This window comes from Aphelocoma coerulescens, chromosome 5 (assembly GCF_041296385.1).
Source record: "Aphelocoma coerulescens isolate FSJ_1873_10779 chromosome 5, UR_Acoe_1.0, whole genome shotgun sequence".
In the NCBI taxonomy this organism is placed as follows: Eukaryota; Metazoa; Chordata; class Aves; order Passeriformes; family Corvidae; genus Aphelocoma; species Aphelocoma coerulescens.
In genome coordinates this window covers 52753374-52897552 of record NC_091019.1, presented here as the reverse complement: position 1 = coordinate 52897552, position 144179 = coordinate 52753374, and the positions used below count along the sequence as shown (strand labels likewise).

The following is a 144179-nucleotide window of genomic DNA, read 5'->3' as shown; positions in this document are numbered from 1 at the left end:
CCTCATCCAATGTCTCTTATCTTGTAAACATTCTTCGAAGGACGGAGGCAGATTTCGAACCCTTCCCAGTCTTGTGGATGAAGAGTGGTACCAAGACTTGGGAAACTGATCTGGTCTATCCTTCTAGCTTCATGCACATCCAAACCTGGACCAGCACTCTGGGTCCTGTAATGGCTGATTTGTGTGTGTTAATCAAATGTGTTTCCAGACTTGGACACGTAAAGGGTGTGAGATACTGGTGTGCCTTTACTTCTCTTAATGTGTCTTTTTCCTTTTTGGGGACTGGAAATAAGTTTTATCAGTGTGAAGCACAACTTTTGCAGAAGTTAGAATACATTATGTTATGGAATAGACCAAAGTAAGCATTTCTGCTAAAAGAAAAAAAAAAAAAAAAAAAAAAAAAAAAAAAAAAAAACCAAAACAAAACAAAAAAAAAACCAGACCTGCTGAAAATATTTATGACAACACAAAAAAGTCAAGAGGTCCCGGCCTTTGGACACCTGCTCTCCATCTGAACTGACTGGGCACTTGCATAAATACAGAGCTCTTTGTAAAAACAGTCTGTAGTATATGGCCAGTAAAGCACATTCTTCATGGCTAGAAGGCCCACAAAGATAATTTTATAATTAATGAACATCTAGGTGCTAAAACATCAGTGACCACAAAACCTTGAAGCAATTTTTGCTGACACAAACAGGTGCAGCCAAGTCCCTCATATCCCTAAGTCATAATTAATCATCAAAGCAATACCATATCATTGTATTTAAGAATTTTTATTTATTGAGTCTTTTACTTGAAAGTGAAATAATGCATTTTTGTATATTTTTGTATTATTCAACAGCAATCTCAGAAAAGTCACATACAAGCTGTATTTATAAGGTTTACAGATATAAGGTTTGCCAGATCAAGACAGCTAAAGTATACATGACAAATGTCATTTTGTAGTGCCTAATACAGTTAATCCTTAAAACATGGAACCAGGAAACTCTTATTCATACTGGTATTTGAAACCTGTAAGCAATCTCATGTTTCTAATGCTGATTTTCTTTTTATTCCACAAAGAAAACAGTACCAAGGCCCTTTTCCTGGGATATTACTTGAGGCTATTCAGGAAAAAAACACAACAGGAAATTTGGCTCTTTAGCCCTAATAATGGTCTCTTTATTGAATGGAGACTTGCTTTTTTTTGTTAAACAGATTTTCTTATGAAAGGGTTAGAAGCGAATAAACGACAAGTTCAAGCTCATCTGATTTCTTTTGATTTATGTCGACCTTGAAAGAGAGAGAGGTCATGCTGTTGGCAGGCAATAAGAACTAATCTGTTACTAAGTGAGTAATTAAAAGTGAGGCCTTATATATTTTTGTAATGAGTTGACAGCAATTCCACCCCCATGTCATACAGTTGCTTTAATCAACATGGTCATTGCACTTAGTGCCAAATGAGAAGTTTACAAGAAGTCAGATGACAAACTCCAAAATATGCAGTTCTTTCAGATGAATAGACTGACTATATTAAAGATGAGGAAAAACTCCAATAAAAATTAATGTCAAACTGATGTGTGCAATTAGGAACTTTACATTTTTCTAATGAATTGGAGTGGATGCTTATTAGTATGCTCAACTAAAAGATGTGAAGTTGTACTCAAGAATAAAGATGATATGAGTTTTGGCAGCTGAGTCTACTGTTTAACTGGCAAGACTTAAGACTGTTCTGGCATCAGACATGACAGTATTGACTTCCATGTCACCAAATAACCTAAAGAATGGTCCATATTTCAAGATGCATTAAGGAGTCTGGTTTTGGAGTTCAAGGAAATTTTCTAAATTGATTCGGGGTCTGGATATTCCTGCAAAGTACTGAATGACTTGGCCCTAATCCAGCAAAATGTAGTAGCTATACCTTCACCTAGTTTTAAGAGTGGTCTGAAGGCTGGGATTGAGGCCAAATTCACTGATCCCTCATGTTTTCACTGATAGGAGAGCACTGAAGTCAGGCTTGGAGAAAAGTGGGAAGAGAACCTCAAGTTTGTTTTCTTCCAAAGACAGAACAGAAGCAATGTTGAGCAGTCAGGCTGTCCTGGAGAGTGAGTAGGACAAAGTAAGGGATGAGATGTCCTATAGAAAGATTCTACTGCTGTCTACTGTGAAGACTGGTAAGATTTACAGGCTATTGAGACTGCTGGAAGAAAATACTGATGGAGCATCTTGGGTCTCTGGCCTCTGTCAGAATCAGTTATCTGAGTGTAATTGCTACCTTGAACACCTGCTTAATTGTTTTCTTTTTCTTTTTAGGATAGTAGGACTTCCATGCATAATGTGCTCTGAGTTTTCAGACATATGCCTGAATACTTTTCCAAATTTGGGCAAGCCCTGGCAACAGTGAGCCTCCAAAATCAGAGATATTGGCATGTGCTTCAGGGAGATCATGAAAGTACTTAGCATACTTGTACTGAAAGCATATACATTTTTTCCAGCTATACCACTTGGTCTAGTTAAAGTATTACCTTACACAGCAAGTTTCGCATTACCAAAAATAGGGAAGAATGATCCGTCCCAGAGAAATGATAAAAAATCTTTCACTTTTTATTCTATGGAAGGATCTGTTTTATGTTTCTCAAACATCTGTCTTCTCTTGTTTAAGAAACCACTTAAAGGAGAAACTTTGGTGAAGAAGTAAATGTTAACTATGAGGAGGTTTTTAGCATCATTATCAAATTTGGTGCAAAAGCTGCCTGTCTTTGAAAGAATAGGAAACACTAGTCTCACTCACAGATTTGCCATCAAGTTTGACTAAAATATAGTTAAGGGTCTCACTTGGGTCTTTCAGATTTGATTTGTATTTCCTACACCTCCATTAACAAGATGTCCATGCAACTTGTATTTTAAGGTCTCATGTCAACAATCACACAGCTCATGGTTTGTTCTCATGTTGCTTATAGCCATGTGAGGTTGAATTATTTAAGCTTAAAATCTAATGTTGCTAAAGTTGAGATTAGATGAGTATCATTGCCCATTGGTCAGTGACTCTTGGGGCCACTTCTTTGCCTAATTTCATTAAATTACTGAGCAGCTTCTCCTAAAAAACACCAGAGCTACAAATGTCTACAAAGCAGATTTCGTATTATCCACTCATTGCTCATTTTGGCTTTAAGTTCTGTTACTTAAAATGTGATGTGATAAAATCTACAGAAATATGTGAGATCAGTGTGATTGACATTACAGTCAGGCCAAAGATATTTCCTGCGAGTGGCAACAGCACAATTGTGCATCTGAGCCAGCACTCACTCGGGTTCAAGACGATTGTGAAACCGGCTGGAACTGCTTGTGAATGGGCGACTCTGCCTAACAGATGGTTACACATAAAGGCAGCCAAGAGACTGTGCATGAGCATTGTGTGTTTGTGGGGGCATGAGTTGTAGCCAGAAATGTCTATAAAGAATCTGCCCTAAGCTTTCTGGTCCAAGATTAAGCAGATATGTCATTTCTAATCCAGTTTTAGGGTAAACTTCTGAATTATTAAAAAAGAATGTTTCTGCAGCTGTTTCTGGAAAGAAAAAAAAAAAAAAAAAAGATGTCCAAAAGAAAAACTCAGCAATGTGGATCAGGGAGCTTGAAAGGGTTGGTTTTTCAGAACTGCATTTTTGTATTTCCTAGTTAGACCTTTGGACACCAGCCAGCTTTCTGCTGAGAAGGTTGGCAGAATTTGGATACACAACAGTCTGCTGCCTTCCATACCCCCCTGCCATGTGTAATGTTCCTGCTGCATAAAGCCATTAGTGACCAGATTACAGAAAACATAGGGCCTTGTTTCAGAGCTTTTATTTGTTGTTCCATTTCCTGTTTCATTCCTATTTAACCTCTGCTCTTTCTAGTTCAGACATAGTATCAAAGTGAATTTGGAAATGAACTTCATATGGATAAGAATGAATTGTAAACCATACATGCAATATCCAATATCTTTTTTTTTTTTTGTAGAATAAACCTTATAATTATTTTTTAATAAAAAGAATATATTTTATTAATTTACTAAGGTTTAATAACAGTAAATTTCCCCTTCCCTCTTCCAATAGCTTTTTTCCATCAAAACTATCCTCAAAATTGATTAAGAGCTGCATGGTTTTTTTTGAAAAGTCTTTTGGGGCAAGTAGCCTTTGAATTACATAGATAGAACACATAATGAATTGGGGAACTCAATGTTTTGATCCTCACTTAAGGTCTTTTTCTGGTATAAATGAGTGTTTGGATGACAGTGTTTGGATGACTGTCTACAAGATCAGAAAATCACCTGGAGTTGGATGGAAGGGAGCCTCTCAAGAGTTGCAATATTGGAAAGAAGTATGTAGGAGGATCTCTCTGAGCATGGTCAGAAGGAGGTGCAGCTACTCTTCATAAGTAAATCTTCTTGAGATTTTCCTTTTTTGTAAAGCTCAATTAAATTTGATTGTTACATTTTTATGAATCTGTCTGTTCATGATATTAGGAGCTGCCATGCTGACTCAGATTTTAAGTGCAGGGGGATGGATCTGAGAGCACCGAGTTCCAGATGTTTCAGAGAACAAGAGGAACATCCTGCAGTGGGCAGACATGGCACTGTCTTCCCCATCAGTACACTTTATTTTATCTGTTAGTGTTTAAGAGATTAAGGCCTGATACTCATTGTCTGATATGCTCTTCACACAGTTTTTATTGTTGTGTTATGGAACTGTTGCTATCTACATAAATATGTAGTTGCTTTTTCTTTTAAGTTCTCAGTCTCATTATCTTTTTGTAGGAAAAAGTTCCCAAATCAGTAATTCTACACACAGGCATTTCTTTTTACTGCATTTCAATGTCTCATTAAAAATGTTTTCATATATTGTTTTAAATATTTTTAAAATGTTTGTTTACATTATTTTAATCCTTTTTCTTGTGTTACAAAACATGACACAAATATCTTGGGTATTTGATACTTTATTAAGTTTTGCTAGTTCGTCTCCATTTGAAGATAAAGAAATCCAAACATTCTCTAGTTCCTTTCCTGGGTTTTCCAGGCCCAAGCTTATTGCTCAGATTCTTTTCCCTCCTCTTTTATATTTTCAGACCTGTGTCTCTGCATCCTTTTCCTTTTCACTTGTCTGCTCTGCAGGATCCTTTGAGTCAAATGTTCAGCCTATCTAGGATGTGCCCTTGCTGTACTTTCCTATAAAAATTCTCTACTTTGTCCCACTCCATGTGCAAAATGATATCTGTATTACTTCTTGTGTGCAATGTAGTTGAACTGTGTACAGTGAGTCAAAGCTCATTTCCCTTTGAGTTTATAAATATGTAAGTACAAAAAATTAATATATAAGAATCTATATTTTTGTTTCAGTGCATATTAAAAGTGCATATTAAAACTGGAATAATTTTTATTGCGTGTTGTCAGTAAGTTGAGTATTTTCAAGGTAAAAGATGAAGACTTTGAACTTTGGTGCAGCAAGCTAATGTAGCTAGTGAAGAGAAGGGAGAATAGGTCAGATGTTTTTATGGTAGATTGTGCTGTTAATAGGATGTCCTGTGGCATTTTGTGCAGCTGGAGCTTCTAAATAAACCTATAATTTCATATAGAGAGCTAGAAAGACAAGGAGTTTGTGATCTTGGAAGTAGCGGCTGCTCATTGACATTTGTCTTCAGATGCTGTCAGACTGAAGAAGTCCACTCACTCTAGAGTACTACCTAAACTGCTGGTCTTTCTCAGGAGTCTGAGCAGTATTTTACACTGAACTGTATGTACTGAATCTTGTGCACCTTTATAGAAAGAAATAAAATCACCTTTTCATTAAAATGTCATTTACAGCTCCTGGTCTCACATTCAGGTTGTGCTCTATGTGATATACAATCTCACTTAAGAAACTCTGAGTACAGTCTAGAGCTGCCTTTCCTAAAAGCTTGCCCATGAATGAAAGGCTTGGAGGTTTGGACCATCACTTCAAGGAATGTTTTCTTCTGGCTATCTTTGGCTCTTGTACATTTGAAGGATGAAGCAAAGTCTTCTCTGACAGGCTTGTTGGCTGTTTCAAGGCCTGACTACCACTAGATTTTTTACTTTGGTAATACAGGTGAGGAAAGAGGCTGGATTCACAGTGCTGGCATCATGACTTCTGCACACTGCTACATTCAACTGCATAAAACATTGCAATCCATTAGATACATATCTTCTTAGGAGAGCCACAAACAGAGTGCCTAACAGCTTCATTGGAGTCTGCTGGGACATTGTTCTTGGTTTGGGCTGCAAACTAATTGTGTTTTGAGGAATTAATGGTATTTTATTGTGTCTGTTTTGGCTCTCTCCCATTAGCACTCAGACATATGCATTTCTCTTCAGCTGACAGGCACCTTCGTGGGTGATGAGGAGGTGTAGCTAACAAATAATAATAATAATAATAATAATAATAATAATAATAATAATAATAATAATAATAATAACAACAATAATAAATTCTTCACCAAATTATCAGATCTTTGCTATGTGGATTCTATATTTGCTATGTGGATTCCATATTTCTGTCCTTTAAACTGAGTTAAGAATGAGTGTCCTGTACTCTGTCATTTCTGTAGTATGTTGCTTTCCTTGAAATGAGTTTTACAAAGCGGTGGAGTCCATAAATCTTTGTTTGAATTAGGTTCTTGAATGTTTCTTGCTCAACATGTGTTTATTCCTTGGTGCCATCTATTAATGAAACTCTCTCAAGAATGGTGAGAAAAATCAGAGTTTATGGGTTTGGATTTCACTATAATGAAACTGGTGCACAGTCAAGAAACCAGCAGCAAGCAATATTGTAATAACAAATAATTCTCATCATATAAAGAACATTTTGAAAGAGATATGCTGAAATTGAGTGGGAACGGTGTGAAATCTTGCATTTAGGACAGTGAAAATCCTCCACAGAGATATAATGGGAAATATAACAGGAAAGGCCACAGGAGGGGCATTGAGAGGAACCTTGGAATTATTGGTTCACAGCTTATTTTTAAATCAAGTGTGTAATGTCTTTGCAAAACCACCAAAGCCATCTCTGGAATAAATTTAGCAGAAATGTGTATGTAGGAATAAGAAATAGTTATTTTCCTAATTTGGCATTCATGAGACCTCATCTGGATTACTGTCCAGTGTGGAACATTATTCTTTGAAAATGACTAGGAAAATTTTGAGTTGCCCAGAGGTGAAAATAAAGGAAATGAAAGACCTAATCTAAAATCTTACCCTATGCTTGTCTAAGAAAAAGAAGCATTATAAAAGATGTCATAGTTTATAAATTTCTTTTTGACAAGAAGGCCAACAGTAAACTGTTACCACTGTTGGCTGAGGTAAGGCCTGAGATAATCAGCTGACATGAATAAAATATCACTGTTTTAAATTCTATAAAAGTCTTTTTGTAGGATACTTTAGCAGTTGGACAGGTGAGGTTTTGTTGGTTGTAGAATGTCCATCATTAGAATTTTTAAGAACACATGAGTATCAGGGACAGTCTGAGTTTATTCACAGAATCACAGAGTGGGTCAGGTTGAAAGGCACCGCAGTGGGTCATCTGGTCCAAGCTTCCTGCTCAAGCAGGGTAATCCAAAGCTCAGGGCACTGGATTGTGTCCAGATGGTTCTGGAAGATCTCCAGTGAGGCAGACTCCACAAACTCTCTGGGCAACCCATTCCAGTGTGTGGTCACCTGCACAGTAAAGAAGTTCTTTCCCATGTTCAGGTGGAACTTTCTGTGTATCAGTTTCTGTCCATTGCCTCTTTTCTACTGCTTGGCACTACTGACCAGGGTCTGGATCCATCCTCTTGGCACCTTCCCTTCAGATACTTACACACATTGGCACATGTATGTATATATACATTGATACACTTCTTTTTCATAGGTAGGAGTTAAAATAGATCCCTTGTCATCCAAAATTTCTTTGGTTTGGTTTCTATGATTTAACATTTTAAAGGTGTATAAAAACTGTGCTTGAAATGCAGGGCTGACAAAAGACACAGATGCAATAGGCCCTGTCAGCAGGACTGGTAGAGGCTTCTGAACGTCAGAGAGAAAGAAAACAATTTTCAGCTTAGACATCCATCTTTGATAATGTGTGTGTTGAGCTGGCCCAGAATGACAGATCTTTCCTGAGTATCCATATTGAAGTACCACTGGACTCACCTTTAAATTATTTATGTTATGTGACTTTACATTCAATTTGTTTTTACTGCTCAGTAAATGAATCCAGCGGAATTAGTCTTACATAAGGGACCTATCTTTTCAAACGTGATGTTTGTGGAGAAGATAGATAGTGTTGGGAGATGGTTTGTCCTGCTTCTGTGGGGTGGAGAATCATTGGTTAGTATAAGGCTTGCAATGTCATCTAGCTGGATCTCAGTGATGCAAGCTGCAGTGGATGATTTGTTGCTAATGACTCAGATATTGTTCGTTGTTGACAGGTCTTCCATTCATCATATTTTTTTTCTTCATATCTGGTTCTCTTTTGGATTTACTTCCCTTTTTGTTCAGAGTTGTACTGAAGTCAATCTTAATTTTCTGGACTTTTAATCTAGCTATTTACCAAAACCTTCCCATAAACACTAAGAAGGTGCTTATGCCTTTCTATGTTATTTCTTTACCACTGACATACATAAAATTATGTTATCTTCTAGTGGTTCAGGTAAGTAATAGGTATTAAATAACTTATGAAACTTATGAAAATCTAATCTTCTCAAAACCAGCTGTTCCAAATTACAATAGCTTTGTCTCCAACATGAAAGCTGTTTTCAGCAGAAGATGGCTGCTTTTGTTGTGAATGTCTCATTAGGAACTAATTCCTGCTTCACTGTAAATGTGTAGCACTTTATTAACAATTTTGCAAGGTTGTGTGAAGAAATGAAAAGCAGGGCAGGTAGAGTGGGGAGGTGGCTATATAAGGACTCAGCAAGACTCCAAGGACCCTGCTCTTGTGTAAAGCAACCAAATGTTTGAACACTACTCAGTTTCAAAACTACTGTAACATAGTAATAGGTAAACACTCATCAGTATTTCAGTGGCACAAAATATATTTACTCAGAAGTCATTAAGAACAATTAAAACTGATTTTTAATTGATCTTCCTGACTTCACATCTATCTGGCCTTTTATGGTAGCCACTTTGCTTTCACACGCTCACAGTTTCATAAAGAGCTTGGGCTGATGCAAAGCCATGCCGCCAACAACATCCGTGCTCAGCTTTGCCCTCACCATGTGCTCCTGCCTCTTCCTTTACACCAGTTCCAGCACTCAGGAGGCCGTGGGAAAAGCTGCTCATCCAGCTGAAATTTAACTGAAAATTAAGAAGTGATTTAAATTAGATTACTGATACGATCTGATGTGCACTGAAATCGAATAATTGCTTGGGCTGAGACAAAGTATGGGCCAGGACTGCAATAGGACCTGCAGAAAAGGGTGGGACTGACCCGTTTGCTATAGCCTGCAGGCAGATCAATTTAACAGTTGTCATTTTATTATGCCTATGGTGCGCTTAGCAATTTGCGTAATACAGTTGGTAAATGACAAAAATTCTGTTTGAATTTCCCTTGCATGTGGGTGATTTAATTGTAGAGTTCCTCTGAAGGGTTTAGCATACTTTTATAATATTAATCTTGCAATTTGTAAATAATGTTGTCGGTTTGCTTTCATCAGGTAGGTATATCTCTTACCATACTTAAGTCTATCTTGTTTTGAATCTCACTTCCCTCCCTTTTGTTCCTATTACCTCTGTTTAATAAAGTTTATTGTCTGGATTAATGTTGTTTTATCAGGTATCAATGAAACTTAAGAGGTTATATTAGAAATTGCTCCTAATCGTCACCTAATAAGTTGGTGCTTATCACTCCACTGTTTCTTCTTTTTTTGGCTGTGACAAGTAAGATTCATTGCTTGGTTTAGAAAGAAAACGTATCACAGCTTATGTCTATTATGATTTCCTACTGTTCCAATTAGCTGTGCTGCAGAGAAGCACCAAAACAGAGGAGACTAAACAACAGGTGTTATGTAAGGTCTTGGAAACTTCTGATTTTTAGTCGTGGTGTAGTATGTAAGTAGCCTAGTGAATGAAATTGCTTTCAGCTCCCTCTTCTATGTTAAGTGTTAAGCATCAATGATATTATTTATTTTTCTGCTATATCTGCTTTTTCAGCAGCTCAGAATGTTGACACTATGAGGTGCTTTGGAGATGAGAAATGCAGTTATTGACACTCTTTATTTTTTTTGCTTTTTAAGGTTTAAAAATCTGTAATCATTGATGTAAAAATTTTCTTTTCCCTGTAAGTCCTTACATCCAAGCCTTTTTTCTATCTAAGACCAAAGGTGCAGTATAAATAAAAAGTTAAGTCCTAGTAGTATTGGTAACACCAGAGCAGGTATGTAAGTGCTGAGAAGGGTCTCGCCTCAATTTTTGCAATTCAGCCATAGAAGTGCTTACGGGGTAGAAAGTCCCTTTGCAAGGGTCTGGGAAACATCACACTGAATTCCTCAGCCAGGCAATTAAGCCAGCCTAGAAAGCTCCAGACGAGAACAGGAACAGCGTGGTTAACAGAATGCAAATTGCATTTCACAGACCTGGTTATTTTAATTCAGAGCAAGGCCATCAGTGTGAGTGTTTCCTTCAGCACACTGATAGCTACAAGTCATTGCCTGTTGAAATGCACCTGGTCTTTACCACTTGTGGTTTTAACCAAATTCCATATACATTTTTATATCTGTCCTCCTTTTTGTCAAATACTATAGCAGAAATATTTTAGTGGTAATATCTGCTCACTTAGAAGAAGAAAGGCACTGGAAACTTTGAAAGGAAAAATATGGACTCATTTTCAAATCTACTTTCCAGCTTTCAGCAAGCTCAGTAAAACGTGGATTATTAGGTATGTAATTGTGCTAAAGCATCCTCTGGTATCCATGTGGCACCTCATTTCATGGCAATCATTTAAAATAACTGGTAATAGAAATCAGATGAAATGAAACGAGTTTTTAAAGACATCCAATCATAAAGCCAGGAATCACCTGAATCTTGATTGTTACGCTGGTCTTTAAGTAAGAACATGAGTAAAGCTGAATGACAATAATTCTGTTATTTGGAAGTATTATAATGTACTTGGATCTGTATGATTCCTGGAATGGTTGCTTATAGCCCTCTTTGAGTGCTTTCTTTAGCAGTTTCTGAGTGAGGACTTGGCACTCCTTGTTAGTACAGTCAAAAGAACCAGTCAAGTACATTCAAGGCTCTTTTGAGATGATTTCCAGAACCTATTAATCTATGCTGAAGCAATTTCTTTTCAAAAGGTAAAAGAGACTTCAGCTTTTTCAACAGGAAGAACTGGGACCTGAAAGTCGTGTCTGGAACATTCTGCAAGAAAAAATGGATACTGCCGATTGAATGTCATGCATGAATAATTGCTTTGGAGAAAGGTTTTGGAGATTGATATTGAGCTGGTAACCTGAAATGATTGTTTTCTGTTAGAAGTAGTGGAAGTTGTTCTGTCCATGCAGAGAAATGACCGTATTCTACTCTGTCAGTGTATAAATTACCATGACAAGTGTAAGAAATGGAACAACCTTTTTTATTTTCAGTTTTCATTTCTTGTGAGACAGAGACAGTAAGATTTTCCCTATTATGTTCATTTGAAAATACTGTGTATGCACCCCATGTATGTGGTCTTTGTCCTGGCTTTTTCCCCCTAATGATCTAATCCACAATCTTCTGTTCTGTGTAAAGGACCTATGAATCACTGATTCACATTCACAATGTGTATTTCAAAGATCTTAAGTCTAGAGCAGTATCTGTATCAAGTGATTCTCAATAAATCTGTGTATTATGGGAATATGCTACAAGTCTTCATAATAACTGAAGCTGCTGTGTTGTTTATTTGAAAATTATTTTGGATATGTTTATTTTCACCAATGTTATGGAATTTGAATAGAGCAGCTTCTACAGGAATATCACCTGTGTCAATTGTGGAGACAGTTCTTTCATGTAGTACCAAAAGAACATACATGAGGAATGTAAAACATTCTTGGTATTTCAGACATTTAAAAATGGCAGATTTCAAACTATTGCATAGTTGATGCATAGCCCATTGCTGGAACTGTTGACATCTGTACCCTGGTTGCCCCTTCTCTAAGAATGAGGCTGGATGGTGGCTGACACGTGCCCATCTCCGAAACCCGAGATGACCAAAGGCTCTGAGTTATCAGTCAGCATCCCCTTTTAGTACCGGCAGCAAAAATGTTCTGCTCTCACACAGCAACACTTGCATGTTCTTATTACTGTGTACCAGTTCCCAGCTGAAACACAGACCTTATGTTTCTCAAAAGAGGGAGTATGGGGGTCTGGCACTGTTGTGTCACCTAGCTTGTTGGCCCAAGTTCTCATTTGCTGTCCATCTATCAGTTCATTTCCTTGGGTGTTGCCTGGACAGCACTTAAACTGCAGACAGAGGTGCATACAGATGAAGTGCAGGACTGCTGGTAGCTTGCACTTACATTCCTGATTTTAGCTATATTCACACTAATTGTGGTCAACGGAAAGTGTGCAGTTTAGCCTGTCTCTCCTGCTCCCTGGCAGTCCCAGACATACATGCCAGGCACAGTTGTGAAAGATTTTTTCCAGCAACAGCCTGTGGCTCTCTTTGGCAAGCTCCCACCAACCATTTTGTTGGCAGCTGCTAAGTGGCCTCTGGATCTCTAATGCAGGAAGGCTGCTGATGGGCTTCTGATCTACATATTTCTCTGAAAGCAATTTCTTTTGACATACCTTTCAGTTCTGCAAATGCTCATTTGCTTTATATTTATCTATTTGCTTCCAAACCCCACATAAGCCTCTCAAAGCATATAGATCCATTTACAGTTGAAAGAAAAATTTTACATGCCAGAAATCCATGCTGTTCTTTGCCCTTCCATTTTTCACTTGTACACCATATTTTCATTGTGCATCTGTTAAAGCTCTGTGTTCTCCAGAACTCATGTCCTTGCCCTTACTTGCTTGGTTAGGATATATGAGATTGATGGGATAGATGCTGTCTGCCTTTGGGTACTGGCTTGAGACATTCACCTTTTCTTGCACTTCTACAGTGGCAAGCCAGATGCTGCCCATGACTGTTAGCACAGCTAACCATGACTACAGGAGGTGCACAAGACATGCCAAGAGAGATTCTTCCTGTCTGGCCAGTGCTGACAGAATTGACCCTGATGGCACTACACCTGTTTAGCAAAAGGAAAGAAGTTGCATTTCATACCCTTTCTCAGGAAACACTTTGCCTCCCCCTTCTTGGCACAGGGAATGCAAATGCAAAGCTAACTGCCCATCTCTTTTAAGTGCTTCCATTTGTACAAGCCTGTCAACTTGCGTTTCCTGCTGGCAACCACTGCTCTGCTCTGTGCTGTTACTTGTCATTACACAAAGCAGTCACTCCATGGCTGTCTGCTCCTTAGAAACGCATGTGAATTAGACCTCAAAACATGTGACTTAATGGAAATAAGTTATATGTAAGGGAAGGTGGAAATATTGTGGAGGCAAAAATTCTATGTAAGACAGGAGTTCCAGAATAAATTTCTCTCTGGACAGAGCAGAGTTCCTTGTGTTTTCTGGCACTGGATTTTTAAGAATGAAGAAAAGGAGGATGATAAGTTACAAATCTTGCATAGTTTCTGTTAAGCACAGCATATTGACAAACACCCTCATAAAAACCCTGCCATGTCTTCCACCATTTCAGGTAGTTTCTCTGTCATTTGTATAATTACTGTACCATTCATGTTCTTCCTGAAACCATAAGGAGGTCTTGAAAGCTGAGAAAAGGATTCCTCTTAATAGAATTTCTCTGTTAACTTGTGCCCAAAGTTTGAGTTACATTGTCATAACTTCTCCAAAGGTAAAAATAGCTTCTTGGGTGAAACTGTGAGTGGAATTTTGCCTCAAACTTCCATCAGGTATTGTCTGTTTATCATATCAATAACAACACATGCAAGCATTTCTACCTTCTTTTCATTTTTTCCATGTGCTGGAAAAAGGAACTATGCCTGGTCTCAAAATTCATGTACATATGGGATAAAATGGAAAATAAATGGAGGAAAAAACCTCAGCTTCCTTTAAAATTGGGGTTTTGGATGGGAAATACCATATCTTTCAAACACAGATTTCAAGGTGAGTGAAATCAAATAATGCCATACCAGCATTTTTACAGTTCATATATTCCTGCTGTTGACTTCTCTCATGCAGAAACAAAGACAGTTATACATTGACTTTTCATGAGCTTTAGATGTGTTGCAGGCAGAAAGCAGATCAGACATATTTTCCATTCATCTGTGTATAAGTTCAGGAAAGTCATTGTGTAATGTGATGTTCTTTAAAGTGATGCTGTCAATAAAATTCCTCCATTTGGAGCAGTTAGCCTCCATGGTAAGCTTTGAATTCTCATTCATTGAATTCTCTTCCTCATTACTGTCCTGGGTGAATATACCAGTATTATCACTGAAGTATTTTGTCTCAAATTGAGTATGCTTTTGTGAGGTGCAGATTTTCGTTCCTGAAGATGCAACAGAAGTGTGAAGCACCAAGATTTTTCCTGTGGCAAAACACACTGAAGAGTATCCAGCCATCAAGCTCCCCTCTGTATCTGTTTTTGCAGGCTGTCTAGATGGGAGTGCTTTGAACCAGTGGTGGCAAACACTGTGGTTACAGTGGCTGCAGGGGAGGTGGCAGCAGCTCAGCACACACCTCTAACAGTGCACTACAGAACCAGTGCTTTCTGCTTTGGGGCTGGCTGAGCAACATGGAAATCTGCAATCACAGCATAAAAAGCACTTTCTCTAGGTAACTAGGAATCCTAACACATTCTCCCTCTCCCCCCCACCAACAAATTGCTGCTATTCATGTATTTGTCTGGAGACCAGCAGTACCTGCCAAGCAAAATTACTGGAAATTAATTATCTGGAGCCTGATCTGGAAGTTCTGACTCAGTTCAGTAGGTCCATTCAATCCAATGCACTTTTTTTGAATAAACCCGGATTTGGAAGTTGGACTTTTGCTTTGTCAAGCTCCACCACCCTGTGTGGTGAACAGCTGCATCACACCCTCACACTCCAGGTGGGTGTGTGTCCATGGCTTAAATCATGGCTTGAGAACAGGTAAGGCTAATGAATTTCATTACCTTTCATGTCCATATTAAAGGGAGAGGAGGTGCCATCAAGCAAACCTCCATTGACAAGAATCCACTAACTGCCACTCACTCACATTACTGTTGCTTCATGTAGACATAAACCAGCTGCTTCATTTAGTTAAAAGTACAGACAGTCGCTGTTAGATGGAATATATTTAAGGAAATTTTTAAGTGGTATCTGCGGAGCTGTTATTTAGAGTGCTTTTCCTCTCTGCATGCAGAAATGTTCTGATGGGTTCTAAATTAAGTAAGTGCTAAAAGAGAGGCTTACCCATGGAGCCATCTCCAAATAACCCTGGTCCCATCAGGAGTAGTGACATTATGCAATGAATATTTCATCCTGTTTGTATGTACATTAGCATCTACATTGTGCTCAGAGTTGGGACACCAAAATGTGGGTGTTTTTTTCCTGGAACAAGACTGTGAATGCATTCAACAACTATGATGGCAAAGAGGCAGAATATGTATCATGTGGAAGGGTGCTTCTTTTGCATTAGGAACTTTGTGTCTCCTGGAAAGAGGTGACTGCTCTCTGTAGGCGTATCCACTGTATTTATGCTGCTTAAGAGTTTGCCCTGTTTTTATCATTGCAGCACTCTCTTTCTAGTCTATCTTCTCATTTGTATTTTTACAGAATCTATGTTTTAGCTTTTAAGATATAAGGCTGTAAAAGCAAGCACTAGAATTGCTGTTGGTGAGATTTAAGCTGTGTTCTTCCCTCTCCTAGGCAAAGGGTTAGAAGCAAAAGATCAGGTAAGTCAGTGAGTGGTAAATTGTTCACCTGGGATAGTCCAATTGCTTTTGATCTTTTGCCTGCAGTCCAAGATTACAGGGTCTTAACATCTGAAGTGAAAAGCAACATTGTTGAATTAGTGATAAAACTTTATTTAGTAGTGGAATAAAGAAATTCGAAGTTAACATCTGAGACCTCAGAAAACTATCTGTAAAATCCAAATCTTGAGTTTCCTTCAGAACCAATAAAGAAAAAAATACCAACACATATATTTGCCAGCTTTTGCAATTGCATGGAAGTAAAGAAAAGCAAGCAAACTATGAAGTGGGAAGCTACTGTTACTGTGGTCATAGCATTGGAGTGAAACTAATGGTTTAAATCTGTATTAAGTAGCAATTACCCTGGCTCAAGTTAAAATTATTACATTCAAAATAGAGGGAGATCACAGCTGTATGTTTCTTTTGTTGATTTTGCAAATCATAAGATCTACACACATGCAAGCATTTTTGGCACAACCCATTTTGTAAGAGGCAAGAGCGATATTCTAGGTTACTGTGGTACTAAAGGCCAAGACAACCATAGTATCAGCAACATCTAAGCTGTGAAAGAAACATCAAAAGAAGCTGAGAATGACATAAAAAAGTTTTTGGGTGCTAATGTCACAAAATCCAATAGGAAAAGTACCATTAAATGGGAGTAGTATTTTCCAGAATCTCATTGGTAAAGGTATTTTCAATTAAAAAATCATGCTACAGAATGTTTACTAGAGAAAGTACTCCTGAAATAAACAATTCCTGAAAGAGAAAAAAGAGGTGAATAAGTGATCACTCAAGTGAGAAAAGGTTCAGGGTGCACTGATGGGAATCAGACATCTTATGCTCGAAATGATGAAATCTTATGCTTAAGGGAAGTGATATAATGCTTGCTGCCATCAGGAAGACAAGAACATTAATGATGTGATTTACTAGTCTCAGTCTTGAGACAGTTTCATGCATGTTCATATTTATGTTTGAACATGCTGCAGTGTGGTCTCATTTTCCCAGCTGGCTGGTTTTTGTTTATTTTTAAGGGTGAGAAGTAGGAGCAAGACGGAGTGAAGACTTTATTAATTCCTGCATAAAGGTGTTTAGGCATTTTTAAAGGTTCTACTGACCCTTTACAGAAGCTGATCGATGACAGCATGTAAACACCAACCCAGCAGCAGATTATGTCATCTAAAATATCAGTGAGGAATCCAAACAGTAGTATACTCTGACTTTTCTGGGGAGGCCATCTGAAGAAACAGAACACCAGTAGAAATGTTTACCTGTCATTTAGAAAATGAAAAGGACATTAAAATGAAAATTGCTTCAGGACATACCATAGATAATTGATGGCTATGTGGCAACAGCAAACTCTGCATCTTCGTTGATGGAGGAAAACAGAGTTACAGAACCTTCTTGAAAACTCACTTGGGAGCACTCCTATAACCTGCTTGTTGCCTGCATTATATTTCCCAGTAGCACTTCTTTCGCTGAGTCTGAAGGGATGGAAGTAGAAACCCAGCAGGAAGAAATGCTGCATGTTTGAAGCTTTTGCAGTTTGTGTCACAAAAGAGAAAGATATCTGCATTGTTCCCTAGAGTTTAAGCTCAGGCTGGCATTAATGACTTTATTTCTTTTATTGCCTGGGGCAGCTGTGGTAAAGGCATTGATCTTTGGGGAAAAAGGTAATGCTACGATCCAAGTTCTGCTTGTACTAATTTTCCCACTAAGCTCAGTGGGACTTTCCTGATGCCACTCCCTTTACTCAGGTAAACAGTAAGTTTACATGATAGAAAGGACCAGAGGACCTCACCTAGAGCCAGTTTTCTTCTATCTCAAATTATTCCACCCTGCATGTGTAAGCTGGAGACATGAGAGGAATATTTTCATGAGACGCCCGATAGATTGTTCTTTCTAAATGTTCTGGCTGTTGAACAGAGTCCAGCCAGGCTAAGTGTTTCCAAACAGCAAATCTTTCCAAAAAGGGGAAGATCAGCTAAATATAATTTGAAAGTGTATTAGGCTGGCTTTCTTGTATTTTCACTTTTTCTGATTTAAATATGATTCTCTTGGACACCTGAATGAAGTAGTTCAAGAACGCTGACATTTTCTTACATCAGGAAATGAAAATGAAACTATTCTCAGAGGATCCTCATAAAAACCTTTTGCTGTGTGCTTAGTCACAGACAGCAGGAGGTGCAGAATTCCATCAGGTACCAGGGGAACTGCACGTATTGCGTTTCCTCTGCTCTTTGTGCACAGGCTCACAGGCACTCACACTTCCACATCACTTCCTGAGCACAGCACTGCTACTTTGTTATACTCAAATTGTCTCTGTAGCAGCTGGGGACAGTGAAATGGAAACCAAGAGAGAAAGGCAGAGTGCTCTTCTTAACAGTATCAGCTGATAGATTTAATTATATGTTTACTTTAGAACTTAATTTTCAAAAGGGACATATAATTTTGAGTGCTCAGTTTGAGAGATCTCAGGTATTTTTCTTTTATTCAGGGTTCAACCAGTGTTCCCTGTTTCTGCACATAACAAGTGGAAGTTTGGGGGCTCAGCCAAGTCCCCTCCTTTTTAAACAGAACATAGTTTATGTTTAAAGCAAATATCCAATGTGTGCAGATACTGGGCCCTGTCTCTGACCCTCTAGAGTTTTTAGCGTCTTATTTATATGGAAGCATACTCAAAATTAAAAGCAACATGAGGTCACTTAGAAATACACACTCATCTTTTACCAAGTTACTTACATTGCAAATCATACTTACAGTGACTTTCCCGCCTTCTTTTCTTTCTGTCATGGTGATTTCTGCTAAACATGATGGATAATTACATCTTAGTTGATCCCTTAGCTATTGTACTTTAAAATGTCTAGTTTTGCTTAATTCACTTTTGATTCACCGGTTGCCTGCAGCCTACTATAAAAATGAATACAAACTATGTTTAAAAGCTTTAGAAGGCAGATCTGACAAATGCACCATAGGATTTAGAGACAGAAGGCAATTGGCCACTCCTACCAAATCATATCCCAACTAATGAGAGGGTTTGGGATCAACAGAACTATTCCATAATTTGGAGCCTTCTGACAGGCAACTAAATCTACTGCTGTCAGAAGCTGAACACCATGTTGAAGTCAAAGCAGAGGAACATTCTGGGAAACATGGGAGCAGAGGGCTAGCAGGGTTTGTCTGGGTCATCAAGTCCAGTTTTCTACTGTTGTAGACATCCATATTTCATAATCCCTTTCATTAAGTTACCAAGATCTATCTTAAAACTAGTTAGATTGTGTGCCCCCACCACTCCCCTTGGCTGGCTGTCGCAGAACCTCTTTCTTCTGATGGTTAGGAGCCTTCTAATTTCCAACCTAAATATACTCATGGCCAGCTGACGCCCATTTCTTCTTTCGCCAACACTGTCCTGAAGCTGAAAAAACCTCTTCTCTCTTCTTCACTTCCATCCCTTGATGCAAAGATAGCATGCCTCATTTATTCACTCTGCTGCACTATTCAAGTTAGGTCATTTTGATTTTTCTCCTATAAGGGCATCTCCATTCTCCAGGGATGCACTTTTATGAGCAAGCAGGTCACAGTTTGAGTTCAGCCTTTTTGACTATGAATAGTGAGCTTTAACCACACTGTGCCAGTGTGAGATCTTGTCAGTGCCTTGTACAGGAGGGGCAGCCCAGCCTCAACTCTGCTGTGAACACCTCAGCTCAGAACAGTGGTTCACACTTGTAACTCAGATGTGTAAGAGCATACTGGCAGTTGTCACAACATGAACGCTGCAATTCATTAGCAGAAAGACACATCAAGCTCAGAAACAGGTCTTACCCAGTATCCAGGCTTACTGGGTGAAAATTTTAGTTTAAAAATGTGCCTTTCAGACTTTTCAACAAAATCATAATAATGTCACTCTAATTGAAGCTGCCCACGAATTAATTTGTCCAAGATGGTTTTAGCAACCACCTTCCTATAATGTGAGCAGTCTTCTTTATCAGATAGGGCATATATGAGTTTGCTTGCAAAGAAGGAATACATTTGTATACAGTTAATAACAAACTGAAACAGATTTAAAATAAGTTCGGTAGATTCAAAGTACTCAGGAGTTGGAAATCCTTGCTTTACCAGTAGATGGCACAAATCAGCTTGGTTTGGTTTCAGATCATGCATAAAGAGTATATTGAATAAACGATGAATTGAAATAATAATAAAATTCTTCTATTTATGGTATCTAGAGAAGAGCAAAAATTATGAACAGGAGAGTAGCATTTTTATATTGTGTTATATTTTGCTGGTGGGATTTTCAGTTAAAATAATTTATCTGCCAATGTGTCTTAAGGGATTTTGACTGGATTTTGGCCTATTCAGACCTAAGCAGAAATGCCAAGGCAATCAGTGGGTTTGGATCTGGTCCTGGTTTCATAAGCACAAATCTTCTCGTTCTCTCTAGATACTTAGCCTTGCACAGAGAGCAGATTTGTGTTTGTTTATTTCGTTGGTAGGGTGGTTTGTTTTGTCTTGTGAGAGAGAACACACTCTCACACTAAATCTTTCATTTCAGCTGTTTAAATACCAGTTGGCGAAGAGTTTCATCCATTAAATTGCCAGGTCCTTTTAATTGGGCTGATTTTAGCTCAGGGCATTTGGTACTTTGGAGAATGGCTCTGTATCTTGGAAGGCTCATCCCACACTGAGATGTGGAGGAGTGATTCTGACAGAACTCTTGCCTCATCCTCCACCCCTCCCTTGCCAACCATGTGGCCAAGTTTTTCATGGGGAATCCCAGCCCTGGTGACTGGACAGATTGGCTCCTTATTTTGCAAAACAGGGCTGTATTACAGAGCAAGGGGACAGTCCCAGATCAGCCAGCTGCCTCCCTGTCCTCTCAGGTGTTGCCTCCACCCTGCTGATCACCCATCATGGCCCATCTTCTCTCTGTTTCTGTCCCTCTCTTTGCTTCATCCAGGTCTTGTCACTGTGGGTTCCTTCCAGACAACATCACAGCACATTTGCTTTAGAATACAAGACTGAAGCCTTTGTATGACCTGGTTGAAGACATGTCCTGCAACAGGAGCAGATTCTAAGAAGATAAAAATTGGATATGATAAGTGGCCTTGCTTGATATTTGATTTTTTCAGTGTGACAAGATTCGTTTGATTCTGGTATTCAACACAAAGGGAACTACAGTTCAGCCCAGTTATTCTGTAAAAGGCCATCTGTAATTGGATAAAAAAAGTTGTTTTGGTAGGAGGGCTTGGAACAATAACACAAGATCTTGAAACAATTTTACGTTTTATTAACTGAAGGGCTGATCAATAGTTGCTTATTTTTGGGTTAAAAAAAACCCTCTCAGCCAATTTCTTCTCTCATAAACAAAATTTTTTAAAGTCTCCTTTGAACTGTAGTGAGTCAATATTACTTGGACAGACATTTATCCAGTTATGAGCTGCTAAATGAGGACATTTTCTTACCAGGGAAAACAGTACATCATGTCATATAATAAAAAAAAGCCCCAACAAAATAATCACCTTTCATCCATTCCTTTAATTTCTATGTAATGAATATATTGCACTCTGGCTGTGGAAGTCAGTGGAGAAAACAGGATTTAGCCAAAAACATGTGAAAGTTGGGTTTGAGTCATATTCTAGCTTGAATGCTCTTTTATTCTCAAGTGCTGGAGGGGGCTGTGTTAGGACCTCTGCCAGTGTGTGTCACTGGGAACACAGTCCTGGAGGAGATTAGGCTTTAATGGGGAGGTGCTTAGGAGTGATGTTCATTCCAGAGAAGCTCAAAAATCCCCAAAAAAGACAACCCAGAGGTGAAGATGCTACTAACACCAACATCCTTCAGCTGATGTGTCGTTGCTTCACAGCTCTTGGAAGGTGACTCTGACTTGGCTCAGGTGTGGAAGATTAGAATTTGAATTAAAAAATTGATTTCTTTCAGGAGCTGCAAAAGCAAGAAGGCAAAAATATCACTTCTCTTTGGTGATGTGGATGTCTCGGGTGGCTGGTAGATGGCACAAGGACACATTTATGTTGGAGAGGTGATGTGTGTCTGGGTAGGCAGGTTTCTCCTGGGATTACTGCCAGAGTTCTGACAGCACAATGTGATGGACAGTGTCTGCACATCTCTTGAGACTGACCTCCAACCTTATCCCTACTTTTGTGATGGGGTTTTAAGGATGGGAAAACAACTTTCCATTCCAGTGTATTTCAGTGCTGTTAAAGTCTAAAGGCACTTTGTGATTCTTTGAGGATGAAGGATTTTGTGCAAATTTAATTACTATTGTGACACTGTAGAGAGTCTGCACTGCACGAAATCCTGCATGGGCGAAACTGGGCTTAAACATGAGAACAGCCTTTCAGTGCAAGGCTTTGGATATTTTTATGGATGAGACTATTTTTTAAATGTTCACAGTAAGCAGGGAAAATTAAATTCAGTCTTACAAGACTCACTGTTCAAATGGAGAGAGAAAACACATAAAAACTATCCTAGATGATCATCAAAGCTTGATAATTATTTTTATTAGTTGTGCAGCACCATTTCTGATTGCATTGGCAAGCTCAGTAAAAGGCAGTGTGTGCTGTACAGGGGATTAAGATGAAAAGAGGGTGTCTGCCTTTCCCTGTCCATGAGGTGGAAGGAGTTTCGTATACAAGGAGCTGGCGGGAAGTGGAGGCAGAGGGAGTTCCCGACGAAGCAGCGGTGCCAGAGGCACTGGCATTAAAATGGAAATGAAGAATAAGAGTAATTAAGAGTGGGGGTGTAGGGCAGGGAGGGATTTGTGCAGGGTTTGGAAGATTCCCCCCCTCTTGCTTCTGCTGATTTTCAGGCAAAGGCATACTCATTCCATCTTTGCTAAGGAGTGTGAATATTGCTCTTAAAATTTCTGATTGTACCTAAAAGTACCACCTTCCTTCTCTTTCCATGTGGCCAAAAATGTAACCTGGGCTATCCAGACTAGACAGTAATTTCATCTTAAATCTGCTGCAGAGCACTTGCATTGTTTTTATACATTAGTCATGCATATCCACACACCTTACACATGAAAGGGGAACTGCTGGTACTCATGGCGCACTTGGCTCGAGTGTAATGCTCACAGCACCATTTGTGCAGTATATTCATGGGGTTAATCCAGATACAAGCAGCTGAATTATTACAAGGGCATATATTTAAAGGAGTGTGTGGAGTTACAGTGAGCATGAACTGAGCTCTGGTCTTTCCCAGAAACTGATAAGGCAATAAGATTCGGAGGGTGGTGTGAGATTGATACAAAGATACCCTTTGGGAAGGTTTAGCCTTTGACACTTCACTCAAAGGAAAGGACTGAAAAAGGGAATCTCATGAGAGTCCAAACACCATTTAGAAAACTCTTAGGAGTAACCAAGGAGTTTGCCCCTTCAGATAACACTGTCTCAGCTGTTCTTTAATGCCTCTGTGTACCTGCTGACCAGGCTTCTGCCACAGGGCAAATCTGGGGAAACAGGATATCTTATAGCACTGCTGGATTTGTAACTTGAGGCTGTCTGCATGGTTTTGGGTCAGGTTTATGGTAGTTGTAAATGACAGCCTTAGTAAAGGTACTTTAGGCATCAAGGTGCCAGTTATCTGATCATGATAGGGTGGATTTCTGCCTTGGATTTCTGGGTGCTTTTAACAAAGGACTGGCCTGGGATTTTTCAGTGAAACTATTTGTTGCTGCTATTGTCTGAATATACATTGAAGAGTAAACATCCAAGGTGGAATATCTGGTCTGAAATCCTCTATATCTGAGTAGCCAGCCAGCTAATACCAACAAAACTGTCTTCCTAGGTACAGAGGGATGAAGCTTGCTAAATGACTTTCCAGAACTTCCTGGTAGCAGTCACTCTACACCTGTTTGGTCATGATCATGATGTCTCAAGTGAAAGCACGAGAGGAAATGGCCCTAAGAAATGGCTCCAACAGAGATTCAGGTTAGATATTAGAAAAGTATATTCCCCTGAAAGAGTGGTTAGGCATTGGGATAAGTTACACAAGGAGGTGGTGGAGCCACCATCTCTGGAAGTGTTCAGGAGGTCTGGGTGTGGCACTTGGGGATATGGTTTGGGGTGACCATGGAGATGCTGGGCTAACAGTTGGACTGGATGACTCTGAGGGTCTCTTCCAATCTTGATGATTCTCTGACTTGTTTCAAACCCAAGCTCTACCAAGGCCTGTTAAATGCAAATCCTGTTTTCAATGTTTTCTCAACCTTCATCTGCCAACAAAATGAGATGTTAAATGCAACTGGCGGTAAGCAAAAAGTCATCTCCATTTACCTGCTAAGGAGAGAGAGGGAACACTGGAAACAAAGTTCTGAGGTGCTGGCAGGAGTTATTTTTTTTAAACATGTGATCAAAATGTTGAAGATGGAAATAAAATATATATTTGGAAGATGCTTCTCATTCAAAATGGTAGATAATAGAGAGTTTGTAAGCTTATTTCACAAAACATTTTTCTAGTTATTTTGAATTCTCTACATTTTTGTATCTTGTTTCCTTCATATTCTTTTTGTCACTTACTATAATAGGGCAAGTATTATCAAAAGTATGTGACCTTATTTTCCATTCTTTCCCTTTTTCCCTTTTGTGTTTCTTTTTCTTAGTTCTTCTCTTTATTTTAGTTTTCTTCTTCTGGAACTTTAAAATATTTGAGAATTATTTTAAAGCTTTTCTGTTTTGGGAAAGGGTGTAGGGTAGTAAGGGGGAGTAGTAATTTTATAACACTCAATTCTTATACCTTTTAAAATTATTTTTTATTTTCTTTGTTTTCCCTATTATCTCATATATGGTGGGAATTTTAATGCTGAAAAAATATTCAAAACCTTTAATTGGCCTAAAAAAAGGAAGGATGAATCCTGAAAACTCATTTGCTGCATTAGTCAGCAAAAAGAAATAAAGGGGATAGAGAAAAAAATTAAAAGTCAATAGCCATTCTGAAAGAAATTTGATTACTTTGGTGAAAGTGAAATAGCTTCAAGTATGCAGTATTTTATTGAATTTTTTGTTTTAAACATTTATATTTTTTTATTTATATATCTATTGCTCTAAGGTTTAATCTATATATAGTATTTTTTTGGCTATGCTAGTTACAGGTCTAATTTAAAATTAATATGAAATGTTAAAATTTGTAATGGTAGATTCCAAGTCAGAAGTTGCTTACAGCAGCACAAAAATGTACTTCATCTGACAGCCTCTTACACAACTGTGCCTGATCTAAGGCTCTACTGGTGTGTTTAAAACTACACAAGTTTATGTTGTGAAACAAATCTTGTGTTAGACATGCTCTGAATGTTCCCATGGTGTGAGCACACAAAATGCTTCTGCATAGCTTAGCTCTTAAGTACATGCCTGGTCTGTTATTGATGTCTAATCTCCATAAACAATTTTGCCTAATTATGATCTAATCTTCACCTATCTAATCTTAAATTATATTTGATTTCCTTTAAACCTCTTTTTCTATATATTATTTTAAAGCTCTGTTTCTTATATCACAGGCTTCCTTGTGAATTAATTAGGGTAGAAAACTGCCATGCATATTGTAGTGACTGTGGCTATAAATACTATGTGCTTATGCTTGAATATCACTATACTTAACCAATTGAGATTAATAACGTAACTCTTTCAACGTGCAATACATTTTAGTTAATACAGGTACTTCAAACATTAATACAGATATTTTACACATAACAAAAGTAGTTCATGATGCTTTTTAAGGTAGACTGCTAGTCCAGAAATACATGTTAAGATGAATTGATATACTCTGCCTGGCACTAACAGCTGCACTGCTGACATGTTGTCTTACTGCTTGTTTATTTGTCTTCCTGCCAGCTTGTCTCCCATAGTCTTGTTTCTAAGCTTTTTCACATCATCACGGAGTAGTTAGGATTGGAAAGGACCTCTGGAGATCATCTAGTGCAACCTCCATACCAAGGTACCCCCATATCAATTTTTGGTACAGGTTACTGCTTTTTCATTGCCTGTATTTGTCACAAGGACCCTCCTAGGTGTTATTGCAGTGCTAGTACAGTAATAACTAAAGGGTACAATAGTTTGGACATATCTGTATTACCTCCCAATACTAATTAGAAATCAGCTAGATGCTGTTAATTCTAGTTATCTTTTGTGGAAGTAGATGCCTGTAATGCATCCATGTAAGTCAATGCTCTGGAGAGGGCATTAGTAAAGACATAGCTGTTCTTGTGCTGAACTCTGCATCCTTGAGAAAAAAGAATCATTTGTGTTTGTTAAAGGGGGTAGATTGCATCATTATTTTTATCTATTTTTTTGTTTGGTAAAACCAGTCAAGAACTTCTGACATTGAAAAAGGGAAAAGAGTTGTTCACGAGAAATCAATCTGTTGATTTTTTTCTGGTTGGTTTTACTAATGGCTTTGATGGAGGTTCATAGTAAACACTGTGTTACTTTTTTACTGCCTAGCATCAAGAAAAGTTGGTTATTTGAGATCCAATCACTATTTGCATATGAAACTCTCATGGTTTGTGAAGAATTCATTGTCCTTCAAAAAGCAAGGTGAAAGTTTGACAGTATACTAGTTCTAGAAATGTCTTTAAGAAGGATTTAGATAGACACAAAGATAATGAGGAAAAGCTGGATCACATAAGAGGGAGTGTATGGAACAAGGAAGGACAGAGAGAGAAAGAGCAGGTCAAGGGAGGTTATCCTTCCCCTCTACTCGTCTCTGGTGAGGTCACACTAGAGAACAGTTCTGGGTTCCCTAGTACAAGAGAGACCTAGAGCTGTTGAACAGTGTCCAACAAAGGGCCAGGAAGATGACTGAGGGAGTAGACCATCTCTCCTGTAAGGAAAGGCCAAGAGAGATGGGATTGTTCAGCCTGCAGAAGACATGGCTCAGAGAGGGATCTCATCAATGTATGTAAGTAGCTAAAGGGTAGTTGTAAAGAAGATATTGGAGATAATTTGGAGATACTCAAAAGCCATTTGGACACAGTCCCTATTAAGCTTCTCTAGATGATCCTACTTGAGCAGGGAGGTTGGACATAGTTACTTCCAAAGGTCCTTTCCAACCTCAACCATTCTGTGATTCAGCATAGAGGAAAAGTGCGTGAGGGTGGAAGAGGGGCTTGTTGAGCAAGTCTGAGACATGAAGAACATTATACATGGAGCAAGCTAACAGGCAGTCCTGGAGGGAAAGGACATACCAAGTCAGAAGTGCAGAAAGTGCTCCCATAATTTTTTTATTGTCTCAGCCCCTTAGTACCACCAACCTCCATGCCTGTGATGGTTCCTATGAGGTGGACAGTTTCTCTATCTCAGGAACTGGACCCTCCCTAGGAATGTCCTTCCCTCAGTGAATATATCCAGGGAGCAAGGGAGAATTGCATTGGTTCCAAGTGCTCCTAAAGTGGTGAAGTAAGGTCAAACAGTGCTTGACTTTCTGGTTAGAACGGTTGTGCAGCGGGACACCAAAGAGCCAGCAGCTGCAGGTATGTAAGTCACCTGCAGATGAGCAATGCTAGAGTTTAGGAATCACAGTGATAAAGTCTTGTAGATAATCAGTGATGGGACTACGCCTAAAGGAGGAGAGAAAACAGGACGTACCGCTGCCGACAGTGCTGCTCCACCCGAAGGTTCCTGTTGAACAGGAAATCCCCAAGTCCCATCTGTGCTGTATGCAACAAAAGAGTTTGCAAAAGGGAGTAAGAAGGAGAACGTTGCAAAAATACTCAGCAGAACTCATAGGAAGTGCAGTAGGAAGTATATACGTGTGTGTGTGTCTGTATACAGGAATGCACATATACCTACATTCTGTACAGCAAATACCAAGAGATCTTAAGCAAAACTGAGCAACAGTGGACAATATGGGTGTGTCTATGTACAAGTATTTCTTTTAAGATGCAGGAGAGCAGCCTATCCAGAACATAATTTTAACTGTGAGCATCATAAGGCAGATATTGCATTGATCCTGTGTATCCCCGCTCTCCTTGACTTCAAAAACAGTAGAAGTGCAGCAAGCTGACAGTGGTGCCACATATTAGTTACACTAGTTACCAGTAGTTACACTAGTTACACTAGTTACACTAGTTACCAGTTGGGAGCAAACTGAGAGACCTGTTGGTGACAACAGGATTCCTCATGTACAGTCCAGCTTCTATTATTCATTCAATCTGTGACAGTGTGGTTATCCAAATGGCAGTCAAACCACATGTGTGTGATCAGCATCTTCACCATTGTCTCTGCATTTGTGTTGTGGTCTAATCTGTCTTGCCAGATCAGATACTGGCTTCACAAAAGGCTGTGTATCACACATAGAATGAGTGGTGAGAGACAAGTGAACTTCTTATCCTCCAGCATGTCTTTAAAAGTCTACTTTCTCCTGGGAATGTTTGCTGATTTTCTGTTTGTTCAGGCCAGGTCATTCACTAAGCCTCTACTGTACTTCTTTCTCACCTGTAGTTTCATGTTCTTGCATCAAATCACTATAGAAAACCTCTTTTTCACTAACGAAGACTGTTGTTGTAGCTCTGTGCTGGAGGCAAGTATCATCCTTTCACCTGGTAGTGGCAGGATGTAGCTGCATCTCCTTTCACCCTCTGGGAAGCAAAAGGGGCATTCAGAACATGCTAAGATGTTGGGAAAGTGGCCAAATACCTTCTTCTACTGAAGGAAAGAACTGAGAACAGGGCAAAAGGGAAATGCTTCCACTGAAACTGCTTTACAGATCATCTTTCTTCCTGCAGTTTCCCAGTGCAGCTCTCCACATAGGCAGCAAGATATGCTGTTTCTGCTATCCTTACAGCTAGAGAAGATGTGAAACATTATGACAAATAGGGCAAAGTAGTATACAAAGAATACTTTACAAACTGCAAATAGATTAACTGTTCTCATGCACAAATGAACCTCTGGTGCATATAGTTTATATTCGGTCAGTTCATTTTCCTTGCTAGACAGAGGGTATTCAGTAGATTATTTTTCAGTAGGTGCATGCAAAATATTTAGCTTAATTTTGGGCATGGTGGTTAGCTCAGAAGGTCTGTTTGCTTAAATAATTTTGGTGTGTCCAAGATAAACATCAGCTGGTGGTGGCAGTGATTTGGTGCTTTGATAACTGTATTGTGCTTCACTTGTGACAGGCATAGCTCTTATCACCAGACCTGACTTGTTTCATGGCTTTTGATGATAATATCAGCAGTGGAGATGCTGAGAATTGCAAGCTTTTAAAATGCCAGATTCATTTGATGCACGATTTCAACCTACATGAAAATAAGACTCTTTAACAACATTTATTGGCTTTCCCCCCCATATCATGACATATTCTGCAGTCAATCGTTACAGCACTGAACAGAAAAGGTTGAACTTTTGTAAGCCGATGACTTTGATTTTTTTCCTTAAATCTCTGAATGCTTTTGCTATTTGAAAGACCAGAAAGAAAGATCAAATTACAGAGCTACAGGTAATATGTAAGGATTGTTAAAAATGGCACCCCTGAGGATAATTCTTATTATTAGGAGCAGCCTGGACAAGGCACACATGGCTTGCTTGCAGCTTCCAGTCTGCTGTTCTCTGGTAGAGCAGAGGCAGGTAAGACATGTGGTGGATGTCTTTTCTGACATTGTGGCAGATGAGAAGATCCTCCTAAATCATCCTAGAGGATCACTCTAGCCACAAGAGTCAATCAGAAGTTGTTTAATGGCTTTAGGTAATTTTTTTTCCTTGAACTTCAACAGTCTAAGGCATAAGATAAATTTTATCCTTTTATTATAGCCATAATGATACTCCTGGGATTTGACAGGTTTGCATGGATGGATGGATGAGTTAGCAAACAGGAAATGTCAGCCACTTGTGTGCACCTGTGCCTTCCCTGGGCAGATGTACAGCTCCTGTGTGTGCCACATCAAGGTTTTTGAGCAAAGTCATTCTAAATGGGAGGCTTGCACATAGCTGACAGTGAATGGGCAGTCCTGGGTTAGTTTGTTTGTGACACGGAGAAAAGGTCCCTGCAGAGGAAACATTTTTTTTGCAGTAGCATAGTAACATGACCTTCCTTGCCACCTGTGTAATCGTGCATACACCAAACACGAGGATAGTGTATAAAGTGACGACAGCACAACAGCAGTATTACTCCCTAATGCAGACTGCATCCTTTGTATTGGTGAGAAATTCAGAACTGAATCACTCCCATTGTCTCCAAACTTTTGCAGTATTCCTTATTTGTAGTAGTTGTTACATCCTATGTAAGATTGGCATAGACTCACTTCAGGAGGCAGCACAGTGACAATACAACACTGTTGCCATGGAGTATAGTGCTTACAGAGACTGTGGTGCCCTAAGCAGATGATTAATTGGATTAGTATTTGCTATAGAGCAATTAGCTATATATAGCTGATTTGACGCAATCAGCTTCGTAAGTAAAGAGCCTGCTTTCTTAAAAGTGATAAGACTCATTAGCTTGCTGGTTATTTGGTCTCTTAACCGCCTAAGAGAAAATGTACATGAAAAATAAAGGACTTCCCTGGCATAGATGGCCACTGGTAGGCTATGGTTAACAAAACAGGAATGATGAATCTGTTCTCTGCAAGATTCCAAGCACATGATAGGATTAGTGTGCATCCTGAATGATGTAGGGTTCCTTAACAGCTGTAACTCAATAGCTATACGATGTGTACAACACACAATAGTCGGGCTGCATATCCCTGTGTGTTGTGCCTCTGTTTATGAAAGGCTAGAATAACTGAACCTTGCCCTGTTGTTTAGACATTGTTTCTATAGATCACATGTAGTGGTTGCCAGTTGCTGAGTGAAGATGCCAGCCCTTTCTGTTAATTTCCTGTGTTCTGTCCAGCTCTGGATACACTTAGTGCTGTCATAAGATCAATCATTTTGTGCATAAATAATATTTTCATTCCATCCAGTGAAACAGAAATGGATGTTTTCTTGGAATCATAGATGCCTTCATTTTGTTGGTAGCCCCATCACCATTAAGAGCAACCTGGGCTTGGCTAATTATGGCATTGTCATTCAGCCTCAATTAGTTAACAAATGTATTTGCAGTCTGGGGGTGAGGGAGTAGTACTACACAAATTTTAACAGTTACTATTCTGAGGGAAGAGCTCCTGGAGCAGAATTTAATTTGCATTTATTAGTATTATGGTGGTGATTGCTGTTTACCATTTGCCTAGAATTTGCACGAAGCACTTGTCAAAAGAGGTGTAAAATATCTGACCCAGTGAATTTGTAACCTATTTTTAGGCAGGTTCTCGAATTAGGAAAACAAGAAGTGAAAGGAATGCAAACGTGAAGCTCATTATAAAAAGACCACGTATTAAACAAGATTTGTCTTAAGTAGATGGAAAATGTAGGAAAGAGCTGAGAAAATAGTGCTGTGTAGGACAAGGATATTATGACATCCCATCTACATGCACATGGAAAACAGAAGTGTAATATATGAAATAAAAAAATATTTTTCAAACCACAGAAGAGAAAGTGCACAGAAGTCAGGGTCCTTTTTGAGGTCCATTGCAGCAGTGTAAGAACTCACATTCATGTTTTCTTTGACTGTCCTTCACTTACTGTCAAGCCTTAGTGAGGATGGAATTCTTACTGATGTTTGGCAGAGAAGGTGAAAAACAAAATAGTGGCCTGTAATATTCTTTATCAACAAGCAGGTAGGAATGAATCACAAAGATACTTGCTCATCTGGATGTTGTTACTGCTTTCGAGTGCTTAAGGATGCCATCTTGTAATATTGGTATCAGCAATTTCCCTTTCTATCTTCATTGAAATCAGGCATGGTTCTTGTGCCGTATGTATTTAACATACCAGCTCAAAATAGTTGCTCCTTGGGCCTTGCATCTTTTACTGCGTAGTGGTATCTCATCACTAATTGGTTTTGACATCACTAATCACCAATACAAACAAAAACCTGTGCCTAGGAGCTTTTAGTTTATTAGAGAAAAGAAGAAAGACGGATGTAGGCAGGTTGATGAGCAGCAGAGGCAGCAGTGAGACTCTTCTGACTAGTGTGAGTGGCACTGTTCTCACAGAGTGAACATCGCAACCTTATGAGCAGAGTAATCTCTCTTCTCCACCATGGAAGCATCATAACAAAGGAAAATAAAAGGAAGATTTAACAAAGAATAATTATGTAATAGAATTATTTAGGTTGAAAAAGATCCTTAAGATCAAGGCCCACCACTAAACTGACACTGTCAAGTCTACCACTAAACCATGTCCCCAAGTGCCACATCCACACATCTTTTAAATACCTCCAGGGATGGTGATTCAACCACTTTCATGGGCAGCCTTTTCCAATGCTTGACAACCCTCTCAGTGAAGAAATTTTTCCTAATATCCAATACAAATGTCCTCTGGAGCAACTTGAGACCATTTTCACCTGACTTATCACTTCATATATGGGAGAAGAGGCAGACCTTCAGCTGGCTACAGCCTCCTTTCAGGCAGTTGTAGAGAGGGATAAAGGGTACCTTGAGACCAGCTGGTGTGAATATTAACAACTGAGGCAAAGAAGGCACTGAGTACCTCAGCTTTTTCCTCATTCCTGTGTTTTCTCAATCCCATGTTTTCCCCCACATCCAATAAGGGACAGAGATTCTCCTTAGCCTTTTGTTGCCAAGGTATTTATAGAATAATTTTTTATTTTCTTTATGGCTAAATGGCTCTGTCAAAAATTAGAGGTAACTCCCTCAAAACATTGATGCTAAGATGGGAGAATACATGAAAGTTCTTGTTTGTTTGAAAGCATAACATGGGAATAATGGGGCAAGAGTTGTCCTTTGACACCAAATGAGAGACTTAGGGAGTAGAAAGAGTAGACAGGTTCTGAAGAGAAGACAAAGAGCTGCAGTTCAACAGGCTAATGAACTATGGAGATGTCCTGCATTACACAAGTTTGATTGAAAGCATAAAACTGAAGGGTGATGCATTGACTAGATTCCTCAAAGATTTGTTTAGTGAAAGCCCAAGTGGTTGTGACCTCAGCTATCAGTTTGGTGAGTAGCCCAAAAGCTGCGACTGGGCTCAGTTACAGAATGTCTTTGAGGCATGTATTGAAGGAAAATTTAAGGTCAGAAAAGAAACAGCAAGTCCTAGAAATTCAAGGAGAACAAAATTGTCTTTTTCCTCAAGTTTTGAGATGCTGTGTCCCTTATATTTTGCTTAGTTTGTAATTATTTAAGGATAAATTCCTGCAGCCATGCAGAACATCACTCCTGCCCAAGCTTCCTGTTCATTACTAATGTCACTCTATCCAGCTTCTGAATACAATTTCCTTCCTTGAAGGCCTGGTTTCCTTTGTTCTGCTCTGCATTTCATGCAGAGTAGTTATTCAGGTGTTTTCTTTAGACTTCATCCAACTAATTGTGTCAGAGGTCTTTGAATAGGTTATCATTAAAGTTATAACAACTCATTATTGTACTTTGGGAGAGATTTGATGCAGCCTTTGCAAACAAATGGTGAATTCCCCATATAATGAGGTCTTCCATGATTCAAGAGTTTTTAACACCTGTGTAACATCAACTAGAATCTATATGTTGTACACAGATTCCTTCTCTCCTTTCCCATAAATCACAAGTTACTGATGCACTTCTTGGCTATAGAGGAATTATTAAATATTCTGGTAAAAACATCTTCAGCTGCAAAGAGAAGCCCCAGGTAGAAACTATAAAGGTTGTGTTCAAAGAGCTTAAGAATGGAAAGAAGATGGAGTGATACTGATGGAACAAGCTGGCTGAAGTGGGATGTTTTCGTAATAGCAGTGGTCAAAGCAAGCTCAAGTGAGGGGATAATCTGAGGGAGAGTGAGAAGTTACACATGGTAGAAGGCAAGTGATGAGGAAGTGTGATGGAGATCAGGACAGATTGGACGATAAAAGCAGATGGAGATTGGAGCACACAAGGAGAGGAAGCACTGCTTTCCAAGCTGTCCAGGTACACATCGATCTCCACCTGAGTCCTATAGGTCTGGAGTTATCACTGGAGTTATCAGTGAGAATCATGCAGTCCTGTGTTCCTTTGTGTTAGGAGGCATATGACATACTTCTGCTGTTACCATAATGCCAACAGGCAAGTTAGGGACATTTGCTACATCAGATGGTATCTTTGGGCCTCATGTTGTTTGTGCCTTACATTGCTTTAACTCCTTTGAAGTCGGCATTGGCACATATTTTAGCCATTTGTTTCTGTTGTGGGCTTTATCTTGCGGCTTGACCTCTTTTCATGCTCCTTGGGCTGTGCCTTCTCCCATGACAAGGGTGTGGGCAGGCCTGTTAACTTCTGCCATAAACACATTCCTTCAGGGTGGTACTGAGGATGAAGCAAGAGGTTAATAGGAACTTCTTCAAATAGTTACAGAGTTTTGTATGGAGGGATGTACACTGTGCTCTTGTATCTTATCCTGCCTTACTGGCCCTACGTGCCTCACTTAAGTAAATCTCTCTCCAGTCATTGATGTGGGTGTGTCTGTCACTCTGGCACTGGGAGGCAGTTAGAGCCAAGCCTTATATGCAGGGATTGCCTGTCTAACTGTAGACTACCTTGGCTCTGTGCTGGTTGCTTTATACCCTTGTATTGACACAGAGTAGAGATGACTGTAGCTTTGTTGAGGTCACAGAAGGTGTTGTCCTCTTTGGCCTTCCATACTAAGGATCTCTGTGTAGTTCAAAGTGGTTATTTTGCACTGCATTGTTGCATAATGATCTTTCCTGAATGACCAGACATCTTGTTTGCTTTTCAAGTCACAAAATGAGAGCATTCTTGGAGCATAAAAAAGCTAATCTTCATGAAAAAATTCAAGGTAGCAGGTGAAGGTACTGATGTAGTTAGTCAGCCAGTTTAAGACCGTGTGGGCTGGAAGATTCAGGTATTCAAATAAATACTCTTTTACTTTTCTGCTAATCCCTCTCTGCTCCCTCTTACTTTTTTCCCCTGACTTCCTCTTCCTTTGAGCTACTAATTGATGTAATACTCTACAGGGTATATCTTTGATCTGAGATATCTTAAGTAAGAAGAGTAGCTAAAGCAAAGACATCACTCCAAAACTATGTGGAGAGGTTTCTTTCTATGATTCTACTCTATTTTCTACCTAAAAGTATCCTTTAAAATTTGATTCCTGCAACACTTACTGAGATGAGGTAATTGCTGTTTCAAGGGTAAAAGGTATCTAAAGAATCAAGCTGTCAAAAGCCTGGCCACTGGATTTTGATCTTTAAATCTGATCTGGTTTTATAACTAAATATCAATTAAATGTAACTTGAACTGTGTGTATCAGCAAAACATGGCTGCAGGTAAGTTCAGTGCAAAGTGAGTTTAGTCCACAGATGCATGAACATCTATGCTGATAAACATACTAATTTTGTGCGTGGCAATATTAATTTGGTAATCTTTCACTTACAAATACAACTATGTTTGCAAAACAAAGCCTTTTTTAGAACTGTGAGATTTAGTATAAAAACATAGCTCTCAAATCCCAAGCAAATAAAAAGTACTCTCTCATTTATTTGTGCTGACTCATTTATATAATAAATACATGTATAAATCATAAGAAAAATAAAATATAGCCTGCCTAGTTAACAGAATTCCAGTATCATAAACTTGGTTTACTACAGAGGGTAGTGCTTGGTTGTTCAGGGTATAACTTTGTTTCATTTTTTTGGGGGGAGAGCATCATGGGCCTCATATATGTCAGTTCTCTTTTGTGCTAGGGACTTCTGAGTCCACAACTGTTTCGTAATCTAACAACTATTTTTGAAAATCAGAATGTGGCTTTCTAGTAGAAGATATTAAAATAGGTTTTCAATTTTACAAGAGTGGAAGAGAATATACTGATATAAGTTAATTTTAAGTAGCTGCCTGCCTAGAGCTAAATTTTCACTTATGGCTTCTAACTTTTTACTTACTAGCAAGTGAAGTGCCTTGCACTTTCTATAAACATTTCATTTTGTCATTCATCAGGCATAGTTTCCTTGTTTTCTTTGAACAGGAAAAGAACATCCATCTCCAGGCAACCCAAAGGATACCTTCATGGACAAATTACCACAAAGCAAGTGAGGGTGTGGATTTACAGCATGTTACCTACTCCACCCAATGGCTTCTCCTTATGGTGCATGTAAGGTCTTTGCCACCCATCTGTTGAGGTGCAAACTGCATTATCCTCAGTGGGGCTGGGATTACATGGGCATCCAAGAGAAGTTGCTGCTATGTACTGTAATTTCACAATCAGTGTTATCTCTTAGCAACTTGTTTGTGTGGTACACTCTTGCCACAGGTTGCAACAAAGAGAAAGGGAGCTTAAAAGAGTATTACTGGCAACCCAGAACTCAGTATCGTCTTAGTAAGAGGCAAAGTGTATTTGCATTTGCGTGTAGTGTAACATATTTGTTATTGTGAAACTCCCTCGTGGGGTGAAATGTCCACAAGAATTTTGGGAAGAGACTTTAGACAAATAGTATTTTATGTTCACATTTTACTAAAATATTTTTCTACATGTTTTAGAGACATTGAGTTATTCAGTTATTGCAAGGAATGCAATTATTATTATACTTCATGAATTAATGAGAGATTTGGAGAAACTTCATCTAAAGCAGAGGTTGATTTTTTATCTCCTTCAAAGTTCTGCATTAGATTTTAAGAAAGAAAATAACAGGAATATGAATGGTTTTAAGTTCTTTTTCACAGATATAAAACTGACTGTGTGAATTAGCTAACATATTTAACTCCATTTTTCAAAAGAACCTTGTTTTCTCTATTTCTCCCCTCCTTCTTTTACCTTATTTTTCTGTTGTTCACTCTAACTTGTTGCCACTCAGCTTTTCAATGGTTTCACTTTGTTTCCCCTTAGCATGTATTTATTACACTTGCCCAATATTATTTGGTTTGTGAAACAGGACAGCAGAAATTATATAATATAGTAAAGGAAATCCAATCAAACCCATTGTTAGTGCTGAAATATCTGTAACTATGGCTTAATCCTTAAACCCTATCATCTGTGGGTACCTAATTACTGAACTGTACTTGTAACTTCAGATTTCCTTTCTCTTTTACTTTTTTCTCCTTTACTTCTGAAAAATAGAAAGAAAAATCTCCATTAAAATATTTTCATGTTTGTGAATCCATTTTTTGAAAGCATTAGAACTGTAGTTTTCAGGGAATGGGGTTTTGAAAATGTTTATGCATATAAAAATAGCAGTTCTTTGCTTCTAGTGGCTCAAATTGGTTACAAGCCTGCATATATGCTGATGAAAACTTAAATTTCTTTGTATGCTAAATACCTTTGAAAATCTGACTTTTAAAACTTCATTCACATTTGAAAATGGGACATAGGCTCTGAAAACATTATTACATTCTTGCATTATACCTTCCCACCAACATTTATCATGTTGAGCCAAACTGCAGAGACTGTTGACAATGGCTGCTCTATCTGGAGAATGTGTTTTTTGGCAAGCTCAGGTTTTCTCTTAAAAAAGCACAAAAAATGGAAGGGTATTTTTAGAGGAAGTATGAAGGGAATCCATTTAAGCTTCCAAAACCATTGGATAAGTACCTTAAAAACTGGCAGAGGACAAGAACAAAACGTGTCTTTTAGTATTTGGAGTTATTTAGAAATACATATTAATAATGACATGATGTGAAGAATAGCACAGCCATACCTTTTTATATGTAATATACAGCCCATTTCCTCAAGGAGCCTGTAAGAACTAATACAGTAATCTTGGAACTGATCTCGCCACAAAAACAGGATCTGCTGTCTGCTTTTTTTCTGTGTTGCACTGTTTGCACTGGAGTATGGGATCTGCTTCATTGGAATCTGTCATATTTATATTTGTATGAGTGACCACTGTTATCCTGCACTAAATGAAAGGTAACCTGCACCAACATGAAAGAAAAGGAGATTAGTGCATTTTTACTGCAGGACTTGAGCATGTATACTTATCAGAGCTTATCAGAGAGTAGCTGGTGCCTACAAACTTCTTGCCTTGCTTATCTTGCAGTAACCTGTTCTAAATCCCATAGGCTCAGGAAACTATTGCAATGGGCAAAACTGTAAATAAAACTTGTGTTACATGATGGAAACTCCTGAGATTGCAACTTGATTCCCTTGAAAAGCCTCGAGAACTGAAACAATTGGTGTTTTCACTGCTGACTTCAACCAACTTGGCTTTGATTTTGTCCTTCAGCAGCAAAAGTAGGTGATGCAGCCTTGCAGGCTTTCAGGCTGAGGCAAATTGTAAAATCTCAACATCATTTTGGCATCCTGCAAACCATTTGGGATCCCGCAGTTTGCCCTGCAGACAGCCAGGCAGCCAGGGGGAGTGCAGGAGGAGCTGCAGTCAGGGACCCAGTCCAGAGCCTGCTGAAATCTGGGATGAGGGAGGGCACTTACTATCATCAGGTTGTTTGAATGAGAACGTCTCCAGGAAGCAGCAGCCACCACCAGATGAGTCCAAAATGCAATTTTCTTTATTTCTTTTTCTCTTCTGCATTTGCCAAAGCTCCTCCTGCTTTAGTAGCTGTTGAAATGTCTCTTCACTTAACAGCTCTTGAGCAACTGTTGCATTTTTCCTTTCCTTTCCTTTCAATGGGCCACAGCCCATTATTAAGCAACTTTTAAAATACATATATACATAGATCTAAAATATATACATTCTTCAATGACTGGCTTATACATTGATTGAAGGGGAAGAAGGGGCACGTGTCTGTGGGAGGTTTCAGTCTCACTGTGGCCTGAGGAAAACAAATTTACTAGATTTTCTTACTGTTCTCTTCCTCTAGAAGGTATGTCTCTCCCCTTCTGATATTTCAGAATTTTCCTAGCCCATTCACTTTTCTGGTAATCCCACATATTCCCATGTGCTCAGGAACACACTTGGCACATAGGGGAGGTGACAGAGGAAGGTGCCCAGCAAGAAAAAGTGGTGCCTATGCATAGATCTGAAATACTGTTTGTGGAGCAATGGATATGTCCAGAGTAAGGATACTGAGTCCTCCTCCATACATGTCTCTACTGAGCATCCTAAGTCCCTCAGCTTCCCCATGCTCAGTGTCAATGCAGTTATAATCTCTCTGCTTCCAAACAGGTTTAAAGGCATATTTAATCTATGAAGATATTCACAGATAACTGTAAAAAAAAGGCATTTTTGAAATAATTGAGCTGAATCATTTGGGACATACATCATCTAGTGTTTGTTACATGGCAATTATGATGAAGGTAATTCCCTTTTCATTTAGTACCACAGTTACAATTCACATTACTTGTTTGGTGCTACACCCCACATTTTCTGTGTCCACTGAGTTGGACTATTATAAGTACAATTTTCATCACTAGACCTATTCTTCCCCCCTCAGACATATTAGCCATGCTGCAAACAGATCCAGTCACCCAGAAAGAGTTTACTAGTTACCTGACTAGCCAAGTTCAGTGCACCTTTGAGGTCCTTTGTCTTCTGGACATGTAGCTCCCTCTTCCAGTATCATTACTATTTATTCCTATTGTTTATTGTCCTAGAGCTCGTTTTCTTTGCTACTGTCAACATTGCCTAACAGAAACATTTTTAGGCAGAGTAGCAAATCCTATATAGTTTTCTTTTCCTTTCAGAATTTGGGGTTGTTGTTTAAACCTCAGCATATATGTGTGTCCTTGGATTATGATCTCCGTGTACCACTGAACATGTGCTCATTATGATCATTAATTTCTAAGTGTGATTTTCATCATGATCTTGAAGTGAGGGATGCACTCAACATCCCAAATAAACAGTTTTATTTCTTTAGAGGACTAATGTTTCCTTGGCTACAGCTTAAAGACATTAAAAGTATTCAGATTGTTTGTTTTTGGCTAAATTAAATATCTGCACCTGACAAATCCCATTTTGCTCGTTTGCTTGCTGATTGCTAAAAATTGCAAAGTCCAGATGAGAATTAAACTTTTCAGTCTGTCTGAGCTGATATAATGGAGTTCAGTCTTCTGACTACAATGGCAAATAGTTGAAAAAGCATAGCTGGAAACAGCATAACTCCTGATACAGTTTGTGTAATGGACCAGTACCACAACCACGTGTAGCTGTAATATTTCATCCTAAGGCTATTTCACAGGAGTGACAATAATACTTTGGGAAAAAAACCCACATTATTTTTTCAACAAGTGTGATTAAATGTTCAACTGCAACTTTTCAAAGGGAAGAAGCTGCTTCTTGTGAAGTGTAAAGTGTGCCTTGCTAAGACGTATGTTCACTTAAGTCCAAAGTATGTCGTATCGAGAGGTCAACTCTCAGATATAATCTGCATTCCATGGAGTGTTTCACTCAAGGACACATGCTCAAGTTTTTGCTCAGTTGTTTTGTTTCATTTCCCTTTCCAATGAGTTCATTGCCCTGAGACTGAAGATCAAGGGTATAATATATTTTTACAGACCCTGCTTTCAGGAAGGAATACACTTTTTCTCCTCAATTTATTTATCCATACATGTAATTCACATATTTCCTCCCTGTGCATCAGTTTATTGAATTTCACTTGTGTGATTTCCACTCCCCAAAGTTTTTTAGTTGCAATTTTAGAGTTTTAATCATCAAATGGGTCTATGCACCAGGATCCAATTTATAACAAGCAATGACCTCTCTGTTTTCTAATTATCAGTAATTCATCTCCTGGTGCAACACTGTGTAGTGCTTCTATGAAAAAATCTTTTGCATTAGAAGTCAGAAAGGACAAGGACCTTACTATGCTAATACAGCTGCTGTGGTTTGTAAATTCTTCCAAAGTCATATAATCAATTACATTTCTGCTTCTTTCTTCATATTGTAAGGTCTGCATTACCCTGGGCTGGCTGTCACACAAGGCATCATGAGTTAGATTTGCTTACTTCCCAGAGTATGTTTACTCTGTGAAATAGCTGTTTTACTCTGTAAAACTTCTAAGGGAGCAAGCAGCATGCTGTGTAGAGCTCAATCACCACATTTGAGCAGTAGCACAGGCACATCATGATAATTAGCCTGAAGTCTAGAGGCCTGCACCTCTCAGCATTTCACTGCCTCAGTTGTCTTGCTTTCAGTTCTGACATCAAGAACTGAATGTTGCACAATATGGCTATCTAGGGTTAATTCCCAAGTGGGAAGATTCAGCCCTTCTTTCTCACAGATATTTTCTTAGTTTTATTTTCCCTTTGATCCCACAGTAAAAAGTCTCCTTTTCATGTTTCAGTCCTACATGGAAAGCAGTACTTGCTTTGTGAGGCACAGCTTCTTAATTGCCCTCATCAGCTGGTAATCTCTGAGGTGTCACTGCATGTCTAGTAGTAGTTCCAGGAAGTATGATGCTGAAGTCCAGATTAATCTCTTATGTTTCCCACCTGCCCCCATGGCAAGTGCTAATGGATCAAACAATTTCAAGTATACTGCATGAGCAATAGTTGGTAACTAAATTCTTACACCTGATTCCAAAGTAATTAGATAATTGATACTTAATGGTATTCAGATAACATTTAACCAAACTCTTCAGCACTTGATTGTGCCCCTCACAAAAAAAAAAAAAAAAAAGGAACTCTTATGATGACTGTTATCCTCTTCCTTGGTTTCTGTTTTTTTGTGGTGACAGAGTAATGCTATAAAGAACATGTCATCCTCATGTTCTTTAAAAAACAGCTGTTGATGTTTCTTTGACATGAGATGCCTTGAGATTTATTGCTAGTGTCTGGTGCCTGAGTAAACACTTTTTTCAGGTGCATGTCTCTAATGTAATTGAAAACTTTGGAATTGCCACCAGTCTGAATATCTGTGCAGGACAAAAAACTCTTTAGTTTTGTTTATTTTGAGAAAGCTATTCCAAAGGGAAGTCAAAGCTGGAGAGAGGAAGTAAGAAAAAGGAATTAAGGTATTCTTGAAATGATTGTCTATGATTTATTAATTTAATATAGGGACTTTTCTCTTGGTGGCCATCTCATTTGAATATAGGGGATTTTCTCTGTAGTATTTTTGCCTACACATTTACTTAAAATGTCAAGAGCTGGAGTAAGGACTGACACTAGAAAGCCAACAGCCTTAGTGTCTGTCTATGGGACAATGAGATTGTTTAAACTAGGAAGAAAAAATAACATGCGATTTTTCTCAGCAGATATAAACTTAAAAGCTGTAAAATGTCACCAAAGGCAAATCAAAGAAAATTTGCAAGAGAAAGCCATTAAAATTGCCAAAGATTTTAACTGTGGGACAGCGTTTCACAGACCTCTTGGGAAGAGGAAAATGAAGGAATTTTTTGGAGGTTTTTTTTGGAGCAGGACAGTTGTATTTAACCAAAGGATGTGCTGAGGAGAAAAGCAGCTAATTTCACAGGAGAAATAAATCCCTGGGCTTTGAGGAGAAGCAATAAGTAAACCAATTCAAACTAAAAGAGAGTGGATTTGGATTAGGTACTAGGAAGAAATTCTTTACTGTGAGGGTGGTGAAGCACTGAAACATGTTGCTCAGAGAAGCTGCAGATGCCCCATCCCTGAAAGTATTCAAGGCCAGGTTGGATGGGGCTCTGAGCAATCTGGTGTAGTGAAAGATGCCCCTGTCCATGGCAGGAGGGTTGCATCTAGATGATCTTTGAGATTTCTTCCAACCCAAACCATTCTATGACTCTATGATTCTATGTTTCTATACTGTATGGCTCTGTTGAATCCTCTGCAGAAGAAGAAACAGAAGTTGGGTGGGATCCTTCCCTATGTCCTCTTCATGGAAAGAAAGGTGGGGATCTGGGCAGGAGAGAGAAGAGCTGCCAAGTCACAGCGACTTTGGCCTTGTTCCTTAAATAAAGTATTTTATTTTCTGACAAACGACTGCTGGGTTTGCAAATAGTGACCTAATTCAAGAAAAGCTTGTTGTGGAGTTACAAGAGTGTTGCATGTATTTACATACAGCCATGGATTTCCCATAGTAGGTGAGGTATCACTAAGTGTATCCAGGAAATGCTGAAGAGTAAAGTGTGTTTATTCATTTATATAGCACAGGTCCTTGAAGAGCGAATGTAGGCAAAATGTGACTTCTAATCTGCTGCCTAAGGAGAAGGGAAAGACTGGAAGTTAAGGGAAACATTGACCAGAATTCTGGGGACAACATATTCTCTGTTTTGTTGAGTGATGAAAGAGAGGATTGAGAGATTGAGAAAGATCTTGGGGAAAAAAAAGACATTGAAGGAAGAGAACACTTCAGCCTTTGGAGTGTTGGGGATGGTGTTTGACAAATAGTTGAGTTTATGTTTCCCTATAATGTCTTTTTAAGGGAGCTTAAAATCAGCAAATCTATTCTATTTAACTCAAACACTGTGGGCCTGTGAGAATCTTGCCCAAACAAATGCTGTCAGGGTGAGGCTCTCAGGTGGAGGAATGCTTCAGATAGTTGTGGGAACAGAAATTGTGGACATGCCAGCCAGCTCCAAGCTATCCCAAACTTTAATAGTTTGGTGAATTCTTCAACCTGCTTGCTGTGTAGTGTAGTAGTAGGTAGGAAATCCTGGGACTAAAAGAATTGTGAAAAGTTCCATAACTAAATGGAGATGTCTTGCAGTGCTTACTATCTCTGTAGGTCATCTCTAACAGTGCTCTACTTAACAGGCAATAATTTTTGAGATTCCTCAAGACCTGAACTGTTTATAAAAGATCATATTTACAGTATTATAAGGAAACAGATGCCCTAAATCACATTGATCACACCCTACAGTTTACATAGGCTGCACACTCTCCCCTATTACGGTTTCAGGAGAAAGTATTGCTAGGTTCAGAAAAGAACAACTTAATATAAATTTGTTTTCCAGTCCCTGTTGCCTCCCTTTTTAATTATGGTTATGAGGAAGTACTTTAGTTTCAATGAGACAACAAATTAAGAAATTCCTCCATCTCTTTGAAGGTATATACACACCTGGTATCTGTGGTTTAGCACAGGCTAAGGAGAGTCTCTGAGGTGTTCATGCAGTAGAACACCCTGCTTGTACCATCAGTGGTTACTATATATAGCAGAGAGAGGAACCTTACATAAATAAACTTCTTTCAACTTCTTGGCCCAAAGCAGATGTATTTACATTAAATTTTGCCAGCTGGGGCTTAAGTACCTATGAAGAGTTCAGCACTAGTAGTGTAAGAGCTGTGGAAACTTTAGAAAAGTCCCCAGTGTAAGTGAGAAAATTCCCTGTTCACTATCCATATCATATCTTCAACACATGTAACATAGAAATAATCCAATCTTCAAAACTCAAAAAAAGGGCTAAACTATTTGTAAATCAACATTCTGCTTATAATTACAATATAAGTCCTTGTTTATGGTTGTTGAAGATTTTTCATCAAATACAGATATTATACAGCTGGGTCTAGACCTGTTACCCTTTCATTTACCTTCCTTCCTGTCATGGCTTGAAACTGGAAACATATGAAAGAAAAATTTGGACTTTCTTTAGTATCAGTGTCCAGAAAGTCACATTATTCATGGAAATTGAAACTGTGTTGATTTTCTCTGCTTTCTTTCCAATCATAGGGCAGCTTTCCCATGTTCAGCAGCAGGCTTTCTCCTGCAAGTGTCCTGAGGTGTGGCCTAGGTGTGTTCAAATCTATCTTAGTCATTCATCCGTCACCTTGTCATTAGCATGGCGTCTGTATTTAATTGGGCTTCCTTCTTCATCAGAATTCAGTTTTTATATACCATGAAAACTGCAGCCCATTATTAAAAGCCAGCTCTAAGCAAGATTCTTGGCTCTCATTTATACAAGAAGCAGTGAAAATAGTATCTCAAGTACTCCTTCAGGTAAGTGGTGTGTGTGAAGAACACACTATGTGTGAGTCCGGTATCCTGCCTAAAAGCCGCCTATTTCTCAAGATTTACCTCATACACAACTTGTTTAAGAGGGGTTTTTGCAATCTGTTGAGCTCCTTGATAGGTCATAATCATCAACGCTTTCACTGGTTGTATCTTTGCCTCACAGAAAATATTGCTGAATTATTTTTGTGGTTAGTATTTCAATTGTCCTTAGAAGCAGCATTGATATCAGCACTCTATTCGTGTATAGTCAGGTTGGTCCCTCCCTGGAAATGGTGGCATTTTGAAGGGAAAATGAGAGAAAATATTACCCTAGTTTTAGAAAGTGAGATGCTGTGCACAGGGATCAGAGGCTCCAAGTTGACCAGGAGCCATCAGTAAGCTCTTGCAGGAAATGCAGACAACACCACCAAGCTGAGTGGCGCGGTTGCCACGCCTGAAGGATGGATGTCATCCAAAGGGACCTGGGCAAGCTCAAGCAATGGGCCCATGGGAACTTCATGAGGTTTAACAAGACCAAGTTCAAGGTGCTGCACCCATGTCAGGGCAACCCCCAGTATCAACACAGGCTGGGGGATGAATAGACCAAGAGCAGCCCTCCTGAGAAAGACTTTGGGGTGCTGGTGGATGAGAGCCTGGACATGACCCAGCAATGTGCACTAGGAGCCCAGAAAGTCAACTGTGCCCTGGGTTGCATTCAAAGCAGCGTGGTCAGCAGGGCCAGGGAGGGGATTCTGCCCCTCTGTTCTACTCTTCTGAGATCCCACCTGGAGTGCTGCATCCAGCTCTGGGGTCCCCACCATAAGAAGGATGTGGATCTGTCCAGAAGAGAACCTGTCCACAAAGATAATCAGAGGACTGGGGCAACTCTCCTGTGAAGAAAAGCTGGAAGAGTTAAGGTTGAGATGGCTCCATGGTGACCATATTGTGGCCTTCTAATACCTAAAAGGATCCTACAGAAGAGCTGCAGAGGGGCTTTTTACAAAGATTTGGCGTGATAGGACAAGGCTTTAAACAAAGGAGAGTAGATTTAGGTCAGACACAAGGAAGAAATTCTTCACTATGAGAGTGGTCAGAAAAAGGTTGCCCACAGAAGCTGTGGGAGCCCCAGCCCTGGAAGTGTTCCCGGTGGGGTTGGGCTGGGCTTTGACCCACCTGGTCTACTGGAAGGTGTCCTTGCCAACGGCAGGGGGCTTGGAACTAGATGATCTTTGAGGTCCCTTCCAGTTCAAACCATTCCATTATTCTATGAATATGTACTTGAGCTGCATTAAGAAGAGCATTGCCAGCAGGTCACCGCAAGTAATCCTTTCTCTCTATTCATCCCTGCTATACACATCTGGAGAGCTGCAGCCACTGCTGGGCTCCGCAGTGCAAGGAGGACATGGACATACCAGAATGATTCCATTGAAGTGCCAGAATTGTCATTGAAGAATTGCAGCATCTTACACATGAGGAGAGGCTAAGACAACTAGAAATGTTTAGCTCAGAGAAAAAAAAGACCTGTGTGGGTCTCAAGAGTGTGTATAACCACCCAATTTTTGATGAGATGAGTAAAGAGAGAGATAGCCTCTGCTCAGTAGCATCTAGTGACAAGACAAGAAGCAATGAGCACAAATTAAAATACAAGAAGTTCCATTTAAATGTAGAGAAAACCTGTTTTAGTATCAGTGTTGTCAAACACTGCAATAGAGAGATTGATCAGAGAGCTTGTGGAGTCTCCATTGTTGAGGTAGTCAAAACCCAGCAGGAGACCGTCCTGAGCAACTCAGTGTATATGACCTGGTTTGAGCAAGGGTTTGAACTGTGTGGTCCCCAGAGCTCCCTTCTATGATGCTTCAGTCATTCTGTACCCAGGAGTAAAGCTTAGCACAGGATAGCAGCCTGTCTGATCTGACCCAGCTGAACTTGGCACATGATCAGAGGGGATTGCTCCCCACATCCCAGATCATAAGATAGTAAGCTGATCTAAAGACTTGCTCTATTTAACACCCATGTTCCTAGGTTTCCACCCCCTGTCCCCGGGCCATGCTTGTAACTGGGATCACCTGCATTCAATGGCATCCTAGCTGCATTCTTCTTCTCTGGGCACAGAGCCATACAAGTCACCCAGGAGTCAATATCACAGCTCTTGCTGCCAGTGGATGCCCCATCTGGGAGTGGACAGCCAGGCACACATATGACAGCATTTACTACTGCAGCACAACAGCCTTTTAAGCCCTGCACCCATTAGAATCATCACTGGCTTCACCTGGAGACAATCAATCCCAGCCATGGATAAGCAGGAGACAAACCAGGCTAGATCACAAAAATTCTGATTGTCATGGTGCATCAAGCCTTGTCCTCCTGCCATAGTGGCAGCAGTGCTATTGGAAATTCTGGAAATTATGCAAATTATGTTCAAAATATTTCTCTGTAGTTATTACTTCTGGTGACTAGTTCATAAAATAGTAGATTCAGGCACTTGAGATGTATATGAATGTCTGATATAAGAAACAGTAGATTCAATTTGAGGAAAATGGGTTTGAATCTAACCAGAGTGATCAGATAGTCATGAATAATAAGAAGTCACGTGTGAAATATATTCAGTAAAGTTAAGTGTCCAGTAAAACTAGTTTTGACATCATACTAATCTCTAAAATTATAATGTGTGAGTCACAGCCCTTAGATGATCTTAACCTTTACTAGAGGATACCGTGCTTTGTGTTCAGCAGCATAAACAACTGAGCAAGGACCTGTGCAGACGTGGTGAATACAACAGGACCCTTTTGAATTCACTGTAAGTAATGTTTTGGGGGTTTTTTAATGTGGAAAAATTGTCAAAAACTATATTCAGGACAAAAAATTTCAAATAATCAATTGAGAAATTATCTTGTTCATATTCAAGTTTTGGTTTAAAGCTTCTTGTATTCTTTAATTATGATGTTGTTTTTTTTTAAATATAAAAGGTAACTCCTCTGTAATATTGCCATATCCATAAGGCATAACTCCCCTTAGGAAAACTGCATTTCTAAGTGTTTTAAATTAAGTAAATTGATGATAATAACAAATGTAGGGCGTGAAATGAAATGGAAGTGGGGACTTAAGGATTGCTCTCTAAAGCATCTAGAGAATTTGAAAAAAAAAAGAAACTGTGGCTAAAAGAATTAGAGTAAGAGTGATGGTGGGACAAGTCACAAAAAAAGCAGAGCTTAAATATAAATGTATTCTAGATATGAAAGTGCAATCTGAAAGTGGTTTGTCATGTGGTTCAGGCCCTTCCTAGCCATAACAGTATTTCTATGACCATATATTCAGAGTGTGAATTAAGGAATATTTAGAGCATTTATTATTAAAGCACAGCTCAGCATTCTGAGTTCACTGGGTTTGGGAGAAGAAAGATTATGGAAAGTGGAGAACAGAAAAGTGGGATCATGGTGGGAGCTGATAAGGATTCAAAGCTTTTACAAGGCAGAGTCTGCATTTCTCAGTGCAAGTAAAAAACCTTAGATATTTTTCCCCTAGAGCAAACTTTGTTTTATAAAAGGTTCTATAGGTAAAATGATCACATACCACAAGAGGATGTTTTGGATTTCCAGCTATTCCATATCTTTACTTCTCTCTATTGACAGAAGTTATTGAACCAATTGTGATACAGTATTAATTTCTAGAGGTAAAAGTATTGCCATAGATGTGGCATGAATGGTTTCCATGCTGCTCTGGAAAAGGCTTTCCTGTTCTATCTGTATTTATTAGTATCTTTGGTCCTCCAGAATTTACTCACTCATCTTCACTTTCAACCAATGCAGGCTTCTCTGCCAAACCACCGTTTTCTATCTTTCTGATGATAAAAACCATGATTGCTCTAGAGTTTCTCTACTTTTTTTTTTATTTCAATTTTTTTAGATTTTATTTTTAGGTGATTTGATTTGGTCACTGGGCTGGACATGCCTTTGCAGGCAGCAGGCACACTTCTTTCCTTTTGTTGCTCTATGTATATACGCATTTTCCCTTTCTTAATAGGCAACACTGTATTTCCAGGGTCTTGGTAACATCTTAATTTCTATTTCTTTCTTTCGTTATTTTTGTGGAAGTTGTTTATTTCCTTTAGTTGTGCTCAATTGCTCCAGCTTTATGAAATCACTGTAAAATGTTCATCGCTTCCTTATTAACAAGTGCTTTTGCTTTGTCTTAAGTGCCTGCATATGTGTTTACATGCAGTCCATTCAAAAATGTTATGTTTTACCTTTCACAGAAGAGGAATATTGTGCCTTTTTTCTGCTTTGATTTTTCATCTGTTAAATTTCCAAATTTAACTGATTACCCTTGACTGGCTCCCTTACTTTCTGCTCTATAGATCTGTATTTTTGACTCTTTTATCACTTAAAGCCACATTGAAAACAGAATATTGGAAAAAAACAGTTTAAAATGAATTGTAGCTTAACTTTAATGAGGGCGTCTTTGGAATTACCTCATCCCTCTTTGACTTTAATTTTTATTATTTCATAACCTCTTCAGCACGTTGAGTAATTTTCCAGAGTCTGCTTCCTTGAAATAGAAAGCTTGTTTCCCTCAATTTAAACATCTCAGAGTCACTAGTGCCAAGCTAACTCTGTATAGTGAAGGGATTGGCGTAGTGCTAAACACAAGCTGAAAAGATTTGTAAACCAAATGTAATTTTTCTTCTCTTACAGAATCACAAAAATATGAAGAAATTGCTTTTCTTGTGTCTTTTACTTGTTGGAATCCATTCCAACAGTTATTGCTATGAGCCCTATCAACAAGGGGTAAGAAACCAGAATCAAAGAGGACAAGGAAACCGAAACATGCCATTGCAGAGTGTAAAGAACAGTGTTTGTCGATTTGCATGTTGTTTCTACAAAGAGATTTCTTCTCGTGAAAACAATGGGAATGTTTTCTTCTCTCCTTTGAGCATCTCTACTGCCTTTGCAATGCTGACTCTGGGTGCCAGATCAGACACCCTGACACAGATTCTTAGGGTCCTTAGCTTTAACCCTCGTGAGATTTCTGAAAATGACATACATGAAGGTTATCATCAACTCATGCAAATGGTAAACAGAAGGAATGGGGGGTTACAGTTGAATATGGGAAATGTTCTGTTTGTGCTTGATCGACTGAAGCCACAAGAAAAATTTTTAAGTAATCTCAGAACCTTCTATGAAGGAGAAGCTTATCCTATGAACTTCAAGAAGTCTGATCAAGCCCAGCTAAAGATCAATGAATATGTAGCAAGAAGAACCAATGGGAAAATCAAGGACCTTGTAAATAACCTTGATCCACTTACTGAAATTCTCCTTATTAGCTATATTTATTTTAACGGTAAGATATACATATCATATTCTTCTATTCCATAAATTATTTCCTCAGGTCAGTCTTGGACTTCACCTGTTTTTACAATATGGCTTTGCAGATGGGCTCATATCTTGTTTTCCTTTTGGTCCTCACTTATATTTATTAGAAACAAAGCTATTGGAGGTTAGGTTCTACTTGACAACTTCTAGCAAAATGTATGGCAAATTTCCCCATATCTTTTAATATATAACCTTCTTTCCTTCAGAAGATTAAGTGAAATATATGTTGAGGAAGGCATCTCTAGGCAGTAAAGCATCTAATCCAATACAATCTAGTGGGATTCAAACACTTTCTTAAACACTTTCATTCATTTCTGTGAATTTCAATCCAGCTGGTTTTTTTGTTCAACTAGTTCAGTTAAATGCAAAGAATTTTATAAAAGGAAAACTTAGCATCTTATCAAATAGAAAATATGTTTAGTCTACAGCTTTGCTGTTACTGTGTATATTTATGTATTCAAAACTAAACATGCAACAATAGCTTTAGTTTCACACTCACGTTCTCCTTATTTTTTTACTAACTATGCCTTTGCCAATAGCATGTCTGTAGTCCTGGTGTGCCTAGAGACATAGGTTTCAACCTTTTTTTTTTGATTTGCAGATTCTAATATTTTCCAGTGAAGAGATGGACCCACCAGTATCAAATACAAGCCTATTGACAATAAGCTTGTTTTTCTTAATTAACTTGTGCAGTCTGCTTAGATACAGTCTACAGATCTTCCCAGAGCTTTTCAGACTTCTGATCTAATGAGAAGAGGATGATCAAGGCTGTAAGGCTCAATCAGTGGTCTATTAACAGATATTGCATCTTATTTCAAACTTTCTTACTGATTACATGCTGAAAGCAAAGTGTTTGTAGTCAGGAAAATAATATTCTGTAATTTATCTGATAAAAATATCTTCAAGCTTTTCATTGAAAGAGAGATGGCATATTAGATAATTTTTTTAAAGAAATGTTATCCTTTTAGAACTGTTAACCTGGATGCTTGTACTTTCCAATATGAGGCTTCCCCTGAAAATAATTAAGAACTATATTTTTGTTTTGTTTTGCTTTCCATCTGTGTCTCTGCTCCTTGCATTAATGCCTGATGATTTGGCCACAACTTAATGGAGCTAATTGAAATACAAATGACTGATGTTTCTTAGTTCTCTTGAAAATACTCTTCTTTGTTTCAAATAATGTTTTCATTTAGGCTTTTTTAAGCATCAGGTTCATCTTTCAAAACAGGAAAAAACCTGTTTATTTTTCTTTTACTGAAAGGTGTTTGAAGAATGAGCAATAGATTTAGTAGCACAATGGGGACACACACCTGAGAAACCCTGTATTAAAATAACTTTGTATTACAGGTTACTTTTACATGTTCTAACAATAAGCGTTGTTGGGGTTTTTTATTTGATGTTAAGTTTACTACTGCAAAGATTTCCTAACTCCTCCAAAGGTGGTGGAGTTTCAGTTTAAGATCTCCAATTTTAAAGCAAATGGATTAAAGAATAGCATTAATAGCAATAATATAATAACAATTTTAATCTTGAAATCAAGAGTAGGTTAACGATCTAGAGCTGGGATTAATCTGGAGAGGATTTTTAAACCTCAGTTAGCTGTATAACTGGTCTATACTTTTAGGTGCTTGTCCACTTCTTGTGCATTACAAACTTCCTTGCACAGTACTGGTGACTTTTTTTTTGTGGTCTAGCACAGTACAGAAGTCCTTCTCCAAGGACAAAAGTCTGGCAATATTTTCCTGACTCTGAGCTACTGGACATGTTATCCCACTATTATACACCAGTCCCTTTCCATGCCTTAGTCAAGCTGGTAACAGTAAAGAATACTTCAAATTTCATTTTGCCACTTGAGCATTGTGAAAATCTTGAAGGAAGGTGCCTAGAAGGTAGCCACTGATGATAGAGGTGAAAACAGGAATAAGAGTCCCTTTGAAATAGGAGGGAAATATTAGTGAATATCATATCTGTCTAATCTGCGTGTTAACTGATAGTCATGGTTTGGGACTTTAATACTCATCTAGTTCCAACCTCCCTGAGATGGGCAGGGATACCTTCTACTACGCCAGAGTGCTCAAAGAACTGTCCAGCCTGGCCTTGATCGCTGCCAGGGATGGGGCATCTACAATTTCTCTGTTCCAGCCCCACCACCCTCATAGTGAAGGATTTATTCCTTAAATCTAATCTAAATTTAAATTTGCCCCCTTTCAGTTTACAGTCATTCCCCTTTGTCTTATCACTATCTGCCTGTATAAAAAGTCTTTCCCCATCTATAGGCCCCTCCTTAGATACTGGAAGGGGCTCTAAGATCTCCCTGGAACCTTCTCTTCCCAGGCTGAACAACCCCAACTCTCTCAGCCTGCCTTCACAGGAGAGGTGCTTCAGCCTTCTGATCTTTTTGATGGCCCTCATCTGGAGTTACTCCAACAGGTGCACGTCCTTTTCTTATTGGACACCCCAGAGCTGAATGCAGTATTCCAGATGGGATCTTGCCAGAGTGAAGCAGAGGTGGAGAATCCTCTCCCTTGACCAGCTGGCCTCACTTTTTTTGATGCAGATCAGGATGTGTTTGGCTTTCTGGACTGCGAGCACACATTGCTGGGCCGTGCTGAGATCCTCATCAACCACCAGCACCAAGTCCTTCTCCTCAGGTCTGCTTTCAGCTCAATCCACTATTTGTCCATCTTGTATTTGTGCGTGGTATTGCCCCAACCCACATGCAGGACCTTGAACTTGGCCTTGTTGAACTTCATGATGTTCTAATGGGGCCACCTCTCAAGACTGTCTCACTCTCCCTGGATGGCATCCCTTCCCTCTGGAGGACATCCTTTCCTTACAGAATATCAACAAAATGATGCCATCTTGGTGTCAATGGCAAACTTGCTGAGGGTGCACTCAATTCTGCTGTTCGTGTCACCAACAAAGATATTGAACAGCACTGGTCCTAACATCAGCCCCTGAGGGGCACCGGTTATCGCTGATCTCCTCTTGGACAACAAGCCATTGTCTTCAACCCTTCAAATGCAACCATCCAGACAATTCCTTATCCACTGAGTAGACCGTCTGTCACACCCATTTCTCCAGTTTAGAGTCCAGGATGTCACGCAGGACAGTGTGAAATGCTTTGCACAGCTCCAGGGAGATGACATCGATTACTCTTCCTTTAGCACAGTTTACCCTTAGGGAAGTCATGTTGTCTGTCACCAATCACTTCCTAATTTTCCATGTGTCTTAGCATAGTTCCCAGGAGGATCTGCTGCATGAGCTTGCCACTGAAAGAGGTGAGAAAGCCTGATAGTTTCCTAGCTCCTCTTTTTCATCACTTTTTAAAAATAAGAGCTCTCATATCTCTTTTTCAGTCAGTGGAAATTTCACCGGACTGCCATAATTTCTCAAATATGATGGATAGGGGTTTAGCTGTTTCATCTATTTCTCTCAGGATCTGCAGATGCATTTCATCAGGTCCATTAACACGTTCATCTTCAGGTTCTCTTTATGGTCTTGAACCTGATCTTCTTCTACAGTGGACAGTTTTTCATTCTCCCAGTCCCTGCACTTGCCAGTAAAGACTGAGGCAAAAAATTTCATCAGGTACCTCCACCTTCTCCTTATTCTGGGTAACCAGGTTTCCCATTTTCTTCTGGAGGGGGTTCATGTTTTCCCTAGTCTTCCTTTTATCATTGTCATACCTTTAGAAGCTTTTCTTGTTGCCCTCAATGTCCCTGGCCAGATTTAATTCTATCACACCTTTAATTTTTCTAACCTAATCCCTGCAGGCTCAGAAAATCTCTTTTTATACCTTCCAGGTTACCTGCCCTTGCTTCCACCCTCTGTAGGCTACCTGTCTGTGTTTGAGTTCACCAAGGAGCTCCTTGCTCATCCACACAGGCCTCCTGTCATTTTTACCTGACCTCTTCTTTGTTAGGATGGATCACTCCTGTGCTTGGTAGAGGTCATCCTTGAATATTAATAGAATCATAGAAGGTTGGAAAAGACTTCCAATATATTTGAGTCCAACCTTTGACTGAACACCACCATGTCAAATAAACTACAGCACTAAGTGACAAATCCAGTCATTTCTTGAACATGTCCAGTGACCATGAATCTACCATATCCCTGGTCAGCCTGTTAAAATGTTTGACAATGCTTTCAGTGCAGAAATTCTTCCTGGTGTCCAACCTGAACCGCCCCTGGATCGGTCTGAGGCCATTTCCTCTTGTCTGGTCACTTGTTGCCCGGGAGAAGAGCCTGACCCTGACCTGGCTACAGCCTCCTCTCAGGCAGCTGTAGAGAGCAATGAGGTTCCCCCCTCAGCCTCCATTTCTCCAGCTTAAAAAACCCCATCTCCCTCAGCTGGTCCTCATATGACTGACTCTCTAGACCCTTCACCAGCTCCGTTGCCCTTCTCTGGACACACTCCAGCCCCTCAATGTCTTTCTTGTCATCAGGGGCCCAGAACTGAACACAGGATTTGAGGTGTGGCATCACCAGTGCCAAGTACAGGGGGAAAATCACTGCCTTGGTCCTGCTGGCCACACTATTGCTGACACAGAATGCCAGGATGCCATTGGCCTTCTTGGCCATGTGGGCACAGCTGGTTCATGTTCAGCTGCTGTCAACCAGCACCCCATCTGCTTTTCCACAGAGCCCCTTTCCAGCCACTCTGCCCCCAGCCAGCTGTTTGGGATGGTTGTGACAAGCAAGCTTTCTTGGAGCCCTCTTCCCTCCATGGGTTTATCCCAAGCAGATGTCTAAAGAGGCCAAAGTTTGCTCTCCTGAAGCCCAGAGTAGTGGTCCTAACATCCTACTCAGTTTTCAATCAAAGTTTTTTTTTAAATGTTAGTTTTCCCCGAGTTGAGCACTAGATAAATGTTGTTTAAGATTTCAGGACTGGTGTCATTCCTGTTATTGTGCTTTTTTTCCCCCCTTAAGCATAAAAATGTAAAAGTCCTGTGTGTTATATATCTGATGATAGAAGTCACTATTAATGAAGCATATAAAAGTGTATGAAGTATATAAAAGTAGCAACTTTTCTTTGTTCAGAGTATTGCAGTTGTCAATGTATGCTTTCAGAGACAAAGACATGCACTAAAGTCTCATTTCACTTTTTCAAAAGCTATTTAATAGTGCAGGCTATATCTGATGGTGGAAACAGCAGATGATAATTATTTCATTTGTAACAAGCTGCCTAGTAATCAATGTTCAAATAGAAATCCGAAGTCATCTTGTTTCATTGTTTTCTTGATGCCACTTACCTTACTTAGCATCGCTGCTCTACTTTTGCCCGCTACATTTGAAAATACATTGGTTTTGCTATAGAAGGCAAAATTTACTACAGAAGAGCAAGATTTCTTAAAAATTAAAATAAAAACAAAGAAACCCTTCCAAAACTCCACAATTTTCCTTCCCCCTTTTAAAAAATTTGCTCAGCCTCTTAAACGTATGATGTGAATACCTGAAATTTGGCTTAGAAATCCCTCTCCACTAGGGATAAGAATCTTTCAGAGTTTCAATGTAGACAGTTTGTTTGACCATGACTAAGTGAGAAACCTTTGAAAGTTTAATATGGTGAAGATGACAGTGGAAAAGGTTTCTGCTGTTGCTGTTTTGTATTTCAACTCAGCAGTCTGGTAAAATTAAGTTCTTTATGACTCTATACATCCTCAGCTAATGTGAGGTATCAACACTTCTCTGCAAGTAACTCAAATCCCTTAATTTCTCTGGGGAATTCGTCCCTCGTGCCAGCCTTTACAAGCCTGTCTTTGGTTCCTAAGAAAGTGAGAGAATCTTCTTTTGAGCTTAGATAAAGGCTGCATTATATGAGGGCTTTACATATTAAAAAAACCCTGTTATCATGGAGGAAAAGTGCAAGGTAGAACCCTTGATAACTCATCTAAATGAAGGATTTTGCAGCCTGCTGTAAGATCTGAGGGAGTGTTTTTACATCACATTCTACCTACTGTGTGTTGCTATTGAATTATTCTGAGTATTTAGTAAGATTGTGATCATTGCAAATCGGTTTGTCTTTGAAGCTGATCCAACTGTACCAGTTTCTGTCATCTAAGAATGTGTCCTGTGTTAATATGTCCTATGATTTCATGTCCTCAAAATATCCTGTAACTTTGTCTCTTATATTTCAAGCTGAATGGGAAAAACCTTTTGATCCAAAATACACTAAAATGAGCAAATTTTTTGTGGATGGAAACAAGGCTGTTGAAGTCCCGATGATGTTTGGAATGGGCCTGTTCAAGCATGGCTATGATGAGCAGCTGTCTTCCACTGTGGTGCAAATGGATTACAAAGGAGGTGCTTCAGCATTTTTTATTCTGCCTGATAGAGGAAGAATGAGTAAGCTGGAGAAAAAATTGTCTTGCGAACGTATGTTGAGGTGGAGGACATTAGTCACAAAAAGGTAAAATTCTGCAGTTCTTGGTTCAGATGGTAGGCAAGGAAACAAAGGTGCTGGGGTATGACACAGGGTCAGTATGTCATTTTTAGTTCTGCTTTAATCTACAGAAGAAATCCCCTGACTAAAGTTGAATCTGGCTCTTTACTGTGTTTTCACATTCAGTACTGCACACACTGAAAACCTTCACAGATTAGGACTTTTGCTATTTCTGCATTTTTTTTTTCCATCTTCAACTCTCAGTAGGCTCAAGTTTTTGGACTTAGACCTTGTCTTACTTTTTTGTGGGGAAGTCTTCTGCCTTCTCCTATTTACAAGTAAATTCCTACCCCTCCAGCCTTTTTTCTTGTCTCTTTCTTAATTTCTTCCTATTAAAATTAACAGTAATTGTACAGTTAATGCTGAAATAACAACTTCCATTCTGCAATTGTGAGGGCAAAGATCAATGATAAGGGTATAGAGCAGAGCCACTTATCCAGACTCTCTGAGGACTTAGGAAGGCAAAATTGCAGTAAGCTACACTCAGTTCAAGGTAGCTTTGAGACTAGAAGGCAGAAAGTGTATATGCTTTCAAAAATTTTAGAGTCCTTACATTCAGTGTTGTGTATGGCAATAGTCTTTCTTAGAATATGTGTACAAGCATAGGTACAACACCTTTACAGTATCAAGTCCTTGTATTCATTCACGAATTTGATGTGTCACGTTAGTGACCTTCACACATAGACATTTGAAAATCGTGTTTAAGATGGTCCCTTCTCAAGACAAAAATTACATCTGAATGCAGGAACACAAAACTCTGATTCACTGTTAAATATTTTTAAAGGAATCTAACTTCTTTTTCATATGGGGGAAAACAACAACAACAAAAACAGGAAGAACTGTGTCATTCTCTGTGCACCTTTACAGTTTTGAAACTTCTGGGAGTAGGTATGTGGTTTGTGAATACAGGACAAATAAGATGATGAATCAAGATACTTAAGAATAATTTTTGCCAAAGAAACAATTGCCTTTACAATCATCAAGATGAATACTAAATACAACTGGAGGGATTTGTATTCCCTCTCTCCATCTTACAATATGAAAAAGAATCACTGTCAAAGACAAGTTTGTTTCATGCTCCTTCCTGTTTTTCATTATAACAAGTCTCTCCTACAAAATAATGACACAAACTCCTCCTTTTCCCTCTAGTTTTTAAAGCAATTAATTGCATCTGCTATTATTTGGAGTCTCTGGGAGGTCTTAATAAATGAAAGTATTATATGGAGTAATTTAAAGGCTGTGGACTACCTATGTTTGTCACTTCTTCTCTGCCTGCAAACTGATGTTGATATTAGTAGCAGAAGTATTGTGAAGGACATCTTTCATTACTGTTGGCTGACAAAGAGGATAGTGCTGAAATGTCACCAGTACAGACAGCTGAGATCTTTTAAATGGCTGAACTGTAGAGAAAACATCACTTTCACTTCTGGAAAGTGTATCCCGCTGCTTGCTTCCCTTAGCTGGTTGCATTGCTACTGTCTGCCTGTGGCTTTCCCTTTCCGCTACATTGGAAGCAAGTGGGGGCTTGTGAAGGAGTGTCTTTAGGAAATAGGAAGGCAGATGATTCAGTGATAGCTGCATCCTCATTCAGGACAGCAATCAGCACAGACAGAAATCAGAGAGAAGTAAGAGATCAGCAACCTGTTATCAATCCACCAGCACTCTTGTTTCTGGATACAGCCACAGTTGCATTAGATGCTGGTGCAATGCTGGAGGTATGGGCCTTTTCCTTCCCACCTGCCCACTGGATGACTTTCTCTTTGGCTAGCTTCATTAAGTGCTCCACATCTTCCTGACCTAGAGCCCTGGAGAGTTGCCCTGGTTTCTCACCAGAAAATAGAACCTAATGTCAGCACTATCACTAACCTGTGTCTCATTATGCTGCTTCTAGCTGTAAATGTTGGGCTTTACCTTTGAAAAGTAATTGCTAGACACTTATGGGAAAAACAAGGAAGAAATGAGTCAGAGGCATAGAGCTTTGGTTAATTTATGGAAAGCAGCAATCTAGTCACTTAAAATTGAGTAAGTCAGACACTGGGCTTGACACAGAAAAATAATTATCTATTGACTAACTACATCCTGTAAATGTGCTTTTGTATTTTATTTTGCCATGCCTTCTATCACTGCTTAAAATTTTCCTGCTTCTTCAGTGGATATAGTTTTGTAGTCTCTGTTTTATATGATAAATACACAAGGCCAATATTTTTCCCCAAAAGTAACCAGTTAACTTGAATGTGTTCAGTTTTTTTGTGCTCAGCTTGAGACACCTAAAGGAATCTCTTGTTCACAAGGTGAATCCTCTGCATCCTCAGTAATTGCTCATGACTAAGGTGCTTCTAGCAGATTGCACAAAAGATCACTAACTTCTGAAAATGTACATCTCCTATGTAGGCAAGAGAGGGCCTGCAGGCAAAATGTCTTCAGGGAGAAAGCAAAATCAGTTTGTCTCTTGTGAGTCTATGTTATTCTGTGATAACTGATCAAATGTTTCACCATATTCTTGCACTTCTTTTCTGGCAGCTCAGTAAATTTATATCTTCCGAAATTCACGCTTTACGGGACATATGACCTAAAAGATACCTTATATAAAATGGGCATTATGGATCTATTCACTGATAAGGCTGACCTCTCTGGGATCACTGGGCAGCCCCAGCACAGAATTTCCCAGGTAAGTCATACTGCTTTTAGTTTTATGGGGTCATGGTTACAGATACTTGCATCACTTCTGTACAACTATTCATGGTGCAAAACTCATGTAAAGAGGCTTTGCTTCACATGAAAAGGCAGCTGTTGGCATACAGAGTATTTTGTCCACGTTACTTGCACTGTATGTGCAGTCGGGTTGGAGCAATTTACAAGTCTGTAATTTTTAATCTAGGTTATTTTGACCTGCATGGGGCAACCTTATAAAACAGATATGACCAAATCATCATCTATTCACACCTTGGTACCCTCCTGCAGGGTGTTGTTACAGTTACTGCATGGCCGCTTCTGTTTGTGTCTGACTTCTTTAGCCTGCTTGTGGGCAAGTAGGGAGCTGGAGGGTGTATCACTGCTTGTATTTTATGGAGGTAAGGGGACAGGAAAAACACTGCTTGCTTTTAAACTGTTTGGGGAAAAGGAAAATGCAGTTATTGCAAACATTTGGCTTCAAGCATATGAACAATGACTGCCAGGCCTAGGCAAAAGCTACAGATAGGTCATGTTTCAACAAACCCAGAGTTTAAAGCTGACAATCAGTGCAAACTTAATTGTCTAATGAAGAAAACAACTGCCCTCATGACCTCAAGTGGACATTAGTGATTCAGGATCCGTCAGTGTCTTGATATTGAAAGGTAAAACTTTTGTGTTTCTCTGCTTTAACCCTCCATTTCTGGCCCTTCATCTTTGCCCCCATTTTTCCCAAAACATGAAGAAACACAGGAAACATAATTTCAAATTTCTATTCACTGGGCTAATCTGCATGTTATTTCTTCAACTATATGAACTTCTAGTACACAGTTAAATATGATCTTACTCTCTTAACATTTGGTCTAGCTGTACAGATCTCCATGAGTTAGATACAAGGAATAAGAAAAGAAACAAAGCAAATATTTTCACTGGCAGGGACATGCCCCTCCACTGGAGAGCAAGGTTTCCTCTCTGGGGCTAGAAAGCTGTGCTGCATATAGCTTGCTAAATTTTTTTTTCCCCCTAACTTTGCTGTCTTTAAGCAGTGGACTCACACCTGTCCATCTGATGCTTATTTCTTACTGATGCCTTTTCCTGGTCTTAAAATCAAGAATCAAACACGGTTAGAAGGGAAAAAGGGATTTTACCTTGGTATTTATTTTAAGGATCCTTAGGTGTACACGTTCAGGTGGAATGCGTTGAAATGCACACCGCAATGCCCACCCCCAGAAGATCTGGTATAACATTATAGGTCTTACTAATTAGCATATCTATCAAAGATTCCCCACTCAGAGGCTTAAATGAGCCTCCCTCCCCAAGGAGCCTTCCCTGGGATGGTTCTCTCTCATTTTACAGAATGTGTTCTGGAGAGGACCTTGGGGTCTGGGGCACATTGATCCCTAACTACGAAGCTTCTAAAATGTTTAGTCTCCTAGCTTCACAAAATAAGTCTAAGAATGTAGGCTAAAATACACTAAGAATACAAAAGCTATAAAAAGGTATATGAAAGGGGTATAAAAGAAAAGGCAAAAAATCATCATGGCATCATTACCAGTAACTTCCTCAGGCACGTTTAACTCATTCTTATTTAGGTGACTAGTTTTGTACTCCCTTGACTTGTAAAATGTCTGTTTCTTCACAGGCTATTCATAAGGCTGTGGTAAAGGTGGATGAGACTGGCACCGAAGCAGCAGCTGCAACAGGCATGGAAATAGTGCCTATGTCAGTTCCAGTTGTGGTTACATTCAACAGGCCCTTCATAATGGCCATAACTATGGAGAACACTATGCTCTTCATGGGAAAAATTGTGAATCCTCTGAAAAAAGATTAAGTTAATGTACAAGTTAGGTATGTGGTGATGACCACTCTTAAATCAAGTATTAGACCTGATGAGCATGGCATGGCTACAGAGGGGCTCTCCACCTCTCAACTGATGTTATTCACTGTTTTTTGTAGATGAGATTCTTCATCAATTTAAGTTGTCATAGTTGCATGTTTGTTTAGGCCTTGCTGCTTTTTTTTTTTTTTTTTTTTTTTTTTTTTTTTTTTTTTTTTAAGAAGGTTGCATTCATGCAGAACTGTCATTAGCTCTGGGACAAAATAGGCCTGTGTGATACTGACAGCATAGATACATCCTCTAGCAGGGAAGATGAGGAGCATGTGGGTGGAGAGGGTTGTGTATGTCTGCTTCTTCCCTCATGGCTGCCTTCTCTCCTATTTTTTTCATGTTGACTGACAAATAAGTATAAGTTATGTCACTTTACTATTTGTGTCCATTCTCCTACCAACATGAAGTTCATAACTAGCATAGACCTTAACATGCATAATGCTTATTACCTTGCATAGTACCATTGTTGTCCCGTGAGTCTTTTACACCCTTGCCTGCCAGCTGTTGTCCCAGCTTGGCTGCTGCAAAGGGGTCTCAAAGAAGGTGTGTTTTTCCCCTGCAGATACGTACTGCCCTGCCTAACATTTCTGTGAAATCTACAGTCTAGACTCATTCCATGGCAAACTTTAAAGATTCTAAGAATTTGATCTAAGAAAAGAAGAGGTAGATCTGATCTCTGCAGTTTGGTACCCTGGAGCCAACCATTGTGAATCAATATAGCTCAGAGAAGCCAGAAGACTGCTTCTAGCTTATGCCTGCACCTAAAGTAGCTTCTAGAAGTTCCCAGGCAGCAGGAAGCACAAGCAATCTCCCCCTGGTGCCAGTGTCTGCACCATTACTCTCTGTATCTGGGAGATTACCCATGCTAGTAAGTGCCATTCCAGTATTGTTTGTAGAATCAAGCCCCCTACCAATAACACCCATATCCCATCAGTGGCACTTGCCATGTCTCTTGATATAACCCCTTCTGTGTCCAGACTGTCCAGCAATACAACATTGGTACTCCTTTTCTCATCTGCTTCACGGTTAGCATAGCCACAATATTATAAAGAGCTGTTTTCACTATTAAGAGACACAATAATCAGTCACACTCATAATGAACACGCTTATTTTATTTCCTTGTTCACTTTCCTATCTATTTTTTTTCTTCTGGTTTTTACAATGTCTATCATTATTTTATTTCTTTTCTCACGTTCCTGGTATATATCTGATCTCTGGTTGCAGGAGGGGTAAATTATTGACTAAAGTGGGTTAGTCTGTTAATAGATATTAAGCACTTACACCAGTCTTTGTACAGCCTTGAAATATGCAGACAGATATACTATGGTAGAACAACAACAATGAATAAACATGACATTAAAAAGTTTCTAATTTTGCTATTTTACTTCTATAATTCAGAGTTAAGACTTAAGTATGGTTCAAACAGCTTTTTTTTTTATGTGTGTCAACAAATAATTATTAATTTACTGCTCATATACATTAGATCAGCACAGTAATGCCAGTAAGGAGTTTCAGAAAGTCCTCTGCCTTAGCCTGAGCAATAAACAGTAAGTTATCTCTGCTAGGCAGAGAACCTTTTGGGAAGGCTGGGCATTCATTTCATGGAAAGATGTTTATTTCAAAGCCTTTAGAAAGTGTGCTGCTTCTACTCTATCAGGTGTGTAGCTTGTGTGTAGCTTCTTCTCAGCTCTCTTCTAAAAAGCTCTCTCTTGACTCCCTCTAATAGCTACTTTATCAGTCTTGGCATGTGTTTTGAGTTGTAGTTTCTGCTATTCCATAAAAAACTACAGGCCATCTGTATCGTACCTTTTTCGGTTTTAATAGATTACAGCAGGGAAACAAGAAAAGTGCTTAGAAGCTGTCAGCTTTCTGTTGAGGAACCCACTTCCAAATTAAAATCCCAGTGAAAAAAAACTCATCTCTATGGCATTCAAATAAGGCAATAATAAATTTTGTGTTTTCCAAACTGAAAATGAGATGTACTAAATTTGCCTATATCACTGGATCCACAGCAAACCTAGACAGGGTACTTTTCTACAGTTTCTTACAGATATTTGTAATCCACACCAATCTAAAGGCACTGCAGATTTTCCTAGGTCACAGATAGTTTTCTGACATAACCAGATCTTGCAGCTTGCTTTCCTGTAAAAATGTACAGCAATGCATTTGGAAGTAAATCCAAGAAACCCTAACTTGAAAAGGGGGGGGGGAAAAAGCGCATTCACACAGAAAACTAAACTGGAATTAAAAAGAAAAATTTCAGAAATAGAAGTCATTATCAGATCAGGGAATGCCCCCTTGACAAAAAGAACAATCCCAGAGCATTAAATTTAAAACTGTAATTAGAAAGGACAAGGACAACTTTGAGGGAAAGAAACTTGCAGAGGTCATGCCACAAAATAATATACTCTTTTTCAAAAAGATTATTTCAAAGAACCTGAGGGGCCGGTAGATGTTCGAAGTGTAAAAGAAATGTTCAAGGAGGGCACTGGCAAAACAAAAGTTCAATCCATTGCACATGTCCTTCCTTTGCAGTGGTTGGGCTTAAACCACTATTCCAAGTTGAACTAACAATAGAAGAGTATTCAGGGGGAAAAAAATGTAGTCAAAGAACAAGTAACAACATATTACTCTTTTAGTATGCGTGCAAGAGCACTTAGCTGTCTCAAGGAAAATGTTAAGCTTTCCACACTGATGCAACAGTTAAATTGTCTCCATACCACAGTAATAGGAAGTGACAAGTTCAATGTTCAATTTTTTTAAAAGTATGTAGGTGAGCATCTGAAGTGCAGAACAGTTAGTTCAAATTCAGTTTTTTTGAAACTGCTGAATTTGTAGTTCTATGAATAAGTGTGACAAAATATTGAATAACAAACGTGACTGTCATATAAACATAGACTCTTCTAGTTTGGAAAAGACCCTTAAGATCAACTCTAGCCCTTAATCCAGGACTGTCAAGTCCAACCCTGTTGCTAAGTGACACATCCACACATCTTCAGAATACTACCAGGGGTCGTGACTCAATTGCTTCCCTGGGTAGCCTTTTCCCATGTTTGACAACCCTTTCCATGAAGAATTTTTTCCTAATACTCAATTTAAACCCCCCCACCAGAGCAACTTGAGGCCATTTCTCTTGTCCTATCGCTTGTAACTTAGGGTAAGAAACTGACCCCCACCTGGTTACACCTTCCTTCCTCCTTTTAGAGTTGTAGAGAGTGATAAGGTCCCCCCTCAGCCTTCTTTTCTCCAAGCTAAACACCCTCATCCCCCGCAGCCACTCCCCATATGACACTCTAGACCCGTCACTGGCTCCTTTGCCCTTCTCTGGACACGCTCCAGCCCCTCAATGTCTTTCTTGTCATCAGGGGCCCAGAACTGAACACAGGATTTGAGGTGTGGCATCACCAGTGCCAAGTACAGGGGGACAATCGCTTCCTTCGGCCTGCTGGCCATACTATTGCTGACACAGAATTCCAGGATGGCATTGGCCTTCTTGGCCATGTGGGCACAGCTGGCTCATGTTCAGCTGCTGTCAAATGGCATCCCCAGGTCCTTTTCCGTCAGGCAACTTTCCAGCCACTCTGTCCTCAGCCTGTAGCTTTGCAGGTGGTTGTTTTGAGTTGATGCTTTGGGACACAGTTTCAAAGGCTTTATTAAATTCCAGGTACACAACATCCACAGCCGTTCCTCATTCACTCAGCTGGTCACCTTGTCAGAGAAGGAGGTCAGGTCAGTCAAGCAGGACCTGCCTTTCATAAACTCATGCTGGCCAGGCCTGATCACCCAGTTGTCCTCTCCATGCCATGTCATGGCACTCAGGAGGATCTGCTCCATGACCTTCCCTGGCAATGAGGTCAGGCTGACTGTCCTGTAATGCCCCAGATCCTCCTTCTGGCCCTTTCTGTACAGCAGAAATGGGTAGCACATTTGCCAACCTCCATTTGTCTGGGACCTCCCTTGAGAGCCAGAACTGCTGATAAATGATAGAAAGTGGTTTGGTGAGCTCTTCCACCAGCTCCCTCCCTACCCTTGTGTGTGTCTAAGTGGTGCAAGAGGTTGCTGACTCTTGGATTATAGGGGCTTCATTCTTCCCCCTGTGCCTGCCTTGCAGCTCAGGGGTCTGGATACCCTGCGAACAACTGGTATGAATATTAACAACTGAGGCAAAGAAGGCACTCAGAATCTCAGCCTTTTCTTCATCCATTGTCACAATCTTCCCTCTTGCATCCAATAAAGGATGGAGATTCTCTTTAGCTGCTTATTGCTAATGTATTTATAGAAACATTTTATTGTCTTTTACAGCAGTAGCCAGAATCCTTTGCCAAAGAATTCTTTGAAAGAGTTGATATGTTCACATATTATAATGGTTGGGTTGGTATATGTCCACATACTTCCGAAAACTTATAAGGTTCCTCAGGACAGGAGCTAAAAACAATCGCACACTAGCAGGGAGGGAATAACCTTTATAAGCAATGTGTTCAGGTGTGCATTATTCAGAGAAGTCAGAGATGATGTGGGACTTTAATAAATTGTGACATGACACATTTTGCTGATGGTTTCACCTTGTTCATTGGGAAGGCTCCCACAGTACGCAGTGGCTGGCTGATCAGAGGAGAATCACTGTCACTAAATATGAGGCAAAGAACACAAGGAAAAAAGCCCTTGGTTTATACTTGGCATGATGCCACTCAGGACAGCGATTTTGCAGTGATGCTGGATAGGCCACTGAATATGTCTTTCCTGTGCTCAGTGACAAGGAAAAAGAAAACCAAACAGTGGGAGATGCAAAGAAAGGGAGAGAGAGAAAGGAAACCTCTGTGTGCCCCTGTTCCATGATATGCCCACAGGGCATGCTGGATACTGAACTCCATGAATCTTTAGTCTAAGCTGAAGGTACCCATTTTATGTGGCTTATAGGATGGGTTATGTGTATATATACACTATATATGTATTCTACTGTGCATTTATAGGCTCTACTTACAGCCAAAGCCTAAGTGGGTTTTTTTCCTTTTGCTTTGCCCGAGGGAGTCCAAGACCTTTTAGGGCATTTTTATTTCCTCAGTTAACAGCAACACTTCTCTCAGCTCAATGGTTCAGTAGAAAATTACTAAAAATCTAAGTCAACTTATATGAGTCAGTAGTTTAGGAGCATTCATTATAAAAAAAAAAAAGAAGTGTGGGGTTTTTTGAGAGTTTTAAAGCGTCTTTTCATCACTTTGATTGATTGAAGTACGTGAATTTACATTTACCTTCATATTTGCAGTTTTGGTCTTTTTACAACCATTAATTATACTTCTTACAACCACATGAACGTCTTGCTATTTACCAGTGAACCTTCACAAAGATTCTAACCAGATCTATTATATCCCTTATTTAATGTCTCTGTGTCTTGTTCTTTTATTTCTCCATCAAATGTATGTATATTTTTTTTAAACAGGAAATCTCATTGGTTGTCAGTTTTTCCCATCAGATTCATAGCAAACTTGAACAAAATTTACTTTTTAATGTGAATTAGCTCTCAGTATACCAGTTCTAAACTGTAGTTCCTTGACATCTATTACCTTAGAGTATATGATAAATCTGGTTTTAGTTCACAATAAAAGGCAAATAAGAATAAAACTATGAGTGGCAAAATAATGGTATCCTCATTCCTCGGGCCCTCTACAACTGATGCAGAGGATTTTCCATCCTGACTTGAAGAATTGAGTGCATGATTGAAACTTTCTTGTAAACAATTGTTTTCTTTCCAGTCAGACTTTTCTACAATTGTCTTTAAAAAATGTCCATAGTCCCTTATTTGTATTATCTTCACATAAAATAAATTACCTTTCTCTCCCAAGAGAAATTTCAATACATTGAATTTTCCACAAGTTGTGACAAAAATTTAAATTCTCGGTAAATTGACTAAAAATTGTTTTGAATTTTGTTTTCCATTTTATTGTTAAATAATATAAAAAATGATCCCTTCATATTATCTTATAAAATAAAAATTAGCATGGAAAATTTTCATCGTTTCTCTTTCAAAACATTGACAAAGTCAAATATCCATGAAAATGTTAAGGTTTCTCTGACTTTGCTTTCTTACATGGAAATGACTCTCTCAGAAAACTTCCAAAAAGTTTTTCTGAGAAAGGATTTTTAAGTGGAACATTAACGGCCACAGGAAGAATCTGGGTACTTGTGCAATCTAGGAAAGTTTCTCAGGTGTGGAATAAAGTTGAGCATTTGTGAAGCAGGTTGTAAGTAGTAGAACAAGCAAGCAGAACACTGAAATTATAGCTTGTATATAACCCTACTACCATCAAAGATAAATAGGGACCTCCAGCCCAAAGGATTTAGGGACTTCTTAGCTTTGGCTGGCTACTGAATGCCTACAGAGCAGTAATAAAAATAATTACTTTTACACTAAACTATGAACAGAAATGTTTAGAGAATGCTGGTAGATAATTTCCTCCTTTGTAGACAGTGAATCCTCTTAGACATAGTCTTGGCTTCCAGGATTCTGTTTCTGGTGAGAAGACCCTATTCACTGTGCTTCAGAAGTTATTTCAGGAAGGATCCCAATAGTTCAGAGATTTCCGGAGATCAGGGAAGACTAAGTGCCATCTCTGCTGTAATATTTGGGTGTTGAATTTGGAGCTATATTAATTATGTGTGTGGAGGCGAATTAGAAAAACAAACGTGTTTGTTAAGAGATTAATTCAATCATCATTAGTCGGAGAGTCGGAGCATTCACAAAGGCCAGAGACCGGTTCAAACTGGTTTTCATAATCCCCACCCACCTAAGTTCTACCAAAGGCATTAATTTAAAAACATTGCATCATCAAGGAAAAAAAATACTCTCACTGGATGATCAATGAACCTAAGAGCAGGACATCATCACCTAGAAGCTCTTGTGACCTGATTAACCTTTTTGCTCTCTACAGCTGAGCCCCATTCTTGCTGACCCCGTCCTTAGGAGTGTCATAATGCTCTGCTGCTCTATGCAAGAAGACACCTGAGTATTCTGTGAAAATCGGTCTGGGCTTTCCCTGGTCCCCAAAGGCTGAGTTTCAATGAAGGGTCTTGCTGTGACTCCTTTGGGAATGCCTTTCTCAGTAATTCTTCAACAGGGTCTATTTGCCATTGCTCTCCAAGCTAATGGAGGAAGCAGGGGTAGAGGAATGGTGTGCCAAGATGAGAGTGCTCTGCAGGTGACCGTGTGTGATGTGAGGAAAGGCAGGAAAAGAATGTCAGAGGAGATATTAGTATGTAGGAGACAACACTAGACAGGGTATTGTCAGGTTTGGATTAGGGAAGTTTTGTCACATTTGCAACAGTTTTGCTGTTAAAAGTAACAGATTTGAGATGCTTGTGGTTGGTTACATAGAAAAATGGCTTTGTTTAATTTGTCTGCATATTGATCTAGAGTATGATTTTTAAAAGCTACTTGGAGTTGGTCTAAATCTTCTCCCAACATGGTTAAAAGCAGTGGCCACAGAAAAATTTAATCTACTCAATATCGATTCAAAATAAAATTGAGACCTGCCTCCCTTCTGCACTTGTTCCCTGGTGGATTCCTGTGTTTGCACCCTCATTTTCAACAGAGCTGTTCTGTATGAGTAGGGAGACTGACAAGGTGTAATAAAAAAGGCAAATTGACTCTGTGGCTTGCAAGACCACTTTCTGCATCCTTTTTTTGAGTGTTAGCCAAAATCCATATGGTGTGCTTGGACAGCTGAGCTTCTGAGTCACAGAATAATGTCATTAGTGTTTACTTCAATCCACTTTGATCAGCCTTACTTGATCATCTGCATGATTAAAGGTAGACATTTGATTCAGTATCACTCAGGAGTACACAGGAGGTAAAGAATTCAAATGAGATGGTCCCAGATAGCAGGGTCAATGGACCAAATGGGAAGGGGAAGAAGAACTTTTTAATGAAGGCTTTCAGAATAATGTTAGTTGCTTAAGTCTTGAATTACTCATTGGGATGGTTCTTGTTAACTATATTTTCATGTTGTATAGACACACATTTATTAAAATTTTAAGTACTATATTGCTGTTGGAAACCCATAATTAATTGATTAATTCCTTTCTTTCTTTAACGCAAGAACATTATTAGGAAAGAAGGACAGACCAGTAGTTACAAAGCATTGGGTTGGGACTTGGGAGTTTCTGCTTCCCTTCCCAACTCAGTCACAGGTTCACATTGCAGAAACCGAGCTTCTGGGCTGCTTATAGCTACCCACTAGGACTGACCATCCTTCCTCTCTTAGCTTACATAGTCAGAGCAGGAGTTAGGTGCCTTACCATAGGTAAGCAATATGATTTTAAAAGCACAATACTGGATGGGTAATAGATTAAGAGGTTCAGGTGAAACAATCCCTGCTGGCATGATGCTTGGGTCAAACTGAAAGGTGAAAAAAAATTTCAGTGAGCACAGTGGTCTTATCCTTCTCTGTTTTCCTGTATAAGATTCTTATGCTGTAGGTGCTGGCAACAGATATTTGCATTTTCTAGACATGAAAGAAAAATGTCTGGTATAAGGATCGGCATGTGCAGTGTCATGTGGTGCATACTGGTTAGTAATACTTGCAATACTTGGGTGTGCTTAATCACCTGTCCCCATGCTTTAATGCCCCTCAGTAACTACCACCCCTTGAATACAAGTGCCAAGCATACCAGGAAAGAAGACACTTTCTGTAAAGTCCAGAGGACTTTTTATGGAAGCTTGCAATTGAGGAAACTTTCAAAGTTCACTTTGAAGTTGTATAAAGCTGCATTCTACAGACCACAGATTTTCAAATTGTGTATCACTGTTACCAAGGCAGGTACCATGGAATAAAACTGATAAAAATTATCCTGTCTTCATTAAACGCAATAAAGAACTAAAGCAATTCTTAAGACCTTTGAAAGTAATTTTCTATTTTCACACCATCTAATCTCAGTGAGGAAGTTAGATGTGCCTTTTTTATCTTACAGATGAGAAAACTGAAGCCTATTAGTGTTAGTGATATTCCCAAGGTTAAAACTAAGCTGCTCAACAGAAATAGCCAACTATCCTGAATTTTCAGTCCAGCAGTTCCCTCATCATGTGGTCCATCCCAACCTGAAATCAGTCCAGTATCCTGAGCAGTACTTGGCCAGTGAAAGATATTATTGGAGATCTTTATGGTCAATAAGATTATTTTGTCATCTATCTTGGTGGTTAGAAGGAAAAGAAAGTAGAATGCATACTATTTTTTCACAATATCCCAGATAGAAATCATCCAGATATTAAAACCTTGGTAGCTCTTTCATTATTAATATTAGTCTTACATAAGTATTCTGAAAAGAATATCCATGGTAAAGCTGTTACGTGCAGAAATAATGAAAAATTGGCTTTCTTTTGAAAGATTCTGGGGCCTAAATAAAGGTTTCTAATGTTACTAATGAGCAACCTGCCTACTCTCCTGCCCCTTTTATAGGAGGCTGTGGTTCCTGTGTCACACCCGCCAACCTGCACACACTGAAGCAGCAATAGGGGGTTCAGTTGTTCAGTTGTTATTGGTGCACCAGACATGTAACACACCTGCTACATTTAGTGTATAATTTGCAACTGGAATTGGTTTTCCAGCTGAAGAATTATGATGAGTGTTCACTATTGGTCATTGCCATTGGTAATTTTTTTTTAAATCCTCGTCCTTGTTATCTACTTAGTTCATATGAATGATGCTAATTCAAATGAAAAAACATATTGTGAGCAGAACTTACCCCTCCTTGTGCATGTTTTCTTCACTATATATAGACTATATTTCATCCTAATTTCACAGTCCCTTTCCAAACTACTGAATTTTGTCTTTCTGACAAGACAGTAGAGGAGATTCTTCAAGAAGTATTGAAAGCATGGCATGACCCCGTGAGCAGATTGTGCCTTTATTCTTCATTATACACCTCATCCTACTAGAAAAAACATAGTTCACCAGACATGCATACATCCCCAATCTTAGCAATTTTCCCTGCACTCTGAATGCCTGATCCTTCCCAACGACTATTACATAAGATTATCAGCAAGGAAATGGAGGGGAAGGCAATGTCCATTTCCTTCCTAATTCCACACTCCATTTCCTTCTTATTGCTGCTCTGTCAATATACTTGTGGTCTATATTCTTTACACTAAAAAGTCTTTGTGTAAGATATGACATAATAGGTTTATAGGTATAAAATTTTTTTGATATTTGAAGTAACTTGTGTGTCTGTGAGCCATAATCCCAGAAGAGGTTTTATTGTTGCTAAATTGACACAAAAACTCTAATTTCCTTACCTAAGGTGTAGAAGGATAATAAGAACACTGGACAAGTTGAGTGGTTCTCTTGTCATTGAATATACCAGCTACTGGTTAATTAAGAGCTCTTTAAACCTGCTTTGGAATATTCTACTCAAAACCAAACAAACTGTCAATAAGATGTTTGCAAGATGTTAGCAAATGCATGAAATTGAAATATATATATGGCTCTATTTCTTCTAAAGATGTCAAAATGTGAGCTGGGGTGTGGTATAGAAACTGACCTACATGAACTATACAGCAGTAACATGGACTCGGGCAATGTAGACTTTGTCGTGGTTTTATCAGAAGGAAAAAACCACATCTGCTTGGTTATTCCCATATTCTGTACTTTTATTCCTATAAAAAATAAATAGGAGAGGAAAAGATCTAGGTCTGTAGATAAATGATTAGTATGAAGCTGGTTGACATGGTTTCATGACTTAGAGTTGAAACTGTGGTCAGTAGGGAGGTGGAACTGTAATGGCTCATGACAGCGTGTGGAAAAACCTGGCATGTGTGTGTCTATCTGCTCCTCAGTTTAGTTTCAAACTGCTGTAGCACCTTATTTCTGCTGCTATAATGAAATAATAAGGAAATGCCTTGTTAAAGGTTAGCTTAACATTATTAAAAACAAAACAGTAATTACAAGGCACACAAATGAAAGAGAAAACAAGAGGCTTATAACCATTTTGTAACACAGTTTGTCCTTGACCACAATGACCTGTTATTCACCTGGGCTTTGATTAGTAAAATAATCTCTGTGTTTGTGACGTTTACAGCCAAAGTTAGATGGAACAAGTAAAAAGGGAAGGGGGGAAGGGGGAGAGGGGGAGAAATATAGAGGAAAACAAAGAAGGGGAGTGTCCAGACAACATTTATCTATGTTCTGTCTCCATGTTTATCTATGTTTGTAACAACAAAATTACACACGTGAGTAAACAAGTACAAAGAAAAGAGTCATCACTAATGGGGAAATGTCTTTCATGTTACCACTCAATCACGGTCTTTGTTGTTAACTGGAAAAATTCAGTCATCTTGATCCATCAGCACTTCATTCCCATTGGGAAAAGTTAAGACAGAAGCAGCTATTGTTTTCCTTTGAACAATTTAAAAGTGTGTGAGAGGGCAAGGAGAATGAGAAGTGAGTGCGCACATGCAGTATGCAAACGTGTGGGAGTAAACAGCCTGCTACTTGTATTCCCACCACCTGCCCGAGGCAGTAACTGAGACGCACACAGAACTGAGATAGATGAAGGGACCATATCAGCCAGGGTGGAAAACCCATCATGGAAATGTGTCCATCATATACCCTCTCAGTGGTATTAAGCTACAGAGTGAGAAGGTACAGGCAATTACTTTGTCATCCATATACAGGCTGAGGATCATGCAGAAGATTTGTCTCTGGATAGATTTTGGAAGAGCACCAAGCTGATGTGATATGTGGCTGTGAGCTCCATGTGTGCTTCACGGCTCAGAAAGCCTGACTTCTGGCACCAAGAGTTAGCACCTGTTTCCAGTGATTCCAGGCACAACCTCCTGGTTTCCAGTAGGGTCCTAATCACATAATGTTTGCACTTAAGCTCCTCCACATGGGCAGAGGCAACAGAGAGGATGTTACAGCTGCTATCAAAATGGCTGAAGATCGTCAGCTTCTTTGGCTGAATAACAGAGATGATGCTTGCGAACTCTGTTTCATCAATATTTGCTTTGTTTCCTCCTTTTTTCTGGTTGGCTCTAATTTTTATCAGGTCTGTGTAATGTTTAACATCTCTACTTAAGCCGAAGATGATGTAGCAGTATAAGTAACAGTGTGGGGAACACCATGGTCAGCTGAATGCAACAGGGCTTCTGATTTTGTAAGTACTACACATGCATTTTTCTTACAGACTTGCAAATGATGCTTTCTGCAGTCAGTGGAATTTTAATATTAAGTTAATTTCATTTGTCTGCTTGTGGTTTGGTTCTGTGTGGATGTTGCAATGAAGTATTAACCAAGCAGACGTTCAAGGGACCAGTGGGACCTGCTGTTCTGGGGGAATATGCTTAGGCTGAAATCAAACTAAAAACCCTTTGAAGTCATGGGGACTTATTAAGTACTTGTTAAAACAGAATACTGATGTAATCACCCTTCAGGTTGGAAACAGCCTTCACAGTGACTTAAAATTTTAAAATTAGAATAATCCCACTAGTGACTGAACAACCAGGTCCAATTTAAAAACTCTTCTGGTGACTTAATTTATAAAGCAATAATTGAATTGCTAAGGCCAGGTTCTCTAATTAGGACTGGGGTGAGTGTAGGGGGTGGAGGGAAGGTCACAATTTAAATTTAATTGCTCCTTTCATTCCCATAGACAAACTAATATGTGGTCTGGAAGAGCATTATTTTCTCAACTTCCATTTTGCATAAAAAGTACTTCCAGATTTAACAAAGCCCTTCCAATTTCTTCAGCTTTGAAATGTTAATAAAAATATTGGTGTCAGAAATTTTCTAATCTCAAAATGTTGAAATTACTGTGATTTTCATCTCTAAAGGGAAGATTATGTGAGGAAAGCCTGATGACAATATTCAGTGTTTTTGATGGAAGTACTTTATTTAGATTTCTGTAGAGAGCTATGATACCAGGAGAAGTTTTTTAACTGATCTGTTACAGCAGAAGTTAAAAACAGAGCCATGCCTAATATAAACTTGCTGCAGAAAAGAACTCCAAACCATACTCTTTACTTCAGAAATTCTTTAAAATTTACACTAAGCTCCGTATGGACGTAGGAAGTAATCATGGATAGAAAAAACATTTTTTTCTTTTTCACTTAAGTTTGAAATATCTCAAACAACTAGAGCAAAACAGACTATGACATATTAAACATCAAATATTTTGAGACACCTTTTGTACTATGTAATTTCTTCTTTTTTCCAAAGTACATATGTGTTGCTTGGGTTTTCCTTTTTTTATTTTTTTGTCTCTGAAGAAGAGGCAGAGTTCTGCTCAAAAGAGATGCAAATAGTTGACTCTTATGCCTATCTAGGGCCATACTCCATCTTTTGGTTTAAGGAAATTCAAATTTAATGTTACCACTTGTTACTGCGGGTCACTGCAGTGGGCCCTGGCTGATCTCAGGCAGACTCAGCGTACTCAGATCCTAGCAAATATGAGAACACACAGCTATCTATATGTTTGTTATGGAAACAAGACCATCAATACAAAACCAAAACAACTGGTTAATCACTAAGAATCCTTGAACTTGGGCTGCCCTCAGAAACTAAATCTTTAGATAGTATGTACAGTCATCTTTCACATCTAGGAATGAATGTAGGACCAAGAGAATTTTACTGTGGCAGGACATGGGAAAATACATTCCTGAAAGAAAAGAATACAAACAGGTTGTATTGGCTGGAAACCAGAAGAGGAGCCAGACAGTAGAAAAGTTCTAGAAATGTTTTCATGCAGAAGCTGCCAGAGCAAAAAGCTTATTTTCATTGATTGTTTGTTACAGTTCTGAAGAGGGTTTATATGAGATGTCTCCCCAGAACTGCAGGGAACCGAATTCAGTAAACCAGAGACTTGTCCTAGCTCCTGTGGAGAGCAGGGGGCTCATGTGAAAGATATCATGTCAGCTTTAAGAGAACAAGCATAATGAAAAACTTGTCATCTCCAAGGGAATTAATCTGTGTCCTTTGATTTCCAAATAGGATCAGTGCTCCTTTTCCTCTTTGACCCAGGTCCTTCCCATCCTTCCCACATCCCATGCAGGTTAACCCATGGTGAGAGGCAAACCACCATTTAAGAAGTTACAAGCACTTGTTGCAGCTCCCCTGAAAGGAGGATTCCTTCATTCCAAACATGCACCTCATTATCTGATGCAAACCTGCTGCTTGCCACATGTCATTGTGCCCACCTTTGTGTGCACTGCTGTCATGACACAGGATGTTCCAGGCTTTTGCCTTGAATTTTGCCTTGAAGTACATATAGATGACCTTCTTCCACCACTTAGCAGCTGTGGCCAGTAACTGGCCATGTGAGTAAGTAACCACAAAGCAGACAGGGATGTGAATTTAACAAGATCTGGATAATCCATGATAGCTGTCTGTCCATGAGCTGCTGCCCTGAGGAAAGTGAGGGAATTTACCCCAGTTCCACTGAGTAATGAGCTGCCTCATATTTCCTTGCATTTAGCAAATTGCTTTTGGGCAGATGCTGTGGAGTATTTGTCTTTGAAACCCACACCCTGTCTTGCCTTGCGATAATTTGTTTGTTTAGATGTACCCTATAAGAGACAGTGTTTTGGGAAGATAATGTCATTGTCAATAAAGATTACTATGGACTGTAGCTTTATATTTCCATTGCCCATGGAAAAAAGTATTGTCTTTTCAGAGCAGTTACCATGAAATATTATGGTCTTATTATGCCTGATATTTTAATCTATAACTTGGTTGAATTTGTTAAATAAATTTGACATTGTGCCCATGAGAACTTTAAGCATCCTAAGTACATTAGATATTTATAGTTGAACTATGCAACATTTATGCTAAAAAAACTATTCATTATTTCTTACTACCAAGCACATCATTACCATCTGCTCATTTAATGACTGTTTATTTTGTGACAGAATAATTTGAAAAGAAGATGAAGTGTCTCCTGTGCCTGTGTTTACTCCTTGCTGTTCTTTGTGCTGTAACCCATTGCTGCCCTGAAGATATTTGCCATGAAGTCAACAATACTAATCTGCGTGATGGAAGAGAAAATTTATTAGCATATAGCTGTGACAAGAAAAGCTCTAACTATGCAGATTTTGTATTTAGATTTTACAGGCAGGCTACATCAAAAGAAGCTGATAAAAATGTTTTCTTTTCTCCCATGAGCATCTCCACTGCCTTTGCTATGCTGGCTGTTGGTGCTAAGTCAACCACTCTGTCTCAGATTTTTGAAGGACTGGGCTTTGATGACCTAACTGAGACTCGCATACATGATGTACATGAAAGTTTTCACAAAGTTTTGTCAGTACTGAACTGTGCTGATGTTAATATCACATTAAATATAGGGAATGCCCTTTTTACAGCTACTGGGTATGAACCACAGGAATCATTTTTACAAAATACCAAACAATTTTATGAAGCAGATTTTTTTTCTAGTGATTTTCATAAACCAGAAGAAGCTAAGAAGCAAATCAATAAATATGTAGAGGAGAAAACCAAGGGGAAAATTCCTGAATTAGTTGGTCATCTTGATCCAAGTACTGTACTGGTTCTTGTTAACTATATTTATTTTAAAGGTAAGATAATTTAACATACTATTTCAATCGATGTTTTTGATACAAAATAAAATTTTACGGAACTTCTGATGATTTATTACCAGAATGACTATTTAAGAAAGATCTAAACCATGCAGGACCTTTGAAGTAAAGATTAGATCTGTCCAAGATCAGAGTATCTGATTTTTGAGAAATACTGATTTCTTGGTTTTGATCCAATTTGCTTGAAAGCTGTGGACAGAGAAGTTCCACACTAGTGGATGCCTCATAGACAAGGATCCACATAGTCTCACTGGTCTGAGGCCATAATGACTAAAGATGTGTCCAAGATCTCTATGCTGACTGTACATGCCAGTCAGACTTGGTGGACTGACATCCTTGCACAAGGACCCCAGTTTTATGGTAGATCTGCTAGGTGCTCTGCATGAAAACCTGGGACATAGTATCTTGAGGGTCTGTGCTTCTGGAGCCTTGCTCAAATGTGATATATGCTCAAAAGCTTTAACTGCTGATGAATTCCCCACCAGGCTGAGTGCAGTCAGCTTGCATGGCCTAACAGAAAAGGCATCAGAAGGTCCTGTAACCGATTGCTTATGTGATTGCATTTAAATGGTATAAAAGGCATTACATAGGGTTACAGTAGAAGAAGGACTCTCAAATGGTCATCAGCCTTTGGTTGTTCTTCAGCAAGACATGACATGCTCACACTAACTATGATGAGCTTACTGCACATCTAAAATGCTTTACTGTGCGTTATGGAGGAGGTTGAAGTGATTTAGTGAGCCTCTTCTCCCATCAATATACCTCCAGTGTCCTACATTAATGCTGCTCTAATATAGATGAGTCATTCCTTATGATCTTCACGTTTGAGTGCAACAACATCTCTTTTTCCCCATTAGCTGCCTGGGAAAAGTCCTTTGATCCTTTGCTTACATATGAGGATGATTTTTTTGTGAGCACAAATGCATCTGTTAGAGTCAACATGATGCAGCGTGATGGTATCTCAAACAGCTACTATGACCAGGATCTCTCCTGTGTGGTGGTAGAGCTGCCTTACCAGGGCACTGCACGAGCATTGCTTATTCTGCCTGATGATGGAAAGATGAAGCAAGTGGAAGATGCTCTCTCCAAGGAAACTGTTTGTAAATGGGATAGCAAACTTGTGACCAGGTAACTCTAGGTATATGGATTGTTATATTTGAGGACACATCACTGCTATTAAGAGAAAATGCCAATTTCAGATCACCTCCTACTGGACATAATGTCCTGATTTCATAAAGGGAAGTTTTAAGCAATTCCCCAAATGAGTCAGAGCAGAGCATAGTCACTAAGAAACTGCAGGCTCTGGGACCTGACAAGGGGTCACAGCATTGTAACAGCTGCCTCAAGACTTGCTTGGCTACTTTTTTTTTGACTCCTCTTCTTTCATGGTGTTAACATGATTCATCTCCTTCACCATGTCTTAGATTTTATCCTCCTTTTCCCTTACTTTAGGCTTTCCACTCGTAGTCTCCTTACTCTCCGTTAACCCTCTAGCCAAAACCTCTACTAGCTGTGTATGTGGCACTGGGATGAAAGAGTGAAAATGAAGAAATTTGTTCCTTTTCCCAAAATCAAATAGAGAATGTAGATACAAGAAGATGGTGCATCTCTCAGGATGCCAAAATTGCTCAAGGAATACAAAGGCTACCATCAAACAAATTCGCAATCAAAAGAATGTTTCAAGTGTCGCTGAGTTGTGTGCTATCCACCCCGCTGGCTGAAACAAGGCTGCAAGGGCTCACTGCTCTTCTGTTTCCTTTGACCAACAGGAGATTAAATCTGCAGTTACCAAAGTTTTCTATTAGTGGGTCTTACGATGTTAAAACCCTGTTTGAGCAAATGGGCATCACTGAAGTGTTCTCAGGTAATGCTGATCTGTCTGGAATTAGTGGCAATCAAGATCTCCAGGTTTCACAAGTAAGTAGACAGAGCTGGTGATGGGAAGGTGGTTGGTTGTTTTGATCATTTGTGTCTGGGATTTTTAAAGACTTTATTTCCCTCTTTATATTACTGAAGTTATACGTAAATCTCACAATGATATGTAGGGGCTTGGTCAGTAATTGCACTTTTTTTGCAGAAAGAATCTGCTGGCTCCCTTTTTTATTACTTTAATGCTGTTATTAAAAAGCTGGCTATTAAATATATAGAAAAATTGGACAACATTTTAAATGAATTCTTGGCACTGGAATATAATAGTTTAATGAAAGTTTAATGTAGTTTACTTAGTCAAGTAAACTACAAATGAGGAGTTCATTATGATATTTGTGTTGATTAATACCTCATTTTTGATTAATCTCAAAGTTTTCAGGAAATCTCCAGTTTGCAGAAGCAGAATTTGACCATGTCAGTTTAAGCTATGATTTAATGCTAAAGATGTCAAATACTGCCCCACATTAGCATTTAAATAGCAGTCTTTAATTAACCTTGAAATAAGAGAAAGTGTTGCTAGTAGAAGTCCAAACTATTTAAGAAAATATACCAGCTTGTACATGGGGTATTTTTATCCCACTTTACTCAGCACTGGTGAGAATGCATTTACAGTGTGTCCACACTAATTTTTGCCCCTACTTGCTCAGTCCTGGCATAGAAAATATTCCTATTTTGAACTGTTGGAGATTTATCATAAAATCAACTTTCTTCTACTGGATCTATCACTCCTTTCTTCTCCTAAATATTCCATAAGAACAGAATTTATTTTACTCCTGCTTCCTGTTCCCTGTATAAACCACAGTGTTTTCTCCTATTCCATGCAGGCAATTCACAAAGCCCTGCTGGAAGTTGATGAGTCTGGAACTGAAGCTGCAGGAGCCACTGCCATAATCTTTACCAGAGTTTCCTATACTTCTCGTACCATCAAAGTCAACAGGCCCTTCATTATTTTGATCTCTGACAAACAAACCGGCATCACACTTTTCATGGGGAAAATTGTTGATCCTACTAAGGAGTAATTGCTTGGTTATTTGGCATAATGATGTTGGGCATGAGTTATAATGGTTACAGTGTTTGCAGTTTTGGGCTAGTTAGTGCTACTAACTCGTCTCTGAGGGATATTCAGATGTAAATTAGAAATTTCTTTATCAAATTAATAAGCAAAAAGCATCAAAATATCACCGTCAACTGACATTTTTTAAATGTAACATTTTCCCCAGCTGAATAATTGTATTGGGTTTGCATGGCAAGGTTTTGGTAGCGGGGGCCTGTGGGGGGCCTATAGGGGTGGCTTCACTAAGAAGTTGCCAGAAGCTTCCCCTGTATCTGACAGAGCCATTGCCAGCGGGCTCCAAGATGGATCTGCTGCTGCTGAAGGGTGAGCCAATCAGAAATGATAGTAACACCTCTGTGGTAACATATTTAAGAAAGGAATAAAGTTATTTCACAGAAGTAATTGAGGCCAGAGGAGAGAGAAGTGAGAATCTGTGAGATGAACATCTCTGCAGACACTCAGGTCAGCAAAGAAGCAGGGGGAGGAGGTGCTTCAGGTGCCAAAGCAAAGATCCACCTGCAGCCCATGGTGCAGACCATGGTGAGCAGGCTGTCACCATGCAGCCCATGGGGGTCCAGGAGAGAGCTGAGATCCACCCACAGCCCATGGAGGAGGCCCACACGGGAGTAGCTGGATGTCCAAAAGAAGGTTGTGACCTCATGGGAAGCCCACACTGGAGCAGGCTCCTGGCAGGACCTGTAGACCCATGAAGAGAGAAGCCCACTCTAGAGCAGGTTTGCTGGCTGGACTTGTGACCCCGTGGGGGACCCATGGTGAAGCAGCCTGTGCCTGAAGGACTGCATCCTGTGGAAGGAACCCACACTGGAGCAGTTAATGGGGAGCTGTAGTCCATGGGAAAGACATTGGAGAAGTTTGTGGAGGACTGTCTCCTGTGTGAGGGACTCCACACTGGAGCAGGGGGAAGACTTGTCTCCCTGCAGCAGCAGAAAAAACATGTGATAAACTGACCATAACCTCTATTGCCCATCTCCCTGAGCTGGGGCAAAGATGTTTTTAAGATTTTTTTTTTTCCTTCTCATTATCCTGCTCTGATTTTGATTGGTAATAAATTCAAATAGTTTCTCCAAGTCTATTTTGCCTGTGACAGTAATGAGTTTGTGATCTCTCCCTATCCTCATCTCAACTCATGAACCTTTCATTTTATTTTCTCTGCGTTGTCCAGTTGAGGAAAGGAGTGATGGAATGACTTTAGTGGGCATTTGTCATCCAACCAGGGTCAAACCGCCACAACAATTCAACTTATTAATACATTTTCCAAAATTTCCACAGAAGATAACTTTTTCTTAAAGTATGTTGTTATATTTAAAAGTGAATTCTCTCTGTTAAGGAGTTTTGTCCTGCTTTCAGTTCCAGGTTATTCACCAAAAGCTTTATCCCAATCGGGATAAAGTCTTGTAATGCTACTATATCTTCTCCAGTATTCACCTGAGCTGGTCCCTACAGAGTCTTTTCCTCCTTACATCACTCTTTGCTGCCTAGGCTGTTTTTTACCCTCAACCAGCCTGTTCATATGTTCCAACTCTTTGCCTAGGACTCTTAAGAAATCATTGACAAAAAAAAAGAGAATTATCCCTGAAAAAATAGACTTATTCAGATGTAGCTCTTACTGTGAGTGCCTCTTTGTACTCCGCAAGGTCAGCAAAAAACTTTAAGAGACAGTGACATTAGGCATAGCATAAAATGTCAAAGAATTGTCTGTGACAAATGTCATTCATTAATAAATGCTGTGGCTGTCAATAAAATACATAATGTAATTTAAGTGTATCAATTACGGAATTACTCCAGTCTCTTGTATCATTCTATAAATCCCTTAAAAAAACCCAAACACCTTCGTTTCATTTTACTAACATAGATATATGTAAAATATGTCTTTAATGCTGTTAAATGAGTACAACTTTTCTCATACAGAAATTGTGATTCTTCACATTCTCTCTTTATGTGCCTATTTGGGTAAAACCTGTTTTCAAGAAATACCTAAATACTTTCTTGCTGTTGTGGGTCTGTAGATCACTCTTACTGCAGTGGAGCACTGTGGCTAAACTCTATAGCAAACCGTTTATTGCACAGCTCCTGCCTCAAGGAGAGGCTTACTTTGACAGCTGCTCTCTCACTGCACTGCTTTCACGCCATTGCATATTGATCCTGGAAACATTTTTTGCAAGTGGAGTTGAGTCCCCATCCCTAGGAAGATGAGGCTTCTAAATGTACACTTCTCATTTCTACAGTGATCCTGGCAGTGTGTTGTGAGCACTGCAAAGGTAGTGCAAGCCCCAAATCAACAAACCAGCTCCCCACCCCTGAAATCTCTCTGGCCTTCTGACCTACTCTCCCAAACCTGGCCCACCTCACACAGAGGTGCTTTACAGGGACCCACTGGTGTTTGTAGGATTAATTGGTATGAGGAGCTGTGCTTCTGACTCAGGGGACTTGGAGATTGCTGCCTTGTATGAGTCCCTTTGCTCCAAGTGGCGAGAACTCAGTGGAAGCCCTGAGCTCTTGCTCCTCATGAGGCAAGATGGCATCACTCAGGGGACTGGGAGAGACCACACCTCTGTGCAAAGCAGCGGCTTTTGCAGAGTTGAGATCAGAGATAACTTGCTGTGGTGTGAGGCTGCCTGCCCTGTGGTGCCTCTACAAACTCAACAGGACCTGGGAGCAGGTCTCGTGAGATCTCATCCTGATTAATCTGTGCACCAGGACTGATTAGAAGGTAGGATGGTGAGATTTTTATCAGAGCCACAAGATTTTTATCAGTGTGGTGGCAGAAAAACAGGTTCTTGGCCTGTTGCTAAAGGGAAAGAACTTAGGAAAAATCCCATGGTTGCTAGAACAGAGCAAAAGTTTTGGGAAATAGCACACGGAGCAACTTCCTGCCCCATCTACCTCCCAGGTCTCTGGTTTTGAGATGGCAGGATGAGAGCTTCATTGGTAGTTTCCATACTGGACTGTGAAGAATGGCTGCTACTAGCAAAAGTATAAAATGGGATACCTCTGAAAGCTGGTTTGGGAGTTATCTACCAAGCTGTGGGGCATCTCAGCAGTTTTCCTCCAGCTGAGCAACTTCGTGCTCCAGACCGGCAGGTTGACCTGAGTTGTGTCAGGGATGAGGGGTAGGAATAAGGATCATCCTAAATCCCTCTAGAAGGAGACGATGGGTACGGAATAGGAAACTAATAAATCTTATGCAAAACATACACCAAAATCAGAAAAATGCCTGTAGTTCACAGTATGAAGATCTATAGAGCCTGGGCACTGAACAGACCTCACTGATATTACTCTCAGCACAGTTCTGATTATATTCTTTAGGAACTGGACAATTCTGCAAAGCTTTTGTAGGGAGATGGAGTATTTTTTCCTAATTCCAAGAAAACCTATCTTGGTCTACTTTGCATCATTTGTCCTTGTAGCTTTTTTTTGTCTTAATATGTGATAGGGAACCCTCCTCATTCTATTAGGGTTGTAAAGGTAGAGCAAAAAGGAAGGATTCTGATAGGCATAAATAACTAAAATTTTCATTTAGGGACTGTATATTCAATCTGTGGCAAACACGTGAATTTCATGGTGTCTCTCATACATCTGTAGATGTTTTTATTAACATCCTTCCATATTCCTCTAAAATAACCACTCATGCATTCTCTCAACCTATGGGGCAGCTGGATCCAAACTAAGCCCTGAAAGAAAACTAGGCCTTCTTTATAGCTAGCAGTTGTAACCATTATAACCTAATCCACCTGACTTCCTGCAGTGACCATCAGCAGAAAGAGATAATACAGCTCATAGTGAAGTAGATCACCACCTGTCATAAACACCCAAAATAAATGGCCTGCTGTGGGTCTGTGACACACTTACAGGAAGTTATGAGGAAAAGGACTTGCCTAGAGAGGGTGTAACTCAGCTGAGAACCCCTGTGAGGGAAGGTAGACCCACAGGGCTGGGTCCCTGAAAGGCAGCCTACCTGTGCCCTAGTAGACCCAAGTGCCAAACTTCTCCTGGCAGCCTATGAGCCATGTGGAGACTGTAAGTTTGTTCTGTCTGACCTTGTTTATGGTCTGGCAGGACTCTGCTTGATGGCAGGATATCTTCTGTCAGTAATCCTCTGTTTGCTTTGCCGCATGGAAGAGTCCACGTAGAATGTTGTTACAAATCATGAAGCAGTGGGATAGCAAGGCTAATGCAGTGTGTTCCTTTCAGCAGTAAGGAGAGGTGCTGGCTTAATGTCAAAAGGCACAGAGCATTTGGATAGTTACAGAAGCACCAATTGCTCACATAAGTTCTGCTATTCAGATGCTACCAGTACTTTGGACTTTCTTTTTCCCAGCTATGCAATTTGAGCCTCAGCCCTGGTTTCTGGAATGCCTTAAATGGGCACATCCACCCTCCCCCCATAGCTATGTCATCTGCACAGTCCTTGATCACTGCTATTGCAAGGAAATGGGAATTCACACAGATTGTAAACCAACCCTATTCTAAACATTTCAGTGGATTCAGTGCAAAAGAAACTGCAGGCATTTTCCTTGTACTCACACAAAGCTCTTAAAAACCAGATGATTGTGATAGTTCCCAGGCCGGTTAGGTTTTGAACAGGGATTTTGAGAACCCAGCTGCTCATCTTTGACATGAGTCTTTTTACCTTTTGGAGGTATGAAAAAACTCAAAACAGTGTTAATCCCTAATTCAGCATTCAAGTCATGTCTCCGAAGCACAGAGGCACCGGGATTTCCAATCACAGAAAAAGCGCAAGAGAAACACAAACATTCTTAAGTGCACATTTCACTTGAAAACTCTAAATATTCACTGCAGTGGGAATTAGAACAAGTGCAAATTATCAAGAGGAAAAAAAGCATGAAGACCACCTATGGGCTATGTATCTCTGAGTCCTGTAGCACACCCTTCAAATCTTACCCATCCATACTACATTCCTCTGCACATTGCCCTTACCCACATGGGGCTGCTTTCATTAGATGTAAACACAGCATATGTATGATATCATTCATTCCCTTTAAACTCTTAGCCACAAAAGGCTGACCTGGAAATATCCTTCATTAAGTTCCCAGTCCCCAGTATAAAAGTGAATCCATTTTTAAATAATTTGGTAATTGCACTTTCCTCTACCAACACTAACTGTTTTAACTTTCCTAAGACTAACAGTTTTAAAGAAAACTATGATTCATCCATTTCACGTAGATGTCCTTGATTATGATTAACACCCTGGTTACACAAACTCAGCTCAACACAGATGTTGCTACAAATTACTTTGCTAGTTTCCTGCAAAAAAGAATTTCAATGATGAAAGTACCTTTTCAGTACAGTCCTGCAGCTGGAGACAAATTTATTACAAGTGAATGAACCTTATTTATACAAATTAGTCTTTATTTCTCTTATTTTTTATTGCATTTAGTTTCTTTTCCATAAGCCATATGGATAAAAATTCTTATAATTTATTATTTTACTAAACAAGAATTTTTTTTTTGTTGGAAAACCGTTAACAGCGATATGATTCTCGTATGGAAGGTCTGAAGAAGACTTTGTCTGCATTGGGCAAATATAAGGAAAAGTGACCATATTGTTTACTATGTTTCACATAGGAAAAACAGAGCACATGGAAGATGCTCTGATGAAAAAAAGTTTGGAAGGAAAAAAGCAACATAAAACAAGATCACAGAATCATAGAATCATTAAGGATGGAAAAGACCTCCAAGATTATCGAGTCCAACCTAAGTGTTATAGTCATTATAAGATGGTTGCAGCCAGGAAAGAACATCAGAGCAGGAGAAAACATCTGTGCCCAGAGGATATGAAAGATGCAATAGGTCCTAAAAGGTGCATGAATGCTGTTAGGTTTGCTGCTCTCACAAATGCCGATTCTCTAGCCATCAAAAAAGCCATACCATAACTTACATATTTGAGGGACAGTTACTAGAATCTATTTTCTGTTCCTCTATCTTTCAAGTGAGGGCTGTGAGTCTTGGGTAAATCTTACAGGTGAAATTTGAAGACATTTTGTGTCTCGGTGTGCTACAGTCTCATGCTGCCTAGCACTATGTCCCGGGCACTGAGTAATCTTCTGCCCACCTCGAGCAAGGACGGACGGAGGCCGACCGTGGCGTGGGAGGCAAAGCACCTGCTCGGGTTCGCCTTGCCCACCAGTGTTGAGGGCGTGCAAGGAGGTAGGAAAAAAGCAGAGGGACTCCTTTGTGGAGGAAGGGGTTTACTGCAGGGAAAAATCCACAGAGAGCAGCTGAAGCCGCGTGGCTTGCAGGGAGTCATTTACTCCCACAATCAGGGCATGGAAAACACACAGTAACCAATGGGACATCAGCCAGGGGGTGTTACTGAGGCGGGGAGAAGGAATTACAGCAAATGGGAGAAGGGGTAGGTGGGGAGGAATAACAGGGACCAACTAACAACCGAAGAACTCAGAACTCTCTGGAAATACAACCACATATGAGAAATAAGGGGTGGGGAGGACTGCGGCCAATGGTGAGGCACAGATTTATGCATTTTTTGCGGCCTTTTGAATGCTCAAGGCTTTTGGTCCATCAAACCAATGGACCTTTTGGTCCACTTGATCCGGCTGGCCCTGGGGTTGGTCATGGTTCACCGCAACATCAGTGGCCCAGGCAAAGGTTACCACCTCGTGCCCATGCCTGTGATTGTGCTGTGTGTCATAGCCCTGACATATTCACAGTGGTACCAAAAGTGACTGAGAAGAGGCATCACATAGAAGCAAATACACTTCAGCACTTTTGTACACTCCTAGATTGGCATGTTGGGAACGATGGTGCAGCAACCATGACAGAAAGCCTGTGTACGTACATCCTAGATCCTAAAGTGTCCTATGAAGGCATGTTAATGTAAGTCATTGACAGAAATGGAACTGTGCTGACCTGCCATGCTGTGATCTGCAGAGGCTAAGGGCAACCACATAGTGTCTTATTTTGCTTCCCTTGAAAATGGGAAGGGAGTTTCTGCAGAAAACCACCTCATTGATCTGTCAGAATCCCCAAAATTCTAAAATCTTAGCATCTCAAAGACTTGTTTAAGAAAAGGAATGTGAGCAATAGAATCATATAATAAATTTCATTTTATTGAACATATTCATTCAGCTAGTTGATCTTCCTTCTGGTTCTTCACTGAGGCCAACAATATTGATTTGTTGTACAATAACAAATGATAGCACTTTGCAAAGTTTAGCCCTAATGCTTTCTATCTGGCTTTGGAAGCAAAAAACTTCAAGTGTAATTCCAAAATACCTACATAAGGGATTTTCTTAGTGCTTGATTAAAGCCATATTTGCAACACAAAAATAAAGAATGTAAGACACCAATTTAAATTTAATTTCATACCAAGAGGTTTCTCTGGGTAGACAACTTCATTTCAAAATAAGAACTTTTATTCTCTGGTGAACTTGTCACTCTAAAAGTTGTTTGTATTAGAAGGGCTCTTTTACACCAAGAAAAAAAGGTCCACAGGGCAAAGTCTACTAGTAAAATGTTACTATTTCAGTATACCAGCTATGACTGAGATCCTTGCAAGAAGCCAACCTTTCAGTGTGATTCTTCTACAGTGCTTTCTGCAAGTAGAACTGTTATGTGTGGAGCCCTGAGTTCTGGGGATTATGGGAAAAGGAGCCCTGTGCCACCATCTCCTGGTAAAATAATGGAATGGTCATGACAAATTCTGTCTCGTTTTCAAACCCAAAAGAACAGCAGCTTTCTGGCTTGTTATTGTGTTGATATGGACTTTGATTTTCTTGCTAAGTTTTAGCTGCAGGTTTGGTGAAATGCTGCACTTGAACTGACTGCTGTCACATAGGATTTATGTTTTGGTGCTCTGGTGGGTATTGCATATAGAGATCAGCTCAGTAGTGGTGGGGGAGAAGGCAAATTAAATATTAGAAATGGAATATTAGAAATTACTGGGAAAGATAAAAGAGCTAATTGTATAGCAAATCATCTAAATCTCTGGGCCATCCACACATGGCCCTATAATAACAGAAGGATAAATGAGAGCTATTACATCTTTGGAAAAAATGGTAAGGTTAATCAAAGGTCTGGAACAGCTCCTGTTGGAGGTAAAAGATTTTCAGCCTTGAAAAGACACAACTTAGCATAAGGAAGGCAAAACTGATTGGTGTCAGAGACTGGGCAAAAGGGAGACTGTGTTCTATTACCACATCTGGTGCCAGGACAACAGACCATCACACAAAGCATGTAGGAGCCAAGTTCTGTGCCAGTAAAATGCGATGGTTCTGCACACACAGACAGTGTATGTGGAGTGGCACATTGCAGGGTGATGCTGCAATTCCAAAGGTGTACCAGCACACTACTTGTTCCTCATGTGCTCCTGACACAAATTCCAGATGATCGGTATGGCTTTTTGTCAAAAGATGTATCTTTATCCACAATGCAGCCTATAAACCATAAACATCCTGCGTAGATACTGCATACATTACTTTTCTCTTTCATGCTGTGTCTGTTATATATTTCTCAAGAGTAACCCCTGCTAAGCAACCCCTCTTTCAGGGAACCCAGATCACTGGTGGACCAAGGAAAGGAAGGACCAAGGTGCAAATGTAGGACACTTGTTTGGAGGCAGATGGGGAATGGGAAAGAGTCTGGAATGGGAACTTACAGGGAAGAGTAAGGGGGTTCCTCCACAGCATATTCATCTTTCTTTGTAAACACTTTTTTTGACACAAGGAAGAAGGGATTAAGTATTGCATTTCAAATGCTCTGTGGATGATGAAGGGAGAAGCAACTTGTGTTTGTTCCTCATGTATCTCATACTGGTGCTCCCCTGAATGACAGACCTGGTCTGAGAGCACTTTCTGTGGAGACTGTTTAGGCCCAACCCTAATGGGATAAAGACAAGACACAATAAAGAAAAGTCCTTGACCTCTCAACCATCTCTGGCACTGCCACCCTCAGGCTTTTCCTATTGAGGGAAAATTGAGCTAATACAATAGGAAAGGTTGGAAAAGACCTGTGTTTACCCAGGTGAGATGGACAGACTCCCTATTATGGGCTCCAGGAAGCAATGTGTTGTGTACTTCCACTACATCGGCATTCTCCCCAGAAAGTGCTCTCCATGCATGAGGAACAAGTGCAATTCGAATTTTTTTCCATTCTAATATTAAGTGATGTAAAAATATTTTAAACCTGAGAATCATTTTCAGATGTAAATTAAATGATAAAATAGTATATTAAAAGTAAGATGATGAAATAAGTTGATTAGGCTGTAAATACTCAGGCTGAGAGACATTAACTCTCTCAGAGAATCTGTCATCAGAAAAGCATATGCCCCTTTATATTACTTCATATCAGGATGGAAAAGAACACCCTCATTTTTACTAGGTTTTAGAAAAAAAAGGTTTAAAACAATTGCATATAAAATCTACCAAATGTGCAATTCTTCAAAGCTCTTAAAAATGTTTTGAGGTTATTGTTGTGTTATCAAAATATCACAAGTAATTTGAGATAGCATTTCTTGGTTGTTTGTTTTTTTTTTTTAGTTCAAATCATTACATATAAATTACTATTGCCACAGGTTCTGATTTAACAAAGGTAATGATTCTCTTTAGTGGAACTACTCACACACTGCTCGAACGACTAAAATTAATGACAATTCCACATCTTCTTCAATCAGTTATCATTTTCAAAAACAATTCCTAGGGCCTTTGTTTCTTCTTCTATTTGAATTGTTCTCAGAGGGCAACCCAAGTTTCCTGTCTGCCAGACTTGTGCATGTATTATTACATTAACACATCACACTTATTAGATGATCTTTTTCCACTACTATGAATACTTAGAGGTGTGTGTATTTACATATGTGTCTTTCACAGATAGGTGAAAACACATACAGTTAAACACACAATTATCTGCACATCTCAGAAGTAGTTTTATTTTTTATTTGATCTTTAAGCAGAAGATCCTCAGAAGGAAAGCTGTGAATTGCCTTTCCCCTCACTTTCTTGTCAACCTCTTGCAGCCTGAATATGAGCCAAGGGGATGACTTGGGTCTGATTGTCTCAAGTAGAATGGTTTGAGGGTCTTGTATCCAGATCAAGTAGGATAACCTAGCCCCTAGGTTAGTGTGCAAAAAGATTAGCACTGCTGAATCCAAAATGAAAAAGGTATGCCCTGTCCTGTTTGGTTGCTTGACTATGCAGCCATATAAAACAACCACAGGACAAAAGCCTTGATTTGAGATTGAGGGGAAGAAAGTACAGTTCCCTTTCCAGCATTGCCTTCAACTTCCTAAGCTCATCTCCCCACCAGTGCTCTCATTCACAGATGTTGAACACCTCGTGTAGGGCATTTCAATATCTGATATAGTGTGGGGCTCCTGCTCAGAAATCAAATGCTTGGGAGCTTGCAGAGAGGGACATGTTGGCAACCAGATCTGTTAAAAAAAGTTCATTTTCTGCCTTAGTTTCTCTTTTAGTGATTTGTTTATATTCAACCCTGAATATCATCCAGTGATGCCAGCATGTCTTCTTTAGTACTGGATGAAAGGTGAATTGGCAGCCAGTTCTGTGTCCTGGTGCCCATTTCAGTTGCATATGATACAGAAGATTAACCTGAGGAAACAAGATATTCACTGACCACATGTTTCTCTTTGCAGTCAGTGTTGCTTCTTAGCAGTGGTGGGTTTGTTGTATATTTTCTACAAAGCCAGGTGAAAACTCTTCCCCAGTTCCCCAAATACTCAGTCACAGGTGATGGCCAACAGCAATGAGTGAATAACTGTAGAGATTGTAAATGTCTCTCTAGAGTGGTAATGTCACGTGGTATTCTCCTAAGAAACTTAGAGACTGTTCACCAATCACAATCACACACAGTCTGCTCTGCATAAGAAAATTCCCCAAACCATTGAACATGGTGTCGAAGGTTGTGACTGAAGTATACAGTAAGACAGAAGGACTTTCTAAATCCAAACCCTGTTTTGAAATCCTGCAAGAGAGGTTATGGCTCCAGAAGGAAGCAAAGAGGACATTCTGGCAGGGATGCTGTGGTCCACCATGAGTGGTGCCAGCTCAGACAGACCCAGGCAAGGGATGGCCCTCACACCCAGTCGCAGCTTTCAGCTCCGGACATGAAGGGTATGGCTGTGGCTCTCTTGCCAGACATACACAGCAGCAGGTTTCTCCTATCAGTCCACAAGCATGGAAGCAACAGGAGATACAGCCTCTGCTCCATTCCTTCTTGCCCCCATCACCCAGCACTGTTAGTGTTTGTCTGGTTCAACAGATTGTCCAAACTATCCAACATCGTAACTGCTTGTTGTGCATCCTCACTGGCAATTTTTATTTGAACTAATTAATGATTAACAGGGTGATCTGCTTAACTCTGTTTAATGGTACTGAAGAGAAGAAGGAGCAGACAAGACCAGACTGTAACACTGTAAGTACCCTTTTAGTTTTCCCTTGGATCACTTGGACACTTCATTTTGGGGGGTTATGTTGTTGCCTGGGAGTGGTGCCTTTGTACATAGGAAGAAGGAAATATACCTGTTATGAAAAAAGTCAATACATTTCAAAAGCCAGAAAGAACTGATAGTAGAGAAGATACTTCACATAATTAAGTAAAAATTTGGTTTGGAAACAAAAGAAATGCCTATAGACTTTTTTACTAAAAAGACTAGTGATCTAGTCTTTCATCTTTGAAGAAACTGTAAAGAGTATTTTGTAATTTTGGTTCTAGATAGTATGATCTATGTTTATATCACATTTTTGTTTAATACAGATTAAATTCTCTAAATATTTGATGAGTTGAGGAAGGCTAACAGAGCTGCAGTAACCATCCTACAGTACTGAGTAAAAAACCAACTCATGTCAGTTACTCTGGGGAAAAGGTCATAAGCTTCCAGCTATTTACAAATTTTAAAAGAATATGCTAATATTAAATTTAATACACTATTAAAAGTTTAAAATTACCTCTTTTGAAAGGGAGCTAGACTATATATGTATAAATAGATAGGAGGCATATCCTTTCCAGGAAACACTGACATGCATCAGAAATGTGAATTATAATTGTGTGGGATTTTGGAGAATAGGTGTGTTCTGAGATCATCATTTTGCTTTACTGGAGGACACAGTATGAACAAATTAGTTTCCATGACATGTTCTGTATGTCTCTTTCTTTTCCAGAAACAGCTGAAAGGAAAATGAAGCCCACTCTCTCCTTGTGTTTACTGTTGGTTGGTTTGGATACTGTTGTCCTGTGTCATCAGCATCCCCGCTATCGTAATAAGCAGGATGATGCTAAAGGGACATATTATCTAGGACATAGTTCTCATTGGGAAGGAGCTTCTCCACATAAGAACAAAACTTTTGTCAAACTAGTTTTCAGCAATGCTGACTTTGCATTTTCCTTTTACAAGCTGGTCGCATCTGAAGCAACGGACAAAAATATTTTCTTTTCACCCATAAGCATCTCTGCTTCCTTTGCAATGCTGGCACTTGGTGCCAAGGCTGTGACACTGACACAGATTCTGGAAGGGCTTGCCTTTAACCTGAAAAAGACTCAGGAGCAGGAAATACATGAAGGTTTTTGCCAACTCCTCCACATGCTGAACCGTTCAGACAGTGAATTCCAGCTGAGCCTGGGCAATGCCCTTTTTATAGAAGAGACACTAAAACCACTACAGAAGTTCTTGGGTGATGTCAAAAGCTTTTATGAATCTGAAGTCTTTTCTACTGACTTTAACAACTCTGTTGGCGCTGAGAATCAGATAAACAGTTATATTGAGGAAAAGACAAATGGGAAAATTGTTAAGCTGGTGGAAAATCTTGATCCTCTGACTGCAATGGTCCTCGTTAACTATGTCTTCTTTAAAGGTAAGATATATCAAGGGGTGCAAAGCTAATGCTTATTACAGAGAATGAAAAGAGAAAAAAAATGTAGTTTAAATATTTTAAAGGGAGGAAATCATGTCCAGTACCTGGAAGGTGTTGCTATAAACCCATGTATATTTGTTGCCAGTAAAAATATGTCCTCACCTGGTTTAATGAAGTTTTAAAACTAATATCTTTGTTGAGTTTGGTAAGTTCTTTCATGTGATCATAGACTCATGTCTAGTGAAAGATAGTGTTTTCAGTATTGTCTGTCTGCAATTGTCTTTAAGCACTTAAAAAAAGATACAATGTTGTAACACCTGAGGATGCAGTAACATGAAAAAGATACTTGCCCTAATGAAAGGAAGGCTGTGGGACTAGGTCCTGTTATATTCATTGTGACCATTCCTCTTTATATTCCACTGAATACATTCTCTTTTTGTCATAAGCCCATTGGGAGAAACCCTTCAGTACATCACAGACAAAACAGGAGGATTTTTTTGTGGATCAGAAAACATCTTTACAAGTTGACATGATGTATCGAAAAGGTTACTACAGAAATTACTTTGATGAAGAGCTGTCCTGTTGGCTGGTTCAGATACCTTACAATGGTGATGTTGTGGCATTATTTGTTTTGCCTGATGAAGGGAAGATGAAGCAGGTAGAAGATGCCCTCTTGAAAAGGACTGTAACTAAATGGGAAAAGTCCCTCCAAGACAGGTAAGCTTTTTTTGCTAAGGTGAGAGGTGACCATGTTACAGATTAATAGTGTTTATGTCACCAAGACAAAACACTGGAAGACAGGTTATTTGACTGAACTCTATACACTTAATGGTTCCTCTGTGCTGGACTTCTCTTTCCTTAGCTGGAAAATGAAAATGAAAAAGAGCTATGGCTAGTGAACAAATAGGTAATTGAACTCGGGATTCATCTTAGGTTAAGTTCCTGGTTCAACCAAAAATTACTTAACACCATGAAGAAGTCAACAGATCATTGTTTCATACAATCATTGGGAAACTACAATGGAGTAGCTGTTGGGTGCTAGGGTGTTGAGGGCATTCTTTGTAAAAGTGGATTCATTCACCATTACTGCAGCTATTTCTGTGGTGGCCTAGACCCTGGTGTGTATTTGAACAGCCTAAGGTCAGCTAGCTACAATCTTTTGAAAAAGCCCTCCTACGGGGCAGTAGTAGCTTTGTTTGCCACTCAGTTGGTACAGCTGTGTCTTCCACCCCACTCCTTGAAACCCACTGCAGAGGCAGGAGCTAACACAGACTTCTTCTGTTCCAACCCTACACATTAAGTAGCTAACCTGATCAGAAATGTTATCTGAACCCTAAGAGAAGACTATAAACATTTAGAAAAACAAATGTCAAGTGTCAATATACTGAAGCCATTGAGGAGTGTTGCCTAGATGATGATTTGTCCCTATTTGTGTTTTGTTACAGAAAAATACATCTGCACATTCCAAAATTTTCTATTTCTGGTACCTATGATGTGAAAAAGATAATCAAACAAATGGGTATGGTCGATCTATTTACTGAAAAAGCTGATCTGTCGGGGATTACTGAGGAGCCTGGACTGATGGTTTCAAAAGTAAGTCAGCATGTGAAAGCAACCACAGGATTTGCCTGTTCCCAGGAACCTGACATTAATATCCCATGAAAAGCTTATCCCAGTCTCTTTGAAGCATCGCTCAATCATCAATAGCTGCCAGTCTGAAGGAGAACGAAGCCCTGTCTTTCATAAACCTGAAGCCAAATGTGCTTACAAGGGGTTAGAAAGCCTTGGTTGGAGGATGAGGAAGACATACATATAATTAAATGTTCTTTTGGCTACTAAACAAAATTATCTAAATGTAGTGCATTAGCTTTGGTGAAATTTCCTCTAATTCCTCCTACAGAGGGCAAAAGGCTGTTATTCCTGCCCTTCTAGTGTTCTCAAAAAGTTATTTTTTTCAGCTAGATGACAGGGTAAATTCACAATAATACATAAAGCTGCCAAAGACAAAATTGAGTCTAGGCTAAATTACCAGGTTTCTTTGCTTCCAGAGTTTCTTGTCATCAGTCATCTTGAGTGCTCTTTGGCTGCCTGCAGTTTGAGGGTTACTCTCTGCACAAGAAGTGAAGGAGGATGGCTTGAGTGGTGTGATGGCTTGTTGGTGCTGCGGTGGGAATGGGAGCAACTGGTGATGACCTTCCCAGAAGCTGCTGCTGCTCGGTCTTGCTCCAGGCAGGGCTCCCTTTGGCTGGATGAAGTGAAGAGAGTGGCAGGCTGCTCTCTTCTTGCTGGATTGCCAGCTGGAGGCTGTTTTGCTTTGTTCTTTGCAGGTGGTCCACAGAGCCATGTTGAATGTTCATGAGAATGGCACTGAGGCAGCTGGGGCCACAGTGAAGGAGGTTACCTGGAGATCTGGGGATTTTCCTCGCCCGCCTCGAGTCAGATTCAACAGACCCTTCCTCCTGGTGATTCTGGATAAATTCACCCGCAGTGTCCTCTTCATTGGGAAAATTGTAAACCCTCGGAAAAATGACTGATTGACGAGACTTAAGCACACCACAGGCTAAATTCCTGTGATTCAGTGAAACACTTAATGCATATCCCTCTGTGCTAGTGCTCATCTTTCAACCATTATCCTTAGAAATGTTATTAACCCCTTAAAACACGATAACTATTTTTCCTTGTCCAAAAGTCACTAGGATTTCCCACAACCTCCACCTGAATATAGTATGTAGTGTTAATGAAACACAAGTCACTTTTCACCAGTTTTGTAAGAAGCCCTTTCTGATGTGCTCCTGTGGGATACTCAGTTGGTCCAAAATCTCCAGCTGATGTTGGTATTGCTGTACAGTCACAGGGTGTGCATGTGAAAGGAGAAACAGGAAAAAGGAGGTGCAAGTTGTAAGTCCTGTCTGTTTAATCCACCAGGCCTTGATGACTACTCTTAGATTCAGTTTTCTTTAATATTGGAATGAATTTTCATTAATTTCTTTAGGTTTTGTAACCAAGTATGGCATGACACTGCAGGATCAGTAACTGGGTTGCTGGAGGAGACACCAGTGTAAATGGCTGATGAGTACAGCTGTTTTCCTTTGCCTTCCTCTGTCTCCTACTCAGTGGAAGCCCTCCCTATGGAGACAAGAAGGCTGCTTTTACTTTATAGATAATGTTAATTCTACTATGGAAGGAATCCGTAGCAGAAAAAAGACTTCTGTTTTATCCTACTAATATAACTATTGTTGGTAATGCCTTCAGGCAAAAGCCTGGTGGAGTAGTCCAGGACATAGCACCAGTTTCCTTTTCATGGATTTGTTGTCACTGTCATTTCTTCTTTCGACTGGTGCCGCCTTCAGTATTCACTTTCCAGCTAGACTTGACAGATTGTGGTAGAAAGAAGGAGGAATGAGAATTGTAACTCCAGAAAGTTTGTATTTCCTCAGTAGGAACAGCAGAGCTTTCCTAGGTGCTGTTAACTTGATTTAAGCTAACATAAACATGCATAAAAATGCAGAAAATATTTCAGAAGTCACTGTTCTAAATGTTAACAGTGGATTACTGCTATAGATTTTACTCTATAGCTATAGAGTAAAAACTGACTGGGAATTGATATTTGTACTTTTTCTTAACTTAAGGTTTCTGGAATCCAACTACACTAGATAGTTGCATGGTTATGAAAGGAAAGAAACACAAAGTAGTAAATGTTTAAATTATTTTATTATTTTTTCTTTAGTTTTTAAATCAATATCCCTAGCACATCTTATTAAAATATAGAAAAGTAATGAAAGCATGTAAATTATAGACTGATTAAATATTTTCTTACAGAATATCTCAAACTGGTTGGAAAAAAATATAAATGGCAATGTTTTAGACCTTAGTTTCTTAAGATGTCTGTGAAAAATATAACTTAAAAACTGTGGTGAATATTTCTAAAACACAATTCTTTTTTTGGTTTGGGGACCTTTTTTTTCTTTCACATTAAATCAATGTTATCAATATGAGTAAATTGTAGTATAAGAATACCAATAAGGAATAGTAAAAGCATTCCATGTCTATCTGCAGACAGGTAACAGTTGATACTCACTTTCAAAGTCCTCCTCAAAATCTCATAAACCAATGACAAAAGTTCCTTATAACTGTATTTAGTATGCTCCCTGTTTAGTAACAAGTAGTTGGCTTCATGCCTCTAAATATATAAGAACTTGGTCTTGGTGTTATACAGGTGTATTCATTCTACAGAAGATCATTTAAAAGTTCTTGCCAAATCTCAGGGCTAACACAGGATGCATTGTCAAAGTCCAGCTTTGCAATGACAAATCTGTCAGCAAATATCAAGAGACTGTTTGCTGTTCCTCATGGACCTCAGATCAATAGTCTCTGTTTGTTAGCAGGAAAAAAATACCTAAATTCTATTTTGCCAACCACATCTCACTTTGAAAGTAACCTTGCTGCTTAACTCATTTGAAACTGGATAGACAAAACTAAAGCTGATTTAAGAACAGGATGACCAGAAAAATGTCATGGTAAGGAACGGTATGCCTACGGTATAGGAACCATACATATCTTGCCTTGATTTTCTTTCTATTTTGGCAAAAAACAGAGCATGCCCCTCACTGCAAATGTGCAGCAAATCTGAGTAGTAAATAACAAGTACAGAAGTATTGCACACACACACACACACTCCCCCACCAAAACCGTCAGCATTAAGGTTGTCACAAACCCATTGCCGTCGTGGTTTGATCAAGACAGTGTTTCTTGTTTCAGTCTGCTGTTTTTCTTCTCCTTTCATGGATTTTTGTTTCTTGGTTGGCTCTCTGACTGTGAGTTTTGTGACCAAGAAACCTCAGTGTAACCAAGGAATGACTTTCATCCTGTCTAGTAGAGAGTTGCTGCTGCATGCACATACTGTGTGTGATGGGCCACTTCAGGGCAGGGACATTGCTGGAGGATGGAGCTGGTGAGATGAACCACATGAGGGACAAATTGCAAAGGACATTTTCTAATGCAGCCTGCACTGGTGTCTACACACAGATGTGATGTGGGAGTGCATGCAACCATGCACTGTGTGAGCTGCAGCCTCGGCACCGCCTGTGCGAACCCTGAGGGAAATCTAGGATGGAATGGCTGAAAGCAGCCTTTGTAAAGGCTGAAAGCAGTCTTCTGCTGTAGGTTAAAAGCCACAGAAGAAGAATTGCCAACATGGCAGAAACTTTGGAAGAGCACACACTGAGCAACTCCCTGAAATAAGGAGAAGAGGAGAACAAGCAGTGTGGAAATAGCAGTAGTCTGTGTTTGTTGTCATACTTAGGAACTAGAAGTGGAACAAAGACTAAAAACATAAATGAGGAGCTCAGAAACCCCGGCTAACCCAAGATGGAGATAGATTTAACTGTTATCTACAAATTATGTGAAGTTAACAGACACTGGAAGAAAACCAGAGGCAATTTTGAGCAGTGTTAAAGACCATTAAAGAAGGAACAAGCAAAAGTAGGAAAGTTTATATTGTTGTGGGGGCAGAGAGAGAAATAGTATGCTTGAGGTATAAAAGAAAATAACATTTCCAACAGGCAGTGGTTAGTGCCAGTGCACAGGTCTGTCATTGTTCCCAGTGTTGTACAGCACCTGCTAGGAAGAAGCTAAAAGCACATGACAGAAGCAACAGCCTTAAATGTCATGGGCTGAAAACACATATACTGCCTACTAATACTCTGTTAAATGCACAAAATAAGGATGGAACACCTCTCGTATGAAGAAATGCTGAGAGAATTGGAATTGTTCAGCCTGGAGAGAAGAAGGCTTTGGGGTGACCTAATTGCAGCCTTGCAGTACCTGAAGAGACCCTCCAGGAAAGATGGAGAGGGACTTTTTACCAAGGCCTGGAGTGGCAGGACAAGGGGGAGTGACTTCAAATGGAAACAGAGTAGGTTAGATTAGTATTAAGACAGAATTTTTTACTGTGAGGGTGGTGAGGCACTGAAACAGGTTGCCCAGAGAAGTTGTGGATGCCCCATCCCTGGTAGTGTCAATGACCTGGCTGGATGGGGCCCTGAGAAAACCTGGTGTAGTGGAAGGTGTCCCTGCCCATGGCATGGACTTGGAACCAGATGATCTTCAAGGTCCCTTCTCACCCAAACCATTCTATGATTCTATGATGTCACGTCTTTAATTTTGTTTTCTAATAATGTAGCAATTGCCACACAGTTAGTAATTAACAGATATTCCTGGGCAATACTATGTGAATTTCTCAGCTTTTAATGAACTTTGTGATTAATCAGGGCTGAAAACATGGCTTCTATTGCCACCAGGAACTTGGCAGCTATGAAGGTGCCATGGCCAACATCCTCATAGCCAGCATCTGTCACCTGCTAATCACAGTAATCTCTAGGCTCAGGAAATCCATGTGAGAGATATATTCCTCAAGGCAGTGCTCTCCTGCAACCTTCAAAGAGCATTGGTAACCCCAAATGCCCCATGCATACTCCTGGCATATCAGAATGAATTACCAGCAGCAGAATCACCTGTGCTCAGGGACACCTGAGCAGCAGCTGAGGGCCTGCCAGGATCTGTAAGCTCCTGTGAGCCAATCTGATGAGGAGGGGACGTTGCTGGGCCATCTGCAGGAGATTTAAATGGCTCTGTGAGTGCGTGACCAGGGCGTGTCACATCAGATGTAGTGCAGGATTTGGTGTGGGTAGGGCATGCAGGGAGGGCACTGCAGTCTGCAAGGAGGTCCACAGCTCAGGTAAGTGCTAAGAGCTCTAGGTCTCTGCTGTAAAGGTGGGCTCTTGCCTCAGAGACAGAACCAGTGTATCTACTGAGACAGTCCCTGAGAAGCCAGGTGCTTCCACTCAGATGGGACTGGTAAGGAAGGAGATGTCAGTACAGGCGGTAACTTGCAATGGATGCCCAGACGCTTCCACTGCAGAAAAGGCTGGTACCTGCACAAAGTATGCACAGGTTGGTGACCTGTTGTGGCAGGTAGATGAATTCCAAGAGATAGTTAATAGGCTTGAAGTATTAGAGGAGCTGAAACAAAGCTAGATAGGCTCTTCTCTTCCAGAAGCAGGCCTCTGGAATGGGGCATATTTAATTGTAGCACTGGCTACTAGGAGACTGCAAAAGCTGAAAATCAGAACAAAACAAATGAATGCATTTCACTCAAATGTTTCCAAGCCTTCTTAATTGAAAGCCATAATATTAACTCAGTAATTCTTCTATATATTAGATTCCTGGCTTGTGCTCTGTCATTTGGCCAGGAGACAAAAAATATCTGTGGTTATTTTGCTCCTGCAAAGGTCTGGAAAAGAGTTGTATTTCTCTTCTTCAAATACAACATGGTTTGGTCATTTTTGCTATTTCATCTGGGAAACAGGGCCGGGAAAGGAATAGGTTTACAAATCGATCAGAGGTGAGTGGTTCTATAAGCAAAGCATGCTCTAGCTGAGGCTGTTTTCTTTCCAACCCGTTCTTTGGATTTCTCATTCACTCTGAGTAGCTGACTTTGACAGTGCTTATGAGATTTCTCCAGTTTAAATGGACAAATGTTTGTTATGTGTTAATTGAAAAGCACATCTTGGACTTCTATCACAATACGTTTAAAAGAACCTGAACTGCTAGCTGCCTGCATTGGAAAAAAGATGAAAAGGAAGTAATCTTCCTCAGAAGATTATTTACAGCCTCCAAGATTGTTTTTACATTCTCATTCAGTTGCCTTATGCTGTGTGAAGTGCAAGCAATAAAAGAAAGGGCAGAGAGAACACCTTGCTATGGGGGAATCTTGCAAGTGGTGTGAATATGAGCTAAGACTTGTATTAGAGCTGATGTTGCCTGTTACTCATGGTACAGTTTCTTAACTGGTGGGTTTGATAGTGATGCTAAAAGGCATCACCTACCTATCTGCAAAGGAAGGACTGGGGAAATAGCTACTCTTGTGAAATGGTGAGAAAACAGAAATATTCTTTCTGTGAAGAAACATGTCTTGAAGAGCACTGTTCTTTCCCAAATAAAAGGCAGAGGTCCATGGGGAGTAGGTGTGAGGAAGAGGGGATTTACCAAGACAGCCACATTTTGCTGTGAGAGGCAGTGGCTTAAGCTGAGGTGCCTCTTGCAGCTGCCATGACACAGGAAAGGAGGAAAGCAAGAGCAGCTTGACAGGACACTGGGGCTAATTATCTCCTCTGCCTGGGCAGACCGGCATGCAATGTAGACTTTGAATCCTTCTAAGGCTTGACTATAACTTAATTAGCAGTTTTTGGCATAAATAAGCCAGAAAGTGATGCCAATGGAAAGAGAAAAAAGGAAATGATTGTAGGAGAGAAGATTTAACACTAAACTTTTCCCCTCTGTCAGTTAGATGTTTAGTCACAGGCTCAGACCCGTGCAAGTGCAATTGCACTGCTGCTTCTCCCTTGCTTGGAGTTCAGAGTTTGGCTGGATGTCACATGCTGGCCACACAGGGCCTTTAAGGCTTTAAAACTTGGAAACACTCAGAATAAAGATTCTGCCCTTGTGTTAACTTTCCGCTCCTGTGTCATTTTGTGACACTTTCATTTGCGTAGACTTCTATGTACTTCAGAGCAGATATAAGGCTTTAGGCTTTTGACTCCCACATGTCCTTGAGTCTTTGGCACTGGGTTCCTGAACTGCTTCCTCAAGGCAAGCTCATATGCAGGAGCTGGCAGCTGATATGATACAAGCACTTCTTCCTTTTTCTGGGAGTACAAGGGCCTCTCCCTACACCAAGCCAAGGAGCATTTGCAGAGCATTGCAACAGTTTCTTTCCTGAGACATTTATATCTGTTCTAACTGCCAGCAATTTCCACACCATTATCTGCTCAAGGACTGCTCCCTGCCAAGCTTAGTGAGGTTATGGGTCCCTTTCTCTTTTTGATTTTTGTTCATCTGGTAGGGTAGGGGTAAACCCAGTCTTTAGTTCAGGCTCCAATTCATCCAATACAGTGCTATGAATCATAAATGAAACTGAGACCTATTCCAATCTGAGATGACTCAATTTTTGGCCATTTTTTGGATAGTATAACATGGGGGTTCTTTAAAAAATAATTCAGTTTTTTTACTAAAAAGAAATAAAGAAAAAGAGGAGTCAAAAAACACAGCTGGTATAAACACACAGAGTTTTAATTCTTGTTTCTTGAAAAGAAGATGAAGGCACCACAGATATAAATCTTAATTTAATTCAACACAGCAAAATTAAAAGAGCCAGCTAGTTCAGAGGCAGTAAGAACAGTCGGATATATCTTCTATTTCTATATTTAAAAGCAAAATCTTTTATCTAGTTTCCTTCTTACTGATACTGATTCTTAAAATATTCTTCCCTTGATCCCCCAAGAAACCCAGCTCCATTTTCTTTCCAAGGCACTCCAGTTGGATGTGACATGTGTGCTTTGGATGGAGGTGTAATTTGGGTGGGGGAAGCTGATGAAAGGTGTGCCTGTTTGGCCAAATTTAGAAATATATCCCCTGAGAGAAGGCAGGTCACCACCCCTCCCCCACCAGGTCTGGGAAAAAAAATAAATTTTCCTCAAAGGAAAGTGAAAGAGATAAAAATTATTTATTTAAAAAACACAAGGAAAAAGGAAAATAATGCTAAATAATAAAATCTCTCGCTGTGGAGAAAAACCTGGGAAAGTGTCAGAGTCCTCCCTTTGGTCTCCTCGGAGCTGGGGCTTGGCCCAGGGCCAGGCCCTCTGTGCCCAGTGGAAAGTTCTGCTGATGTGTTCTGATATTGAAGCAGTCCAGTAGAAAAGGGAGAAAATCCAAAATTCCAGGGAAGGAAAAAAGTTCAACTCTCAGTCTCTCCAGAGAAAAGGAAACTGAACAACTGGCCAGAAACTGACCCAGGAGCAGCAAGTCGGGTGCTTCCTCGCTCCCCTGCTGCAACTGGGAAACCAATTGCTATCTCTGTGTGACCTTGAACAAGCTGCAAACTGCTTTGAAAAAGTTTTGTTCAGTTTTTCCTTCCCCCTCTCAGGCTCAGTTTAGCAGCATAGAAAGGCACAAGAATTAATTTCTGGGCATAGGGCAGCAATATGGGATACACATCATAAAGTCACCCCAAGACAAAAGGTCAAGAGAAGTTTAAGGGGAAAACAGCCTCTCTAAACACTTCAGTATTCATGGAGTCTGGCAACACTGAACTGACCACTGAGACCTAAGTCTTGTATCTCATTTCTGTGGGCAAAAATGAGGAACTATTTTTGGTACTCTGTGGATTTTTTGAGTGTTCCATTCTTTAGAAACTATTTCAAAGACATCAATTAAAACCCCTATTTTTCCTCATTGTTTTCATTCTGGTCTTTGAGATCATAGATCTGAACTAGCACAAAATTAACCTCTGTAGCAAATATTGATGGCTTTCTTTGCAGAGATGCGAAATTTTCATCATGCTTTCTCACTCAGATGTCGGTTCCCTTCCTTGCTATCTTGCAAATGACAGCCAGCAAATAAAAAGTCCACTGTGTGATTGGGTTTCAATCCCACATTACTAACTGGCCACTCACTCCACTGAATAGTACCTCTTGAGAGCTGTAAATTACTTACACATCTCCTGGAAAGCACCAATGTAGTTAAAACCTGACTCTACTCAAGGTAGGCACCAGCAACACTTGCATTTCCACTTTACAAGCAGGTCTAGGTAATGGCCGGTGAAAAGAACACTTAATTTTCTCTTTTGAGTCTTTCTACTGCCTTTTTGAGGCCCTCCTGAGGTGGGGGGAGAAGCATCCATGTGGATTTGGCTTCACAAAGACCTCCCCTGAGAGAAATGGAAGAGCAGAAAATCCATCGAAGTTTTCTTTCAGTTAATGCTAAGCAAGGCCCAGCTGAGCAAATGCAATGGCTCCTCTGTAAATGACAGCCCAGAAGTATGACAAAGAGATGCATGATGCTGGAGCTGGCAGAAACCAAAGAGAAGATCAGAGAACAGTTTAAATGTAGAAAATTCTAATAAGGAACATGCTTTTACCATGCAGTGTTTTAAGTACTGGAAGATGTGGTCCAGAGAGGTTGCAAAATACCTGTGCTTGAAGACATGTACCAAAGAAACCTGATGTTTTGAGCAAAGGGCTGGATTAGGTGGTCTCTGGAGGTTTCTTCCAACCTAGATTTTGATTCTAAGATTCTGTTGCACAGGCAGAAAACCTGTGGGGAAAACACACTGGCAACCTTGTGAACTCTGTTTTCCTGAAAAATAAAATACTTCATATAGAGGGACAGTTTTAGAAATATGATTTATGTTTTGCTTTTTCACTTCAGCCTCTTTCTGGCATTTCCAGTTCCCTACTCTCCACTAGGCAGGTCTGTTTCAGTCCCTGGGCTGGGTTTCCTCACATGAAGTTGCTCCAGGGAGCCACTGCATCAGCAACCTCCCTTTATACTTTTATTGTCCAACCTCTGTTCCTATAAAATTTGCCTACTTTCTTTAGAGGACATGCACAAAGACCTGCTGAATTTTGCTGCAAAGCACACAGAGGCTGCACTAGCCAGGGCTGCTGAATGTAGATTCAGTTCTTGTCTTCTCACTACTCAGTGGTTATCATTGATTACAGCTGTAGGTTAAACTGTCTGTAGCAAAAAAAAAAAAACCCAACCGATGAAACCTTGACTCAGAGTTTTGAGTTTGAAAATCCATGTAAGGCATGATGAACATCAACACTGAAAACAAAAGCACAAATCATATTTTTAATGTATAAAGGAAGATTCTGTAAACTTTAGTCCGTTATTATCTCTGTGCAGACCTGTGTGCTGTACTCGGAGCTTTTGCACCCTGAAGCAATTTTACATGTTGGAGATACTAAGGCTTAGGGGCTTGGCTGCAAAGATTTTGGTTTCTTGTGTGATCCAAACTTTTGCTGTGATTAAACAAGAATATGAAATTTGTAGCTTGAAAACAGCCTTTTATCAAACTCAAACTGAAGAATATGTTAATCTTCTTAACTGAGACATGTTTTTAAATTGTACAAAGGGAAGCAGAGTCTGTTGGAGAAGACAACTTGAAATTCAATTACTCAATACTAGAAGCAAAGAAAAATTTCAAGGAGTGATCTTTATTTCATATGCATACATGCATCACTAGTCAGCTGTACAAACAGATAGTGTGCCAACAGCACACTGTCAGATTAAGTTGGGCTAATTAAACCTTATTCCTTTGTTAGGCACGGCTCATTGAACAGCCACTGTGTAACTGCTCACAAAAATTCAGCAATGCTAACAGTCCTAGCCAAGTGAAAACATGAGAGGAGAGGGAGGGAAAAGTTTTCTTTAATATCAATGACAAAAATCAACATGACTGTGTCTCTTGAAAGTGTAAATACAATCCATCAGACCAGAACGATTTTGCACACAAACTGTTTGCATTAGAGCTAAGAGCAAAATTATGTTTCTTTAGCAAGTGTGCTGAGAAAAATTAAGCAAATCACTGAGACATTTCAGTGCATCCAGAGTCTGTGTTTGCATGTCTTAATATAAGAATTTCACATTGCTGTTTTTAAAGTCTCTTGTAAGCCAATCATTACTAATAAAAAAAAAAATTAAATATTAAATAACTACTTAGGACCAGTAACAGTTTTTCATGGATAAACTTTCCACTATTATAACTAGGGTTTTTTCAAAGTTGGAGTTTTAAAATTACACTCTTTTAGTAACAGCAGGGCTCCTGGATAAGAACATGACTTGGCCAGCATATATCAAACACCTTAACATTTCTTTCAAACATCTTCCAAATGTACTCATGAAGTACAGATTGATTACTATGACATTTTTGGTTTGGTCCATAAACATGGATTTAAGAAATCTGTCCCCAGCCATTCTGGTTTAAGAAGTTCATTTTCCATACAACAGAGAAAACTGTGTATTTAATACATAAATTCTACTTTTCCTCAGAATCAATAAATATAATACATAGAAAGGAAACTTTTGAGAGTTTAATGAATGAAACAAAATGGGATCATCTCCTTTCTTTCCTGAGGCTTTAATGATGAAATATTATTTTCAGGGCTTTGAAATATGAAGATGGTAACACAACCATTTTGCAAATCTCTTTATGCCTGAGCTGTGTTTCTCACTGCACTTCTCTAAGTGAAACAGCTTTTTACATATATAAATGTTAAAAGAAAATTAGAGAAAATCTTGAATATATTTTATAATTATGAAATACAAAATCTGTTGTCCTGAAGCAATGATTTTAATGGCAGTCACAAACTGAACTCCTGCTACATTATGTTCGACTGACATGTGAATCATAGATCTATGTTCCCCCAGGATAAATTGACAATACCATTCATCATCTGTATCTTCTATTATCATTGTTTGAAATTGATATGTTTACTTCTCAAATTATTAAAGACTCATTAAAGTAACAAGTTCCTGGCATTAGTCTCCATCTACACTATAAATGAGCATGTGGGTTCTGTCACATGGGATGACAGAGCTAACTAAAATATTCATGGGAAAATAAATGCAGGAAAGATTCTTACATGAACAACGACAAAACAGCGTGGTTTACCTTCCATGCATCCATCTTCCTTCCCTGCTGACTGGAAGGCCAGGGGTGGGCAGACCTTTCAGTCCTGTTTCAATTATAGAAAATTAACCATGTATGCCTTCAAGACATACTTTAGGTAAGTTTTTCAACCTAGCTCTGGCTGCTGCCCCAGAGCCACCAACCCCTGGCTCCCCCACAGTCACTGCATCCTCTCAACTGGAGTCTGGTGCCAGGGTAAGCACTGAATTTTTGTAATGCAAGTACTGTCTTTGTGAACAGGACATGAAGTTGGGGCTCCAGGCAAGGCATACTGAGTATTTGCTGATGAAAGGAGCTAGGTAGCTTTTAAAAGAAGCACTTGGAATAAAATAGTAGGAACACAGTCACATTTTTAGGAAAGAACTAAGGTGTATAACAAAGTAGCAGAGTTGGCATACACATTACTGTCTTCAGAAGCAGGCCCTGGGTGGACCAGGTGCTGGCTTGGCGACCCTCTGTTGACCTCCCTAGTAGAATGATGAACCTCTTCTTCAAGCCACTACCTCATGAGAACAAGGATAATTGAAGCAAAGAGATTCAGATTTTGAAAGAGTTTCAAAAATCAATCCACATTGACTTGCAACAAGAGACTAATACAGATAAATGTCAGAACAGCAAAAACATTTGTGTTTGTGTCTCTGTACTGAAGCATGTTTTGGTTCACCTCAGAGTCATGCAGGGAACCCAGAATTAGGCCCAATGCTTGCACATAATTCTTTACAGCACTGTCTCTCTCCTACTACCTTCTCCTTCAGCTGGCCCTGCAGCTGCACAGTGGAGTCCACTGCCCAGGGTTTGTCTTCTGTTGTGACAAAACCAAGGCTCAAAGAAAGCCTCTGAATGTAGTAATGTTTCTGAACTGCTGCCAAGTTCATTTGTGGGGGAAAAGAAACCAAGTTACACATTAATTACCTCTTCTGCTCTGCTTTACTTAGTACCATGTTGAAGCAGGTGCCCAAGCTCCAAGATCAAAAATCTAAAGCCCCAGTGCAGGCCATAACACACTTCAGGAGATGCCTTAGCACTTGTGTCACTAGCTGGCAATAAGCTAGGAAAGTGTGTCTGGTAGTACAGCTGCTCATGGCCATGGACCTCTACTCTTCAAAGTGTGTTTGCAGACAGCTCTTATGCATGTTTGGGAACAGCAAACATTAAAGGCAGCCAGCCCTGCGAGCACTGACTTCTACCTTCTCTGCATGGCTACATCAGCATTTATCTGTGTCCTCAGACAGGGGTTTTCTTTATCCATGTAATGCTTAACAGAAGTGTAAATGTTTAATGCTGCTCACCTCTATGACTAAAGAAGTACCCAGAACCACCAGCAGCCTGACTCTCTTGGAGCACCATGAGCACCTGTCTCTTTTTCCCTGAAAGACTGCATTTGTGCCATCGGGCATTCTGGCCTATACATTCATACAATTTAAATGCAGAGTTTTTGTAGCTGACAAAAAAAGAAAACCGGCTACTTCATCAAGCCTCACCTGGCCTTCACAAGTACTCCAAGGGACAGCAGTAACTGGTACTCTAGTAAGAAAAAATATGAATTCAAAATAAAAATACTTAACAGAAAACTTTTGCCATGTCTAAAGGAAGCATGCAAAGTTAAGTTGTATTCTGAAATTAAAAAAAAAAAAGAAAAAAAAGTGTTGAGTCTGTAAATACCGTGTGGGGAACCTATCTGCATGACCAAGGCCATGGATCCCAGTAGGTAAAGAATTACCTCTGAAAGCAGCACAGCTGGGGACTGGGAACAGCTGTGCTTACACTGTTTTACATATGTATCTCCTTGGTTCTCCAGGATCCAGGGGATTGTGCTGTTGCTTGCTGAGCAGACAGTAACAAGTCCTGCAAAGTGCAGCAGAGGCGTAGAGGGACTAAGCAGGCATTCTCCTGGCTGTCCAATCAAACCGTGCATCTGAACAGTTCATCCATTTGTGAATGGTGGTAAACCTGCTTCACAGCACTTACCTTCCTTTGGAAGATTCCTGGGGAATACATCTTTATAAGAAGGATGAGACTTACTGTTTGGGACTGCCTTGATTTATTACTGGTTAATATTTCTGGGCTACTCTCTTCCATCATTTGCTATTGTTTGATGTATTTGAGAATTGGTTGCTATTCATACACGCTACAGTAGTTGCTGCTGTAGTTGTTCAGTATTATCTTTGGGTACTTGCAGTGATGGCACATATTTTATACAGCTTTTTCAAGTGCTAAAGTCTACATTAAGTACTTTTCAGATTTTGATAGGTTAGGCAGTCCTTAACAGAGATACAGAAAGAGCCATTTCATTGTGAGAAGACTATTCAATAAATTGTCACAAAGCTAAAATTCACCATTTCTACATGACTGAATGAGGTACCCTCTTTATTTATGAGGCCAAGAGGACCCGTTGGCTTCTGAGTAGTGACCAGTGGGGTTTCTACTGTGTGGAAATAATAGATGAGGTGTTGACACATGAGTGGAGTCCAGTAAGCTGGCTAGCATGACTGAGGACAGGTGGTGCTCCTTGTAGCTCCCTCACCCTGGCCTTCAGAGCTTAGTGCTGGGCAAAATTGTCTCTCCAGATGAACAGTTATATCTGTCTCAGGGAGCACATAGGGCAGAGTAGCTGCTCTTGACACCAAAATATCATTTCCAATAAATATTTGCTTAGGAGTTGCACACCCCTTGGGATGTAACACTCTGCTCTACCGACCAGCTGGGGCCCTGTGGTCTTTGCTCTCTGTTTGGAGTGAAGAGATGTGGACATATGCAGGCAAGGTCCAAAAACACTGGCTTCATTAGCATTCAGCTTTATGCCTCTAGGTAATATGTATCTGAAGCCACGTAATATTTAACAGAGGAAAACAGCAATATGAGTAAAGCAGCAACAAACAGCACAGCCCATTGAGAGCAAGAGCCTTCTGAATGTAAAGTAAGTACCCAGTTATCTTTACCCTAATGATTTTGACCCAGTTGTATGCTATTTGGCTGAGTCATAAAGCACATCTGCTTTCCAGGGTGAAACTTTGTTTCTAAATGCTCAAATGACAGCTGAACTTAATTTCAAGAAATATTGAATAGCAAAATCTGGGGATTCATTATATCAGGTCCATAGAGTATAACTCTGCACTGAATATTTATACCAAATAGCTCTAGAAGAAATCTAGAAGAAATCTGCTTCAATAACAGAAGTATTCTGACTTCTCAACTGTCAATTTTATCTACCATTACTGATTTTCCCTAAAGCTTACAACTACAAAACCAAAACTGAAGTGAATGAGTAAATGTCTTGCTCACACTAAGATAGTCCAGACAGAATTCACAAACTGATTTTGCTATGCCAAAGTCCTCTGTAAATTACAATTTACCAGATCACACAGAGCAAAGCAGCAGAAGCACAAGCTGGCTCCTTTTCACCCAAACCTTAGTGATCAGAGTGCTGTCACAGGGTGGAGAAAATCCCAGTAAACATCTCATCTGCTCTGCTGAACCCATGTCTTTGAGTGCCTTTACCATTGATTGGAGGTGACCACCTAACTCATGATATTCTGCCTGAAGCTGTTCTGTTTCAAATAGGACATTAGATGAAGGCTATTTGGAGCTTTTTTAGTCTCTAGTACCATCTTTTTAATGGAAATAACTCTTAACTGGTTTTTGACAAGTAAAGCATCTTAGCACACCACAAATCACCCCAGCATGTTCTTGGTCTAACTGGTAAAAGAGAAAGCAGCAAACAAACAAAGAAAAAAGAAATGTTCACAGTCACTTCAAATGTCCGAGATGCGCTGATCCAGTCTTGCTGCTGAGCACTACTCTGGCCTTAGGCATATTTACCTTACAAAAGGATACTTTTTTGCTAATATGAAATTTGGAAAGACAGGAGAGGCCAAGTCCACACCAATGGTCTCACCTCCCCATAACAAGATGTGGTATACACAGAAGAAGGAACCCTGGAAGACAAGTGACACATAAGTGGTCATTTAAAATAAACATATTCTAATCTAATCAGGTATTGAAGCAGAAAAATTTTACCAGCCCTTATGATTAGTCACTTTTTATGTTAAAATGAGTCAGGAGTAAAAGAAATAGCATTTTTGATTGCTTCTATCTCGTATTGTTTTCCTTTGATATAACACTGTCACTTAACATAAACCTCATTCAAACCCTAACAGCATAATAATCCTAGGAGTTCTTAAGAGATAAACATAAAATCATTAATCAGAATGCTTCTGATTGCTTTGCTTTCTGTTGCTTTGCCATTAAAAAAAAGATGCCTTTTCATTTCTTCTCTCCCTTGGACTCTTATTTTTCTTTAAGACACACGTTTCTTTCCCTGCTAACAAGGAACTTTTGTAGGTGGAGTAAAGCAGAACTGCAGTAGGCAGCAATGGATAGAAATTACAGGTAAACTCAGAAGCACAAGGATTTAAAAAAAACTTCCATAGCAAAGGAGGAGGTCAGGAGATAACAGTGATTACCACTTGAAGGCAGTAGCAGACAGAAGTAAACGATGAGATGTTGATACAGCTGACCTCCAGCACCCAAGACCTTTTGTTCTTTGTCCACGCAGTAGCTGTGAAGAACGATGAGGGCCACCTTTCTGCTGTGCTTGCTGGTGGCCATGCTTCACCTCAATGCCCACAGCCTGACACAGACTGACCACCACCCTGCCCAGCCCGAGGCAACTGACCCCCAGGAGCAGCATTCCCATGAGAGAGATCCTCTTGAGTCCTGCCGAAGGATAGTTCCCAGCAATACAGACTTTGCCTTTCAGTTTTACAGGCAAGCAAACACCCAAGAAGCTGGAAAGAACATTTTCTTTTCCCCAGTCAGCATTTCTGCTGCCTTTGCCCTTCTGGCCCTGGGCTCCCGAGGCACTAGCCAGGCTCAGGTGCTGGAAGGGCTGGCTTTTAACCTCACCACCATCCAGAAGAAGGAGATACATGAGGGCTTTCATCATCTCCTCCTCTTGCTAAACCGCCCTGGTAGCCAGGTGCAGCTGAGCATGGGGAACACCCTGTTCATGGACAAACACCTGAAGCCAACAAAAACATTTCTGACGGATGTCAAAAAACTATACAGAGGAAAAGTGGTTTCTAGTAGATTCCAGAATTCCACTGAAGCTAAAAAAGAGATCAACGATTATGTAAATAATAAAACCCATGGGTATATAAACCAAATACTTGAGGACCTTGATCCCAACACTCTGATGGTAATTGTTAACTACATTTATTTCAAAGGTAAGTTGCATAGATGCTACTTACTGCATCTGTTTAGTGCTGTTTCACTTGCACTAAAACAAGTACACAAGTTATTTCTGAACAATTTTTAAATGAATGTGTTTAGATGAGACTATTACGAAAAAAAATTTGAAGTTTTCAAATTTGAAACCTCCTCCACAGAGGTTTCTAGCATATATTTAGACTTCTAAGCATAGAAGTTCATGTACTTGCAATATTCAGGTTCAGGGAATTGCCAGAGCACAACAGGTTCATGCATTGTTAAATTTTCCTATCTACTTATTTCATCTACTTATTACTTTAAAAATTAAAATGTTTTCACATTGGATGCACAAAGTAGAAAACTAAATTCTGAAAATGATTATTAACAAAGATTGCCAAAAACTTTCATTTACTTACAGTCCATGACCATTAAATGGGTAAGTACCTCTGGAGTTGGAGATCAAATGTTCTGCACCTTGTCATCATACTACACATATCCCAAGAGATATTTGAATGTATTGCTTTGGCAATGATTAACTTCTTCTTAGGTGTTCATTTCTAGCAGCATGTAGGACATACATGAAATTTCCCACCTAGAAAGGAATATTTGGAAAATATTTGGAAATTATGAACTTTCAACAAAACAGATTTCATTTCAAATACTTTATTAAATTTGGGTGCCCTAGTCTCAGGTGCCGTAGTCTGAGTACCATGCCAGAGTATATTTCTTTTCTGGAGGGCAAGGGGAAAGGCTTAAACTTATAAAGTAACCAGAATACTGTGGAGTTTACATACTATTATTATTTTTTCAAACTAGGCTATTTCTATCCAACATTTAAAAAAAAAAAAAAAAAACAAAAAAACCCATACTTACAGAATGGCAAGCTGCAATCCTTGTCTATTTGTTTAGTGAATAAACTGTTTTAATACAGAATAAAATATCATAGAAAATTCAATTGAATAAACATTAAGAGAAAATGATTTTGAAGACTAAATACCTTGGGGCCCTATTCCATTTACCATACTGCAGTTATGTTCAGGTCCAAAAGTTTGTGTTTCTCTAACATGTAAGCTTTTCCTTAGTGCTGCAAGATGAAAAACATAAAAAAGCATGTGAAGAGCTTAACATGCCACATTTTAAAGGTCAGACATCTGCTGTGAAATTCACTTTATGAGCAGTATTCAGAAAACAGATAGCAAATCACTGAATTTTGGTCAGTTTTCATTTGCTTTAAATAAAACATAAGGTAATATGATGAAGTTACTTCATCTAATTTATCTGACTTAGAAAGATGTTGTACAAGTCCATACAAAATTTAACCTGGGACATTTAATTGTTACGGAACAGAGTACAGCAAAGATGACAGAGAATAAGGTCTTTAATAAACTTGGAATGATTTCTATCTTCAAGTGTAAGTGTAAATCTTCAGATATGGATTTATTTCTTGTACATTAGTCTGGACTATATTAATATATCCTCATTGAAATAAGTATTCAATTCCGCTCTTTCTCTTTTGGTTTTAAGCCTACTGGGAAAATCCTTTCAATATTAAGGGGACGCACAAGGACTATTTCCATGTGAATGCAAAGACCTCAGTTGAAGTGGAGATGATGATTCGAGATGGATTTTATAACGCATACTCTGACAGGAAGCTGTCTTGCAAGGTGGTACAGATTCCTTACAAGGGAGATGTTGCAGCTTTGTTTATCCTGCCCAATAAAGGAAAAATGAAACAGTTGGAACATGCCCTGACAAAAAAAACTGTTTCTAAATGGGAAAGATCTCTTCAAAGATGGTAAATATAGAATTTTGATTTGATGATTTGAGGTAGTCAGAATCCAAAGTCTGAATGCTATGGTCAGGTCTTACAGCTACTATCTTGTATTTTTAATGGGAGGTTTAAACAATGGAATAAGTATCAAGGATCAGACCAAATGATTTGATACTTTCAGCAAAAATTAGAATCAATATTGCCTTGTGATGAGAGAAGAGATCTCTGAGGTGGGAAATTTAATTCTTTTTCCCCCATACATTTTCTAGTTGATACTAATTGTCTCCATTTCCCTTGTCTCGAGCAAAATATTTTAAGAGTGGTAATACTTTGACATAGCAGTCAGATCCCTCAGAGGGAATGGGGGGTGAATTCCAAAAGCAGAACCTTCAAGGTTAGAAAAAGAATGCAAACCTTGTCCCAGAAATGCTGGCAGCGCTACTGCCTACTATCTCATAAAGTGACTCTGTTGCAGAATCATGCAAGAAACATGAACTGATTTCTTTCTCCTTCCATACATTCCTATCTTCAAGACCAGCATCTTCCCATCTTCTTTTTTCTTGCCATGATTTTTAGATGAAAGGTCTAGCATTTTAGCACAGAAGAATCACCAGCAAGCTGGGAATCTTCAGTCCAAGGCATGCTCTGATTGCAATAACTACCATATTGTCTTTTGAATTAACAGGAGGATGGAATTGCATATTCCAAAATTATCAATTTCAGGCACCTATGACTTAAAGAAGATCTTAATGAACCTGGGTGTAACTGATGTGTTTTCTAATCAGGCTGATTTGTCTGGAATCACAGGAAACCCTGATGTGAAGGTTTCAAAAGTAAGTGTGTCAGCAAAAACAACCACCTGTGGATTCCTGAACAGCCAATTGCCTTACCCTAAGGTCACCTGTGAAATTTTACTTATTGCTAGGGCTGGCTAATAATCTGAAATAGAACACTTAGCTGATAAAGTCTCCTTAAACCCCCTCAGACTTGTCCAAGATCTGGAGATAAGGATATTTTCTTTTTTCTGACAGGCAAAGGTGGAGGGTGGATGGAGGGGTGGGTTTAGCATTTAACCAGGAAAATAAACACAGCATATTTTCTGCATGTAAAAGAAGAGCCTATGGTAACTGTGTCATGGATGTCTTGCATCAGCATATCCATCAAAAAAGTGGCCTTTTCTAACATGCATTCTATAATTTTAAAGGATTTTAAAACTGCTGTTACCATTGAAGGCTCTGTTGAGTGCTAACAATGTAAAATGGACCAGACTTGAGGAAAACATCCCATTTAGTGAAAATAACGTGAAGATAAAGACTAGCATTTTTACAGCCATTCTGAAAACAGCACTTAAATTTTCCAACATTTTGGGGCTAGTAAAAGAAAAAGATTAAAAATATCCAACAAAAAATTCGGTATTAAGGTTGAATTTCTACCTGGCTAATAACGCATGTGCTGTTAGGAATACACACAGAGCAGTTCTGGAGCCCCATTTCCTTTCCCTTTGAAACTGATATTCCCTGTGAATTTGCTTGACTATTTACTTTCAATTAATTCCACAAGGTGTGCAGTTGCTAAGGTCTGCATTGATACACTTGTGATGAGGAACACTGAATGTGTAAATATTTGCTTATTGAGACAACATTGATAAAAAACCCATAGTGGGCTGTAGCACCCTTCTTCCTGGTTCCTGGCTTACCAGCAATTTTTGTGAAAGGCAGTAGTTGAATTAACTTTGTGTTAATTTGAATAATTTCACACCACATCTTCCACATACATTAATTCTTTCTGTATTTTATTGTAGGCTACTCACAAGGCCCTGCTGAAGATTCATGAGAATGGCACAGAGGCTGCAGCAACCAGCAGCATAGATTTTCTTCCTCATTCTGCTCCTCCCATCGTTAAATTCAATCATCCATTTTTGCTGTTGATTGTTGATCAATATACTCAGAGCATCCTCTTCATGGGAAAAATCGTAAACCCAACTGAAAAATGATTGGTCATTGGCTGGTCATATTGATTTGAATTGCATTTTATGGAATTATTGTCCATTGCAATTAAAATTATATAAAACAGTTACTAACAATTTTCTTTTTCCAAGGAAGTCAGGAAAGAGTGCAGTTATTCTCAGAAACACCCTTTTTGCTTCATCCTTCTATAGAAAATAACCACTGAGATATACCTAATAGTGAATTGTGAAGAATTTTATAAATCAGCCTTTTAGTGATCAGTGCCATCTTTGAAAAGCAAGGTAACACCCAGCTGAGAGACTCAGTTAAAACACTGTAAGTAAATAAAATTTGAGAGGATAAATCCAAATGAATTCTCTGCAAACCGCAGGTTGGCTTCTAACATTGGTAGGGTTTCCAGTAGAAGGATGGCATAGCTGCAAATTACACACTGGGAGAGTCAGTCACTTTCAGACCAAGCCTAGACATTTCCTTTGAAGGTCAAGTCTTGTTCCATACTCTCCTTTATGACACTCACAGGTGATGACATGCACCCACATTGTGTTGGCTTCTTTGAGTTGGCTGTTAATGTAAGAAACTCTACACAAACATCCTATGTGGAAGCAGTGCTGGGGAATGCTTTATTTTGCTAGATACCCAAATGGTTCTACTGGTATTGCATTTAGATTTAATAGGAAGGTACTTGTAACTGGATGTTCAAAAGGGATAGTATATGAATACCTGGAAGGGAAAAAACAAGCTGAGATTAATCCTATCTTCAGAGGTTACATCTGTGCTGACAAATAAAGTGCTCTAAGATCTGTTCTCTAACCATGAGGCCAACTGGCTCATCACAGGTCATATCCACATTGCTTAACTCTGACCTTGCAAGTCATCCAGTCTATTTATTGGAACTGTCCCTTGGCCTGTGCTAACTCCAAAAACATGCTTAGCATTTGTTTGGAAGAATCATATGGTGGCATGTCTCTGAAACTGTACTAAAAGTATAAGAATATAAGCGACTGCAGGCTGAGGGCCAGGCCTATTCCCCAGAACTGCTCGGTGTACTGGGACAAATGGAGTCAGAGTGAAGAACAGAGGAATAGGAAAGTATTCCTCTGACACTCAGCCCTATAAGCTCCCTCTCTGCTGGCTATCTGCATTTTTTGAATGACACTGCGTTCTGGGGGATGCTGGTAGGCCTTCAGAACTACTTCTCAGAAATGAGGGAACTGGAGGCCCTGATGTGGAATAAGACTAGGCAGTTCAAGAAACACCTTTCAAAACTACTTCAAGTCACAGACTGCGAGACTCCCATGTACTTAGCACAGATGTGTTTGGGTGGGCTCTCCTGATTAGTCCTGTGCATTTGCTGTAATTGCGTATGCTTATTTTTACAATAATTGGTCAGGCTTATTTTCAGAAGGCTTCTCCTCATTAAGGATTTGTGCTGGTCCTTAGATGATACAGCAATGCTTTGATGATGCAGATACCAGAAACACTTTACAGCTGAGCAAATAGAAACTATCACTAAGCACAAAGAATCAAAGTTTAGTTCTATTACGTTGTAACATAAATGAATTGGAATGCAATTTAAAATGTGATACAACTTACTGTGGAAGCATAGGGATTGTCTATCATCTATATTCCATTTCCTCCTTAAAAATAATGAAACCAAGACTTTTGTTATGATCCAGAAAGTCTGTCACTAGTTCAAGGACCAGCTGCTTGCTAGGTGTGGCCTGACACTGCAAACTGGAATGAGCTGGCAGAAAAAGGCCATTGGAGAGTCTCCCTTGGCAGGTGGACCCCTTGTTGAGAAAGGCTCAGCACCCAAGGCCAACATCATGCAGCTCTCCTTCCAACAACTGTGCAGAGGCAGGCAGAGATGGAGGTGATAAAGAGCATAGTTCCCCACTCCTCAAATCTGACAGAGATGTTAAATAAAGCAGACCATAACTGCAGTAATACTACTGCCAAATTACTGACGAGTCAGAGAGATATAACCAAATCCCAGGTGATCAATTAATTCTCAAAGAGAGTGCCAGACCAAAGCAAAACCCATATTTTTTGATTGCTAAAAATTTTTAGAAGTTATTTTACTGACAAATCAGGATGACAAATATGGCTATAACCCGATAAAGTAATAACTACAGAAGTTCTCAAAGGGCCAGATGGATGAATTTAGGAGTTGTTTTTGGCATGGTACCCAGATACGAAATCTATTTACAATTTTACATTTTATTTATCTGTAACTGCATGCAGTGCTCCTTTGCTTCATGTGAGCCTGTTGTCCTTGACTGTCAACAGCTCAGTGGCCACAAGCAGAGTAAGACAACTAACCTCCACAGGAACAGCAAGCCCACAATGGAGATCTTTTTGGATCCTGCCAATGGATAGTCCTCAGAAACAGGCACTCTTCCTTACAGTTTTACAGGTAACTGACTACCTGAGAACCTGGCAAGAGTGTTTTCTTCCACCTGGTCAGCTTCTCTACTGCTTTTGCTCTGCTCTCTGTGGTCTCCAGAGCCACCAGCCAGGCTCAGGTGCTGGAAGGGCTGGACTCTAACCTCACTGACACTCAGGAGAGCCCACCAATTTTAATTTTCTGTCATTTTTTTTAATTCTGGGAGTTACACATTCCATCTCCAAGTTCTTGTACCATTATAATTAATTGAGGGTTTGGTCTGTAGTCTTAATTACTTGGGTTTGATTTATCATTTGGAAAAAGAAATTCAAGCTAAGATTCATTTTGAGAGCAAAATTTTTATTTTATTTGAGTGTCTTTTATAAAACTTCTAACAACTAGTTTTGAAAAGCTTTGGTGGTGCCAAGTATATCTACAACTCCACTATCTTCAACTGAGAATTTATTGGAAAATATATGAGGAAAATCTGAGATGAGCTGTCAGTGACAGATTACCCATCTTGAACATTAAAATATTGGCTGATTGACTCCACTGGAATTCACATCAGGCCTTAAATGGTTGTATGCTCTTGGAAACATTTTTTCATTCAATGGTAGGAGATTAGGTACAGACGAAGTAGAAAATATAAAAAATTATTTTCTGAACACTGATGAAAAAATCATCTGAGGTAAAATGTCTGTTATAAGGAAAGGAATCACACCCAATAATAAAAGGACCTTATTTTCTTCTGAGATATAACACAGAAGAAAAAAAATAGAGTATTTGGTTCTGCTTACACAGCTTTCTTCTAGCAGACTATGAGTTTATATGAAAATTCAGTTCAAAGATTCCTATTGCATTGGTGAAAGAAGCTGAAAATAAAGTAGAAAAGTAGTTTCTATTCCCAGTTCTGTCACAGACTTTTGCGCAGCCTTCAGCTTTTTTTTCTTTCTGTTAGTCATACTGGTTTTTGAAATGGGAACCCAAAGCACTTTCTTTATTTGAGGAGAAAAGGATGAAATATTTGTAAGACATGGAGAGTATATTTGGGATGCCCTTTATAGAAAAAGATAAAATTACTGAAAGGACTTGATTTTTATTCCACTTACAGCAGTTTTGCAATGATACCAATCTCCTGATTTTAATGGAGTCACATATGTCAAGAAGTTTATTTAGATGAACTTTTGTAGACATACCTTGAATGATACATCTTATAGCGAAACAAGAAATGGCTGCATGAGGATTTATCATGTAATGTACACATTTATCTTTCTCAGTCCTTATCTTGCTGATGTTTTGTTTTTACAGTCAGAAGTCCTTTGCCCTGGAAAGCCCTCAAATATAACTTGCAAAGCTAGCATATAATAATCAGATGACCAAGCAGAAACTGAAATATAATAATCTGATGACCAAGCAGCAACAGAAATAAGGTAATGACATGGGATGAAACTGCTCCTGTAAGAAGGAACCAAGACACATTGCATAATTGAGCAGAGTCACTGGCAGAGAGTAGGGAGAGAGAGATAATGAAATTATTCCTTAATTCCTTCCATATAGACCATTATCAGGCAATGGGAAAAGTGTGTTTGTCAGTCCTTTATATGACTCCCCTGGTTCGTGGAGCAAGAGTCTGCCTGTCCCAGCCACCGCTTATCTCAAAGCATCCAGGAGCTCCACACATTCTTCTGTGCAATGCCCCTGGATGGTTCTCCTTTCACAAAACTACACAAAATTTCTAGTTTAACCTTGCATTTCCCTGTGCTCTGGGGACACAGCCATTTTCAACAACAGGAATGTGCAGTGAAGTAACAAACTGCTTTCCTCTCCCTGTGTTCTTACAGACTTGCCACCTGGCTGGCACGCAGCTGATACACGTGTGGTGATTCACCCTCATTTTCCATTGCCTTCAACAAAAGTGACATATATTATCCAAGGATCTCTATTTCTGGCACCTGTGACCTAAGGGAGATTTTCAAAAGACTGGGCGTGACTGATGGATTCATTACCCATGCTGATCTGTCTGGAATTGCTGGGAAGCTGATTCTTTGAAAATGATTATTTGTGGGTCTGCTGTAACTGCTGGTCTTAACTTTGTCTAGGAAGATACCTGGGCCAGGGACAGAGGATCTGGTGCATGGGAGTTATGAGCAGGGACAGAAGCAACTTTCCACTCTCTCTCTGACATGCTGAGTGCTGCTGCATCTCCTGGGAGAAAGGAGAGGAATCACTGCAGCAGCTTTTCTGTCCCCAGAAATTCCTCTCAAGACGTAGTAACATCCAGCAGATGGTTAGCCAAGCATTAGGACTGGGCTGAAAGATTATTGCTATCTATGTAGACAGGCCTAGGCTTGAGAAAAATATCTTGTCTTTGCTAGAGTTAAGCAACAGCATACTTGCTACTTCTGAGACTTGGTCATTTTACATAATACTGCAATAAACTTTCTGGGTACTTGCACATATCATGAAAATAACCCCTCTCTGTAGGAATATATTCTGACCAACCCCACCTCTGTCTTGTAAGAGAGAGTAGTTACATAGCAATAACAATGATGGTTGATTCCTATGCATAGATAAATTGTAAGTTTACCTGGGGCGAAATCATGTACATTCAATGGAAATAATTAGTCATTGCTAATTAGGATAAGTACCATGCACCTCATCCTTAAATGTAAAAATGTAAAGTCCTCTAAGTAGCTAAATTGTGCCTGTTTCAGCTTTCTCTGAGAGGGATCCCAGTGTAAGATACATATGGTATGTATGTAATTCATGCTTATCCTATGCATCCACAGCACAAGGGGTTAAGGTCTTCTCTCTCTAGTTAACATTTTGCTGTGGAAAAATTTGCCTATTTAATTCTTCCATTTGTTTTCTTGTTTTGGTTATTTGTCAAGCCATGCTGTGCCTTGCTTTTCACTTTAGTAGTTTCTAAAATACTCATCAAAGGTCCCTCAAAAAGCTGACCAGTGTTCTGAGCCCATCAAATTAGCCCATTTAGGGCAGGGTGGAGCTGTACCTGAACAAACTTACTGCTGCCTTGGGTACTCAATTAGATGGCATTGTTGCATCAGGGTATCCTGTGCAGATAGTTCAGGGCACAGGACATCCATGGTTTTGGCCTTCTCTTAGTTTTCCAGTTCTTCTCATGTTCTGTTTTCAGGAACTCATTTACCACAGTTACTGAAAGCTCTTTTACTCTTTAAGTTTAGTTCAAGCCAAGAGTAGCAAAGTCCCTGGTCATTCTGTCCCTTTAGAGCCCTAGGTGCTGGCATCATTCTGGCTGTGTGATGGGAAAAATGCTTTAAGTGTTTGACATCCAGAAAAAAAGTAGTTTATTCAATCTTTGCTTTACAAATAACTCTTATTTGCTCTGTTTAATGTTTACCAGTGGACATTAATTTAGTACTAGGAAGCAAATGAATAAGAGGGAAGTAGCACTGTGAAAGAAAAGTCCAGCACGGTAAGTACCATATTTTACTTTCTTAGAATTCTTTGAACATATGCTGTATGTGATCTCTGCTATTTACTGCTGAGATTAATTTATTTTGTACAGTAATTGGAAATTATTTTAGCTTCTGGAAGCATGTTCGGAATGTTTGAAGCAGAATTCATTCGATGATCCAGCTCCTAGCTATAGTGACAGGATGACTGGGAGATGAGGCCCAAAACGAATATTCAACAATCAATACCAAGATGAAGAACAAAACCTTGCCTCTTTTCCCAGAAGAGTAAATTTAGTTGAAATCTCAATGTCCCAACTATTCCAGGTTGATGCAGGGCTAATGAGAGTAGCTCCATTTCTGTCCCTTGTCCTTAAAGACCAGGCTACTTACAGTCAAGTGGCCTGGAAGAGAAATCAGTCTCTCTCAAAAGCAGATTTGGGGAAATAGGAAATTAGTTGTTACCAGAACAAAATTAATTATCAAAAGCTAGAGGGCCTTTTTTTTCTGAATCAGTGTTTATACCTAGCAGTTTTGACATGCCGAGCATAGCTCCCATACTGAGCACTTCAACAGCTTATATCTCCAGTTTTTCATAATGGACATCTGAAAAAGGGGGAGCCTGGAAATAACAACTCCCCACAAAAAATCTGGCACAGACCTGAACCTGGCATTAGACACACGTAGGTAGATTCTGGGCAGAATCTCATCCTCAAGAATAAGTATACTTAAGCTGCTATGAACAGTATTCAGACCATCTCTATTTCCCTGAGGGCCACTGCTTGCTTCATGGGTTTGAGTTCCTGTCATTTGAGATAATTTAGGTGAGCATTCTTCTTCAATTTGTTGCATGATTCTTCCCCCAAAAGGACAGAAGAGAGACTGTAGGCTTATGTAGAATTTGCTTATGACAGTTAAAGGAAAAGAAACGGTCATCAAATTACATACACACAGCAAGGCAGATTCCACGTAGCCTTTCCCAAGCTCTTGAGTTTTGAGCTTTGCAACCTTCTGGATAGCTTATGTGCAATAGAGAGTGTCAACAAACTTTCTCGATTTATCCTCAGTTTACTGCAACACTTAAGGTAAAGTCTTGAAATAATATAGGTCTTGAGTCAGAGCTGTTATGTAAGAGGCAGAAATATATAAATAGTTTAAGGGCTGAGCATTTAGGTGGACTTTATACACTGTTATAACTGACTGTATCTCTGCAGTGCTTGAAAACCAAAGTCGTAACAAGACCATGGGTATCACAGCAACATATCAGCCAAAGTTGGCCCCTCTGACAAAGTACTTGCCAGATACATGGGTGCCAATACATGAACTCACCCATGTACCCCAAGGCATTTAGGAATGCACTGAGGCCATGCTGATCAGAAGCAAGAACTCTTCCACACATAATACCTCAGGAAAGCTGATTCTTCCCTGAATGCCACATTATTTTCTTATTCCCTTTGCTCATTGGTCACAAACTAAGAGAACTGACTAGAAACAGCCTGTCCAGAGGCCAAGTAGAAGAGTATTTCCTAAAAGAATAGTAGTTTTAATGACTGACATCTGAAAATTCAGAACATTTTATCCAGTAAAGAAAAAATTCTCTAGATCTAAAAGTTGCTCTGTTCTTTCTTAACAGAACTATTCAGAAGGACAATGAAGTCTGCACTGTGTTTGTGTTTGTTGCTTCTTGGACTTCAAGTCCAGGGTCAACAGCAGGAACAACAAATACACCATTCCCCAGAAGACCAGTCCCAGGCTGATGGTGAAAACTTGTCTTATGTCAAGCTAGCCCCCAGAAATGCTGAATTTGCATTTAAGTTTTACAAGCAGATCAGAGATGAGTTGGGTGACGGGAACATTTTCTTCTCTCCTTTGAGCATCTCCACTGTCTTTGCAATGCTCACCCTGGGGGCCAGATCAAACACACTCAGAGAGCTGTACAAAGGCCTTGCCTTCAACCTGACAGAGATGGAGGAGCAGGAGATTCATGAGGGATTTCAGCAGGTCCTCCAGTTGCTGAATGACCCTCACCGAGAAGTCCAGTTGAACATGGGCAATGCCCTGTTCGTAGATAACCAAGTGGAATTGCTTCAAAACTTTTTGGATCATGTCACAAATCGTTATCACGCTGAAGCTGTTTCTAGCAACTTTCAGAATCCTCCCGAGGCTATAAGGGAAATCAATAAGTACGTGGAAACAAAAACACATGGCAAAATTGTTGATTTAGTCAAAAGTCTTGATCCGGACACCGTGATGGTTGTCATTAACTACATTTTCTTTAAAGGTGAGTGACACACACGAGTAGCAGCTATAAAAATAAGCTCCAGAAGTTCTAAGAAACAAAAATTTTTCACATTGTGAACACACCTATCATCTAATTTAAAAAACAACTTTCTATTTTTAAATTACACAGGAAAATATTTGAAGAATAAATGAATAAATAAAATAAAAGAATAAACAAAGAAACATTTTCTAGATGAGAAATTTTAAAAAGAATGAAAAAATAAAAGAACCAGCAGAAGTACTGATCAATGTAATATAAATTTTAAACCAGGTTCAGAGCTGAAGATATTCAGAACTTATGATCATTTGTTGAAAGGCATGGCTGTTTGGCTGTGCAGGACATGGTGACATTTGCATGAAGGTAATAAGCCTGAATCTTGGAGTCTGTGAAATATTTACCATTAACTGAACAGGAAAAGGCTCATCTCTTTTCCAGTGCAAGCCTCAACCTATACTTTTCTTGTGTGATTTTTTATTAAAACAATTGAAAAGAGGTAAAGATTCTTTCCATGGCCAGGGAACAAGCATCTTTAAACTGAGATAGGCTTATTGCTGTCTCTACAGTTCAAATATATTATTTTAAGCATCAATTAATGTGACATGCCTTTATTAGTCCCTTTTTTTCAATTCTATACTTATTCTTTTTTTCAAAGGCTCCTGGGAAAAACCTTTCAAAAATTTCAACACAAGAGATGATGACTTCTTTTTGGATGCCAAGAATTCTGTTAAGGTCAAAATGATGCATCAAAAGAATTACTTTAATGTCCATAGGGATGAGAATTTGTCTTGCTGGGTAGTAGAAATCCCATACAAAGGAAATGTTACTTCACTGTTTGTTCTGCCTGATGAAGGGACAATGAAACAGGTGGAAGATGCTCTGCTGAAAGAAACAGTGTCTAACTGGTTGCGATCACTTAAAGAAAGGTAATATTTTAATTGTGGCTTTGTTTAAATATTGAACAAGCCAAAACTACTCATCTAGGAAAGGTAAAGCTTAGGATACCATGATGCGTTGCTAAGTACAGCTCTGAGGAAAAAGCATTACTCAGTTTCTTTGACTCAGACAAGCTATCATGTGATTTCATACCACAGGGGAACCCTCTCAGTTCCCCCAGTCACAGCTCCCAGTTGTGAGGATCCTGCACACAGGTAGATTGCCCTCAGGAACCTGCCTCCAGTAGGAGGAATCTAGTTAAAAAAAAAAAAAAATTCTTTTTCTCCATTAAGATAATACTTTCCAGTCAGTCACTTTCATAAACCATCACTCTACCCCTGCACCATGGATCAGACTGTGGTTGGTGGGACAGGTACCTCAGTTTCTGCTTCTCTAACATGGGATTTATCACTGTCTTAGAAAGCCAAGCCTTAGCTCCATGGGTATTTGGGATGGATATATACCTGAAACAGATATTGCTTCAAGGGATATTGCAATAACAAATGCATATTTTTATTTATTTTTGTACAGAAACATCTATTTGGATCTTCCAAAATTCTCTGTCTCCAGTTCCTATGATGTTAAGAGCTTGTTTAAGAAAATGGGTGTGACCGAGGTGTTCAGTGATCAGGCTGATCTCTCTGGAGTGGCAAAAAATCTTCTTCTGAAGGTTTCCAAAGTAAGTATGCAAATAGGGATGGTAATCAAGAGATTTTTCTGCCTTTTTTGTATGCAGGTTTAATTCTACAAATAGACTGATCCCACCCCTGGAGTGTAGTCATTTCTTATGGATGGTAATAAAGGAAGGAAAAGGTTAGGCATTAAATGGCTGTTGTTCCTACAGTTTAATATTAAATTGTTTACTGCACAGTGAGCCTAAAAACTTAGCTGAAAGTCTCTGAAGAAGAAAAAAACTGGAAAGCGTAGAAGGAATAATTTCACAAAAAGCTGGTGTTAAAGAAGTAATGCATGACAAGAATCATTGTTATGACAATTTTGGGAATAGTCATTCTTATACTATGTATACACCTTTCATTATTACACTGTCTGAGCACTTCAGAATTTATATGGACAACAGACTCATGGGACAGGGACAGCCCCATTTCACGAACAAGAAATCAGTACACAGATAAACAAAATGATTTCTCTAAGCACCAAAGAGTAGATGCCTGTGTTATGAGGGAGGTGATCCTTCCCTCTATCCTGCACTTGGGAGACTACCTCTGGAGTTCAACACATCCAGTTTGGGGCTCCCTACCACAAGGGCCACGCTGACACACTGGAGCAGAGTGAGTCCAGTGGAGGGTGAGCAGGATGGCTGTGTGGCTGGAGCGCTGGGTGTATGAGGAGAGGCTGGGAGAGCCAAAGTTGCTAGTCAGGAGAAGGGCGGGTGAAGGGGCGGTTCTTAGCACTGGCTACAGATATTTATTAGTAGGGTGCAGACGAGATGGACACAGACTCTTCCTGCAGATGAACTGTAATACATCAAGGGGCAACAGACACAAGATAGGAAATGGGATATTCTGATTGGGTATTATGTAAAAAAATTCACCATGAGGGTGATCAAAAACTGGCACGGGCTACTTATGAAATTTCCATCCTTGGAAATACTCAAACCCTGACTGGATTAGATCTGGAGTTACCTCATCCAGTGTCGGAGTTGACACAGTGTGGGGGCATTGGTGGCATTCAATGGCCTCTAGAGGTCCTTCCATCATATATTATTTGTGATTCCTCACATTCCTCCTTATGACATGTGGAAACACCTGGATTGTAGATAGAGGACTGATGCCTGGAAAGCCAAGTAAATCGATGAAGGTTAAGCAGAGACTCATGAGAGGAAATTTTAGATGTGTTGCAGACAATGAAGGAAGAAAACAGAGGGCTGTCAAAAACCAACGGAATAGCTCATGTGAATTCCTAAATATGAATTTGTTATACCTACTACAGAAAGTCCTGCAAAATCTTATCAGTGGGCTGTGTTACACAATGACACTCTATAAAGCTTGTCACTATTGTCTTTGCAGAGAGAATTATTTTGCTTACACAGAAATTGATGCAAAATGAAAAATTTCTTCTTTTGTGTTCAGTATTAAGGACAAAACCTTACTCTGTGAAACAACAGAACAAATAAATATCCTTGATGATGCTCAGTCTCTGCAGGCAGTCATGTTTGACACTGACTGTAGAAGAAAACTTTCCTTGAACTCAGAGCAAACTTTGCTTGTCTTGAAAAGGCTGGACACTATTATTTTTATGGTGCTAATGAACACCAGTTCTACATTAATTCTGTGGGTTTTTTTAAGAGTTATCACAGTGCTAAAGCAAGCAAACTTGCCCCCAGCTGCTTCTCTCTCTTCTGTGCCTAGATTATAATCTCTGTTTTCCTTGCAGGCAATTCACAAGGCCACGGTGGATGTTAGAGAGAATGGGACAGAGGCTGCTGCAGTGACCATGATGGAAATTACACCATTGTTTCTACCATTTCCTCCTCCTCCTCACATCACCTTCAGCAGGCCCTTCCTGATGATGGTTATTGACAAAGCCACTGATGGTGTGCTCTTCCTGGGAAAAATTGTGAACCCGACTGCTAAGGAAGACTAGGCCAGAGCACTTACACTCTCCAGTGCAGAGAGGAGAGCCTGTGCACATCCCAGGAATTTCTGTGCAAAGTAGGAATAGAATTGACCTGATGCATAATAAACAAATAAATAAATCTTCTGTCAAGTTCTTCTTTACTTCAAAACAGACACTTGAGTACAAACACTAAAAGCTATTTTTACAAAATTACTCAGCCCAAGTAGGCAGCCATGGGATCCTCAACAGATACACATTTTCTGTGCAGTTATCATGGTGTCAGGGGTTTTTTTATGCGGATACAATTTCCTACTGTTGGCTGAGAAACTTCCTGTGTCTCCCATTTCCCGTCCTCACCTCACAAACCACAAGTCTATCCCTTTCAGCTGGGGAACCTTCTTTCCCTCCCTTTCATTCCACTGTGAATCCCAGAAGTCTCCTTCATCTTTGTAGTCCCTCCAGGGGAAGGGAAACAGAGATACAGAGCTGTTAAACCTTTCCTCTCCTAGATGGTGGATGCTCCTTGGTAAAGAGTAATCCTTTTCCTTCCAGCGTGACAGCTGCTTTCTACCAGCTTCAAACCTTGCTCCCTTCTGCCTTTCTCACTATTTGCTCCAGAATAAGGGGCCCAACATTTCTGGCAAGGCAAGAATTTAGCTTTTGTGTCAGTGAAAGCTGCACATCATTGCACAAATTATCATCTTTAATGGTCTTGTGCATGCACAGTAAAGCATGGGATCCGTAGGAGAACTGGATATGGCAAAACCCATCCTCTGGTTCCAGAAAGTGGTGACAGCAGCTGGAGGTCATGTCTCTGTTGTCCACATGCCAGCTGATCACATTGACCTCCACTCACTTCAGCAAGCTCAGGCTGCTGAATGCCTCCAAGAGGAATTCTCTTCATTAAGCTGATGTTCAGGGTGCAGAAAGGTGACTTGGGCACCTTCCTGAGTGCTGAGTAGGCAAAAGCCAGCATTACCAACAGCACCACATGTAGGGAAAGCCATGCTGCAGCAGGTTAATTTAATTAATTGGCAATTAAAAATAGAGTAGGATAGTAGCAAATAAAAACATAGTTGAAAATATCTCCCCCCCAAGCCCTTCCTTCTTCTCAGGCTCAATTTCACTCCTAACTCCTTCCTCTCTCTGAGTGGTGCAGGAAAGGGGACACAGGTGCATGGGAGTTGAGGTCAGGTTATAATCTTCATCTTTGCCACTCCTTCCTATTCCCAATCTTCCTTTGCTCCAGCATCATGACAGCTGACAGTCCTTCAGGAATTGCTCTGGCATGGGTCTTTCCTGCAGGATCCAAACTACCAGAAACAGACTGCTCCAGGGTGGGCTTCCCTCCACAGGATTGCAAGTCCTGCCAGGACCCTGCTCCAGGGCAAGCTCTCCACAAGCTGCAACTTCTTTCTAGGCCACATCTCCTTGCTCTGGAATGGGGTCATCAAGCAGTGTGGGTTTCTGCTACACCACAGTCCTCCATGGGCTGCAGGGGCACAGCTGCCTCACCAGGGGTTTCTCCAGGGGCTTCAGGGGAATCTCTGCTCCAGTGTCTGGAGCACCTCCTGCCCCTTCTTCTGCATTGATCTGAATGTCTGTGGGGCTGCTTCTCTCACTTGTTTTTTTAGTCCTACCTCTCACAGATGCTACAAGATGTGTTTCCTCTTTTCTCAAATGCATTCTCCAGAGGTGCCACTGTCTTGGCTAAGGGGCTCAGCTGTGTTGTGTGGTGGGTCTGTTGGAGCCCTCTGGAACAGGCTGGAACTGGCCATGTCCAGCACAGGACAGCCCCGACCTCTCCTCACAGAGGCTGCCCTGCAGCCCCCTCTGCCAGCACCTCTGCACAAACACCAGATACACAGAACCCAGTCCTCAGCTGGGGTTTACAATGGGTAACACGATTTAATGGATGGGTAGAACACTTTGATGGTGCTAATGAACTGTCAGGAGCTGTGGTGGGGCTCCCTTCACAGTGTCCTGACAGCATCAATAGCTGGAGGGCACTTCTCCAACATGTCCTGAGCTGAGCCTCAGGACAGCTCAGGACACCGCTTCCTGCCTGAGTTTCCAGCCTCAGCTCTGCTGTCTTCCTTAGGAGGAGCTGGAATTGGAGAGTCCACTTAGGGGGCCTGGGGCTCCCTGACACTGCTAGAGGGATTTAGCTTCTGGCTGGGCTGGGTCAGAGCTGCCAAATGCTTCTGCAATGTGGTTTGGTTTGGGAGAGCCCTGGCAGGTCATGTGGTGGAGAGAAAACCGTAGTGTGCATTTTTGCAGTGAGAGATAATAAAGCCTTTCATGTGAGCAAGCACACACCTTTCCACAGTCCTGTGGGGAAAAAATCCCAACCTCTGGCCAACCTATTCACACAGACCTAAAGACTTGCTTAGTGCCAAATATTTTTCTCTATAATCATCCCCTTATATCCCCCATGTCCAGATTTTAAAGAAAGAAAACTAGCAATGCTCCCTGGAAAATCTGAGTCAGCTATACCTGCCTAACTCATTTTCTCTCTCAGGAAAATAAAATCAATTGTTTCAGCATTGCTTGAAGGGGCAAACGTCTGTTGTTGGAGACAAGCCAAGGATTTTAGCTTTGCACAGGGCTGCCAAGCTACAAGTCTCTTCATCCACAGCTACTAATACAGCTTGCTCAGTCATTGCTCCCCTGCTTTGGGAGTGGTGAGATTTAGGAGAGCAGTTAACTGTGCCCTACTTGAGACACGTTAATGGGAAGGCAAGAATGAAAATAAATAGGAAACTCTTCATATTGCCCCATTTCTTCCCTCGCCTTCTGCCCAATTCTGGAAAATGAAACCCAGGAATAACCCCAGTTTTATTGTTTAGTAGTAAATACTAAACAACTGAAATAGAAACCTTTGTAAAAATTCTTAATTATCTTCTTATCAGAATTGTGAGATTTTCTTATAGAAAATAGTGCAAGTTCACTTGGTGCCTAATGGGTTAAATGCAGTTATTTGAGGGTGGAAAACTTATTTCAGCTGAGAGGATAGTTCCCAGCTATGCTTTTGTAACTTCCCTACAACTTCAAATAAGAGCAATTAAAAAAAAAGTTTTAAAAGGTGAACCAGTGATTTCTCAAATAGCAGTTAAGTTCAAAGACTTTGTTGGAAACTTAGATGGATTTTGGAAAGGAGCTTAAAGAGTTGGAAGAGAACAGGAGTGTTGACCTGATTTTCTCAGTTATTTCAGCTCCATGGTGGAACTAGGGGGAGTATAGCAAGAACACGATGATTTAAGAGAAAAAGTAAAAGCTTTACAGATGTTCAGAAAGTCTGCCATAAAACCAAAGGCAACACATTGGCCCAGCTGTAGATACCCTGAATCAGCTCTGGCTGAAACTGAAATTTACCAAGAGGAAAACATACCACCCTGAGCCAAGATAACTGCAGCAGACAGCCAAGCCTTCATGTTTTCAGGAGCAACATGGAAAGAAGAGAGGTGGGAGAGTAAAATCTCTCTGAAGAGGACAAGGAACGCTTGGCCACACTTCAACATACCAGTGCCCCTCACACTTAAGACATACTGACCCAAGGGAGAGAAAACTCGGAGCCAGCACATGGAGTGGACTGCCACATATGTTGTGGCCCAGTGTTATTAGGGATAACTAGCCTCACCTCATCCTCCACCAACACAGCACCTACAGGTAACTAGTAAAAATCTCAGACATGCATTTTGATCCTTGATGACTTCCCTTGTTAACAAAAAAATTAACATCTACCCCTACCATACTGGAATATTGGGCATACAAGATGCACGATGAGGGGTAAAACTAGACTGCATTAACTTTGCAATGTTTGACCTCCATTTTGCACAGATTTTAACAGACAGGTCACTCTGTGCCTTCATTAGTCATCTGTCTCTGCTGCTTTTGGTGCCTAGGCCCTACCTCAGAAAAAATGCACTTCTGAAGTGCTTAGAGACAGCAATGTTGTTGTTGAAGTCAGGGAGCCTGACCTGGCACTGCCCCACAGTCAGCCCTAAGTGGGGATGGAGATTATCTGAGAAGTGCTTTTGTTTTGTATTTCCAAACAGTATGACCTGACATCCAGCAAAATTAAGGCTTTTGAGAAGCAATAGGGAATGTTGTAAGCAGCAACCTGTCATATTTGAAAAGTAACATAATGCACTTCAAAGTTACTGTGAACTCTCTTGTTTTGTCTGAAATGCACCTATTGAAATAAAAACCATAAATAGCCACCAAATCAGAAAAAGTCTGAAAGACAGCCACCAAAATTTGCCCTTGGCCAACATAAAATCATATATTAAAAATGTCCAACAACATCTTGTTATGCTGGATTCTTTTTCTGCTCTAGGTCTCTTCAAGCCCCTCTTTTTCTGTAGGGCTGAAGTACCTACCTTCCAGTTTACTAAGGTATTACTTTTGCAACTGCCTTGCAAGGAAGGAAATGCATCTGGGGATCTCAGGTCCATGTACACTAAAGGAATTCCACAAGATTGTGGAGAAGGCCAATGCACTTGTCTTCCTTGGTTGGAGAACCGGGTACTGCTACCCTCCTTGGTATGCATTATTTCCAGAAAATCTGGAGCTCCTTGATGACTGAGAATTCAAGGAAAGAATTTCTCATGAGCCCTTGGGAAAATGGCTGGCTTAGCCAATATCTATTATATGCACAATCATGTGCATATTCTTGCCAGCTATATTTCTTTGAAGATGTGCCAGCACAAGCAGTATTAAAGGGGCACATCAGGTTTTTAGTCTTTTAAGACTGTAATTCTTGCTAGCTCTGTTAATGTTTTCCATGAAACTTGTTGGTCTTTATTTGTAAATCTGTGAGTCTTTAGGCAAGTTTATCACATTTACATCAAAATTTTGCATGCCTGCATGTTATGTGGATGTCAGTGGGAGCTGTAGCCAGCTGTATTGATTGTACTGCAGGTAGGATTGATTTTAGCATTCAAATATGGCACTGAAAAAGGAAACAGAAAACCAAAACTTCTGTCTAATTTAGGAATACAGTCGTTCCTTCCAAATCTCTGCAGGGTCTGTGGCACTCACTCATGTACAGTGCATTTACACCACCCTTTGTTCAACTCTTATTCGAGAATGAAGTGCCCAAAACTGAGCACTATCTATACTGTTCTCTGAGGGACACTCTTCAACCCTGGACATTCCCGTTAAGACCAAAAAACATCAGTATCTGAAGTGCTGTAAAAGTGTTGAAGAAGTCCAGAAAGTGGTCAAGCTGACCCTGGTGGAGCAGTTCAGATGGAAGAACCAGGTCCCTCCCCAAAAGAGCAGATGGCTTTAGGTCAAGCTTGAGATGCAGATTTCCCTGCTGAGGCCCACGTGTGCATATGGATGTGAAAGCAAGAAAGCAGTATCAGGATTCCTTCTCTCTGACAGCATCAATTTCGAACAATTTAATTTCCCATCTTGCAGGCATGAGAATTTTTGGTAGCCTGTAAGGGTTGTAGGTGGGAGAGTAGGTTGTGTGAAAGTCCTCTCATAACTTTTAAATTAGTTGGATGATATCAACAATTCCAAACTAAAAAAACCCAACCAACTATCTTAAATAAAATTCTGAATGCCTGTCACTTTCCCATCTATGTCCTTATATCTTGCACTCCCTCTGCTATTAGAGAAGGAAAGTAAATTAGATAAAACCTAAACATGAGCCAGCTCTCTGACTCAGCCATTGAACCACATGTTGTAAGGGTTCAGGGGAAGAATTCCCAGTTGTACCAAGAAAAAAGAGGGTTTATTAGTTTCTACAGGTTTCCAAAAATGAGACAGTCTGATCTGGAACTGATCTGAAACTCATGCAAGGGCCTCGGCAAAATTACAGAAACAACTAAGAAAAACAATTTAGAAAACTTGCATTCCTAAAACTGCAGACTTAAAGAAAATAATTTTCCATTCCTTTCACCAGAAATATTATTAGCTAGTAAAACTTTCAGAGCACCAGTAATTATGAGTACTACTTGGTGAGTCCAGCCATCTGGTTACAGGGTAAATATGCCATTGCAGAAATAAGATTTCTGTGGTCAAGAAAACACTAAAACAAACCTAGTTAAACAGAGGTTCATTGAATATTTCCTAATGATTCCTCTTTTGCTTCTTTTAGCTTCATTTTCCACTGTTTCTCAAAGGTCTCATGAACAAGGAATTTCATTATAAAATTACCCAGGATCATGGCAAAATATCAGTTAAAGCCCAAATGAAGACCAAACTAAGTAAATATTATAGTGCTCATAAGCACTGAGTGGCTGGCTGCCTGGGTGGTGAAATCCCATAGACATAGTAAATCTCTTGTTGTTTATCTCACAGAAATGAAAATGTAGGAGGAATAGAAGGCCCTTTGGAACGATATGCTATAAAAACCCAGAAAAAATTCATTGGAATACAAGTTTTTATTGGTTGCTATGTTTACATACACTGGAGGCCAGAAGAGGACAAATGTCTTGACAATACAAATGTAGTCTGGTCTCTTGTTTTCCATACAACACTGCATGGGCAACACATTACTCACTCTTGTTGGAAAAAGCCTTTTGCCTCTAAAGGTCTACTCCAAAAGGGAGAAGTTCTTCTTCTCTAGTTTTACTTGAAGCCAAATGGCGTATATAGAATGGAAGCTTTTTCATCCTAGGATATTTCACCTCTTGTGCTGTGACATCAAGGTTCACAATTCCCTCAAAAGTGGTAACTTCAGCATCTTGCATAATTGGTGGGAAGCAGCAGGGTGAATCATTCTTTTAGCATTTTCCCCAGAGTGGTCATGTTGAAGGAGCCATCATACCCCAACTGAAATAAGACAATTTCTTCTTACCAGAACAGAGCCTGATAATTCCTATTCCACTATGGAAAACTATAACTCCCCCTACTTAACTCCTTCAACACTCTAATGAGTAGTTTAATTGTGAAATAGTAGTGTTTTGGGGGGGTTATGTTCAAGAGAGATTTTGAAAGAATAATTAGATAAATGAAGGAATAGTCTTCTGTAGATACAAAAATGCTGCTAGCAAGGATTTTCTTGCTATTTTCTAAGTCCGTGAGAGACTTTTCTCTCTCACAGAAGAGGTAGCAGAGTTATGTAAGCACCCAAGCCACCTGCAACCTTGAAAAGTCTTGTTTATGGTACAGTAGAAAAATATTTTGACAATGGATGTTTTAGGATTTTAGCCAATCACCCCCAAGGAGTGGCTGATCCTGTCCAATTAGACTATTAAGAAAAAGGTCTATAAAAGAGTTTGTAAAGTAATTAAATAAATCAGTCTTGCTGCACAATTCCTGCCTGCTGGATCTTCTCTCTTCCTCCTCCCTGTGGCTGTGGGAGACGGTGATATACCCTAGGGCCCAGGCCTGCAGTAATAGTCTTCATTTATCAATATACCACTTAGCAGCTGCCTATTTAACCTTAATTGAAGAGCATCTCATCATGACACCTTTGGTCTAAAGGCTTAATTAATCATAAAACCACAAGCTAGAAAGTTGTTCAACACTCAGATCGGAAATAAAATAGGCATGATTTGCTATTTGTTATCAGCTTAGTGTCTGTCATTAAGTTTATTCAAAGTACCACATAAAGTATAGTTGGCATCAACTTTGTAATTATTATTTTAATTAATCTTAATATTTCTCTATATTTGGAAATGTAACTGACTGAAATACTCTTTTTCTAGTAATCAGACATGGGGAAGAGAATAAAAGTGACACAGTTTCAAAGGAGGGATTTATTTTTCAAGCATGAAATGCAATTTAGGAAAGATGTCTCAAGAAGAAATGTTGCACCTGTCACATGCAACTAGCCCTACACTTGTCAGGATTTATGAAGAAAACAACTTTATTTGAAATGTCTGAATCTGAAGCCCTGCTGCTGTTGGCTTTCCTCTGAAGAACTTGAATCAGAAAAGCAGGGGAAGGAAAGTATTTGCTATGCCCTATCAGCCTTTTGCAAGAGAAGTTCTGTGAAAATCCCATTGCCCTTCATTTCTGGTATGAACCTTAGGAGACAGCAAGAAACAGCAGAGCCATTGGGACCCAGGAGTGCTCAGTGTTACTTTTGCTCTCTTGTGCTGGCATGCAGCTGTGCCCAGAAGAGCAATGTTGTCATTGCTTGTTCTCCAGCTACTGTACTAACTTTATTTGCTCTGTTTAATGTATAACAGTGGGCTCACTGTGTAAGCCTGTTCAAACAATATAAAGACAGTGCAAAAAGCAGTAAAGGTCAGATGAATGTGATGGGGTCCTTTTTAAAGTGCCATTAGATTTTAGTAGTTAGGGACATTAAACTCACATTAGCTATCTGTGTTACAGATTAACTCATTCAATTAATTAATTCATGCCCAGCTGATGCAGCTCACTAGGCCAATGACAGTCTACTCTACACAAAGAAGCTCTTCTTTAGCCAGCTAAGAAGGCAGATGGCATTTTCACTACCATGAAGATGATTTTTAAATTAATTTTTTAAAATTTAAAACTTTTAAAGTAAGAGTAATAGGACAAGCACAGATCACTGAGCACAAATTGTAGAAAGATGCAGGATTTTTGGGAAGGACTAATTCCCATCATTAGTAGATAACTAGGGTATCATTTCTTTGGTACATAGATGGCTTCCACATACTTCAGCCTGTCAGAACAGAGGCATTCATGTAGCATGAAACAGATTCCGGAAGTCTCACTGCAGAAAACCTGAAGACAGAAACAGGAAAGTCAAAAGCAAATCTGCAGCTTCCAATTTATGGACATACTACCTCTGGCTGTTTTGGGGTCAGAAGGCAGGGTCTGGGGTGCATGAAAGAATTGGTGCCAACGTGGAAAATGATGATCAGAGCCTTTTCTGTGAAGGTGACTGAGAGGTAGGGAGGGACAGGAGGGGCAGGGGGAAGATGGAAATGTTTAAGAGATAAAGATGCTTTGCCACCTCTGAGACCATTTAACCCTTCGCAGGAAGGCCATCTGGCAGGGGCAGCTCAGGTAAGGGAGAAGAGAGTTTCTTCCCCTGGGACACCTCTCTAAGGTTTCTGCTGCAGCTAAAGACTCCTGCCAGAGTGCAGCTTTCACCCACTGCCTATCTGCCTAAAGCCACACACACAGATGCACACACTGCTCTTCTTAATACTTCCTCATTGGGTTCAGACCCACCAGCTAAATCAATCTTCCTTCTGATCACATCTCCTAACTCCCTTCTTATGCCTAGCTCAGAAGTATCCATCCTACAGCCCCATCCTCTTCATGATGAAAAAGTTGTTGCTTAGCAACAACTGCATTTTTCTGGAAGAATGATAGATATAAATATCTGCTTTCCACTCTCGATTTCTTTCATCATGTATTACCTGAATTTGGGAACACTAGCTGAGAAGAATTGAGAACATATGGCATTCCTAGCTGTATATAAACTCGTGATATATACAGGGCACTGCCAAGACAAAAGTCTTGAGAGATTCTATGATTGTTGCGTGGGGAGACTACGGGTAGCTGCTGTTGCTATCTGATCACCTGTAAATAGCTTCCCATTTTGTGTGATTCCACGCAACCCTTCTACCACAGGAACAATTATCTGCATTTGGACCCAAAGTCCTTCACTCCACTATCACCTTTGCCTAAAGAAGCTCCTATTCCCAATACCGGTGCAATAGTGTGCTGTCTGGTCAAAATATGGAATATCTGAATAGCTGATATTAAAGAACAGAGAGAAAATAGGAAAGAACAGAGGGAGCCCTCACTGGCATCACAACATGCTGGAACAAACACATGGAAATTCCTGATGGAGTTCAAGGTGAAAAGGTTGGCTTTGTGGTATCCTCAATACTTGTAAATAGTACTAGGATGTTGCACTTCACAATTATTCCTCACATCTTGAGCTTCTGGTGGGGAACAGAGTGAGGGTGAGCAAACAGCACCTACAGGAGAAAGGGGTTTGTAGATGACAGGTTAGAAGGTTGCCAGATAAGAAGGCACAAGGGGTCCAACAGGCTTTTACTACAAGGGCAAGGCAGCACTGCATGAATTACAGTTCCACTGGTCCTTCCCTTTCTCTTTGCTCACAACTCACCAGCACTATCAACTGGTTGTTACCAGGGATGAGAAGGGAACTATAAAAACGTGTTATGTTTCATGTCTAAGGGCAACAAAGGATCTAAATTAGGTGCTTTAGAAGTACAGACTCCATGTTCCAGTTCATCATCTTACGGGCTATCTCTGGTTTCTTGTTGGTTTTCTTCCACCTCTATTTTGTAGGAAATTTCCCTTCTTGATCCTAACCAGGAACACAGACTTCTTCCTGCACTGTTTTTTTCCATATGTGAATTTAATTTATTGAGCAAACAACTGCACATTTCACATTACTAGATCATCCTCCTCTGCTCATACTGCCTGAGTCCAAAAGACAAGGGGCCTCCTCTGAGGTGATTGATTTTCATCTCAGACCTGGGACCAGCTGCTCTCTCACATCCATCAATATTTTTTTCCTTAAACACACTTGAAGGTAATAGAAAAAAAAACCCAAGACATGAACAGGCTTTGTAAGAACAACACTATTAAAAATATTTCATAGCAATTGATTGCTAGAATATCATATGCATCAATTGTGTCAACTAATCCTTGTACTTTCATGGCATTCAGGAGTTTCATTCACTAGAAGCAGAACTCAGCTCTGCTGAAGTGAGTGTGCGTGGGATGGGAGCCTTTCCCCTTGGAGGCAGGTTGGTGCCTGTACACAGTCCTCCACACCCTTCCCTAATTCCCACTGGTCTCATCCCCAGGTCTGCTCCTGAATGAAACACCATGCCAGAGCAGTTCAAACAACCAATTTCAGATTTGCCCTTTGGACGAAAAACATTTTCAGAAAACCACTTTTCATTTTCTCAGTAAATGAGCTGAGAGTTTCTCTAAGAGATCAGCAGGATTTTTCTGATCCCAGCTGAAAAGTAGCAAATTACTGAGCTGAGGGAGGCATTGTAAGAGTCAGACAACATTTTAAAGAAGCTTCTAAAATACTGTTCCAGTTCAGAAACTGTCAAAATTAAATTATTTAGTTTTTCATCTAAAAAGTATTTGGGAAGAAACTATTCAGCAGATTCAGCAAAAGCTTCAGAAGTTTATCTGGGCAGCCTGACACAACATGTCTGGATGAAGATGAGTTTTGACAGGAGTATTTCACCCTGTCAGAGGCTCTTGCCTCTTCACCATGCAGCTGACCTTCCCCTAACTAGAAAGTCCCTCGGCTTTTATGAAAACATAGGTAATACCTACATTATTTGCTGTTCCTCAGGAATGATTATCTGTCCCTAGTCTGGTTAATGTTTATGACAGAGTCTGGGTTTGTAACATTGTTCAACAGCTGAAAGGATATGAAGAGCAGGACATAGACCCTGTTCATTGGACATAACGGACTAGAGCAGGAATAAATATCTCCTAAAAATGGCCATATTTAGGAACAGCTACTGAGCATTAGATCTTTCACAAACTGAAACCTTCATAGCCCCAAAAACCTGGCTTCTCTATTTAGCTTGACATCTCCAGTCACCTACATGGCCACCATCTCCTAAAAGCTGGGTGGCTTTCTGAGAAGTAATAAAGAAGGTAGAAAGTAAAAACAAAATCATACAAGTCTTGTCATTATTAGCAAAACAAGACTAGCAATGAAACTTGGCATGAAAATACATTTTTACTGAGAGATATTTCAGGCCAGTTTTCCTCACCAAAAGACACAGGGTAACTCCTGTCTGTTAATATCAGTGCACTGTTTGGCCAGATGGTGTTGGATGTATCTGTGTATGCCCAGGTTACTTGTAGTGATGGCCAAGACCAGCTGGGTCTATTTACTACATGTCCGTGATCACCATCATGTAAGTAGTTACAAGGTATACTCAATGTCAGCTGAAAACTGAGCTAAATCAATGCTGAATTTGCACAACTGTCTGTTTAAGTACTAGGAAATACAGAAATTCATGTGGCACTTACAAATACATCTCAAGACCTGTGCAGATATCTTTATATTCTCCTTTGGGAAAGGCACCTTGTTGAAATAAAATGCTGCACAATTCTTAACTCAAGTGTATGAATATCTGTGTTTGGAAGTGAGACTGAGGCCTCAGAGTTTTACCTCTGGAGAAATGTAATGCCAAATCAATGCCAGTGGAGCAGGATTCCACCAGTCCTGTCTTTCACCAAAAAGCACAGCCACCTTCATCCTGGCATTTCCTAACTGCAGCAGGTTGCAGTTAATGTGTCCCACTGAGGTGCCTGGCATGTGACAGCCCTTCCAAGAGTTCCAGGTTTTATCACCGGCAGTATCCCACTTCTGAGGTGTCCAAGTGCATAATGGTCACTACATATGGTGGATGAGACCAAAAAATGAGATTCTGGGGGAAGAGAAGACAGTGCAAATGCTGGAGCAATCAGCCAAACACACAGGAGATGGTAGACTCATGGGGTGTAAAATCAAGCTAAATAATAAGCTAGTTTTCAGTCTACTGGGTATTTCTGTAAGTGTCTCCAATTTCTATAAATCCTCAATTTCCTAGCCATTTCAGAGAGATCTAAAGGTATCTGAGCAGAGGTGATGTGCTTTTTAAGGAGGGATTTGAAAGAAGAAAGCATTTCCACAGGGTGTGTACAGAAGTTGATACCCCCTGAGCAGCTTCCAGAGCTTAAATCTCTTATGTCTCACAGCTCAGGGCAAGAGGTGTGCAGACATTTTAAACCTGTGGAAACCTAGGACCTTCCTTTGGTGAAAGAAGGAACCACTATCAAAATAAAGATCTAACACTGAGTATGTTCAGATCACATAGTTTTAGAGCATAGAAGCAACAGGTTCACTGAATTTTCCTCTTCTCTATAGTTTTCCACAGGGAGCAATTGCAAACAGACAGAGAGGAATGAGATTTGTCCACATAAATGGTAGGGAACTGTCAACACTTGTTCTCAGACCCACTCACATATATTGTGTATTCACGGCTCAAGAAAGAACATAAATCTACTCAATAATAAATGTATATGTGCAAGATGAATTAGTGTGTACTTGAACATTTTCCAAGCTCTGTTCTTGTGTGCTGAAGGATTTTATCACTAATCAGTGATAGCTATCCCCACTGCAATACACAACTTCATCTTCGGAGATGCTTTATCTTGTCCTGAGGGCCGACAGCAAAGAGTCAGACCTGTTGAGACACCTGCAGTCATGCTTTTTGCACACATGCTTCTTGCACACTTAGAAAGAAAACTGAGTTAAATCCCAACGTCTTGAGCTCCCCACTAAGGACATATCTGAAAATCTACTGTCCTAAAAGACATATGTGAAAGAAAATGGCTGTATCAAATATTTCTTTCATAGAAACTTTTTAAATAGCCCATTCAACTTTGCCTGATCCAAGGTTCACCAGTTTCCTTCTCTCCACCACACAGGCTGTTAGAAAGCGTATCATTAGCAGGCCTGAATTACCGGCTGGTCTAGAGAAATCAAGGCAGCTACATGGATTCCTACTGAGATCCAGCCAGTGCTGGGAACTATCAAAGTCTCTGAGGAGAAGGGCACAGTCCTGTGCAGTGCTGCAAGTCTGAGCACAGGCAGCACCACAGAGGAGTGTGAGCCACCTGCCATGGCTGTGGTGTGCTGGGAGCATGGCAGATGGTCCACCAGATTTGTTTGTTCTCAGTGTGCATTTTGTGTACTGTGCTCTGGCAGAGCCTGTGTCTGGGCAGCCAGGAGGGAGACTGCCTGCTTGCCTTGTGCTGGCTCTGCTGGGGCACGCCAGAGGACAAGGGAGGTGACACCTTCCCAGCAGCTGAGTGTTTCAGGGAAAAGCCTCTGGACTCATGTGATGAGAAGCAGAGAGGAGTTTCTCTGCAGGATGAAATGCAAACCTGCAGTGCAAGTGGAGTCAGGGACTCCTAGTAGCATGGTTTCACAGTCATTTTTTGTTAGAAAAGTAGGAAAATTTATGCTGGAAGGCACCTCTGGAGGTCATCCAATCCCACCACCTGCTCACAGCAGCACCAACCTGGAATGTTGCTCAGGTTGCTCAGGGCCATGTCCAGCCAGGTTTTGGATGTCCTCAGGGACAGCAGTTTCACAGGTTCACACAGTGAAGTGCCCTTGTATTTGAGCTCCCTGTGAACACTCCTTTTTATAGATCTCATTTGCGTTTCCCTTGCTGCAGCTTGCATCCCGTGCCTTGCTCACTACCACTGGGCACCTCTGGCTCCATCTGCTCTCTGACATAGCCCATTAGGTCGGGAGGACAGCAAGTGCAGCCTCGCCCTTGGTCTTCTCCAGGCTGAAAAAGACCTGTTCCCCCAGCCTCTCCCCACTTGTCCTGGGCTCCAGCTCCCATCCTGGAGAGATGGCAGGGATGCAGGGGGATGAGACATCTCTGGCAGCAGCATCCTGTACGTTGGTCAGGTTAAAGCAATTGTGCAACCACAGCCTAAGAGAAGGAAGCAGACTCCAAGCCAGATTTTGGAGCTGATAGAACATAACTCTCCTTGGGACCCAGAAGGTCTTGACTGCACTGCAGAAAGAAACTGATGATAGACTGGAAACGCGGGAAGGAACTCACTGCAGGGGCTCAGGGAACAGTACTGTGTGTGCATTCCCTAATCGGAGCTGGAATTTTTGTCTGAGCAAGACACTCCCCCTTGGAGTGAGCCCAGACCCCTGTGTGGGGCTGGCAGGGGGCAAGACCAGTGCACAGCATGAAAGCAAAGAAGAAGGAACTTAAAGGTGAAGGTCTGCTGTATTGTCACGTGGAAGCACTGGAGCAGGCACTTGACAAAATTGTACTTGATCTGTACTGGCATTTGTTCCAGCAGGTCACTGCTGAACTGTTCCCTGTAACCACGAGTGCCTTTCCTCTTGAAACACAGAGCTCCACAAATTAAATGTAGCCTGGCAGGGGAGAGTGGGATACAGCTTTCACCGGTTCCACACTGACATTTACTCAGTGCTATTGTTGGAGGGACTCTGTGCTCTCTGCACTCCAGAAGGCATCATCAGAACAGCAACAACCCATTGTGTTTTAAAATGGCTTTTAGGGAAATTAGTTAAGTATTTTAAAAAGATGAAAGTGTTTCTCTACTAGAGAAGCAAGAACACAGTTCTTCTAACTTAAATAATTAATTCTTTTTGGACTACGGCCAGCCTGTCTTCAAGGGAATTCACACTGTATGACTCTTTAATGTTGTCAATTTACTAAAAACTGAAACAGTATTATTAAGGTATTTTAATATTAATAATAATAACAATAATAATAATACTTTAAAAACTCCAGAGTAACTTGGGGTTCAAAGTAATAAGACTAATATTCCAGACCAAGAGAACCAAATGGAAGGATTCCTGTCTTTCAGAATATCAGAACAGTGCCTACATAAGCCTACTGCCTGCATAAAAAGAGAGCTGCAAGTTCATATGCAACATATTCTGATATCAAATATTGAAACAGTCTCAGAAAATTTCAGGATGGCTTACATGACTGGATGAAACTGTTACAAAGATGAGGGAAAAGAAAACAGGTACCACATTGGAAATAACACTGGAGATGGATACAGATTAGATTTCATTTACGTCACTTTCCCTCTTGCACTCCTATACTAATGTCAGCAGGTGAATGGCACTTCCAATTGCAAAAGTAAATTGCTCTTAAATGAAGTAATATTAAGTCAATTGTTTTTTCCTTCACTTTTTTCAGTAACTTTATTCATAGCTGAACTTTTCCATTAATTGTGCTCTCATTTTTCTCTCGGTGCACGTGTTACTCATCTTCAGTCTGAATATGTCTTAGGTAAGCCTCTGTAACCTCAGAGGTTATTTTCATTTGCTAGTTTACAGAAAAACAGGCTGCATGTGCCCAGCTGCTTTTCTCAGTCTGTAAGCAATTAAAAAACATTTGCTAGCAGCCCGGATCAAAACTCCTGAACCACTCTGCTTATCTTTGCAGAGGTGAAAGGCACCCACTGAAGAGAAAGAGGTAGAAGCCAGGAAGTAAAGAATTTGCAGAAGTTCCAACAGCCCTAAATGCATAGAACCTTCCATGCTGTACCTACTGGTAGTTTCAACTGTGCAGGCATACAGGCTGGAAAAGAGAGGAGAAGAAATGCTTCCATTCATTGCTAACCCCTGAGGAATGGCCCAGAGGAAAATCCTACCAAAACACTCATCCTGTTATTGTAAACCTTTTCTTTCTGAAAGATTCCTTCTTTAATGCGCACTACAAGAAAAGGCATTTTCACCACAAGAAAGACATTGAGGTGCTTGAGCATATCCAGCAAAGGGCAACGGAGATGGTGAAGGGTCTGGAGCTCAAGTCTTAATGAGGAGCAGCTGGAGGAGCTGGGATTGTTTATCCTGGGGAGAAGGAAGCTCAGGGAAGACTTTATTCTCTACAACTGCCTGAAAGGAGGTTGCTCCAAGGTGAGTGTTGGTCTCTTCTCCCAGGTAACAAGTGATAGGACAAGAGGCAATGGCTTCAAGTTGTGCCAGGAGATATTTAGATTTGATATAAGGAAAAATTTCTTCATCAAAAGGATTATGAAGCACTGGAACAGGATGCCCAGGGAAGCGGTGGTATTACCATCTTTGGAGGCATTTAACAGACGTGTAGATCTGGCTACAACAAGGCTTAATGATGGAGTTCTCAGTGCTGGGTTAACAGTTGGACTTAATGGTCTCAGATGTCTTTCCCAACCTCAATGATTCTATGACCTATAGCACCTTTTCTCCTTGAATCCCCTACCTCCTGAGGGGATGCTCCTGGATGGAAGGTGTTCACTGGGGCATTGACCTGTGAGTTTTCCAATCCCTCAGTCACACCCACATTAGCACAGTCCCTGTGACCCCTCCATGGGTGCTGCAGGAGCACACCCTTAAAGGGGTTGTGTAATACACAGGTGGCCTGACCGCATGGGTCCAGCTCTGTGTGAAAGCAGGTTCTGATGTACTGGCCTGCCCCTCCCTGTCTGCCTTTTGGCAGTGCCTGCACCTTGTGCCAGCCCACACTGGGAGCACAGGCAAGAGTTTGTCCTTCAGTCCATTGCTGCATGAGGCACCAGGTGACACCGCTCTGAGTGCTGGGTGCCATGGGGTCCTGGATGCACATTCCTATAGCAGCCCCCAACCACTATGAACACCAGTACCGCAGCTTTAAGTCTATAAGTGATGTCCCCAGAAACTGGCCCTTATTAATGACAGTGTAGGTAATTAAGAAATAGTGTATCATTTAAAACAAATATGCCAAACAAAAACTATTAGAAGTCTGGTGTAGAGGAAGCAAAATATCTCTGTGAAAAATACTAAATTGAGATCTGGCTATAGCATGCATCCAGCTGTCTTTTCCTTAGGCTCATGTCTAGTATTATGTATATGTTTCATTTTACTCACTTCAGTACTTCTACTGTATGAACTCATGCAGTTTACAGAAGTTAATGATGCATACGAAGTATTTCCTAGAGTGAATAGCTGGAGTCCCAGCAGGAGGATGTGTAGAAATGCAGGGGACTCTTATGACAGCTCTAAGTAAAGGCAGGGTTTGGCCATGCATATACAGCAAAAATCAGGTGCTTGTCCAGAAAAATTGTCTTCACTGTTTACTCTGTACCATTCCTAAAGTA

The 144179-nt window shown here is 39.9% G+C and overlaps 5 protein-coding genes and 1 long non-coding RNA gene across 7 annotated transcripts; 5 read left to right on the top strand and 1 right to left on the bottom strand.

The window, feature by feature from the left end:
* The first annotated feature begins 46774 nt into the window (after positions 1–46774).
* On the top strand, positions 46775–62694 carry LOC138111808 (serpin A3-4-like). Its single transcript, XM_069018168.1, has 5 exons — positions 46775–47499; positions 49394–50039; positions 56213–56483; positions 59037–59184; positions 60829–62694. Exons 2-5 carry the CDS (start codon positions 49406–49408, stop codon positions 61015–61017), a joined length of 1242 nt encoding a protein of 413 aa, XP_068874269.1. The 5' UTR covers positions 46775–47499; positions 49394–49405; the 3' UTR covers positions 61018–62694.
* A 10357-nt stretch (positions 62695–73051) lies between these two features.
* Positions 73052–80727, top strand: LOC138111807 (alpha-1-antiproteinase-like). Its single transcript, XM_069018167.1, has 5 exons — positions 73052–73218; positions 75968–76630; positions 77509–77779; positions 78421–78568; positions 79405–80727. Exons 2-5 carry the CDS (start codon positions 75985–75987, stop codon positions 79597–79599), a joined length of 1260 nt encoding a protein of 419 aa, XP_068874268.1. The 5' UTR covers positions 73052–73218; positions 75968–75984; the 3' UTR covers positions 79600–80727.
* Positions 80728–90984: 10257 nt separating this feature from the next.
* Positions 90985–96362, top strand: LOC138111802 (alpha-1-antitrypsin-like). Its single transcript, XM_069018163.1, has 5 exons — positions 90985–91060; positions 91807–92496; positions 92943–93213; positions 93942–94089; positions 94824–96362. The coding sequence occupies exons 2-5, from the start codon at positions 91824–91826 to the stop codon at positions 95028–95030; spliced, it is 1299 nt and encodes a 432-aa protein (XP_068874264.1). The 5' UTR covers positions 90985–91060; positions 91807–91823; the 3' UTR covers positions 95031–96362.
* A 12476-nt stretch (positions 96363–108838) lies between these two features.
* LOC138111803 (alpha-1-antitrypsin-like) lies at positions 108839–115078 on the top strand. Of its 2 annotated transcripts, XM_069018164.1 has the most exons (5): positions 108839–108944; positions 110583–111252; positions 112760–113030; positions 113692–113839; positions 114808–115078. In XM_069018164.1, exons 2-5 carry the CDS (start codon positions 110598–110600, stop codon positions 114997–114999), a joined length of 1266 nt encoding a protein of 421 aa, XP_068874265.1. In that variant the 5' UTR covers positions 108839–108944; positions 110583–110597; the 3' UTR covers positions 115000–115078. The 2 variants fall into 2 exon arrangements, with proteins under 2 accessions (XP_068874265.1, XP_068874266.1); XM_069018165.1 differs by lacking the exon at positions 108839–108944 and having other exon boundaries at positions 110580–111252.
* Positions 109874–110793, bottom strand: LOC138111806 (uncharacterized). The gene is made up of 3 exons (XR_011151459.1): positions 110703–110793; positions 110491–110585; positions 109874–109962 (listed from the first exon to the last, which is right to left on the bottom strand). It is a non-coding gene; the product is annotated as an uncharacterized lncRNA (long non-coding RNA).
* A 5650-nt stretch (positions 115079–120728) lies between the features above and the next one.
* LOC138111805 (alpha-1-antitrypsin-like) lies at positions 120729–126726 on the top strand. Its single transcript, XM_069018166.1, has 5 exons — positions 120729–120816; positions 122430–123077; positions 123730–124000; positions 124542–124689; positions 126405–126726. Exons 2-5 carry the CDS (start codon positions 122447–122449, stop codon positions 126612–126614), a joined length of 1260 nt encoding a protein of 419 aa, XP_068874267.1. The 5' UTR covers positions 120729–120816; positions 122430–122446; the 3' UTR covers positions 126615–126726.
* The last annotated feature ends 17453 nt before the right edge of the window (positions 126727–144179 follow it).

What these genes read in the sequence shown, in the direction of transcription:
- LOC138111808 (XM_069018168.1), top strand. Translation starts at nt 49,406, where the DNA reads ATGAAGAAATTGCTTTTCTTGTGTCTTTTACTTGTTGGAATCCATTCC. An exon ending in TAGCTATATTTATTTTAACG is followed by an intron (nt 50,040 to 56,212) that starts GTAAGATATACA and finishes TTATATTTCAAG; the next exon opens with CTGAATGGGAAAAACCTTTT. An exon ending in AGGACATTAGTCACAAAAAG is followed by an intron (nt 56,484 to 59,036) that starts GTAAAATTCTGC and finishes CTTTTCTGGCAG; the next exon opens with CTCAGTAAATTTATATCTTC.
- LOC138111807 (XM_069018167.1), top strand. Translation starts at nt 75,985, where the DNA reads ATGAAGTGTCTCCTGTGCCTGTGTTTACTCCTTGCTGTTCTTTGTGCT. An exon ending in GATAGCAAACTTGTGACCAG is followed by an intron (nt 77,780 to 78,420) that starts GTAACTCTAGGT and finishes TTTGACCAACAG; the next exon opens with GAGATTAAATCTGCAGTTAC. An exon ending in AAGATCTCCAGGTTTCACAA is followed by an intron (nt 78,569 to 79,404) that starts GTAAGTAGACAG and finishes TATTCCATGCAG; the next exon opens with GCAATTCACAAAGCCCTGCT.
- LOC138111802 (XM_069018163.1), top strand. Translation starts at nt 91,824, where the DNA reads ATGAAGCCCACTCTCTCCTTGTGTTTACTGTTGGTTGGTTTGGATACT. An exon ending in GAAAAGTCCCTCCAAGACAG is followed by an intron (nt 93,214 to 93,941) that starts GTAAGCTTTTTT and finishes GTTTTGTTACAG; the next exon opens with AAAAATACATCTGCACATTC. An exon ending in CTGGACTGATGGTTTCAAAA is followed by an intron (nt 94,090 to 94,823) that starts GTAAGTCAGCAT and finishes TGTTCTTTGCAG; the next exon opens with GTGGTCCACAGAGCCATGTT.
- LOC138111803 (XM_069018164.1), top strand. Translation starts at nt 110,598, where the DNA reads ATGAGGGCCACCTTTCTGCTGTGCTTGCTGGTGGCCATGCTTCACCTC. An exon ending in TAACTACATTTATTTCAAAG is followed by an intron (nt 111,253 to 112,759) that starts GTAAGTTGCATA and finishes TTTGGTTTTAAG; the next exon opens with CCTACTGGGAAAATCCTTTC. An exon ending in GAAAGATCTCTTCAAAGATG is followed by an intron (nt 113,031 to 113,691) that starts GTAAATATAGAA and finishes TTGAATTAACAG; the next exon opens with GAGGATGGAATTGCATATTC.
- LOC138111805 (XM_069018166.1), top strand. Translation starts at nt 122,447, where the DNA reads ATGAAGTCTGCACTGTGTTTGTGTTTGTTGCTTCTTGGACTTCAAGTC. An exon ending in TAACTACATTTTCTTTAAAG is followed by an intron (nt 123,078 to 123,729) that starts GTGAGTGACACA and finishes TTTTTTTCAAAG; the next exon opens with GCTCCTGGGAAAAACCTTTC. An exon ending in TTGCGATCACTTAAAGAAAG is followed by an intron (nt 124,001 to 124,541) that starts GTAATATTTTAA and finishes ATTTTTGTACAG; the next exon opens with AAACATCTATTTGGATCTTC.